The 140338-nt window shown below is 39.5% G+C and overlaps 2 protein-coding genes across 7 annotated transcripts; one reads left to right on the forward strand and one right to left on the reverse strand.

Annotated features, from left to right (window-relative positions):
- Positions 1-8090: 8090 nt before the first annotated feature.
- SERBP1 (SERPINE1 mRNA binding protein 1) lies at positions 8091-22480 on the forward strand. Of its 4 annotated transcripts, none has more exons than XM_037042810.1 (8): positions 8091-8523; positions 12260-12410; positions 13028-13168; positions 13278-13367; positions 13960-14079; positions 16667-16844; positions 19397-19570; positions 21102-22480. In XM_037042810.1, the coding sequence occupies exons 1-8, from the start codon at positions 8211-8213 to the stop codon at positions 21156-21158; spliced, it is 1224 nt and encodes a 407-aa protein (XP_036898705.1). In that variant the 5' UTR covers positions 8091-8210; the 3' UTR covers positions 21159-22480. The 4 variants fall into 4 exon arrangements, with proteins under 4 accessions (XP_036898705.1, XP_036898714.1, XP_036898721.1 ...); XM_037042819.1 differs by having other exon boundaries at positions 13296-13367; XM_037042826.1 differs by having other exon boundaries at positions 8092-8523; positions 14005-14079.
- Positions 22481-32340: 9860 nt separating this feature from the next.
- Positions 32341-105308, reverse strand: IL12RB2 (interleukin 12 receptor subunit beta 2). Of its 3 annotated transcripts, none has more exons than XM_037042792.1 (16): positions 105242-105308; positions 93632-93745; positions 91822-92109; positions 87314-87428; positions 86184-86365; positions 84857-84999; positions 83506-83656; positions 72997-73076; positions 62159-62378; positions 54764-54964; positions 51010-51108; positions 50761-50919; positions 44514-44651; positions 41170-41260; positions 38464-38563; positions 32341-33485 (listed from the first exon to the last, which is right to left on the reverse strand). In XM_037042792.1, exons 2-16 carry the CDS (start codon positions 93705-93707, stop codon positions 32943-32945), a joined length of 2586 nt encoding a protein of 861 aa, XP_036898687.1. In that variant the 5' UTR covers positions 93708-93745; positions 105242-105308; the 3' UTR covers positions 32341-32942. The 3 variants fall into 3 exon arrangements, with proteins under 3 accessions (XP_036898687.1, XP_036898691.1, XP_036898698.1); XM_037042796.1 differs by lacking the exon at positions 105242-105308 and adding an exon at positions 95471-95647; XM_037042803.1 differs by lacking the exon at positions 50761-50919.
- Between the last annotated feature and the right edge of the window lie 35030 nt (positions 105309-140338).

The following is a 140338-nucleotide window of genomic DNA, read 5'->3' on the forward strand; positions in this document are numbered from 1 at the left end:
GCACAAGGCACCAGGGGCATAACAGCTAAATAAAACACCCTCACTACAAATATTTACAAACTACTAAAAGAAGTAGATAAACAAACTGACAATTCCATGCATTAAATCCTGCAGATGGGGTAGGTAATATTACACACTTAGTGGGACAGAGGGCATAATGTTTGAGAGTTTGAGGGGGCTTCTCATAGGAAGTGAGCTAGGGGTAAGACCTGGTGGTTGAGAAGGAATTAGTAACATGAAGGACTAGACCAAGATGTGAATTATACGGTGTATGAAGGACAAGGATCATGTGCCCGTGCACGGGTACAGTGAGCAGTCCTACATGGCCTGAGGGGTAGGGAACACAAGGTAGGGGGCAGGAAGAAGGAGGCTAGAAAGAAGATGGCACCGGATCGTGTAATGGAGAGCCATGAAAAGCTGTCATATCTGCGAGTGATATCATTAGGCAATCCAGACCAGATGAGATTTTAAGTCAGGGCCAGTTGTTACAGTGCTACTCCTAGAAAGAAATGAAGGCCTGCATTGGAGCACTAGCCATGGGAGTCCAGAACAAGAGATGTTCGGGAGACACGAGGAAGAATTGTTAGAATGTAATGCCTGATTAGAGGAGAATGATGGAGCAGTAATACCCTAGACTGCCTTGGAAAGTGGTATCCTTATAGCTCTTAGGGGTACTTATTTGGAAATGTTTGAGAAGTACTGGTGGCATAAATAAAAAGAACGTGAGTGTTTGGAGCTGAGTGGAACTGAATTCAAATCCAGTCTCTATCATTTGTTGGTTTCATGTTCAGTGTGGATAGTAATCCTACCTCAAAATTTGTTGCATAATAATGTAACAATACATGGAAAGCACCTAGTACAGTGCCTTTAACTGTATTACTACATACTAAGCACTCAGTACATGATAGTGGTGAGTCTCCTGGGATTAGAAAATAGGATATGATGAAAGGTTCATGCTAGACAGCAAGGGTTCTTAGTCTTTTGACTGTCAGAGATGCTTTTTATTTTTTGAATGAAAGTTTATTGATATATAACTCATGCAGCATGAATTCACTCATTTAAAGTTTACAATTTAATGTTTTTCTAGTATATATAGAGTTGTACAGCCTCCCCCACGATCTAATTTTAGAACAAATATACTTACCCCTAAAAGAAACTCCATACCCATTAGAAAGTCACTACCTATTCTTCCCCATCAACCCTCCAAAGTCCAAGACAGCCAGTAATGTACCTTCTGTTTTTTTAGATTTGCTCTTAAGTATTGCAGATCCGACGAAAGCAGCTTCTACCCTGGTAATACACAAAAGTTTGTGTGCAATGTCAAGGAACTCAAATCCCAGATTAAAATGTAAAAGAAACGTCCAATCTCTACAAAGTTGGCACTAGAGGAAGAAACTCCCAGGTTGGCAGCCAGACCTTGTAGCCTTCGTTCCCGTATCCCTCTCCCTGACCTGAGATCTCTGAGTGGTCACACACACACACACACACACACACACGCAGTGCTACAAAGTTTCTATACATAATCTCCAGCCATGAAAGCTCCATTTTCTTCACCATCCCCATTTGTTTCCTCTGAGAGCAGCAGGAAACCTAAGAGATTCCAGGCAACAATCAAAAGTAGTATTTCTGAAAGTCAGTTCAAGCTATTGAGATAATGGTTATCATTCATTCATTGCTGTTATGTCTGAGCATTGTGCTTATAACTGTCCCTTCTACTTTTTTGATTTTATGCGTATCACCTGGACATGTTCTGTCTCAGTTCTCTTGTAGCTCCTGTTCATATCCTTGATCTTCTTTTTCTTAGATAAGTCCCTTTAACATTTCATATAATAAGGGCTTGGTGATGACGAACTCCTTTAACTTGGCCTTATCTGGGAAGCATTTTTTCTGCTCTTCCATTCTAAATGAAAACTTTGCTGAATAGAGTAATCTTAGATTTGCCTTTCATGACTTCAAGTACTTCTTTTTTCCCCCCAATTTTTTATTTATTTTTCAAGTACAGTTTTCTGTCTATTACTCCAATCCCATTCCACCCCCGTGCTCCCCCCTCCCTCCCATTTCCACCCTTCTCAGTCGTTGTCCATGTATCCTTTATATATGTTCCTCTAAATCCCTCCCCTATTTCCCCTGCAATTCCCTCCCCTCTCCCCGCTGGTCACTGTCAGCCTGTTCTCTATTTCAGTGTCTTTGGTTATATTTTGCTTACTTGTTTGTTTTGTTGTTTAGCTTCCTGTTAAAGGTGAGATCATATGGTATTTGTCCTTCAACGCCTGGCTTATTTCACTCAGCATAATGCTTTCCAGTTCCATCCATGATGTTGCAAAAGGTAGGAGCTCCTTCTTTCTCTCTGCAGCATAAAATTCCATTGTGTGTATGTACCATAGTTTTTTGATCCATTCACTTACTGACTGGCACCTAGGTTGCTTCTAACTCTTGGCTATTGTAAATTGTGCTGCTATGAACATTGGGGTGCATAGGTTCTTTGGGATTGGTGTTTTAGGGTTCTTAGGATACAATCCCAGCAGTGGAATTGCTGGGTCAAAAGGCAAGTCCAATTTTAGTTTTCTGAGAAAATTCCATACTGTTTTCCATAATGGTTGTACCAGTCTGCAATCCCACCAACAGTGGACCAGAGTCCCCTTTTCCCCACACCCTCTCCAACATTTGTTGTTTATTGCTTTGTTTATGATAGCCATTCTCACCGGTGTAAAGTGGTATCTCATTGTAGTTTTAATTTGCATCTCTCTGATAGCTAGTGATATTGAGCATCTTTTCATGTGTCTCTGGATCCTCTGTATGTCCTCCTTGCAGAAGTGTCTGTTCAAGTCCTTTCCCCATTTTTTAATTGGGTTAGTTGTCTTCTTAGAGTGAAGTCGTGTGAGTTCTTTGTATATTTTGGAGATTAAACCTTTGTCTGAGGTATCATTGGCAAATATGTTTTCCCATACAGTTGGTTGTCTTTTTATTTTAATGCTGTTTTCTTTAGCTGCACAGAAGCTTTTTATTTTGATGAGATCCCATTTGTTTATTCTTTCCTTTATATTCCTTGCTCTAGGGGACATATCAGTAAAAACGTTGCTGCGTGAAATATCTGATATTTTCCTGCCAATGTTTTCTTCTATGATTTTAATGGTGTCATGGCTTATATTTAAGTCTTTTATTCACCTTGAATTTATTTTGGTGTATGGTGTACACACTGAAAGTCTTCAAAAAAATTTGCTGAAGCCGAATGCAGCCTCTCACAACACCACCAGCTAGTTCACTCATACAGATGGGTTCCTAGAACACTCAACTGTGGGGGGCAAGCCTGTACTACAAGGACCTGCCCTCCAGAAGATATTCCATTTTGAGGGGGAGGTCCCTTCCATATGATAATGTTCAAGATAAAATATTTTAAAAACAAGAATAATTTGAATAGCAGTATCTTTTTTTTCTTCTAAAGTTTTTCTTTTTGATCTGAATTCAAAACTGATTTAAGTTAAAAGAGAGGGAAATAAAGTGAACATAAAGTTAATTTTAAATGGCTTATAGAAGTAATGTAAGAGTTAAAACTATTTAAAAATTTATAAAACTTTTTGAGGAAAACATCAAAGTAAATCTTTGTGACCCTAGGATAGGCAAAGCCTTGTTAGACATGACAACAAAAGCACATGTGACAAGAAAAACAGACAAATTGGACTTCATCACAAAAGACTACATCAATTTTAAAGTTTTAGGCTACAAAGGATACCACCAAGAAAGTGAAAAGTCAGCCTGCAGAATGGGGTAAAATATTTGCAAATCATAAAACTGGTAAGGCACTTGAATCTAAAATACATAAAGAATTCTTACAACTCAACAATAAAAAAGATAAATATCCCCGTTAGAGTATAGCAAAGGATCTAAAAGGATACTCTCCAAAGAAAATACAAAAATGGCCAATAACAAGTGAAAAGATACTCAACATCCTTAGCCATTAGGGAAAAACAAATTAAAACTATAATGTAGAGAAATTTGAACCCCTATAATTTTTGGTGGGATTGTAAAATGATGCAACTTTTTTGGAAAACAGCTTGGCTCCTCAAAATGTTAAAGCTAAAGTTACCATATGAACCAGCAATTCTCATCCTAGATATATGTACAAGAGAAATGAAAACCTAAGTCCACACAGTCCCTACAAACAACAACTCATAATGGTCAAAAAGCAGAAATAACCCAAATATCTACTAACTGGTGAATGAACGAGTAAAATATAGTCTCTATATATAATGGAAAATTATGCAGTCATAAAAAGGAATGAAATACTAATACATGCTACAACATGGATGAACCTAGTAATCATGCTGAATAAAAGAAGTCAGTAACAAAAGATCATATATTTTAAGATTCCATTTTATGAAATGTACAAATAGACAAATTTAGGAGATGCAAAGTAGATTATAGGATGTCTAGGACTGGGGTGGGAGAAAATAAGGAGTGACTCTTAATGGGTATGGGTTTCCTCGGCTGCAGGGGCACAGAAGGTTGTGATCGTGGTAAAAATGTTCTAAAATTAGATCGTGGTGATAATTGTACAACTCTGTGAATATACTAAAAGCCTTTTAATAGTACCCTTTAGATGGGTAAATTATTTGGAATGTGGATTATATCTCAATATAATTCTCAATAAAAATACAAACAGCTGTTTATATTTTTAAGAATACAATATAAGGAAGGAGGGAGGTTTAAAATCAAGAGGATCAATCTTCAAAGTATGTTTGAGGTGGCAAAATAGAGAGTGTAATATTTCTATATTTAGCTTTGATATTCTACCTTTAGCAAGGGCCTAGACTTGCAAGCTTATACTTAGCAATCTATCCTCAGACACAGAGGATTTGCCCTTTCTTCGAGAACCACCATTATTGCTTTTGTTTTAAAAAGGCATAACGTATTTTGAGTACATTAAAAATTAGAGTCTCTTATGTACATTTTATGCAGTGCCTATATCTAGTGTCCCCAAAGGGTTTTAACAGATTTAGTTTTCCTTTGCTAAGTGGTACCAATATAAGGATGGAAGACTTTGTCCCCTATACCACGTCCCTCACAAGTACAGTAGGCTTAACATTTTGAGAAGCGATTAGTTGGGTGTCCAGACTGTGAGATCAGACTGTCTGGACTCTTTCAGGCAATGCAAATTTAGGAGAGGTTCTTAATCTCAGTCTCTCTGTTTGTAAAATGAGAGTAAAGATAGTGACACTACTTAGTTCACGTTGTTCTGAGAATTAAAGAAAATAATGCATGTGAGGTACCTAGCACAGCGTCAAGTGTTTAGTAAAGGTTTGAATTCTAGTTGCTATAGATAAGGCTGTGAAGTTGCATATTTTTCAGATAACATTGTGTAATTCAAGCTTGCTACAGAGCTGATATTTTAGGCTACACTTCTAATCAGTGGTATCTTATAACTTGTCACTTTACAACTCATGCCTTTGAATAATAGTCTGCCAATAACTCTTTTTTCTTCCTCCCCTGAGGTATTTTCAAAAGACTTTATTTATTTATTTTTAAAGAGAGGGGAAGGAAGGGAGAGAGTGAGGGAGAGAAACATCCATAGGTTGCGTGTCCTACAAACCCTGACCAGGGACTGAACCTGGAAGCCAGAAATGTGCCCTGACCAGGAATTGAACCAGTGACCTTTACCTTTGTGGGAAGATGACCAACCAATGGAGCTATACCAGCCAGAGCCCTCCCTTGAGGTTTATTCAGCAGTATTTTTTCCATTGAGAGTAGCAAGGGCATTTTAAACTATTTTAACTTCTTAGAAGAAAGGAAATTTTAGCGAAAATAGTTGCTTATAAGAAAATAATTGATTTGAGATGTAAAAGAATGACCATTTTGAGCTTTATTTGTGTACTTTTAAAAGGGTCTTTAAAACTTTCCTGGATTAACCAAAATTCTGGGAGAGAAGAAAGGGGATGAGAAAGTTGAAAGTGCATACAAATTTTTCCCCTTTCCCCCAAGTGTTTATTTATATTTTATGCTATGTTAATAGGTAAATTATCTGAAGAGTATAAGTGAACCTCCTGTACAATTCTCCAGTATAGAACTTAGCTCTAAATATTCTTATTGAAATAATGCTTGGTGATCATAAAAATCTGTTTGAAGAAATGAGAGATCTATACATAGGACAAAAATGACTGAGGGCAGGTCAGCCCCACTCCCCAGACTCTGGCAACAGTAGGTAAGTTCCTTAGTCTCTTTGTGCTTCATTTTTCTCACCTTAGAGATGAAATAATACTTTCTCATAGAGTCCATGTGAAGATAAAATGAGATCACACATGTGAAGTGCACCAACACATAGTAAATATAAAGTTTTAGCTCTTAGTATTGTTGTGGCAGTGGCCAGAAAGAGGTAACTTGTGGCATGAATTTCAAAGATGCAGGTATTAACAGCCCTTGGTAAGGAGAAAAGGTTTTTAAAGCATAGAGATCTTCAATGTTGCACTTATGCTATTTTCAAAGGGACGTGGAGAATAAGGTCAAAACTCCTTGATTTTTGTCTTGGTAGGAACCACAAGAGCCAGGAGTTGTGGGAGGGGTGGGCTGTGTGTGTGTGAGATGGATGTGTGTGTGGCAGAGACTGAGGCGACAGAAAAATACGTGACTTTGAAGAATGGAGGCTGGATTTAGAAAGGAAAAAACCACCAGGCTTGCTGTCTCGCGCCTATGATGTGACTGTCTTTTATTTTTCTCTGTTGAGGAATTTATTTAATATCTGCTCAGAAATTACAGATCACATTCAGTCATGCTACATAGTCTGCCTGAAATACAGCAGTATTTAAATCTTATTAAGTATTGGAAAGAGTTTGGGTTGAAGAGTTCATGTCAACACTCTTTAGTGGAGTTAGAAGCTGGAGTTAACTTCCGGCACTATCACTTTAGACAGAGGTGTGAACTTGGTAAGTTATTTCACCTCTGAAATGGTTTTCGTCAGTGGAAAGCGGCAAATACCTACCTAAAAAGTAGTGCAGATTAAGGTTATTTATAGCTCCTGGAACACAGATATGCACTTTCTATTATATTTTGTGTTAGTGGAAATAATTTTTAAAATTATAATGACATATTTAAAGTTGCCAAATATGGCTGAATATGTACTGACACTCAATTACCTTAACAGACGTTAATATCCTCAATTAATACTTTTAGTAAATGACAACTCGTTGACATTTCCCTCCCCGCATTGCACATCTCCGCACACCATACACCCAGGTGCTCTAAAATATTATTTCTTGAGCACATTTTACTAACACCTAATCCTTGGCTTGCAGGGCATTAATGGAGAAGTGGCTGAACTCTAAAAAGTATTTCTACAAACACTGCTTTTTCGAAGCTTGACCAGTGTCTAGTTAGTACAGCACTGTCAGGAGGTAACTGTAATTAAAGGATCCGTCGCAAAACCTATTTCTTACCAGGATAGGCACGCAAAATCCCCATGTGATAGTTCAACTTGTCCTTTTGATTAATTCTGCTATCCAGCTTTACGTCCCTGCGAGAGAAAACGTATTCTGCCTCACGTTAAAGTGCCGATTCATTATTGGGGGTATAGGAGGACGACTCCAGCAACTGAGCGGCGAGGGAGCTGAATTGAAATAGGTCGGGTCCTACCTAAAGGAGGCGAGTGCCGCACCTTGGCAACCCCCTTAGCCCGGGAAGTTTGTGAGTTTACAGTTCTAAGATGTGGGAGTCACCTTGACCGTCCCGGAAAGGTGGGGAAAGTTAACCCTGGACCAGAGACCGGGAGAGTAAAACCAAAGACTACTTTCGAGAGCAAAATACTCTCGAGAACTAAATACGCCGTCACGTTTTCCTGTTTTTAGCACAGTTCCAGATTGAGCTTAAGGGTGGCAAAAGCAGGTGTCAAGACTCCGCCCACCACCGCGCTTCCACTCTCCGCTGGCTCGCTCCTCGCCCTCCGGGAGGGCCCGCCTCACTGGCGCGCGCGAAGTGTTGTCGCGCCATGCATTCAGGGAATTGTAGTACCAACGCCGGGAGCCGCTTCGGTAGAAGCGACTCTAGCCTACCCATCCCATGGTGCCCTGCGGCGCTGGCCGCTCCCGGATGTGTGCTTGACGCCGGAAGAGAAGACGGCCCCCCTCTCTCGGCCCGGCCATCTTGTGGGAACAGCTGAAGCAGGCGCTCTTGGCTCGGCGCGGCCCGCTGCAATCCGTGGAGGAACGCGCCGCCGAGCCACCATCATGCCTGGGCATTTACAGGAAGGCTTCGGCTGCGTGGTCACCAACCGATTCGATCAGCTATTTGACGACGAATCGGACCCCTTCGAAGTGTTGAAGGCAGCAGAAAACAAGAAAAAAGAAGCCGGCGGGGGCGGTGTTGGGGGCCCTGGGGCCAAGAGCGCAGCTCAGGCCGCAGCCCAGACCAACTCCAATGCGGCAGGCAAACAGCTGCGTAAAGAGTCCCAGAAAGATCGTAAAAACCCACTGCCGTCCAACGTTGGCGTGGCTGACAAGAAAGAGGACACGCAGCCGCCAGTGGCGCTTAAGAAAGAAGGTAAATGGCTAGAACGTGGGGATGATAGGAGGAGAGGGGCAGACTTGCGGCTACCACTTGCTTCTCGAGTTCCCAGCGTCTGCTGGAGGTTTGCCGCCCATTCCTCACGTTTCCCCCTCATGACAAAAGCTAGGTCCTGCGAGCACGGTCGCCCCAAGTTCAAACCACCGCCTGCAAGGTTCCTGGAGCCACCCTCTTCCCGCCTCAGGTTCTAAGCGGAGGAGCGTGGTCCGTAGATGAGCTGCTACTCAGCGTGCTCGGGGTCCAGGGAGGTTGTTGCCTTCCCGCTGGAGCCTTCCGGCTGCGGGGCTGAGGTTGCGGGGAAGCGTGGGGTCCTCAAGCTTCTTACCGCGCAGCTCTCCTTCAGAATGCTGCTTTGGGGGGCTGTTGTCTGATTTGCGCTTCTGTCCTGCCATCTTGTCCCACGATGGCGCGGAGTACCTCCGAAAAGCGGGGTGGGGGGTCGGAATTTTCTCCAGGCCCCTTGTCTGAGGTTACTAGATCCTGTGGAAGTGCAATTGCAGTTTCAGGTGCCACACGCGCTGTATTGTCCTCCCTCCCAGCTATTTTGAACTTAGTTGCTAGAGTTCGTTAAGCTGTTGGGAAGGAGAAGAATTTGGCTGTGTGCATTCAATTGAGCAGAAGCGGGAATTCTGAATGAAGATGGGTTATGCCAGGAAATTCACGACCCTTTCTTCGACCCCCTGCACTCTGTTTTTTGTGGGGCTCGGCTTGGACCTCGTGGTGGCAGGAGTGTGGAGGCTGTCACGTTAGCTGAGGCAGGGAGCGCTCTTTTGAGTCCATCGCTTTTTCTCCGTTTGGCGGGTAATAGTTGCTTCCAGGTCACACTGTAACTTAACAGGAGTGTTATAAGCTTGAATTTTGTGCTTTGGCTCATTCTTTTTTGGTGCACTAAAAAGCATATACTGTTGGAGACGAGAAAAAGCAAAAGTGATCAGTAACAAATAGGTGTAGGACCGAAGCTGCGCGTGTTGGTTGATGCTTCATGTTTAAAGTTGAAGTTTCGCTTTACTGCCACGTGCTCCGGAAAGGAGTTGTTTTTTGTTAGCTTTAATTGAACTCGTTAGCATTCAAGTAATTAAAAAACAAACAATTGTGTTAGGTATTGGTTTAGGGGTTTTTTTGTTTGTTTGTTTTTTGTTTTTAAATAGAACTATTCTGAGGCTTGCAATGAAGAACCGAAGTAATGAATAAAACAAAAGAACTCTTGTATTAAAATTACAGATTGGGAGAAGCACAAGTTGAAATATTAGAAAGCATGTAACATTGCTTAAGCCAAATATCTATTTTGTCACCTAAACTTTATAGCAACCTGTAGCACAACTGAATAAATGACTTAATTTCTGTGTTAAGGAACACTGGCTTTTGTAATTATTTAAACTGCTCAACTTGATGTCTTTGATCAGACTAATCTCAATCCCATGAAAGAAAAAATGGAGTCTGAAGTGTAAATCTAAAATGTACAAGGTGTGTTCACCCATTTTGAATGTTCAAAGGATGAAGCATGTCTGAATGCCTCAGTTGTTTTGATTATAAAGCCCATTTTTGAAGTAAGCTCTTCAAAAATGGAAACTAGCATTTTAAGTTACAAGAATGAAATTATTTCATAAATTCATAACTAGGACTGAGTTTGTCATTCTGTAGTCTTTCCTTGGGAAATTTCCCATATTAGCTGTCATCATAGTCCTTAGATCAGTGTTTCAGAGCAGTCTTAACTCTAAATTGCATAAAACACAATTTACAAATAAAGTAAAAATACTTGTTTTGAGATCCTACTGTCTGTCATAGAGGAGGATAGACCTATAAACAGTATTTGCTTTTTGTGGTAGGAAGGATTGTTATTCTGATGGTGTGTGTTCTGTGCATTCGAAGATTGCTCCTGGTCCAGTCCTAGACATGCGCTAGATATATATTTAGTCTTTATATGAATTAGCTTTTGTAGCTCATTTTTTGACCATTTGGCGAGCTTGAGAAGTGACACCACAGTATATCAGACTTAGTGTAGACAAAGGTGGGATTTTTAAAAAATATTAAAAGCCCGGAATCTAGTGAACTGAAGTGAGCTTGCAAGTATAGGTAAGTACATCAAGAGAAACGTGTTTTTAAATGTCAATTATTGGGTAAATATATTTGGTAAGCTTTTAGATTCTATAAGCCTAATATTGAATATTGGGTGGGGAAGCAAGGCATTGTTTATTGGGTGTGTTTGGCTTGGATATTATAAAGACTGGTTCCATGGCTCAGCTCCACCCCAGTACACTACCTCTGATGAAATTTATTTAAAATGCTTTGGTGTGAGATCTAACAGTGTGGCCTACCCTGAGAGTTTATGTGGAATGGACTTTAAAATTTCATTGAAGAGTTTGATATTTACTGTTTTACTGATATAGTTACAATCACCTTAACAGCTGGGTGAATTGTTCTTAGAAAGAACCAGAGTGAATTACCTTGAGAACTTGTTAAAAAAACAATTCCTCAGCTGCTTTTTGACTTTGTCATAGATTGTGGTTTGGGAATGATACCATATCTGAAATTTTAATAATAAATTTAGCCATCAATCTACTTACTGTTAAAGTCACCAATAATACATATTGCTTGCCTTTGTGGGCCTTAAGACACTAACAGGGAAAAAGTAATAGAGGAGAAAATTTTGTATGAGCAAACTAATAGAAATACTCTTCATCCTTAATAGTAAAATAATGAATATTCCCTAGTGTTGCTTAAGTTTTTTTGTTAGGTGTGGTATGTATATATACTTATACACTGATAGAGGATGGTACTTTATTTCAAACTATGGAGGTGTGAGTCTAAATGTCATTTGTTTTCCCTTAATTTTTTTTAACAATAGGTTATTGAGTTCTTTTTTAAAAAATATTTTATTTATTTAATTTTAGAGAGAGGGGAAGGGAAGGAGAAAGTGGGAGAGAAACGTCAGTGTGTGGTTGCTTCTCATGTGTCCCCTGCTGGGGACCTGGCCTGCCACCCAGGCATGTGCTCTGACTGGGAATCGAACCAGCAGCCCTTTGCTTCACAGGCCCATGCTTAATCCACTGAGCTACACCAGCCAGGGCAGTTTTTCTTTAGATTTTATAATTTTGTAGAATTATCAGTCTTTATTGAGGTATTTTCCCTTCAAATTATATAAAAGTGTGGCGCGCACGCGCACATACACACACACACACACACGCCCACCCACCCCTGTCCGGTGAATGTGTATGGATTTGCTTGGTTATTAATTATGGGTGGTGTCTTTAAAGCTAAACCTTATCATTTGCCCAGGATTTCTTTAAATTTAGAATTTTAAAGAGACTGGCATTTTGAAAAGTGAGGGATAATGGCTTCTTACCCAGATGCCTTCCAGGTCAGTTGCAGAGAATACTTTAGGGGGGAAATGACTTGGCAAACTAGATAGAAGTTTGAAAAAAGATTATTGTCTTTATATAGGAATTTCTCTAACTGCTCAACTTTACGCCTTTGATCTGAGTAATCCCAAGAAAGCACATGAAAAAAATTGAGTCTGAAGTGTAAATCTAAAATGTACAAGGTGTGTTCACCCATTTTGAATGTTTACTTTCGAGATGCCCAGTGTTTGCCTTTTTCAACAGTAAGTACTACTCAGTGGACCCTAAGATTAGCAACATTTCTTTTTCTTTGAAGTCTAGGCCTAAAATTTTTTATTGCAAAAATAATTTCCTTATGCTGGTTATCATTTTAGGAATAAGACGTGTTGGAAGAAGACCTGATCAGCAACTTCAGGGAGAAGGGAAAATAATTGATAGGAGACCAGAAAGGCGACCACCTCGTGAAAGACGATTTGAAAAGCCACTTGAAGAAAAGGGTGAAGGAGGAGAATTCTCAGTTGATAGGCAAGTTTTCTTTTTTTTTTTAAGTGTTTTGTGTTTTGTGAGTTTGTAGAGTCACATTTTAGCACAAAGATAAAATAAACTGGCCATTGTTTAGTAGCAGTGTGGCTGGTTTCTCAAAGAAACATCTGAAGTGTACATTGTTATGCTTCATATATTTTGATCATAGTTTTAATGTTTATCCTTACATTTCATGTAGTGAAACACTTACCTGAATTGATAGGCAATTTATTTTCCTTGCTTTCCCCATGTATTAACAGGAAAGTTCTGTTGAGTTGTTTGTAGTGAAACAGATTACTCATTGTGCAGGTTAGACTTTTTAATTGTTAAGTGTATTGGTAAGTAGCAGTTTTACTGGATTATAATATGAAATGATTAACAAAAAAGTATATTCTTGAGCAGTAAGTTTTGGACAATGTAAAAATTATTTTCTTGTTTTGGTGGTAGCTTCTTGTTTTGATTTCCTTTTATGTGTTTAGAAACAGGCTATTTTGAGTTTCCTAAAACATGTTTAACTATTGGCTTAGGAGCCAGTAAATGTATTCTTGTGTTTTTGGTCCTTTGGATTTTTCTATTCTTTTTGAAACTGGGACGTATATGACCTTCTTTATTTGTTGTAGACCGATTATTGACCGGCCTATCCGAGGCCGTGGTGGTCTTGGAAGAGGTCGAGGAGGCCGTGGACGTGGAATGGGCCGAGGAGATGGATTTGATTCTCGTGGCAAACGAGAATTTGATAGGCATAGTGGAAGTGATAGATCGTAAGTCTTATATTGGTTATTGTATTTTTAGATTTGAGTCTATTACTTTAATAAAACAAAATTTGAATATTTAGAACTAAAGAGTATTATGTTAACTCAGTTTTGTTAGTTCTTTTTCACATTATAGTGGCCTGAAGCATGAGGACAAACGTGGAGGTAGCGGATCTCACAACTGGGGAACTGTCAAAGATGAATTAACGTTGGTATTCTGATTTTTTAAAATAATTTTAATAAAATTGGTCCTATGCCTTACTAGAGGTTCACCTGTAACTGTTAAATTTTATTTGTCTCTGGGAAAAGAATGGAATAGCTCTCATCTTAAGAGTACAGCCATACAACATAATGTTCTGTTGGCTATGTTTAGATTATAATGTATCAAGTTACTGATTTTTCTACATTTCAATATATGTGATGCCACTTTTTCTTTTCATGTGGGTACATATTTATTCCTGAAACCCTACATTGAAGTTATTTAAGTATTCTGATTTTCTGTGTCTTTATAGCTAATGATCCTTCTAGTCACTACAAAATTTGATAAGCCAGTGAGGATTTGTTTTAAAGGTAATTGTTCTGTCCTGCTACTTTTCAGGCGAAGTACTGTAACTTTGATCAGTATACATTTTAAAATTATTTTCTCCTAAAGTTCTACTAGAGTGTAAATTTAGTAGAAAAAAAGACTTTTAGGAAAAATGTGGATTTTGAAATATTTTTATATATATATATATATATGAAGAATTCTCCAGCTACATGTAAATGGACCTAGATGCCTTTCTTTTTCTTTCTTTCCTTAGAGAATCCCCAAAATACATTCAGAAACAAATATCTTATAATTGCAGTGACTTGGAGCAATCAAATGTGACTGAGGAAACACCTGAAGGTGAAGAACATCCAGTTGCGGACACTGAAAATAAGTAAGTGGTTTTCTATATAGTGGTAATGCTTTATTGCTGAAATCAGTTTGGGTTTTTACCAAGAAAACCTATATGTTTAATGCTGGTATTTGATGGCTTTTTAACAGGAGAAACCTTATTGGTACCTCAACCTCTGAAATAGTGTCTATATAGAAGAGTATTTTACACATGTATAAAATGGGCTCTAATGGTTTTAAAAATAGTTATGGTCATTTTTATTTGAAATTACCAGTGTTGTCCTAAGATAAGGAAGATAAATATATCAGTAAAACCTGTTAGCCCTATGCACAAAAATTAACTATTTTAACCTCAAAATAGAGAAAAGGAATAAGATGCCAAGCATTTTATCTTGTTGATAACCTTGATAGAGATAATGATAATAGATATATAAGTAATAGGTAATTCTAGTGATAGTTGTCCAGAGACATCGAATAGGTGAGAGCTGGAATCTGAAATTGGGAGGGAGGTTAAATTAGAGTAAATTGTTGAAATAAGAGAATTTGTAGTATTTAGATCTCATCGTTAAAAGTACTTTGGACTATATAACAATACAGATTTTATTTTGAGACAGTTTAAAACTAGAAAATGTGACCACCTTAAAATTAGTTTTTCTATCTCTTCAAAGTTTTTTCGCCATCAGCATTAAAAATGGAACATACTATTATTGGCTTGTACTAAAATGTATGGGGAGTACAAAGGCCAGAATATGTTACTCACTAGCTTTCTTAATCTTTTTCATTTTCTGAGTTTTTAGGTAGAAGACTTGATTTTGAAGTTTTTGTTTTTATTCAAGGGTGAGAGAGTTTTAAAGATTCAAGTTACACTGGCAGAAATAAGATCATGCCTTCCTTTAGTTTCCATTGATTGAAGCAGAAGTTATATGCCAATCATTTTATACAGTAGTGTGGTTTAAAGTCTTACAGATTATTCAGGTCAGTAATTTTTAACTAGGGCATATTCAGATCAATCAGGGAGGAGATGCTTTTCTAAACTTTGCCTTTTCAGGAAGAAGTGCTCTTACAGTGAGCCACTGTTAATGATTTGAGTGTCATATTGCATGGGTCTGTTGGAATAAGGAATAATAGACTTGCTGTTGGAGAGAACAGAAAAAAATATATGGTGTTAAGTGATGTGCTGAACTTAGGGTAATGTGATTCATTTATATGAAACCATGGGATCAGAATTTTGTTTGGTAAACAGTGAAATTGTGATGGGTGAGTTAAGTGAGCCTTATGTAATACTAAATACTTCACAGTGCTCAACCCAACTATTCCTTTAATAAAGAGCCTGTGTTTGAATCACCCAAGTGTGACCTGCAGATATTATAAATGTCTACCAGAAGGAAATCACATATTATTGATAAGGGTATATGGGAGCAAATCCTTAACTCAGGACCAAGGGATGAAATGGAGGGTATTTGGTCTGTGATCATGATGATGACATTAGAGCAGTCTCCAGAGTAGGGAAGAATCTGAATGTGGTATCGTATCTTGTATATGGAAATACGAATTTCAGAATTAGCTTGGCTGGGTTTGGCTCCCTCATATATGGTTTCCAGCGCTTTTGGTTTGTCACTTGATTCTTACAACAACCCTTGAAGGTAGGTGTCATGGTTCCATGTGTTAAAGTGTGCTGACTTACATTCTTGGCTGTGCCACAACTTATGAGAGTAATTGTCTCAGTTTTCTCATTTGTAAACTGATAGCTGGGCCTGATAACCGTATCTCATCAATTCAATGTAAACTTGAAGTTTTAAGATAGAATTTGTCATAGTACAGAGCAGCCTGGAAGAGGGAGATATTTGAGCTCTAAGGATAATTGAATCAACTGCTATCTTTGGAAAGATGCAGAGCTCCCAAAATAGCATTACTTGTTTGGTGACTGTTGGATATGGATATTAGACTAAAATAATGGATTTCTACTCCCATGCTTTTTTTCTGCAAAAAGGGAAAATGGTAATAAATAATTGTTATTTGAGAATTATATTTGGAAATAACTAATTTAGTAGTAAGTATTGAAACCAATGTATTTTGTGGAGAGTTTCATTGCTAGTGAAACCTGTTTCTTATCCACACACAGGTTCATTTGAAAGTTAATTATATGGAAAGTTAAAGATAAACTTGGCTTTTAAAGTTTTTGTTTTGCTTTAATGTTGCTAAAATAAAGGATAGAGGAACAGTTCTTTTATATTCTAGAATATGCAGCTTGGTTTCAGAGGTAACCTAGATGATTACCTTTATGTTATGAGTTACATATTGTGGGAAATTAGAAATGCTGTTTTAAGAGAAGCTAGGCCAAAGATTTTTAACTATGTAAGGATATGGTTTTAAAGTATTGTGGTTTTAAGAAATGTGTGTTTTGGGTTTGGTAAAGCCAGTTCCAGATTGTATTGCTGATAGAAGATCATTTAAAACTCTGTGAAGTTGAATTGTATTTTTCTCCATACTTTCACTAGTTCAACAAGCATCGGATTCCTGATGTCTACCAAATTACTATGTTAGCCAGTGGGTTATAAAAATGATGATCCTCCATATACAGACTTTTGTCAGCCACCTACTAGATGTAAAATTTAAGCATCTTTTCACAGAGAAAACGAAGTTGAAGAAGTAAAGGAAGAGGGTCCAAAAGAAATGACTTTGGATGAGTGGAAGGCTATTCAAAATAAGGACCGGGCAAAAGTAGAATTTAATATCAGAAAACCAAATGAAGGTGCTGATGGGCAGTGGAAGAAGGGATTTGTTCTTCATAAGTCAAAGAGTGAAGAGGTAAAGTTAAGTTTTGTGGTGTTTGAAAATTTTTAGAGGTATCTTGAATTGTATTTATCATTTTTGGTTTAAAATTTCTGTTTATAAAAAAGAAAAGCTTTAGGATTGTTTGGGACAGATCAATTGCTTAAAAAGGAAAATAAACCGAATTACTATATATTCCAAGAAATTTAGTCTTTTTATCGATCTGTAGGGCACCCCTCCAAAAAAAGCTGTCAGTCAATTGTTTATCATACATTTACCATGTTTTAGAAATACAGTAAGTCTTCTCAAAGTTGTGATTTTTAAAAAGTCTTGCTTAAGTGAACTGGTGATCATTCAAGGACTTGTATTAGATTGAAAGTTTGTCATTTTTGTGTGGCTAACCTAAAGTAAAATGAATGGCTTTATTTAATATTCAATCTTTGAAATTGTCTGCTTATGTCATATATAATGGTCAGGACTCTTCAGTAGATAGTAGTACCCTTCATTATTTATAGGAGTGATGTGAAGACTAGATGATTAATTTATAGTTTTCCTTTACTTACAAAACATGGAAACTGAGAAAGACGTGTTAGTGGATTTGGTTTGGCAGGTTGTATTTAACGCTCGGGGGACATTCTTACAGGAATGCCCCAGGGCTACATCTTTTTAGGGCTTGTGTAAGTATAAGATTTTAGTCATAAAGTCAGATTAAAATGTTACGAAGGTAACCTGTAATAAAAAGATTGTCAGTGGGATTTTACTACATTTTATTTTTTAAAAAAGGTGTGAAACAAATGTGGAAACATTGTGAAATAAAACAGGTTGAAGATACTTAAATATTTTTCTAGGTTTAGAGGTGATTTTTTTAAATACTGAGTCTATAAAAAGAGTATAGGTGAGGACATTGTCTCCTAAGTGTTAAGTCCTGTAGGGGGAAAATATTTTGATTTATTAGAACAACTTTTGGGATATTTTTTATAGTTCTTACAGATGCAGTTGTTTTGTATGTCTGGGTAAAACAAATAGGATTCATGATTAAAGAACCTTGAAAGTTCACCTTGGGGAGATTGTTCATTTGAATTATTAAACTGTTTAGGTTAATATGGAAAAGATTTATTGGCCATCTTTAAGATAATGATTATAACTATTTTGGGGCCCTGACAGAACTTTTCTCCAGAAAAAGACAGGTACAAATTTCTGATACAAATTAAGGTGATTTCCTCCTGAATCCTCTTCATGCATTTTATAGACATCAGGTTAGGTATCCCAGTTTCAGGTAAGGGTAATGTATATGATTAGAAATCTTTGAAAATTACAAAATGTGGAATTGGTTATGAATAACTAGGAAACCAGGACATATTTACTATCAAGCTACATTTATAAGCTTTGCTAGTCTATCCTACTAAGTTACCTTAAAGGTTAGGGAAGTGCCCTGAATATCCAGACTTCTGTTATGTTACTGTAGTAAAACCTTTTAGGCTGTTTCAGTAGTGTATCAGCTTAGACTTTGTTTTTGTGCTTTAGGAACTTGTAAATCTTCTGATTAATAAATTTCTGTTGTGCAATAGCAAACACTTAAAAATTAGACAATTAGTGTATATAATTGATTGTAATTTGCTAGTGGTTTTGTGGGTTTACATTTTTGTGCTTTAAAATAAAGAGTCTTCTATTACCTTTAAATTAGGTTGATTGTCATCAAGGGGTGACATTTAATTTGGGTATTAGATGATTAAAGAGGTGAAAACATGGATACAAATACAATGTTTATTTGTACTTTAAGGGTAGTTATTAACAATTATAAGACGTTTAATAGAAAGAACAAAATATTAATATTCCTCCAGAAATATATAAAAATTAAAATGCATACAAAACATTAAAACATACTTTAATGTAGTATAAGAAAAGTTTCCAACCTGAAGATGAAAACTCATTCATCCCGGACATACAAGAAGAAAGCAGGCATTAAGTAGTGTAAAATTCTCTGGCTTTTTTGCAGACTGGGTCATGGAGCTTATTACAGAAACAGGAGGATCTGGATTTCACAAACGTGACAACTTCATTTTTAAGATGGTTCCTTCCTTTGATGTATTTAGGCATGGTTTTATTTGGGCACAGGTTTTCAAGGTTCCCTTATGTAAAGTTGCGATTCACTTAAATCTGTAGCTCTCTAGTTTATGTGAAAGAACATACAAAAATTGTATATGAACACAATAGCATATATAATTTCTTGACTTGTTATTGGAAGAATATAGAGCATAAGTTTTTTCTTTAATTTACAGAGAAATTCAAGATTATGCTATCTGTCCGTGTCTATTAGGGGGTCCAAATTAGGGGTATCCTAATCCCCTATAGGTACCTTCATGGGAAATACTAACCTGATGGCCTTATTTTAAATGTACTACTAGAGATTATGATTCATTGGGTTTGAGATGGGCCCCAGCCACTTGAGTGGTTTGATTATATACCTCTAATTGAGATCACATAGGGTACAGATTGGATTTTTGGTCTTTTAAGAAGAAAGCTCATTTAGAAATTTGTAGCGTTAATTTCCCTGGTAATCACCCCGTGTCCTTTACTTAAATTTTTAGGCTCATGCTGAAGATTCGGTTATGGACCATCATTTCCGGAAGCCAGCAAATGATATAACGTCTCAGCTGGAGATCAATTTTGGAGACCTTGGCCGCCCAGGACGTGGTGGCAGGGGAGGACGAGGTGGCCGTGGGCGTGGTGGACGTCCAAACCGTGGCAGCAGGACTGACAAGGTAATTTTTAAAGACTTTTTTTGCCCTTTTAAGTAATTGGATGTTGTCTTTTGGTAAATTCACTGCTCCAGGTCCTTTTGGGTACATAAGGAAGAGAAAAAAAGGGTAGGTGTATCTTTAAGAAACTACATTTTAGGCCCTGGCCAGGTAGCTCAGTTGATTAGACTAGAGCATCATCCTGATATACCAAGATTGTGGTTTTGATTCCTGGTCAGGGCACATATAAATAAGTATCAACCAATGAATGCATAAATAAGTGGAAATCAGTCTTTCTCTCCCCTCCCACTTCTCTTTCTCTAAAATGAATTTAAAACAATAGACTACATTTTAGGTTATATTTTTATTTAAAGCACTTAAACGACTGAATGGTGCTGCCAGTAGAATTTACTATCCTTTATTGAATACTTACTAGGTGCTACAATGGTACAGTGCCAGGCATTTTATGTGCTAAGTCATTTAATTCTTACTACTGTGTTGATAGTTCCATTTTACAGAAGAGAAATTCAGCTACAGGAAACCTGTAGCTGGGCCTACCTGAAATGCCAACTACATCCTTTGCTTTGACTTTTCACTGCTTTTTAGGTCTCAGTTTAACATAGTCCTTGTGTTCCTTGCATAATTGCGCGAAACTCAGTAAATGATGGTCTAGCGAACATTTACCTTTGTAGTTCTTGATTTTTTTATTTTTTATTTTTTAATTTCACTGGATTGTCATGTAAGAGCTGGGATTCATTTTGGCCTAATTTTTGTAATCTTCTATGCCTTGTATAGCATGTAACACAAGTTCTTACGAAATTTTTATATAAGCCCTAGTAATTGATAGATTGAGCTCTGATCTGTTTGATGCCAAAGTTCATGCTTTTGACATGTATTTATTATTAAACTACATTATTAGAGAAAAACCTTTTGAGTTAGTTCACTGTGGTCTATCTAGGATATAGTCATAATGTTCTCAATTCTCAACATCTGATACACAAGTTGGGGGGACCCATTTGCTTGATTGGTTCTTCAGTGTTTGATGATAGTGATGACTTAAATGTTAAGTATTTTTAAGGTCAGCAGTATCAGTGTAGTGATAATTTGTTTCCGTTTCTTCTTCTGATGTCAGGTGGTTTTAACAGCCAGTGTGTATAGGTGGACCATTTCAATGTTTTTGTGGGGGTTGTATGTTATAAATAGCAGTTGGGTCTCATTCTCACATTGAATGTGCTTCTTGAATATGGGAATACTAAACAAAGAAAGTTTCTACATACATATCCCATGTAAATCTACTTGTGTGATTTATTAGAAAAATAAAATAACCCATGCTGCACTAGGGAATTTTCCTAGGTCTTGATAGAAATAGAATTCAGGAGAAGACTCACTGCAAGTATTTATAGTCCCTGTTCTGATCCAAAATTTTGCCTTTAAGTAAAAGGTTTGGCACATTTTACTTAGTATTTTAACTTAAAGATTTTTTAGAGTTCTGTGTCTAAATGTAGACACTGGCAAGATTTGAGAATTAATTAATTTTGGTTTGTTTCTTTTTCAGTCAAGTGCTTCTGCTCCTGATGTAGATGACCCAGAGGCATTTCCAGCTCTGGCTTAACTGGATGCCATAAGACAACCCTGGTTCCTTTGGACCCTACTTCTCTGAGGTTTTGCATGCTTAAGGATCCCAACCAAGAAGTTAAAAAAAAAAAAAAAAAAGACTGTCATTCATACCATTCACACCTACAGACTGAATTTTATCTGTTTTGAAAATGAACCTCTCTCGCTACATGGAAGTAACAATATGGTAGTCAGTTTTGTATTTAGAAATGTATTGGTAGCAGGGATGTTTTCATAATTTTCAGAGATTATGCATTCTTCATGAAAATTTTGTATTGCTGCTTGCAAATATGCATTTCCAAACTTGAAATATAGGTGTGAACATGTGTACCAGTTTAAAGCTTTCACTTCATTTGTGTTTTTTAATTAAGAATTTAGATGTTCCCCCAGTTACAGACTGGTTTTAAATATTGGACATAATATCAGTTTAGTACCTGCTTTGCATTTACACACATGGTCAACTGGGACATGTAAACTCTTGATTGTTAAAATTTATGCTGTGTGGAATACTAATGACTTTATGTATTTTAATTTAGTTTTAATATTTTCATTTCTGGGGAAATCTTTTTTCACTTCTCATGATCGCTGTTATATGCTAAATCTTTATATACAGAAATATGACTTGAACAAATTCAAAGCACATTGGTTTATTAATCCTTCTTCTTGCATGGTTCATTAGGTTCAAATTATAATGGACAGTTGGAACTATATTTTTAAATGTGTGAATTTCCCATTTTAAAAACCAAGCTAGTCTCCTTACTGTCTAGTAGTAAGGTGTTTAAGCTACTTATTGTTGAAGAACAAACACATATCCTGTCAGGTAAAGTAGTTTTATGAGTGTTGGGCTTTCCCCCTCCAGCAGCGTGGGTGTAACAAAGTAGATTTGGCTAATGCATGATATTTAAACTGCATCTGGCCACTTGGTATGATTTGTGTGTGTGTGTGGAAACGTCCCAAATCAAAGTTGTACACCCATAATCAATGACCTTTAACCCTTCCTGTTCTAAAGAAACCAAAGGGCACTGGTTAGAGTATGGTAAGATGCGGGAATGTGTTAATATTTGGAATTTGGAAAGCAGACAGCTTTACTTTATAAGGTTGGAACAGCAGCACCATCCATGATATATAAACCAAAAATCTTACTGTTTCTGAATTTCCTGTATTGCTGTTACTTTTGGACTGTTCCACAGAAGGTGATAAGTATCCTTTACCTCTTCCTCTGTTGGAAAATTAGGTTAATAATGGGTTCCTGAATGGGAGCGGCAGTGCACTTAGTAAAACATACATAGAGAGAATGATCAATAAACAGGTTTTCTAGGATTTTAATTTCTGCAATATTTATTAATAAGCAGAAAAGGGAATTTTACTTAGAGGTTTAAAAACTCTGTCACTCGTTAATTTTCAGTAGTTTTCTACCTGTGTGTGGTAATGTCCAATTTTTAAAATATTGAAAATCTTAAATCATTAAATGTCTACTGTTTGCTTAGTTCTCTCAATATACTTCCAAAAGAGAAATTGTACAGTACAAAAGTTAATCATTTGAAATAGATTTATTAATCTAGTTATCTACCAGTTTGACATATTAGGAAGGAGGTAATTGGTTTTAAATGATGAATAACTTATGATGCTGAGCATGTTCTGTACTGGTGCTAATGTCTAATATGATTTTATATTTACAAACATACCTGCTACCCAGAGGCAAGTATTAATTTCATCAATGTGGACTTTTGACCCCTCCTAATAAGTTAGTATGTTTGGACTTTTAAGTATCTTAACTCATTTCTGGATGTGTAATATGTTTATAAACCTCTTAATTTCTAGCAGCATATAGAAAACACCTATTAAAAACACTTCACAAGTTCCACTCACTGTCAGCCATTGCTGGCATTCTGTCACTAGAGACTACACAGCAATATCTGATATGTTGCAAGCTTTCAAGATAGCTTGAACTTTAAAAAGTTGGTCCATTAGTTGTATCTGGTGGATGTAAATTTGCCTATTAGTTCACTTTGTGTCAAGAGCTAAAACTGTGAACCTAACTTTCTTTTATTGGTGGGTAATGACTGAAAATAAAGATTTTATTTTCATGCTCACTTCTTAAAAGTCATAAGAACAATGAAATAGGAGCCCATTTATCATCATGTGTTCTCTGACCTGTGTGCGCACCCCAAAGAATAATGCTCACATGACATTTTTCCTCTAATGCTTAGATTTTGTGTATGTGGGTTTTTGTTAAAACTATGCTGTCTAAGCTCATTTGGGAAGGATGCCTGTTTTAATGAGTATTAGAGTTAGAAGGCTGAATTCTTAAAAAATGAATTTCAAGGACTGACCTTAAAAGTACTAGTACTCAGCAGATCACATTTTGAGTACAGAGGTTAATGACATGAATGCCACAGTTGTCAGGGTGGGGACGGCACTAAACAGTATTAATATTTTAAAGAAAAATCCCATAATGGGAATAATGTCAGAATGTATTTAAGATATTTTCAGCTTGCATTGAAATGATTGGGATATGGTTTCTTTTTTGTTAAATACTATTTTGAGACCTGTGTGGATATGTGAAAGATTTAAAAATGTGTCGTTGGGTACTGTACATCTAGTTACTTTACTCATTTTTATTTTAAAAGTGGAAGTAGGACATACATTTCCAGGGTTGTTGACATATTTGGGGCTTAATTTTTGGCATGGGTTTGAAGGGAGTAGTACATTAAGTACTCATTCTGATAGTTTCCTGACTGCTAGAGAAGGTTGCACTGAAATAGAAAAATGTTATTAGGGAGTTGCATACAAGGTCTAAGTATTAACATATATTGGGCTAACAAGTATTAAAGGTTAAAAAAATTTTAGGAGAAATCGGAAACTGCTAGAACTGGACATTTATTCCAGTATTTAAGTAACTGGTATAACTATTCTCAGGCTGTCAGGTGCATGTAACTCTACTATTTAAAGAAAGTAAATAGATTCTTAGAAGATAGACATTAACCCAGATATTTGTAATTCTGCTGAAATTAATATGTAAATAAGTATTTGTGGAGTCTGAACCTTTAAATCCAGATCTCCAGTTTATCTTTAGAAGGCCCAGAACTTGATCACCATTATGCTTTGTAGAGTGTATCCAGTGACAAGGTAGTAAAATGATTTCTAGTCAGACCTCAGACTTAGTGAACTGACAACATCATTTGCAAAACTGTCAGGTTTTATTGATGTATATAGTTAATTTTCAGCTATCAGGAGTTTGTGTTCAATTGCTTTTTGCAGTTAGACATGTTCTCTCGTGTTGAGAATCTTAAAGGTAGAAAAGTGGGAAGTTTATATGAGAAGTGATTGAAATAACTTTCAGGCTGAGAAAGGGATTCACTAAAAGAACAATGAAAGGATCGTAGTTTAAGGGATTAGAAGCTTAATTTCAAAAAGTAGTTTAGATATGAAGGTATATTATTAAATCCATCAATATTTTTTCCACAGGAGAAAATAATAGAGTGGAAACATGTCATTTAAGTAGGTGCTGTATCAAAGCCAGGGGTCAGCAGGTTGTGGCTTGTTTTTGTACAGACCCTGAGCTAAGAATGGCTTCTAGATTTCTAAAGGGTTAAAAACAAAACTCTTTTTACAAAGATGTATGTAGCCCACCAAACTTAAAATGTGGCCCTTTACAGAAAATGTGTGCTGAATCCTGATCTAAGCTATTGATCCCTCTTAGGACAACGTGAGTTCTTTTAAAGTAAAAGTTTTATTTTAGGTATAAATTATATCATCCTGCCCTATGGGAAGTTGTAAAATCAGAAGTATTTTAAAGCACATTTTTTGCCTCTTCTGTACTGAGAATAAGGGCCAGAATAACTGGTAGCCACCTAGTAAAGATGATCGTTATTTTAAGAAAAGATTATGTAGCTTGTAACTTAAATATGTTCTTATGAAAACTGTTAAGGAAAGTAAATTTGCAATAAAAGCAAGCTTTATGCTGTGATTATAGTTTAGTGGTTCATGGTTAGTGAGTCACTAACACTTCTCATCACTTAGTGCTAAAATCTTTCTGTTGTGAATAGTTTTTGCATGAGAATCGGAACCTTTTTGTATGGGTAAACTGTTGATTAACTCCACAGGTTAAGCTGGGAAAGGAATGAATGGGTTCTGAGGACCATGTTCCTCAGAGTTTTGTTAGATTTTATCCATTTGGACAGAGTTTATTAGCTTTTGTGCCATTGATTACTTCTGTACTAACTGGGAGTCGCTCACTTCTCAATGGAAGGAAAGAAGAGATGAAGTGGCCTCCACAAGCTAGAAAATAATTTACCAAATTGTTTTTGAGGTGTTAATTATGTGGGAACTTGGTGTTTTGAATCAGTCAACTTTGCCCTTTTTGCTGCCCATTTGGGAGGGTGTGACAAATCCTGGTGCTGCTTTTTGTGTATGTTCTAAGCCTTGTGTATAAAAGACAAAAGATACCTGGTGATAACAAATATCAGAAAATTCTGATTTCATTATGAGTTTTTAGAAACCTATTTAGGGGTAATTGATTTATATCAGATAATGAGATTTGCCCTGAACTGATCTTGATGTGGCTTTGCTTCCTTAAATAGCTGCATGTTAAGGAAATGTGAAAAGTGAAAGGTTAATTAATATTCAGGATTTTGATATTTGTTATTTGGTAAACTGGGTAGGGAAAATATTAAGTAGCTTATTTAATTTAGGCATTACTGGTTTTTTGTTTGTTTTTGTTTATTTTTTAGGCATTATTGTTTATATCACCTTAATTGCCGTTGTAGCTGATTGATTAACAGATTTTAGGAACTTAATATTACTTCTGATTTGAAATGGCATTGGTTTTCATCTACCTAGAATGAAGATTCAGGCCAAAGGGTCCAGCTGAACTTTGATTCTTGACATTTGACTGCCTAGAATTTTGTCAGTTTGGACAAATTTTTTTTTTATTAGCCGAATGTCAGAAACCTGGGGAACTTTGCATGTTGGAATTCCTTGTTTCTCACCTTGGGTGTCAGAATCCATAGTGAAATGTTCCTTCGTTTGGCAACCACACTCAGACAATGATAGATGAGCACATTTAAACATTTCGTGCTTAGACCGCCAGGGTCTGCTTTGGAAATTGACTTAAACGCATCAAACACTGTTGATACCCCCATCCCTTCCTCCAGTTTTATGGCTGAAAATGTTTAGGATTTAATAATTGGTGAATTAAACTAAACAGACACCTTTTCAGAGATAGATAATTTGGTTTTAACTTGATTTTGAGTAAGTGTACACCTACACAAAATTTACAAGGCTTCACTTACGTGCTAAGCTCAGAAGTTTCTGAGGAATGCATGGGAAAACTGGATTGGATAAAGCTACTTGTAAGACACATGTTCACTAATCTCTAGTCATTGGGAAGAAATCACATACTTAGTAGGGCCAGACTATTGTATTTTGTTCATAACAGCATCCCTTGAAGATTGAGGGGCACTTTGTTCTATGTTAGCAAAATCAAGTAGATCAAAGTGATTTCAACAATTAGGCTGACCTCCCTGCCAAATGAAAATACTTAGAATCTGAGAAAGAAATTCTTCAGGAAAAATGGATAGGGTTTACTTTTTAGAATGCCACTGTACTGTTTACTGAGGAATAGAACCGGCACTTCCCAATTACCGAAGAATAATGTACTCCCCCCACCATTTTTTTTTCAGGATCATCATTCTTGCTACTTAGAGTTACTAAACTTGAAAGTTTTTTTTTTTTTGACTATTTAACTGCAATGAAAGCTACTCTGCCATAGGCCAGAGAGGGTAAACTAAAGGCAGTGTTTATAGGAATGGAAGAGAAACCTGTTGTGGAACTGTACAAAAATGAGAGGAGAAAAACATTGGGAAAGAAGTATTTCTAGAGTGTTGTGAAAGGAAGGCAAATGACCTTTTACTCCCTTTGTAATGGAATAAAGTTAAGATTTCTGTTTCTAAAACTTGCAGTGTGCCATTTTCACCTCAGATTTTTTGATTGGTGAGGGCTGCGGGAGGGTCTTCCAGCTCCCTGGTTCAGACAGCACAGGGAACATAACCTCTGGTTAACACAGGCCACATTCTCAGCCAATAGGCAGGGAGACATACGAGCCATTTCAGCAAGTGAAGTGAGATGTAAAGAACAAGTGTTCCTCATTACTAATTTTCATTGTATTTTGATTGTTTTTTGTAGCTTTTTAAATGTCATGAAAATGTCCTGCTTGTGGGTGGGCCTGCTTTTCCAGTGAAAATTTAAGGCCTTTCAGAATAGTTTATTCTCTGAGACTCATAATAGCTTTTATAGCATTTCCTTGGGTTCTGTTATTACCTATTGGTAGTAAAGTTCCTGAAATTGGCAAAGGCGGAGAAGGTATTTTGAACTTGTATTGGCAAGGTCAGGCTCTTAAGGAATAATTCCTTGCAGTTGTGGAAATTGAGAAGCGATAATGGGTTTGTATGTTTTTTAGAGATGTGATTGAAAGCAGAACCAACTGAAAAACCACTTGTAAATAAAAGAGCACTAGCAAAATGTGCAGCCTTTACCGTAGAGTAAAGGCAAGGCATTTATATTTCAGCAGTTAATGCAAGCAGTAAAACTGAGTCATGCAGCCCTAATTTTTGCTTAGGTAATCATAGCCTTCAAGTTGGAAAAAATTCAGTAGGTATAGCAGGTGGGGTTATATAGCACAGTTGCTCTGCTCGCTTTTCTATTAAAAATTTAATTTTTTATAGCTTTAAATCCTCCATTTATCAATTTCCTTAAAACTGGGCTTTTGGGGGAGTATTCTGTGGCCTTTTCTTTGCCTACCTGTGCCTTGTAGGATTTAGATTAGTTGGGTAGATAAGTTAGCAGATCCAGGAGTACCAGATTTGTCATTTGAAAATTTACCTATTTTTTAAAGATAGATTTCTTGGGAACCAAGAATGATCTAGGTAGGACTCTAGAAATATGGAAATTTCAGATTTTGGTTATTTAGTAAAAACAGCTCCAAAGATTTTTATGGCAACAGTTTTAGTCAACTGAAGTTAGAACCCCAACTGATGTAAGTTTGTAGAGCAGTCATTTGCATTGAAAGGAATTTGTAGAGTTGGAAGTTATGCTCTGAAACCAGACTGTCACGTATTAGGAACCAGTAGTGTGACATAACCATTCACTTTTATTTCAGTTTCCTTTTCTCTAGAATGGAGATAACACCAATCTTAAACCGGTCACGGTGAGAACTGAATTATGTATCTTAAAGTCAGCATGTACTAAGTGCATTGCCCTCTCTGTCCACAGTTCTAAATCCACAGATGCAGCCGAGGATTAAAATATCAAAAAAAAAAAGTTAAAACATTGTTGGTGGCATGTGCTATGTGGTTAGGCCTACTGTGAATAGGTACAGCCATTTCTTGTCATTCCTGAAGCATTGCAGGACAACTATTTATGTTGTATTAGGTATAATCTAGACTTTAAGTACCTGAAAGGATGTGTGTGTATTATATGCAAATCCACCATTTTATATAAGGGACTGAGCATCTTGAGGATTTTGACGTCTGTGGGTGGAGGTGGTCCTGGAACCAACCGAAAGAGAAAACTGAGGATCAGATGCATTGTGTTGCATACATTGAATGGGAATTTGGCTTGTTAAATCGACTCAGTATTTCAGAGATCCATTGCTTCAGTTACCCTAACGTCCCCAACCCCACCCTCAGTAGGTGTGTCATCTTCCTTTGCCTTTTCTACCCAACTGACAGGAGTATAAATGTCAGTGAAAGTGTCAGACAGATGGAGGGTGAAAGTGACGTGGCCATAAAAAAAGTGGTTGGTCATGCCTGTCTTGACCTACTGTGTCTGGCCTTTGGGGGGAAAGAATGGTTATATTGTATTGACTATCCAATTATAAGAATAAGGAATATTTGTAATGAAAATGTAGAAATAGAATTTAAAAACGTATGGCTAGAGGAAACCAACTGTTAGTATTTTTGCGTCTATTTCAAAAACCTGTTTGCTTGATTTATGACAGTGATATGATTCTGTTTGTTCTTTTGTAATTGACCATTTCCGTACCAAATACTGCTCTGCTTTTTTGAAGGATTGTGTATTGTGCTTTTCATCAACTCCAAGATCCATCCCAGTTTCAGTCATTTTGGGGGTGGGCGGGGGAGTCATGCACCATAGAAATCAACAGCATATTTCAGTTTTAGTAGCTTTTTTCTTTTTCAATTCTGAACATAATATAATGCTGGGGGTGTTCTGAAATTCACAGTCTTAGATTGCAGGATACCGTTTTGTTGCATAGATTAACCAAGTTCCTTCTAAAGGACATTTAGAAGGAATGCCTAGCTCCCTCTCCCTGTTTAAATCAATGCTGTACTAACTCATTTATACTGTTCATTAGTCTGCATTGCCAGGAGTGGAGTTGTTTATTGAAATTTTTAAAAGTACTGCCCAACTGCTTCCAGAAAGGAGCCATCTAGCATATTTGGTTGCAAACACCATCTCTGACTAATACTGGGTAATTTTTTGTTTAATTTCTCGAATTTGGTTGGAAAGTGGTGTTTAATTTTATTCCTTTGATTACAGGTGATTATTTTCTTCATGCTTATTATTTGAATTTTTTTCTTTTTTACTGAATTTATTGGCGTGACACTATTGAACATTTACTGTTTTGTGTTTCTCAGTCCATTCTTTGAAATGTTGGCTTTTTTCATACTGATCTGTGAGAATTCCTTATTAAGTTATTTTGGGCAAGTATTGCAAATATTGTGATCTAACTTGATGTTTCTGTGTTTTGCAAATTTTTCATTGAAGATTTATTTCTGTATAGGCTGATGTGAAGATCTAACTTCTTTTAGTTGTCAATTAGCCAGTTGATTGAATTGTTTGTTTATTTTTTTTTAGGAGGAAGAAGAGATCTTTCTGATCTTTTATTCTAGAGAGTAGTTTACTTGAGGGTTCATCTGTCAGTCAGCCTTTGTAAGATGGAATAATATGAACATCCATGAGTCCGGCAGATTAGTAAGAGCAACACAGGACTCTTAGAGGGCTTGAGGTGGTATCGGGACACATGACAATTGCGACACGTGAAAGGAAAAGTTGGAGCTTCAAAAAAAACCAGATTCAAACATGGGAGGCTGACTAGAATAGAATGCCTAGCTAGGCATCTCTCTCACAGCCTTCAGGGCTCTGGTGAGTTGCAGCTGTAGGATATTAATGGAAGCTGAGAAATTGGGACGGTGGAGGGGGAAAGGCAATAAAAGGACAGAACTGGGTAACTAGTTTGACTCCCCTGTTGTCTACAAGGAAGACAGAAGCCCAGGAAATAGAATGTTTGGCTTTGGGGAAAGCAGGCCCTTTCAAGGAACAATTCAAAGTACAGATTTGTACAAACAAATTAATGAGGATGGTTGCCATATATCCAGCAGGTGTGAACTTGGGACTATATTTAGATCCCAGACAACTAAGGAATTTAATGTTTGAACAGCAGAGAGATCTGGGTTGTCTTGGGATGTATATTGCGTGAGGATTTAAATTGCTAGTTTTCTTGAGGAATGAAAGTCTGAGGATTGATAAGCTCCACTTAGTCCTGGTAAAGTAGGCAACCTGTTTTGAAATTTTGTGTGTGGTAAGAAGGTGGCATATGAAAACTAGGGGCGAGGACAGAACAAGGTTACCTACCCATCATTCATGGAAAAGACATTTTATCTGGTAGGATGAGCTGCAAAAGTCTTGCTCAAGTATGTTTGTAAACACTGCTACAAGTAGCAGTGCTGCTGGTATACAGTGGAGGTGGAGAGGGTAATGAAGAACAAATGCAAACTCAGTAGTCCCAGTGAAAAGTGAGCATGCACAGCTTGACTGGCTTCAGGAACAGAAGGAGCAAGAATGCTGGCTGGTATCTCTATCAGGTACCACTAGTGCTGAAGAAACACCGCGTGGTTCCTGCTGTCAGGTTGTTTGCAGTCTAGTAGAGGAAGTAGATGGTATGGGCGTCTTGCCAGCGGAGCACCACAAAAGCCTCTCCATCCTGAAAAGGATCCTTGAGTCAGGAGAGTCCTTTTTAAAAATTACGTATTTTTTCTTAATTAGGGGGAAAAAGGGACCAGTTTTAAGGGAAAGGATGTGGAGCACGGGGGTAAAAAGAAGACTGGGAGCTGATCTTTGGGGCCAAGTGGGAAAGGGAAAAGTGGCTAAGGTACTTGGTGATAAGAAGATAACTAAGGATGTGAAAAACAGGTATTGCAAGAAAGAAAAGTTGGCTTCCATTGTCAAGAGGTAACAGGTGGGTCAGCTTCCAACTAGGTGACCTTGTGACCCACTGCAAACACAAGGTACCCCATCCTGAGTGCAGAGCAGCCCTCGCTGAAGCTCAGATGCAAGGGAATAGTGTGGGGGTTGCCGCATAGCAGCTGGAGTAAAACAGAGATGTATGCAAGGAAGAAAAACCCTGGGAGGACTAAATACAAATCTGGAATGGCAAGAAGTGTGATGAAGACTTAAACATGCACAACCAGAGCAATGTCAAGTTACTTCAATTTCTAGAGCTCTGCGGGATACCTGCCTCAGTTCCAGTTTGGGAGGGATGGGGGTAAGAGGTAGGCACCATGCCTGACGGATTTAAAAAGAAACTTACTGGACCTTTTATCCTGTTTCTTGGGAAGGGTACTATTAGCAATTAAACCAGGTCAGCAGAAGTGCCTCTAGGGAGCAGGATACAGGCAGTGATAAGCATGGGGATGGTGACAGGCCAGGACCACCTCTCTGAAGGAGTAAAACACCATGTCTCAAGTTTGTGCTGGGGAAAATAATACTCTTCTAGGCTCAACTTGAGCTAAGGACCAGATAAGTTTTCTTCAGGAAGGAAAGTGAAGAGGACACTTCACAACTGTGGCAGTTTGGGTCTTAAACCCTGACATAGCTCTGGTCCTCGGGGCAGCACCCTCTGCATCAGAAAGAAAACGGGCAGAGAGCCTTTGGCCCACTCCTTTTCTAGATCTGATTTCACAGGGGTGGCTGCTTGGACACGATTGTAGGGTAGGTTTACAGGTAGCTTTTCCACAATCAAGCTGTTCTTGATTCACTGAAAGGCTATGGCAAAATAAACTGGCAAAACTAGGGGAAGGTACGTTCTTAGGCTTCCATAAGTAAGGACAGTCACCACCATCTTGGAAGTCCTATATTGTACACCAGGGTCTTTTATGTTATTTGTAAAACTAGGATGATGTATTTTGAAGTTACCTGGTAATTCTTACTAGTGTATCCATCATCTGTAGCTGTGTTTAATACAGTAGTGCTAGCCACGTGTGACTATTTCAGTTACAATCCAGATTTGGTTCTTCGGTCATACTAGACACGTTTCAAAGTGTCAATGGCCACTTGTTAGTGTCTAGTGTACTCAGCAGTGTAGATAGGCCTATTGGACAGTACTGATCTCAACGTAAGACCTAATATGTAGTAGCTGCTTTATGAACAATTGTAGAATGGTTCTCATCACTAGTAAGCATTTTGGTTTCCACACTCCCCTTTTCCAGCCACCATAGCCAAGAAAGCTGCAGGAATTTGAACTGGAGTCTCCAGGTCCACACAGTGAAGGATGTAATCTGAAGCCTCTGGAGAAGGCCAGATGAGGTATCTGGGCTGCAGCCAATTCTCAGGTCCCCGAGATTCCCCCTGAGCTGGCTTGACGGTCCTCTAGCTGCAAACAGACCACATGGTAGCAGCCACAGGAACTGATAGCTGGAGCAGAGGGCCGGGTAGATGGGTGCGCTGTGCTGCTTGGGAGCACCTGCCAGGTTTCAACCTTCACTCAAAGCATGAGGGAGCCACAGCCCATCTTCAACCGATCCAAAGTCAGCTTCTCGCCACAGGAGAAGGTGAGCGGGTGAAGGGAGCTTGAGGGAAAAACGGAAAGGGAGATGTGCTGAGGCTCTAGTTCCTCCGGGGGCTCAGTCACAGGAGCCTCATGCGAAGGGAGATAATCCACGTTGGAGGGTAAGTAGCCCTCGTGGGTGGGAAGGTAGTCCACGGGGAGGACCGGCGAGGGGCTTGCTGGGTTTCCTGGCCTTGAGTCGGGGTCCCGACTCCCCAGCACCTTGTACAGATCCACCAGCTGTCCTGTCTCCGCTGCGAGAGCTCTTGGAGGTGGTGAGCCTGAGGCACTGTACCCTGTGTCTTCCTCGGAGGTGCAGTGACCTTGGACTCCTTTTCCCTTTTCTGGCCAGTTGGGGCAAACGAGACGTCTGAAGGCTGGGGTCACTTGGTGAAGGACTTCGCTGATGACCAGGGGCTCAGGTTCTTTCAGAGTGTGCCAGTCTGTTAGGATCCTGTCCAAGGGCAGCTGCGTCTTCTCCTGAGAGAGAGGAAGAAGAAGCTCATATGGCTATGTTAAGTGAGTAGCCTTGACGGCTGACTTCAGGGTTCGAGAGGGCCTCAAACTGTGGCCCCTCGACTTTGCGAGGTAAGAGAAGCAGTTAACGTTGTCTGGGGTTAACACCTCTCAACCCCAGCCAGTGAGTGGTGATTCACTACCCTGCTCAGCCTTCAATCAGACTTTCTGGTGAGTCAGACTGCACTAGCTGCTTTTCTTCTAGGACAGAGGACACAATGGATGCAAAAGCAGCGCCGAGTGTGCCTCTGTCTGGGGGAGGAGACAGGGAAGACTGTGAAAGGGTCACACTAGAGCTGAATCCTGAGAAGTACATAGTCTTGTTTCATATAAGGAGGTCGTGGGCAAGGAGGACTGGTCTGTTCTGGAACCTGCTAGTTCTTATGGCAGGGAAACCGAAGCTTCAGACATAGGAAGTCACACGATGAAGGGATTTTTAAGGGATGCTAAGCAGTTTGGGTTTTCATACAACTACTGAAAAGTTTTAGGGCAATTTCTTCATCAGTTCTGTTCTTAAGAAATACCTCTCTAGAATAACTTTTTTTGGAAGAAAACTTGTATCCTTTCCACCCACCCCTCCCCCTTTCTAATTTTGTCTGTTACTTCTCTTGCTTACTTTCTCAAGAGCACATTGATTACTAACTCTTCAATGTCATCCCTGCTTTCCAAACCTGATACTGATTCCTGAGCCCAAGTCCAAGCCCTTTATTAACATTTCTTTGCTTTCTGGGACTCTGCTCACATCAGGAAACTGTCTTTCACACTGACTGATCTTACTAAGGCAAAGCTCGCCTGCCTTTAAGGCCTGGGGCTTACATAAGCAGTCAAGTTTTCAGCCCTTATCTTGGCAATGAGGTTCCTGCACCTTCCTCCAGTCCCCATGTTTTTGTTCAGAAATTATTTCAGGCACACCATCCTGGTCTTACTAAACACACTTTTTGCTCTGTGCTACCATACTTTTGCTCCCACTGCCAGCTTCCACCTGCTTCTGTTTGCTAGACCATCCCCTGCTTGCCACCTTCCTCATTCTTGAAGCCCCTAGTGACTGTTCCCTCTGCTGAAAACTACAGTGATGAAGCAACTGCCCGTTAGGTTCTTGGCACATGGAACTTTGCAATGCCACACTTTTTAAACATGTCCATAAGCCATCTGCGAGTGGGGACCATGTTTTAAGGGAGGCACAGGTTGCCAGGAAATAGCCTTGGAACAGGGCAAATCCTCAGGACTAGTTCCAACTTTGACACCTTACAGCTCGGGAAAACCTCTCTGGCCTTTGATTCCCTCGTGCATTAAATGTCAAATGGTGGGAGAGTGATTTGGTCTGGACTGGCTCTGATGTCCCTTGCCTTGCCTCAAGCATGAGAAGTTTCCAAAAAGTGAATGATGGTACCGTCTCAGGACAGCCTTCTGAGAAGGGGCCACAAGGTGGAGGATATGTGCATGTGCTTCTCTTGGGAGCTTACTCTTCCCATTTGCTGCCCAGGCTGGCCCTGGCTTGGGAGTGTGGCTTGCAACCTGGCTGGTGGCTCTGGGAAGTGAGGGGCCAGGGCTGCTATCACAGATGTGAGAGATTACATAAAGTGTGGACGTGGCTCCTTATCACAAGGTGAGGTGTTCACTCTGCCTTCCTGAAAGCTTTGGCGGTGCTGATAGAGGCCATTCCTCTGAACTTTTGTAAAGTAGGCACTCTGGCGGACAAGTCCTGGGACAAGGCCCCTTAGAGCACTATTGGCTCAGGTACCTCGTGGACACTATTTTAAGCCTGTACAATATTTTGCTGATCCCCTTCATGATTTGGCTTTTTCCTCCAGAGCTTTAAGACACATGATTTTTTTTAGCTACATCTAAAATGGGAAGGGCACAGACGGCCTGAAAACAGAAAACACTTTGTTGGAGTTGAAAGACCTGTAGTTCCCATTCTGCCCCAGCCTATCACCAGGAGAGCAGTTGGGCCTTTAACACCAGTCTACTCACTACAAGGGTCAAGAGACCCGGGTTCTGAGGCTCCCTCAAGGCCTTCATCGCAGATGCCATGTTGAAGCTAAATGTTTTAAATTTTCTGACTTACCAGTTATTTTTTGAAAAAAAAACCCAAAAAACCATGCACATCATTTTTAAGGAAATTTTAAAAGTTTAAAGGAAATTTGTAATGAAAATTAAAGGGCCCTCCTATCTCCAACCCCTTCCCCAAAGGCAACCCCAATGATCAGTTTCATATGCAGGTGCCCAGGAGGGTGTGTGTGTATAAAGTCTCCCTCCTTTTTATACAAATAAGAACCCACTTTAGAAACTGTTACAGACTTTCCTTTCTTTATTTTTAAATACCTTAGAGGTTTTTAGACATATATAGATTTTTTAAATAGTTGCATAATATCCTATTGTATGGATATATTCAAAATGTTCAACCTGACCTCCTGGTAGCAGGTTACACTACGCCCAATTTTTGGCTTCTATGTATAATGCTCTAAAGAACATATTCATACAACTTAGGGTATGTGTGTGACAATTTCTGTTACCTTTTCCCTGTGTTATTTTCATTAACCCTTTGTGTGTCTTTCTTAGCATTTCTTCTAGGCTTTTTAAGGTCCCCTGTCATGCCCAGGCAGAGGCAAATGGAGCCCATGACGTCAAAGCTGCCGACCTGGAAGCCAGGTGTCCGGGACGGACCCAGAGCTGCTTCCCACCCTGCTAGTTCAGGTTTTTAGGTCAGTGATTTTTCAACTGGTGTGTCACGGCAGGCACTATGGTGTGCCACAAAAATCATTAAAGCATGCAATACCTGACTGTTTAGTGGGGGGCACTGACCTCTTTTTCCTTGATTTGTCAAATAAAAAATGACAACAGCCAACACAACAATAACTGTCTAGTGTGAATGAATAAAAATTATACCTATTGTTTTGTCAGATTGGCAAAAAAAAAAATTTTCCCGTGCTGTAGAACTCTATAACTCTAATTTTAAAAAAACTTTTATTTATTGATTTTAGAGAGAGGGATGGGGGAGAGAGAGACCTCGGTTTGTTGTTCCACTTATTTATACACTCACTGATTGATTCTTATGTGTGTCATGACCAGGGATTGAACCCACAACCTTGGGATATTGGGACAATGCTCTCACCAACTAAGCTACCCTGCCAGCACCCATGCCACAAACTTTTAGTAACTAATGTGTGTGTCCCATGAGATGAAAAAGGCTGAGACTGCTGTTTTAGGACATGGGCCTGTAGAATCTCAGCATTGGAAGAAAGAGACCTTAAAGCTAAGCCGGTTCAATTCCTAGTACTTGAATCCCCTCTAACATGGCAGCGGCATCCCTACAGAGTGCACTCCCACAGGTCATTGCAATATTGCCATTAAGGGAGGGCCCTCTTTAGTCTGTTCCGCTCAGAGACATTGACGTCTGGAAAGACTCCTCTTATACCCTGTGCTTAAAGATCTTTTAGAATGTGTAGAATGGCAGATGGCACATTCTGCATCTATGTGAATTCGGGACCCACCATCTACTAGCTGACTAACACTGGGCGAGTCACGTGGTCCTCTCCACCTAAGTTTCCTCATCTGAAGAATGAGGATAATAGTACAACTTCATAACGCTGTACTGTATGGATTAGATGTTAATGCATAAAAACATTTTTTAAAGGGCGTGGCATATACAAAATTATATATTATATAAATGTATATAAACATAGGTGTATAATAGAATATACCATATATAATTGCGTATCACGTAGGTGTGTAATATACTCAATATATAGGTTATATATATATATATATATATATATATATATATATATAACTGCTATTACTGTTCTTGCCTTTGGAACTTAACAGTAACAAAACCCTTCAATAGACAGAGGGAGACATCAATATGAGTCTTCCTGAGAGGAAAGTGAATGATCTTTGCCTTGTGTGAGCCATGCACTCTACATGGCATCTTTCTTAAACCTTACAACAGTGTACATGGGAGATGGTGTCAATTCCTATTTCACAGAGAATGAAATTAGGGTGTTGATGTCAGGCAAGTTGCCCAAGGGTCACCCACATAGTAAGGGGCAGAGGTGGAGTTTGCATCCAAGCCTTGTTTCAAAGGCACTGAACTGCAGGGACTTGCATTCCTGCTGAGGCAGACGAGCTCTCTCCCTGAGTAGTGGCTGGTGCCATGGGCTTCTGGCTGAGGGAGGATGTGGATGATAGAATGAACTTGGCATTTGAAGAGAAGAATGTTTCAGGAGGGCAATAAAGTGTGGGTAAGGGAATGTGGGGCTGCCAATGGCCTGGACCTGGGTTGAATGTCCTGGCATACCACTTTCCTCCCCTTTGCTTTCCATAAATGCACAGTCTTGCTCCATAATCAGATGCCTTCAGCTTCCAGACCTTCCACCGGAGATGGACCATCTCGTCCACTGTGAGCTCTCTAACCTCCTCAGATCGCACAGGAGCAGCTAGTTTGCTTCCTTTACTCTTGCTCTCTAGTCTGCCAGCTGAGCAACCTCTCCTTTAGAACCTTTTCCATACTCGGTGGGATGACTTACTGGCTTCCTGCCAAAACCAGAATAGTCTGGGTTCTATTTATCTGTTCTGTGCTCAGACAGGGGGCTGGGAACATTGTGGGTAAAGCTTCAATTCTCTTGAATTCAAATGAGTCAGTGCTCAGCCTAGGGCTCCACAAATGGCAAAAATAATTGTTTTTAAATTTTTTTAAAAGTAAGTTGATGTGAGAATGGGGACAAAGCATAGTGAAAAGCTATGACTCTGAGTCTTTGGGTCATAAGCTTCAGAAAATCCTTATATCTGGGAGTAACAACTCAGATGGTAACCTAGTGTGAATGACCTCACTTTATGTGTAAGTTTTTAGTACCCAGGTTTCCTCCTAACTACCAGGGGAAACTTAGATATGCGGACGTCTAGAACCCCACCAACTGGCCACTAAGGCTTTACATCTTACCTCCACAATGAGATATTTCTTCACCCACGTGCTGTTCGCTGGGTCTGGAATTTGTCTGCTACACCACTGAGGTCTGAGGCCTGAAAGGAGGACAGACAGCCTATAGATAAAGAAAACAATGCCACCTGGTTAAGTATGGAAGCACAGGTTCCTGGGGGTTGTTCAGTGTAGGCTTGTGCAAATGAGTGAACGCTGAAGGAGAAAGATGGCACGTCACCGAAGGAGGGACTAGCTTTCTGTGAAGTATAGATAGATGACAAAGAGTTGTGACGTCGTCACTTGGGGGTTGTTGCTAAGAAAACTGTGGAACTTTTGATCAATGTAATGTGTAGCTGTCACCATCGAGCAATGCAGCTGTTCAACACACATTCCCTGATGCGTGACCAGCACAGCGCTGGGACAGGAAGGCAAACAACGAGGCATGGTCCCTACCCTTGGGAGCTTGCCATTTACTTAATTACAATGTTTATAAGGCGTTTATAATGACAAGGACATTATTGTGCTAAAAGTAAAAATAACAAACAGGATACAAGTGATATAAATAGCTTGAACATAAATCTTGCAAAAAAAATGCCAAGAAAAAATACCATGGAGAACCATTCCAACTGTTAACAGTACTTGTGTGTGGTGATCAGAGCAAATATGGGCCTTTTTTCCTACATCTCTAGGTTTTTAAAAATATTTTTTAAAGGGTTTCTATTACTTTTATGATGTGGAAGGGAAAAATTCTAAAAAATTTTTCTTATATGGCATGTGGCTTAAATATTATCACTATATTTTAAATATTCAAGATTAATATGAAACATTATTAAATCATTGGCTTTAATAAGCTTTGATGTTTAAATAAGAATGGTAAGCTTCTGGGATGTGTTTAGCTCTTTGAAACGAGAGGTAGCCATGTGACTAGTTTTTCTCCAAAAAATTGTGAGCAGAGGTACCTGTGACCTAGTACAGATCATGCAGACGAGGACAGTGTCCAAAGGATGGTGGGCCAATAAAATGGAATAAAGCTGGGTCCCTAAATGACTGTGGATCACAGCTGCCAACCAACCTGGATGACTTAACCTTTTACATGGGAGAGAAATAAACTCTTTTATTAAAGCCACTGCTTTTGAGTCCTCTTTTTTTTTCTTTTTCTTTTAACAGCGGAAGCCTTGACCCTAACTGACACTATTTCCCTGAAGAGGATGTATGTGATCTTAGTTAACTCCTTTTTAGTTTAACTTCAAAATCTACCTAAAGAGAGCTCCACTTTGAAGTATCTGTCACACATGGGTGCTTCAATAAAAGCCTTTCGGATGAGTTCAGTGGCTAGTAGAATGACTTTGAGCTTGTTTTATTTTTACCTCTTCTCTTATACTTTACGTGACATCTGAAGAAAACTTTGTATTGAAGTACTACTTCATTAAAAAAAAACTCCCTCTTATTAAGCAATACATGTTTAAAAAATTGTAGACAACATTATTAAGTAGAAAGCACTAAAATCACTTATAATTTTATTCTTTGATATAACCACCATTAATCTTTTGGTGTATACCTTCAGGGCAGAAAGTATTCATTGCCGCCCAATACCTGTTTTCTTTCATTCCAGAGAAAGAGCACCCTACTTTATTGGGATGATCATGAACCCAACTATAAGGCCACAATTTTAAACCTCCCCACTTCACCAAGTTCTGGCCAATGACATCGAACCAACAGTATCTTGTGTGACTTCTTCATGTAACATCTACTGGAAAGGGGGGTGTGGGCGCCTTCTTTGTCCCTGCGGTGATAAAATGCAGGCATAATGGCTATAATTCCTGCAGCCACTGGACTGAGAGGGGAAACTGATGGGAGCCAGCATAATGGAGCAGGAAGATGCACAGAACCCAAGTCCCCAAAACTATGGAGCTAACACCAGGCCTTATTTAGTTTACTTCCCTTACTTGAATGGGAAACCATTAGCTAGTTTGTCGCATTATTTTGGCTATAAAACTTACCTACAACAAAACTTAATGATGACTGATAATATCTTGTATGTGTATTTGTGCGTATGTGTATGTACTATTTTTTAAAAAATGGAAGTACAGCCCTGGCTGGTGTGGCTTAGTGGATTGAGTGCCGGCCTGCAAAACAAGGGGTCACTGGTTCGATTCCCAGTCAGGGCACATGCCTGGGTTGCAGGGAGTTGGGGGGAATGAGAGAGGCAACTACACATTGATGTTTCTCTCCCTGTCTTTCTCCTTCCCTTATTCTCTAAAAATAAATAAATAAAATCTTTTTAAAAACATGGAAGTACATATTGTTTTGCAAGCTGCTTTTAAAAATGTAATATAGCAAATATTCATGATTAAATTTTATTCTACATTTTAATGGATGTATAATATTGCTATACCATAAGATATATTATAATTTAGTTAACCCCATATCATCAGGCATTTGTGTTGTTTCAAATTATTTTTCCTTTTATGAATAATACTTTAGTGAACATACTTGCCATCAAATAGCCACATGCCCCTATGATATAGTTAGAATAAATTTCTAAATAGAAATCGCTATGGTAGAATGTTTTTAAAGATTTAACACATATTGTCACTCCAAAATGCTGAATAAATTTGTTCTGCCACCAGCAATGTATGAGAGCATCCATTTCTTGGACTCATAGCAGCAACAGCGATTATCATTTAAAAATCTTTTTACCAAGATTGGCAGATGTCCCCCACTCACTTTTGCCTGGAGTAAGGCATTGAGAAAATGCCCACCACGACGACAGCAGTGCAGATGCTCGGGACCATAAATGTGCTCCAACTGGCTTTACCTGAAAAGAGAGCAAACCCTGTGACTGAGATACCTCCAGTGAATTTTCAAAGTACTGACGACTGTGTGAGCCCCCTGGGTGGCTGGGCCCAAGAAGAGGCCAGCTCATTTCTATGCATTCCTTTAAGGAGGAGGGGCCCCCAGGGAGCCAACTCTATAGTTCTGAGAGACGCGCCTGCCCTGCCAGGGCTCCCTCCTCCAGTGGGGCGGGGGGGGGAGGGGGGGAGGACACGGGCTGTGGCACACAGAGCACGGGGGGGGGGGGGGGGGGGAAAAGGTGNGGGGGGGTAAAAGGGAGCCCTGAATCCTGGTGCTGGACCTTCCACTGAGTGCAGTGTGACCTGGGGACCTATTCTTGGTCGGGAAAAGGTGAATGACGATGTCTCCCTGCAGGTTGCTGTGAGGATTAGAGACAGTGTGGTTAAAGCACAAGGCAATATACCTATCTGAACATAGCAGGCCCGCAAGAAACAGTAGCTAGTAATTTTACCAAACCGTTGCACAAACCAACCCTCCATCTAACTAGGGTCTTTGAAATTGTTTTTATTTCTTCCTATGAATATGTATTTTTCCACGTGTCAGAATTATTCATTAGTTCATTCAGTATTCATTATTAACCACGTACCCGGCCCTATTAGGTGCTGAGATGCAAAGATAAATAGGACTTGGGCTCTGCTGTCTCCAGAAGTCATGAGTGTAGCCCATGTAAACAATTGTAAAAATAAGCATGTACGAAGTCCTGTAGCAGACAATGGCACGGGATGCGGCCTCAGTTACAGTTCAGGAAGGTTTCTCAAAAGGCACGACGTCAAAAGTTTAGAGTTGGATCAATGGGAGTTGGCTAAGCAGACAAATGAGGGAAGCATGGACTAGATGGAGAACTATGCAAAGGAGTGGGAGGAAGAAGCAGCATGGCACTTCCAGGTGACTACTGGTAGCCTGGTTTTGCTTTTGAGTGTGAATGATGAGTGGGACACAGAGGATGAAGCAGAATGGGTGGACAGGACCAGGTCATGCATGGCCTGGTAACCAAGCAGTTTGAATTCAAGCTTGAAGCCCTCAGGGAACCACTTGATGGGTTGCCCTGGGGGTCTTGCAGAAAGATTCTTCTGATAGAATGAAGGGCAGGCTGGGGGTGCAGGTGACCAGGGGGAAGGCGGGGCCGGAGACCTGCTAGGCCCAGTGAGAGGTGTGTTAGCAGGGCTGAACAGGGGAGTTGGAGCGGGCAGCCTTGTTACCACCCCTGTAATCAGCACAATCTGACATTTCTTCAGCGTCTGCCTTCCTTGCTGGGCGGTTGGGACAGTCTGGAGCACCACGAGTAGAAAGAGGATGAGTTCTTAATCGAATTAATTGCTCCCAAGTTAACTTTCACAGGAGCAGCTGGGAGAGGAAAAGAGGGTTTTTCAGTTTCCCCAGTGGAGAATTACCTGGCATAGAACAACAAAGTACTGAATGATCAACCTGATACTCCACGTTACAAAGCAAGAACAGCTTGTTCCACTCTTGGAGCAAACGCAAACTAGTGCTGCCAGAGAGGACGGCGTAACTGAAGTCACTCCAGTCTGTTTGATTTACCACCTCAATGACCTTGGGCAATTTTTCTGCCTTACACTTGTGAGAAAGCACCCTAACACCTCATTCCTTTATTTGCTCCTATTGAGTGCCTGGTAGTGTGACCAGGTGTAATCATGTAAAGCAGGCACTTCGTGGGCAAGACTAAATGAGTGGAAGTGTGTGCTATGTAGGGTGAATTGTGTCCTCTCACCCCCCAAATTCCTATGTTGAAGTCCTAACCTCCAGTAACTCAAAAAGTGACCTCATTTGGAAGTAGGGTCATGGCAGATGTAACTAGTTAAGATGAGGTCAGACTGCAGTAGGGTTACCTCTCCTCCAATATGACTGCTGTTCATATGAAGAGGGGAAATTTGAACACAGACGCATATAAGGAAAACTCAATGTGAAGATGAAGGTAGAGATTCACAAGCGTAGGAATGGCAAAGATTGCCACCGGACTCAAGGTGAGAGGCATAAAATAGGTTCTCTCGTAGCCCTCAGAAGAGACTAACTCTGCTGACACCTTGATCTTGGAATCTCAGACTCCAAACTGTGAGAAAAATAAATTTCTATTGTTTAAGCCACCCAGTTTATAGCACTTAGTTACAGGAGCCCCAGCAAACCGATACGAGGGGGGCCCCAGAAAGTCCTGGAATTTACTTATATAAAATTGTATATTTATTCTTCCAAGTTTAAACATCAGTCACCTTCAAAGTACTCTTCATTTGATGCAATTCACCTATTGAGCCTTTTTGTCATTGCTCAAAACAGTTTTTGAACTTGTCAATTTTGATGCCTTTTAGTGCTTCTCTTGTCTTTGGTTTTGCCTCTTCCACATCAGTAAAACATTTCCCTTTGAGGACTTTCTTCATCCAGAGGAAAAAAAAAAATTGCTCAGGGAGAGACTGGGTAAATAGGGTGGGGCATAGGAATCATGTCATTTTTTTGGTCAAAAACTACTGAACACTCAGCACAGTGTGGGTGGGTGAGCTTGTAAATCACCCATCATGAAGTGGGCAAACATGTTGAAAGAGTCTTCAAAAAAATTGACTGAAGCCAAATGCAGCCTCTCACAACACCACCAGCTGGTACACTGATACAGATGGGTTCCTAGAACGCTCACCTATCAGAGGAAGCCTGTAGTACGAGAGACTTACCCTACAGAAGGTAATTCAGGTTTGGTTGTTTGAGGGGCCTCCTATGTTATAGAAGCACACAGCACAATGGCTGGTACGTAACTATCCGATTGCAATAGCTGCTATTGTTATTGTTGAAATTATTCTCATCATCCATTAAACAGACATTCGGTGAACAAGTGGTAAGTGTTGGGCACCATTTTAGACCTTGAAGACAGGAAGAAACAGATACCAGTCCCTGCCTATTGGATTTAGAGTTTTGAATATTGGTCAAATGTAGTGCATTGTGAATGAAATATGGAGGTGCATTTGGAAATGCTTCCTGGAGGACGAAACATTTTCACTGAGTTTTAAAAAATGAGTAGACACTCTCTCCAAGTAGACAACGCCAGGGTAGGGCAGTCCAGTTAGAGGGAACAGCAAGTGCAAAGATGTAGCAGTAAAAAAATTGTGAGCAAATGAAAGAAAATCTGATAATCTCCATGCCAAAGGCAGTGGGACTGTACACCTGCGTGAGAACCCAGCGTGGACTCTCAGCCTAGATCTACGGCTGTTTCTTACCCGGCAGACAAAATTTCCTCTCGTTTCCGCGGGGGCTCTCGCCAGCGGCGGTCAGAGCTGTCATCCACAGGACGTATCTCACTCTGGGCTGCAGGCTGTTCACTGGGTGTGAGTTTGGAGAGACCCTATAGGGAATTTCTGAAAGGAAGATAAAGATAAAAAAAGAAAGCTACATATTAAAGGAAATATTTGAGTACGGGCTCTTACTCATTTTATTTGTTAATTCTTCATTTAATTAGAATAAGAAAAGCATGTATGTATTTTAAAATAGTCTTAATTAATTAATACTTAATACTTCCATAGGCCCCAAACATTGCCACTGATGGAGGCCTAACTTCTCAGCATATCCAAAGAATTAAATATTTTTTCCTGTGGTAGAATCTTTTGACAAAATTTTCATCATTTTGCTTTTGAAAGTACTTAGCTGTAGTTAACTCACTTTTTAATTTCCTATAATGTTTCTGGCATTTACCAGGTATATTTGAGAACTCTTGGGGAGGAAATTAAATGTATAAATTGCTCTCAATGAAATTTTTAAGAAAGTGAAGTTTAGCAGTAAAACAGATATATAAGCAACATTTTGTAATTCTGATTTTCTACTTTTTTTTTGGTAGGCTCTGAGTACTGGGCTTTGTGGGCTTAATACGACCATCTGCTACAATTTCACATAAAATCTAAAATCTAGAGCAATGGTACTCAGGATTAGATTTATTTTGGCAGGTTAAGCCAAAATGATCAGTCCCTTATGCCCTCAACATCCTTGCGTATTCTCAGCACGGACGATGTTGATTTCTCAGCACAATGCACTGATGCTGGTTTTCTCCAGAAACATGAGTGTCAGGAGCCTTTGGTGAACAGGCAATCTGCCCCCGCCCCCCCCTCCGGCGATTTGGGTGCAAGTTTGGAGTAGCTACGTGGTCAGGGACTACAAAACTAAGGCTTCGACAGAAGCAGCCCACCAGCTTGCTCAGCGGACTTGCACCTGTGCTGGTGATCAGAGCGGACGCCAGAAGCCAGCACCTTGTGCCTGGACATCACCCACTGGCTCTCGAGCCCCAGCGCAAGTCAGATCATGACCCTGTTTGCTCAAATTATTGATATTTTTTATATTATTGAGCGTTTGCTCTGGACAAGGCACCAAGTGAACAAAGGCACAGTGTGCCTCAAGGAGTTCCCCATCTAGTGGAGAAAACAGACCCCTTACACTTCCCGCCCCTGCTTACTATGGGTGACCAGCAGGATGGAGCCCCGCAATCTTTCGTCCACTCCACCCAAAGGGGCAGAGGTTGGGGCAGATTACGTAAGGGCTGTGACTATCGGAGCAACTTCTGTATTTTACATCTTGTTGAGAAAAGTACCATGTGGAAAACCCCCAAGCCTACTCTGACCTGATGAAATTGCTTGCACAGGTGTAAGCTATGTGATTCAACTAAAAAATCTCTTTTCTTATTCCTCTTTCAGGGGATTAAAAAGTTAATTTTGGAGCAACCTCCCGCTCGTCTTGCTGCAACAAAGCATCAGCGAGCATCTGGGAGTCAACCGTTGCACTGCGTGAGGCAGGCCTTCCTGAGCCCTGGGAGGGAAATGAGACAGATGCTGGAACAGAAGAGAAGAAATGTGAATGGTGTGCGGGGCCAAAAATTTTATACATAGACTCACATACACATGTGTATCTGAAGAACAAAAAATAGAAACTTTATGGGGGAGGGGAAGCAGTAAGGAGGATGCTGCTGTCAGCAGTTTGGTTGGCAAAATAGGTTGAGTTGAGTAATGGGAGAGAGAAATCATGCAGGAAATACCGGTTCTGCTGCCTGGGTCTGGGCTGTGATCTCAGGCACAGATAAAGGGCCATTAACTCCTGGGCCCCCTGAAACTTTAGGCTCAGGGTGGCTCAAGGACAAAGGCACCAGTTCAGGAGGACGTGGTAGTTGCCAATGTTCAGACCGGCATTGGATAAGAAGGTCAAGTGGTGTCAGGCAAAACAGCCACATCATTACTGAAAATTAGTTTATTCCCTAACAATCTACATGGGTTTAGCAAAATGGAGAGTTTTCATCACCCATTTGCTATTCAACAAATACTGTTTTTATTAAGAACCTACTGTATGCCTGGCTGTATTGTAAGTACCCTGGAGACAATGGCGAGCAAATTGCCATGGTGTCTGTCCTCATGATGCTTAGAGTCTGTGGGCAACAACAGCCAAGTGGTAACAAAGCATAATGTGTGCACCCGTAGAGAATGCACTTGCCATTGGTGCACATGGGTATCAAAAAACTTGCAGAGGAGAGGCTGGACACCAGAATCACCTGTGGAATGTACTAACAGGCACATGCCTTAGCCCCATTCCAGTTCTACTCTTCTCCTGCCCAGGCAGGGCTAAGTGCACTCGGCAGCTGCTGTCCATCTGGGCAGTGCCACAAGACACGTAAGACAGCCCCCCCCATGCCCCCATGGAACTCCACCTAGCTTTTGCGGTATGGGGCCTCTCTCTCCTGATGTCTTTCTCCTTCAGCCTACTGCCCTCTATCACTCTCTAGAAGCTGCACCTGTGAATCACCTGGGATTTCTGGTTGTCAAATGCAATAGCTAGTTGTCAGTCCTTGATTAGAGCAGTTACATCACTTTTGTGTACTTTTCCATCTCCTTGAACAGACTGTGAACTCTGTGAAGACAAGGAATGGGTCTTATCCATCACTAAGTGCTTAATGAATAATAGGAAAATTTAATCTAAACCAGTATAAAACAGGACTTTGAATTTGAGCCTCCTCCCCTTGTGACATATTTTAAAATATCCTTATACAGACTTAGATTAATCAAATTTGTGGCAAATTAAAGTAGATTTTTCTTCTACATCTACAAGAGCAGCTTTAAGAACCAAACGACCATGTTAATCTGTCTGGTCAAAAATAGGCATCTCAGTTTAAACTCTGCCAAAGTGAAAATTGAGAAATGGAGGGGAGCAAATTCCACGTGAAGAATTTAAAATGGCTCAGGGAGAGGTCAATTGATATATCACCTTTTGGGGTGTTTTTCAGAACTGACCCTGACAGGTCCAGTGGGAAACAGTTCTGTTCAATAATACATTCTGTTTACCAATGGTGAATGTTAAGTGAATGATTGTGAGGTCTTATAATGGAATACTAGACAGCTGTTAAAGAGAATGAGGTGAATCCATATGAACCAATGTGGAAAGATTTCCAGTATATATTATCAAGAAGTAAAAGCAGAGACTTCCGGCCAAGATGGAGGCATAGGTAGACACAATGTGCCTCCTCGCACAACCAAAATAAGGACAACAATTTAAAAACAAAAAAACAACCAGTACTGACAGAAAATTGAACTGTATGGAAGTCCAACAACCAAGGAGTTATAGTTGACATATTCATCCAGACCAGGAGGAGGGGCAGAGTTGGGCAGCCAGGATGGAAAGGGCTTGGGGCAGGGCAGCTGGTGGACCCCAGCTGTGCAAAGTGACAACTGGTGAACCCAGTGAGATGGAGGATTGTGGAGGGGCACAGTGCACAAGGTGGCTGGAGGGCCAGGCAGGCCCACATTCACGTGCAGAAAACCAGACAAAACTGGGAGCGAGACAGACCATGGAACCCAGGGTCTGAGAGCTGGGGAATAAACCCTCAAACCACTAACTGAAAACACCTGTGGGGGTTGAGTTGCTGGGAGAGACTCCCAATCTCACAGGAGTGTTCGTTGGAAAGACCCACAGGGACCCAGGATGTATACAAACCCACCCACCCAGGAATCAGCACCAGAAGGGCCCAATTTACTTGTGGGAAGTGGGGGAAGTGACTGAAATCTGGCAGAGAGAGGAGCAAATGCCATTGTTCCCTCTCAGACCCCTGCCCCACTGACAGGCTCAACCCAGTTACTGGGTTGCCCCATCCTGGTGAACACCTAAGGCTTCGCCCCTACCACGTAACAGGTGCGTCAAAACAACAACAAAAAAAAATGGCCCAAACAAAACAAAAGATCAAAACCCCAGAAAAAAATACAACTAAGCAATGAAGAGATAGCTAACCTACCAGATGCACAGTTCAAAACACTGGTAATCAGGATGCTCACAGAATTGATCGAGCTTGGTCACAACATGAAGGAACAAATCAAGGCTACACAAAGTGAAATAAAGCAAAACATACAGGGAACCCCCAGTGATGGGAAGGAAACTGGAACTCAAACCAATGAAGTGGGCCAGAAGGAAGAAAGAAAGAACCAAATAAAAAAGAATGAAGGAACAAGTATTCAGAAAAGAATGAAGAAACAAATATTCAAAAAAATGAGGAGAGACTTAGGAACCTCTAGGACATCTTTAAATGTTCCAACATCTGAATTATAGGGGTACCAGAAGAAGAAGAGGAAGCGCAACAAGTAGAAAAGTTATTTGAAAAAATAATGAAGAAGAACTTTCCCATCTGGCTAAAGAAATAGACTTCCAGGAAGTCCAGGAAGCTCAGAGAGTCCCAAAGAAGGTGGACCCAAGAAGGGACACACCAAGGCACATCATAATTACATTAGCCAAGATTAGAGATAAGGAGAGAATCTTAAAAGCAGCAAGACAAAATGAGAGTTACCTACAAAGGAGTGCCCATAAGACTGTCAGCTGATTTCTCAAGAGACCTACAGGCAAGAAGGGGCTGAAAAGAAGTATTCCAAGTCATGAAAGGCAAGGACCTACATCCAAGATTGCTCTATCCAGCAAAGCTTTCATTTAAAATGGAAGGGCAGATAAAGTGCTTCTCAGATAAGGTCAAGTTAAAGGAGTTCATCATCACCAAGCCCTTATAGTATGAAATGTTAAAGGGACTTATCTAGAAAAAAGAAGATGAAAAACTTGTACAGTAAAATGACAGCAAACTCACAATAATTTACAACCACACCTAAAACAAAAACAAAAACAAACTAAGCAAATAACTAGAACAGGACCAGAACCACAGAAATGGAAATCACATGGGGGGTTAGAAACAGGGGAGTGGGAAGAGAAGAGAGGGGGAAAAGATACCGAGAATAAGTAGCATAGATGATAGGTAGAAAATAGACAGGGGGAGGGTAAGAATAGTATGAAAATGTAGAAGCCAAAGAACTTATAAGTATGACACATGGACATGAATTAATGGAGGGAATGTGGGTGGGAGGGGATGTGGAGGGAAATGAAGGGGGAAAAATGGGACAACTGTAATAGAATAATCAATAAAATATATTTTTTAAAAAAGTAAAAGCGAGGTGAAGATCAGAATACAGATAATTATTCCAAATACATGCTTGCACACAAAGAACTGATAACAGCCTAAGTATAAATGAAGGGATCATTTCAATTTTATGTCTTACAAAACTATTCCAATGGTTTTATTACATGCAGTATTATTTATGTAGTAAAAAAGTAACTAGCTTCAAAAGCCATAACTTAGAAAAGCAACACTGCAGGTCTTCTCAGGTCAACAGATGGGACCAACTCCCAAAGCATCCCGGGTAGAATCGGTCTGCAGGCACGATCCAGCCAGCACCCACATCTCAGGGTGGCTTTGTTACCTTCTCCCTGACCCACTAGCTCTCATGAAGGAACAAAAAATGATGCTTCTTTATGATAAATTCTGCTCAAAAAAGCAAGATGCCTATGAAATAAAAAGAAGGGCAAGCCAGGAAAAAAAACCTCTGAATAAATCAAAGTTAGAACATCATATCTGCCAAGTGCCTTAGAGCTACTATAATAAATGAGGGATCCATGAAGTCATTTGAGATAATGTTCCAGCCAGAATTTATTTTGATTGCTTTAGTCTTATAGAATAATGGTAGGTCATAAGGAATTACTTAAACTATATTGTATTTTATCCATTTTGAGAAAAATTAATATACTATGATGATATATGCAAAGAGGGGGCCTCAAAAGTTCCCCAGATGCATTCCTTGCAAACCTCAAGGGTCTACAGAGCTCTATTAAAGCATGTGCCTTTATGGCGTTTTGAAAGGCTGCCTCCCCATGTAAGTAAGCTCCTTAGGAGCCTAATCCATTATTCTCATATCTTTACTTTGCTTGGCACATGACCTGGATTCCGTAACTGTGTGTATGTGTTTAGATGTCTTTTATTTTCCTTTATTCAGTTAATTTCCCCATATCTCTTGAGCACCTCCTAAGCTCCAGGCGTGGTTCCAGGCCTTTGTGTATATGTACATGCACACGCATGTGCTCTCCTGGCATCTGAACAAGGAAGGCCCCATGGCATTTGTTTCTCACACATACCACAAAGTTGAGGCTGGGAACTGGAGTCCTGTTCTTTCCAGTATATCCTGTAACGGAGGATGCAGCCCATTTGTTCCTGGGCTGGAATTTCGTCCCATGAAATTAAAATGCTTCCCTTTTCCTCTGTGATGGCATTAATGTAGGGCCCGCTCAGTGGTGCTGTAAAGTAGAACACAGGAGGCTTTTGTCAGCCTCCAAAGCCAAGTCATTAAACTAGAGCAGAATTTGGCAAAAGTCCCCAAGACTTACCTTTGTACTTAGAGTTACCCCGGATGGACCTGCATCCTCCTTGGTCCCCTGAGAGTGCATGCACACGGATTTCATAACAGATGTAGGGTTTTATGTTCTCTGCAAAGAAAAGGGAGTTCTTACAACATGCGAATCACTAAGGGAGCTGCTTTAATATCTGATACAGAAGCATTCAAGGCATCTCTTGCCTCTTCTTGGTTTGAAGATGGTTCAAGTATAATTTGAACTGAGCGTAAAGGAATGACCTAAGCTACAAAATCTCAGCATCCTGTTTTCCATGGCATTCACTCCAGGAGCCACAGCTCTCATGTCCCAAGTTCATGTCATAATGAATAAATTAGCAAACCTGAGTTTCTTCCCAGGGTCATCATGTTTAAGGAGAAAAAAGCTCTCCCAGTGCCAACAAGGATTTAAATATAACCACACAGACAACTTTTGAAACCAAACTTTCCTTCAAGAAAATCATTTTCACTTCTACAAATAAATCATCTGCCCTTTCCTAAAAAGTGAGGCTGGGATTTTGCAGGCATAGAACCTGAAAGGCCCTTCTAATTCCACAGAAGCTTATCAGGATCTGACAGGACAGCTCGGGATGACGCATCTGGGTGTGACAAACCAGGGTACACTCAGTGCAACCCAACCCATTGTTCCTTGTCCTCTACCTCTCCCCAGCATATTCCAAGTAGGCCTCAGATTTACTACAGCCTGGAACATTTGGAAGATATCCGAGAATGTTAATGCTCCTTCCTAGTTTTTATTTTATTTTAAAAATATTTTTAAAAAATTAATTTTAGAGAGAGAGGAAGGGGGAGGCAGAAAGAGAGAGAGAGAGACAGAGAAACATTGGTTGCCTCCCAAATGCACCCTGACCAGCAACAGAACTAGCCACAGTGATCAGACAAGAAAAGAAATAAAAGGCATCCAAATTGGAAAAGAGGAGGTAAAACTATCATTATTTGCAGATGATGTGATAGTGTGTATAGAAAATCCTATAGGCTCTACCAGAAAACTACTTGACCTAATGGTTGAACTAAGTGAAATGGAGAAAAAGACATAGTCAGCTTAGTCTAATAATCCAAAGATTCTTCGTGGGCATCATCCAGACCCCGAAGCTCCATGGGCAACATGGAATATGCACTCACATTTTATTTGCAAGGGGCAGGCGCCTGGCTGTTTTGCTACTAGTGGTGAAGGTGCCAACCAACTGCCGTGCCCTGTAGCAGTTTGAGAGTTCCAAGTGAGTACATCAGGCAAATGCTTTTGTTGCATTTTGCCATGCAAAACATGAATTCAGGGTAGAAGCCTTGGGAATGGCTGCATCAGAAGTTACGGGCTTCCTCTTGTGGATAGCCTCCTTTAGTGGAGGAGGGAAGAAAATGTGTCACCTTAACTCAGGTGATATACCCCTTTCCATAAATCCTAAAGCCCTAGGAATCTTGTTCCCTGTTTCTGACCTTGAGGACTCCTGTTTTAACGGCTAACTCTTATACAAACACCCCTAATCATATCTGCTCCCCACCCCAAAAGTTCCTCATCTGTGCTGCCCGGTGGCTACAGCCCACGTTATTAAAATTTTCATTTCTTTCTTCATTCTGGACCCCAACTACTGGCTCATTTTCTCGTACTGTCACGCATACATATATGCCTGGCAACCTTGGGCGAAGGCTCTGTTTTGACGTTTACAACTAATCTCTTAGGTGGATTTTCTGCAGATATCTCGCTCCACCTGTTAAGAGAAGGCAAACACTGAATGATCAGTAACGTGGAGGAAACCTAGAGGAAGTACGAGGGAGCATGCAGAATGGGGACCCAGACAGCCTAGGTATGAGGCAAGGTTTTCTAGACATGGTGTCGTCTACATACTTGTAAAAGGAGTGGATCTGTACGGCCTGCACCATTTTTATAGACAGAACAGGACTGACGATCGCTAGCCCAGGTCTCTCCTAGCCTATAACCCTGGAGGTAGACTGTGTGCTGGCCCACTCCAAACAACCCACTCTGCCCCAGCCAGAAGCTGAGGATGCAATGGCAGTGAGTCATGTTACTGACCCGAGAGGGCCATTCTGAATTTATGATAAGTGTGAATTACTTAATTTTTAGGAGTTTATTTTCAGAATAGAACAGCAACACAAACTAACAGTTAACCAAGTGTTTTCCAGTAGGAGAATAACTTTACTTCACCATTATATTGATCTTATGCAAATAAATATTTTTACAATGCTTAAAAACATTTTAGTTCCCTAAATATGGAAAACATTCTCTTTTTTCCATCTATTTTATGGCATTTGTATAGATTTATAAAAAGAGGAAATTATAGGGGCTATATGATTCAAACTATCCCGCAGGGGTAAATCCTAGTACAGGTTATAGCAAGCATTTACAATTTCGCAGCAGTTTAGAGTTCGCTAAATGCCTTTTCTAGGCACTGTTTCATCTGGTCGGGTGGGCACAACAGCCCTAAAGAAACAGTGGTTCTACTGCACCAATTCCAGGGACAATCAGCTGTCCTATTAGAAACCATGCCAGGCAAGGAAAGTTCTTTCTCCACAAAGAGCTGGCATCTGCCTTCTTATAACTTCCACGCAGAGGCCTCAGTTTTAGCCTCCAAAACAGTGAAGGACACTTACTCTTTTTCCTGTAGACGTCAAAGCCAGCAACGGCCACCAAACCACCCCACCCCATCTACAACTCTCGGCTTCCACATTAAAAGTCCAGAACCCCGGTGACTTGCTCACCTTCCTCTCGTGCTTACTGGGCAGCACTCCCTCTGAGTGTAGTGATTAAAACCGAACACAACCCAGTAAAAATTGGAGCAGCTACACTGTAAAAGAGGCACACGGTTAAGGACCATCTCATGTAATTATCATGCGGTGTGCTCTGTTTCATCCGTGTAAATCTTATTTCCTTAAGCAGGGCGTCGGTATCCTCCTGGACGGGTGTAATCATTGTCTTGGTGTAATGATCGCATTATGGGATTTAGAGCTTGAAAACCTATTAAAGTCTTAGCTCTATTACATAAAATAATCCCGACGATGGTGATAGCTAAATTATCAAACACTTAAACTTGTTCGGCACCGTTCAAACATTTTCTCCATATTAATTCAGTTGGTCCTCATGATAACACAATAGCCTCCATTTTACAGATGAGGAAACTGAGGCACAGAGAAGTCAAACGAATTTGTCCTGGATTATGCAGCCTTGTAAGTAACAGAGCCAGGACTCAAATTCAGATTGTCTGGTTGTAGAACCAGCACCTTTGTGAACTTAACACTTAAATATGACTTTGCCTAAGTACTGTCCAGTCATTTTCAATATGCTCTCAGTCACCTGAACGGAAATAAAAGATCTCCTGGTATCCTCACCTATATATATCACGGGAATGGTAACTCTTGCTGCACATGCTTTTTCTGAGACTTCAGTGAACTCTCCAACGTCAGGGGCCCATCTCACTGACCGGTTACCACTTAGCTCTCAGCCACGCTCATCCAGTTTAAGCATTCACTTGTGGTGGAATGGCACTGTGTCAGACACGTGCATTTTCTATAAATACCAGAGCTTCCAGTCAACCAGATGGCCTTCCATGGCTGCAGTGGTGTATTCTGAGGTGCTGTCCTGAAGGCCCCTAGGTCATCACTGTCCCTCTTTCTTACACAGCCACGTGTAATGGAAGGCAGGGTTTGGGGTTTCTACCTGCAGTTTTCTCAAACAAATGTGAACTGAGTAACCTCCCAAAGGAAGGTGAACAATTAAGTACCTGAAATCAAAGCAGATGCATTGTAAGGGGGAGTCCGGAGCCAGTTTAGAGGGGTCCGCATGCCACCCCCTGGAGGCAGCTCCCTCCACTCCACCACATACTCTTGAACAGCGGAGGCAGCTTTCCCAGGAGGCTTCCATGTCACCACAATGTTGTCTGTGCCCCCTGAGTTTGCAGACACCTGGCCAGGAGCCAACAACCCTTTATAGGGGAAAATGAGGAGGAACAAAAACAAAAATCACTGTAGCTGAAGATTTAAGACACAGCAAATCCTAGCAATGTTTTAAGAAGGACGAATTTCTTTTTAAGTTCCTCAGGTTCATAGGTTTAAGTTCATCCTACTTCTCAGTTCTGGGAGAACTGAAATTATCACCTTGGACAAGGACCCTGTGTAGTGGTATCTGTAGAATTATTTTCCCTTCATCTTCCATTTCACTTTCCCTTTCCAATGGCACTGGCTCTGGTGAATGTAACATGCACCCTTCCAATCCACCTCATATGTTTGTTTAGACATCTATGTATCCTTGAAAATAAGTGTTGCTTTGTGCTTGTGAGTTGTTATTTCATAAGCGGTATTGAGAGCAGATCTAATGCTTTTTCTAACTCTTTTTTTTCACTCAACATGTAGCTGGGATGTATCCATCCTGCTGCTCCCATCTGCGAATTTAGCTTGGTCTGTTAGACTGCTGCCTCAACCCTTTCTTTGTCCAGTCTCCAGGTGACAAGCAGGAGGTTCCCTCCAACTCTCTACTAACGAAGACAAACAGCGCGGGTGCTGTAATTTAACATACATTCCTAACTGGTCGGGTCATGGTGGGTAGTCATGCCCAAGACCTCTTCTTCCTAAGTGAAAGTTTTTTAAGCAAGCCCTCTCCACCGTTCTTACGCATCTAGGTAAACATCTAGGTATGCATCTAGGTATGCATCTAGGTAAACATACCTTTGAGATGCCAGAAGTAATGCCCAGCAGTAATGCATAACTACCCTTAAGAAATCACATCGTCTTCTGATCCAACCCCTGCTTTGCTGTCTCCCACCTTCATGTGATCTTCCTTACGTCCTCTCTTTAATTTCAAGTGCATAAAAGCGACTGCAAAAAAGTTACTCACCAGGGCATTTGAGATCTTTACACCCAGCATACACCATCATTTTCTCTCAAACTCTTATCAAAACTGCTTATGGGTAGTTTGGATCTTCTTACATCAACATAAACACAAACATGTCCTCACGTGTGCCTGTGTCAGTGTCTCTGGAATCACACGGCTCACTAAATATGGCCAAGCTGATCGCTACAACAGCCTATCAGTGGCACTCCAACAAGCAAAGCTTTGAGAGATCTCACTTTCCTCCCAACACCGGGTATTTTCTGACTTTCTAATTTTTGCCAATCTGGTCCATGTGAAGTGGTATTTAATTGTGGTTTTATTTTTGTTTCCCAATTTCTTGTCAGACTGACTTCTCTTCATGCATTACTAATCATCTGACTTTTTCATCTTCCGTGAGTGGCCTATTCATATGCTTTGCTGATTTTTTTCTAGGTTTCCTGTCTTCTCTCTGATTTGCAGAAATAGCTTTTATACTCTAGACCTTAATCCGGGAGAAATCGCTTTTATATTTCTAGGTCTTAATCATTCACCAGTCTTCGACTCTAAAAATATCTTGTGCCAGTCTTTCAACTTTATGATGTGCTTGCTGCACATGAATACTTTGATGCACACCTATGGTTTGAGCATTTTGACTCTTGTTTATGAAATCCTTCCATCCCAGGGTCACCAAGATACTCAACCACATTTTCTCCTATTGACTTTTGGTTTCGCCTTTCACATTCAAATTTTTTCCCCACATCTAGATGAAAGGTTGTTTTGATTTTTAATGGAATCAAGAAATCATATTATTTTTTCCATACTGTGAGCCAATTTTTTCAAATCTGATACCATTCCTAACATACACCAAGTTCTATATATTGTTGGGTCTGTGTCAGGTCAGCTTCTTCACCAGAACACGTGGTTGACAGTATAGGTTTTGTGATGTCTGACTATCTGGTTGGTAAACTACCCTTCTCATTTTGTCCTCCTTTTTTCAAAATGTTCTTGGCTATTCATTTAACCTTATCCTTCTATGCAGCTTTTAGAACTAGTTTATCTGAGTCCCCCCAAATTCTAGCCGTTTTTTGTTTACTGGATTTAAGTTAGATATATTGTTTAATTCAGGGGAAATTGATGCTGTTACAATGGTAAATTGTTCCATTCATAAATATGCGGTTTCATTGAAATGATGCAGTTCCCTTTTATATTTTCTAAGGGAGTTTTAAAAATGTCTCCTTAGAGTTTTCATGCATTTTGTTAGATTAATTCTTAGCTATGTTATACTTTTAGTTTGCTTTATAAATGGCATCTTCTAGTTTTTAAAAAGAACTTATTTACTTATATTTTTAGAGAGAGGGGAAGGAAGGGAGAAAAAGAGGGAGACAAACACCAATGTGAGAGAGGAACATCAAGAGTGATAGCGTGATCAAGGGAGAGTGTGATTGCCTTTCACGCTCTCCAGATGGGGCAACCCAGGCATGTGCCCTGACCAGGAATTGAATCAGGGAACTTCCGCTTTGTGGCACGATGCGCAACCAACTACGCTACACTGGTCAGAACTTATTTTCTACTTTTTCTACTATTAATTTGTGTGTTTTTCTTATTTCTGGCAAACCTGCTAAATTCTCTAATTAATTCTAATAATTCATCTCTTGCCCTTGTTGAATTTTCTATATCATAATCTTATTAGTTGAATACTTAAAATATATTTCTTCCAATCTTTAAATTAAATCTCTTATTTCCTTTTTTAATCTTGTTGCTAATTTTGAAGAGAATGTGCCCATATATCTTTATTACAATAAAGTGATATTTGCTGCATATTTTTGGTAGAAAGTCTTAAAAAACTAAAAAGTTTTCTTTTATTCATAGTTTCTATATAGGTTTTAAAAGTAATATATCACTTACTAAAAACTACTTTTAACTACTTTTCTATGTCTGTTAAGTACATACCCTTTTTTCTCTCGGTATTAGTGTGATGAATCACATCGTTACATTTCTCCAAATTGCTCCATCTTTATATTCATGGGGTCAACCCTGTTGAATCATTCTGCACTGTGCTTTGTAGTGACTTTTAAAAGTACAGACTATTTTTTAGACAAGTTTTAAGTTTATAGCAAAATGAGCAGAAGGATCAGAGGTTTTCTAGATACCCTCTGCCTCTCGCACACACAGTCTTTCCTAGTACTGACATCCTGTAAGATTCTGGGAAAATATTTTCAAGCATTTCTTCCTTTTCATTTACTCTTTTCTCTCTCTCTTTTTAGGTGGTCATTATTACTTCTCTTTCAATTCTTTCAATGTTTTAAGTCTCCCCATCTGTTTTCAACTTCTTTTCTGTTTTTGATGCCTTTTGGAAGAGTTTCTTATCAAATCTTCCACTCATTCCTCCAGTCTTTGCAAGTCCTTTCTGCTATCTAACTCCCTGGCTGAGTTCTTTATTTCAACCCTTAGACTTTTCATCTCGCCCGGAGCCAGCCTGCATTTCCTTCCCCAAGATGTCTCCCAGGGCTTGTTCTCTCCCTTTCTCTGCTCACTACTAACCTTCCCTCTGTGACCTTTCAAAACTATTTCTTTCCCCTCAATCATTCAACTTCCCACCTCCATTTTCACTGGGAGCTTCGGAATAGAGTTATGAAATTCATAGATATTTGGAAAAGTGCCCACCTTAGAGACAGGTGGCCTGGTTTTTCTGTCCAGTTCAGCTCTGTGACTAATTGACTGTATGATGTTGGCTAAGATACTTCTCCTCCTGGGGCCTAAGTGTCTGACATCTGTGTGGGCCTGGTAATACTCTCCTGGCTTCTGATTCTTCTTCTAGTTTCAAGAATTCTTGAGCACAGGGACTGGTCTGAAATGTGAAGTATGTTTTAATTGTTGGCTCTGGGTTTGGAATATATTCAATTTTCATCAAATCAACAAAATCATTATTGTGCTTCTTGATATGTCGTGCTGTGACAGGCACCTTTTATAATAAAGTTGTCCCTGATTTTCTCAAAATCAACATAATTCTTCCTGTTGCAGCACTATTTTTCTCTTCCTGAAAGTTATCTAGGTGAGTAGTGTGAACATATACTGAAAGAGAGGGAGACACAAAATTACGGCACACTATTTCTACGGACCATCCAGAATATGTGTGAGAGAAGAGGCACGGAGGATGGGATTATGTGGTTTGCCCATTGGTCCTCCACAGGTCGCCCTGAGGTACACAACAGCTTGTATTGGATGGGTCAGGTGTGATCTTAGGAGATGCAAAAGATCCTGGAGAATCCAAGATTTCCAGGGCCAGGACCCTCTTAGTGACAGCTCAGTTGTGCAAAACTGTCTCAGTGTCCTCCCTTACCCGCGCTACACGTTCATCCTTAATGAGCCTCATCCTTACTCAACATCTGTCCATATTTAGAGGAACAAGTGTTCCTTTAACTCGTTTTGTTACTGGATCCCATCATCTTCCAGCTCCCCAGGGACTTCCTCCCACCAATTACTCCCTCTCTCCCCTTTATCTTCAACTCCTCCCTACCCCTGACCCACTCAGATCCCACTTTTAAAAAAATCCCTCATGCCTGCACACCTGCACTCCCTCACCTGGCTAATACCAACTTGCCTCTCCACACCCTGTTCACTTGTTGCCTCCTCTCCACGGCCATACGTTGGCTTTCCTCTGTTCCTAGAGCTACCTGTGCATACCTCTAACCTTATACTTATTATACTGTACTACAGTTTACTTTTTTATATGCCGTCCCACCTGACTAAATACAACTGGAGGATCTCAACAGTCTTTTTTAACCTACTGCTGGATTCCAGTTGACTGCCACAGTATATGTTCAATAAAGGACTACTGAATGAATAAAGCAGAGGCCAACTCTGAAATGGTGACTGTGTCATTTTAAGAGACTGTTCTCAAATCTAAATAAAAAGCCTGGAATGGGTCCAGAAAATTCATGAGGCTTATATCTCCAAGACTCACCTGCAGTGAGGTTTGAAGATGTAACGTGTTCTGACAATTGCATTTTACCAACATCAGGACACTAAACAGTGATATGAATTCAATTCCCTCCACAGAAGTCACTTTAAAAATTACATATGTAGCACTTACTCACTGAAGAATTTTAAAAATATAACAAGCAAAAGGGAAGTCACCTGTAATCCCATGATTCAGTGATGACCTCTGTTAACATGTCCATATATATCCCACTAAATTGTTTTTAACATGCAAAACATATATACTCATGTAAATGGATATTTTACATGGCATCGTCTCACACATACTGTTGAATGCCCGCCCTGTTACTCATGATGGGCACCTTTCCATGACCACACAGCCACAGCATCACTTCACGGCCAGTACAGTATGAACGCTGGTGGGAGTCAGGATGCGTTAAATCAGTTCATTTTCTATTCGTTAACATTGAGGTTCTTTGTGCTGTTTCACTATATGTTTTTTTCAATAAACATCTTTTTGCCTACATTTTAAGCATTTATTATCTGCTGAGGATACAGTCCTAATGCTTAAATTTCTTGGTCAAAAGATATGTTTGCATTTAAAGTTTGCTACATATGGCCAAATTGTTCTTGAGAAAGTTGAACCAGCTTACAGACCTATTAGCAGGTACGAGACCACTTTTCCCCATGCTCTCACCCATGTGGGTATACTAACTCTGCTTACTCTTAAAGTGTTATTTATATACCCAAAACTAATACAAAATAATACTAAATATAAACTACAATAAAAAATAAATTTTCCATTTTGAAAAATAAAGAAAAAAATCTGCCCAAATGTTAACATTACTTAGATCTGAAAGTGGGGACATGTTTTTATGTCACTCTCTGAAGTATTATTTTTGATGTTTTAGAAAAGTTTTCCATTTTACTCTGTAGAAAGTTGAAGCTTTTCCCCACATAGTTAATCCATTTTTCCTTCAGGCTCTTCTGCCTTAGGCGCCTGTCCCACGTGAGCAGAGATCACCGGTTGCCTACCAGATACCCTCTCTTCCTCTTCTCCAGCAAGGCAGCCCTGCTGAAATGGATTTCTGAGCCTCCTTTGCAGCTGGTGCGGCCAGGTGACCAATTAGAGTCAAAGACTGCAAAGTGTGTTGTGTGACCTGGGGTGAAGCTCTTCACCAGTGAGGAGGGTGACCCTTTCTCTCTTCCTTCTATTCTGCTGCCTAGATGGAAACAGCTAGAGCTCTGTCAGCCACCCTGGACCATTTCTACCTTGAGGATGGGAGCCCACTTGCCTGAAGGAACAGAAAGGAGCCTGGAGTCCTGATGATGTCACAAAGCTGTCACGTCAGCCCTGGACAGTCTACCTCTGACATCTTTAATGAGTAAGAATAAATAAATCACCCCAGTCAGGCCTCTGATAAGAGCAACCCTTATTCCTGAGAGCAATTCCTAACTCATATACCAACCCAAGGTTATATCAATATTTACTTATATCTCCTCTATTATCTCCATGTTTATAGATATGTGACTGAAATGATATATAACCAAGACTTAAGGGTAAATATAAAGTAATCATGTTCTAGTAGAACCTTCTTCACAATGATGATCGCCAGACTCACATGTAGATAAAATTGTTACACTGAGTTTTAAGGAAGGATCTAATTACAGTTTTATTCTATGGGGCAATTTTGGAAAAACTTGGACCTTTTTATAGCACAGGTCTTGAGTACAGCACTAATATCTATTTTCTTGACTAATTAGAGGTTTTTATCCAGAGAAGTTAGTTTTCAGAGAATGCAACCATAAAATGTATGTAGCTAGTTGGGAAGTTTTCAATGTAGATAACTGGATACTTATCTATATTTGTGGAATAAATAGTTATAGTAGAGAAAAATTTTACTATAGTTTCCTTATAGCCAGAATATAATTTTAATACTATTGGTTTTAAAATATTTTCACTATAAGTGTAAAATGTTTTATTCTAGAATTTGACAGCATGTGTTATTCTTGCTTCTGGAATAATTAGCCAGACATTGGTGTTCAATTTAATGTAACTAATATTTGCTTACCTAACATTTACTAAGCACCTACTATGTATTAGTTTCTGTATTTAATCTCACAGTGACCTGCAAAGTAGATGATGTAATCCTTACTTTAAGGAGGGGGGAAAGTGAAGCTCAGAGGTGTGTTAGTCCACTTATTCAAGGCCACTCACAGTTTGAGTGGAAAAGACAGCCTCTGAATGCTGTTGACTCTGAAATCTAAATTTTAGTGCTACTCATGCCAGGCCCTGAAGTGAGCCTGCGGAAGATAAGAGATGAGTAAGACAGTTGCCCGCAGGCAATATTAAAGATAAATTGGTACTTACCTGACCCACACAGGTCCGTTATGTTAATACGAGTGGGCAGGGAACTGCCTTTTGAGTTAGCTGCAGACACGGCCACAGTCCAGTTCTCAGTCCTGGGGATGACCCAGGTCCAGGAGGTATGTTCTGTGGTGTTCTGAAGTGTGGCTTTCTCCCCCGCCATATCCAGCAAAGTCACCTGATAGTGGAGGATTTTCCCTCTTGCCTCTGATATAGTCAGATTCTGCAACAAAACACATCCACTTACTGTGTGCACTCAACCAAGGTTGCCGGGCACTCTATGTCTCGACCTCATGGGCCCCTGCAGCAGGTGGCTACATCTGAGTGATGTTTCTATTTACATCTTCTCACCTTCTCTACTGTATACTTAATGCTTCTGCCCACCACCACCATTTAGAGAAAAATATCACTTAATATTTTTTAAAGCTAATTCTTAGAAACACATTGACTTTTCTTTCTTGCTTCCAAGTGAAACTTCCTAGGAGTGGAAAACTCAAATTGCATTCAATGGAACAAGAATAGGATCTGAACTCCGAAGATCTAGGTTTGAATTCTAGCTCTACCAATCACTAGCTGTGTGACCCAGGGCAAGGCACTCAGCTCCTCTGAGTTCCCATTTCGAAATCTGTGACATACCCTTCCACACACAGAAGCATAACTTTTTAAATAACAAGTGCAATGCTGCTCATGAAATCAAAAACAACATTTTCAAGAACTAAACTAGTAAAATCCATACTTGGTGAACTGGGTTAGCCATCTGTGCTAGGAAACTAAGACACTGTTTATAAACGTGTGCCTAACCAGTTTTTGCAACTGCAAAAGTTCCAGTTGAGATCATTTGGGAACAATCCCAGAAAGTAAGCAGAAAACTGATTTGTATTGTAACTCTGTCTGGATAAGGACCATGGGAAACAGAAGCAATGAAAACGGACAGCTGCCAAGGTCAGCATTACAGCGCTGGTCCATGCCTACCACGGAGAGAGGAAGGCCTAGCTCACCAGATCTAAGCATTGCAGGTTTCTTGGCAAGGCTATTCCTTCCATGAGGTGTGGGATTGCCTAAAGCTGAAGAAGAGACACGCCCTAAGGTTGACACATACACCTTTCTCTGATTCCCTACTCCCTAAGCAACCATCTAATAATTTGGCTTCCTGTGTATTTCATCGGTCAGGGGAGGCTGGGCTAACAAGAACATCTGGTTCACTGAAAATTTGTGTTTTCCACTTTAAGTGAATACATTGCCCTTCTGAGTTTAATTTGGCTTCTGAAATAATCAGCATACTGAGAAAGAATGTTCCTATCTGCTGACTCAAGCCTTCTGGTTTGCCCAACAGCTGTATTTTTCACAATAAGTGAATCATGAACATCCAGCTTTTTATTATAGTTTAGCCTCCAAGAGATTAATTAATTCAGGTTCTGCCCTAGATGCCTCTCTGGATCCACAAGGCCCAAGACCGGATCTTAGACCATGGTTAATACACCAGGTAAATAGCATATTCTTGAGGGTTCTTTTGGGTGCACAGTCAGCATTTCCCTAGAAGACAACTTGGTGTACCGGCAAGAACCAAGAAAATGCCCATCATTCCAAGTGTCCATCACAGCTGTTCTCATAGACCTATTGTGTGAACTTCGAGAAGTGAATGCTTTTGAAACGGTGGTGTTCTAAATTTATTAACACACATGCCCTTTGTCGTAAGAGGGAAAAACAGGGTCAATTAAAGCAAAAGCTGTCTAGGGAAGACTGTGTCCTCAGGTGTCTCTCACTCCCTCCTTCCCTACCCATGTCCTTGGACCGTCCAGATGTAGGACTATTATCCCACCCCAATCTATGCACCCCCAACCTCAGGCACCCCTCATAGTTAACCAAGTTCACCAAGCTCTCCGTTCTTGCCACGGACACAAGAGGCTTCAGTCTCACTCTGACAAATAAGCAAACAGGGCCCTCACAGGAAAAAACACCTTTCAAATAAGCCTTTATTACCTCTCTCTCTTTCTCATCATCCTTCGCAGCTACCTCAGCAGTCTTACTCATCCCTATGGCAAAGTGCCGAGAGAAGGGGGAAATGTCAAGTCACCTTGGATCCAGGGAAACTTGCCTGGTGACTGCTGTGAAAATCTAGGTGATCAAGTGATCTAGTAAATAGAGGTGTGGATCTCAAAGGTCAGTGATGGTTCCCAGAGTTGAAAATATCAGTGAGAAGGTGAGGGTGCGGTTGAGGTGCTTAGATAAATATGGGATCCCATGAGTTCTGCTTGTATAAAATGTCAAGCTCAAGTTTTGGGATAAAGGTTAACCTCTCTCAGACAATTGGTCTTGACCAAATTCAAAAACTGGCCTAACTTGTTCAACGGGTCCTTGGAACAAAAAATTTAATGAGCCAATGGAAAAACAAGTATTAATCCAGCTTGGCTGGTAGCAACTGAAAATATAATTAGCTTGGTACTTTTTTTAAATAGCAATATGAAGTTTGCAAAGAAGTGAATATCATTCATTATCCCTGGATTACACTTGGCCCTGATGGAAAGGAGTATCATCACAGAACAGGAGGGGATTCTACAGATTAACAATTATTTCAACATTTCCTTTTATTAGTGGGGACCTAAGCCCCAGGGAGATGAAGCGACTTGCTTAAGGCCACTCAGCGGATGGGTGGAGGAGATGAGAGTGGAATCCAGGGCTCCTAACTTCCAGACTAGTGGGCCCTCTACTCTGACGTCTGTTCCATTCATTGGTGAGCCTGAAACGATGAATTGGTACGTATGGGCCACCATGTTTCATAGCTGAATCCCTAGTCACCCTTTTGCCCCAAAGTCACAAAGCAGTTTCTCTAATTGTGAGGTTGTGGTACGTCCTGATGTGGAGCATCAACAGTGGACATGAGGTCAGCAATTGGGGGAAGGTGGAGACCCACAGTTCTTTTTATCCAGAGACAACGGCCATGAGTCACAAGGAGAAACGCAGTGAATCCAGAAGAACTGTGACCTGCGGAGCCAGCTGGGTCTTCCCAGATGAATTTATTTTTGTTTCAGTATTTATTTGGGTGAGTGATAAGGGAGAAACTATTACCTATTGGGCCACACCATGAGTCAGGAGCTTTACAACTATTGCTGCATTTAGTCCTTCTAACTCTTCACTCTGATCAGGGTTCTGAGGCTTGGAGCAGTAAACTGACTCAAGCAGTCCTCACAGAGAAATGTGAGATTTTAGTGCGCCCCCTGGTGGATGCGGGAGAGGAAGAAATGCCTGGACCATTTCTGGGGTCCCTAGGGATGTCTGGAAGAACTGGTACTTCTTGTACCTTCTTATTCTTCTTCTTAAAAAAAAAAAAACTTAACCAAAGGACATTTTTTCATTTCATTTAGAGAGGAAGGAAGAAAGAGAGGAATGGAAAGAAAGACACATTGATGTGAGAGAGAAAAGCATTGATTGGTTGCCGCTCATCTGTGCCCAGGCCAGGAATTGTACACATCCGCACTGGTGATCGAACCGGCCACCTAGGCATATGCCCTGGCCAGGAATTGAACCTGCAACCCTTTAGTTACAGGATGACGCTCCAACCAAGTCACACTGGCCAGGGCTTCTTGTGCCAACTTGGGCAATGCTGAAGCTGACCTCAAGCCAGTGTTCCTACTGCCATTGGCACCCTCTCCTGTTGATAAGAGTAAGCCAAAAAAAAAAAAAAAAAAGGAAAAGCTGTCCGATTGCCTCACTTCTCCAGTTTTCTTTCTGTTCTGTCCAGTGGGAATGATTTAAAGTAGTAAACTTAAGCCTTTCTGACTTTGGTCTGAGAAGCAAGGAGTGAACAGCTCCCTCATAAACCTGTGACAAGAGTTCTGCTGCCTGAAAAGGCTTCCAGCGTCCAAAATAACTCCGTGAGTGTACTCCACGATAGGACAAAATCTAACACACGTCAGAATTCAGGGCCCCTGTTATTTGTTTTGCTTTAAAATACACTAGAGGAAGGGTGTTTCCGTGCATTGATAACTTATTTCTTCTTAGGACTTTAAAAAACTTCTGTGAAGACTTATTTTGCTGTTGTTGGGGGCAGATCTTTTGCTTTCTTGCTCTACCACATAGCAGCTGGGTGACCTGGGGTGAGTCGTTTTACTTCTCTGAGGCTCAGTTTTCTGATCTGTAAAAGGAGGACACTGGTATGTCCAGCACAGGCTTATTGGAGGAGGCAGCAGGCTAAGAGAAGGGAACTATTTCAAAAGTGCCTGGTGTGTGACAGGTGTTAAGACACTGGGTGACTTCCCTTCTCTCACTCACTCCAGTATAAAAATCGTAAGTGGCACTTTTCACATCACAGTCGTATGACACTTCTGTCAATCTCTGGAGAGTCCAGCCAACTTGACGTGACTCATACCACAGCTCAATAAGGAAGTCTCATTAATGTCCTAGAGTTGACAACAAAGGACATATGATTTGTGGCTTTAAGTCTGAGTAGCTTGATTTCAGAACTCACGACTACCTTCAGCAACCCAAGTTCAAGTGAAGGAGTGCCTGAAAAGACATCCCTCCTCTGGAAGTTTTAAAACTCACTGTGTGGAAATGATTTCTCTGTGCATCTACCTTTCCCCTAGCCTGTCAGCTCGTCTTCGCACCCTGTGTCACGCATAGTATTTGTCTCCACACCTTGGCTTAGAAAACACTTTTTCACTATTCTTGTTAATCTTCATGACAACCTCAGGTGGTAGATACTACTGCCTGCTTTACCTGTGAGGAAAATAAGGCACAGAGAGGGTAAGTACTTTGTTCAAGAACACACAGCCATTAGGCAATAAAGCTGGGACTTGAACTCAGATAGTATAGCTGTCTAGAGGATGAACTCTTAACCGCCGTGACGCTAGCACTTAGTAGACATTCCCCAGATGTTGTGCTACATTGAACTGATTTAATTTCTAGTACTACCTCGTGGTGGTCACCCCATATAATTTATACCCTGTCCTGCCACTAGAAAAACAGCAAAATAATGGAAGCTTCCATAAGAGCAAAACTTTAACTCCCTTTCCACCTCTGTTTCCTATCTTCTGTTAATTCTCTGCTACCTACTCTCCTACCCTTTGTCATGGACTCCATTTTGTTATGCAACCAAAAATCCCTATGTCATAGCTGGTATAATATGTGTGACTAGTAAGCAAGGTAAAGCAGTCTATTCTGTCTGAAACTACCTTCTGAAATTCTGTGCCAGCCTGTGATTGGACAAGGTTTGGGAAAAGGAAGGAAATAGACTTGAACATTATGACAAACTATTGAAACCTTCCCATCTTAAATACAACGCTTTTGTATTTAAGCGTTGATTCTGAGATTGGATACATCCTATATTACTTAAGACTCCCAGGCTCCTGGAGGCCAGTCTTCCCTGGGGACTAACAATAGGCCTTTGTCCTACACTGATACAAATCAGGTTACAAATAATACTGTCTACTTTTACTAAATCTCTTTCATATGTAGAATCCAACATATGCATCCCTTCAGTGCGATGTAATAGAGGTTGGAATATTCTTCCTACAATATAGAGAAATACAGGGGGAAAGAAGCAAAGAGAATGTAGTAAATGAGCTGCCTCTGGTCCCAACAGTCTTTCTGAAGCCAGGCTTGTCATTTTCTCTTTATTCTCACCTCATGTGTTTTGAGGGTAGCTGTTTATTGTAATGAATTACTTCATTTAACAAATGAATAAAGAAGGCGCCAAATCTTTCCCCCACTACTGTGATCAAGAGTTTGCCTCTCTCTCTTCGGTGTCACTTGTCGGAGGCCTAGAGCCGTACTGTCCACTACAGCAGGGTGGGGCGCCGAGTGGGGGGGCGCCGTGGAGCCAGGCAGTGTGGCCGGTCTGAACTGAGGTGTCTGCTGCCTGGAGGGTGGACATGCGGCCACTGCACGGGGCTGATGCTTAGTAGACACACCAGTTTTCAAAGACTTAGTAGGGAAAACATGGCAAATAGCTCATTACTAATAAAAATACTGGTTACATGTTGAAATGAAACTGTTCCAGGTATATTTGGGTTATCTTTTAAATATTAATTCCACCTGTTAGGTTTTTTTTTAAATGTGACTAGGAGAAAATTTTGAATTAGCCACGATTGGCTCGCGCTTGTGGCTTGCTTTGCATTGCTTCCCTGAAGTGGCGATGCGCCGAATCCATAGTTTTCACAACTGTGCCTCCTCCCGTGTCCTGGTTCCCCTGTCCCTCTGCGGTCAGCTCCACTCTTACCTTCTGAGAGGTCCTCTCTAGCTCCTCATCCATTCCTTATTCCTCCGCTCCACTGGATGAGCCCAACCACCATCCCCACAGCTGAATCTCGAGCTCCTCCTTTGTGCCAGAGTGCCCTCATCATCCTCACTCCCACTCCTATTCTCCTGCTGGACTGCAAGTTCAAGGACATGAGGACTGGATTTGTCTTGTCCACTTCCATATCCCTGGCATGAAGCACACACAGTGTCCAGTACTAAGGACTGGCTTTAATGTATTTGTTTGAATGAACGAACGAATGGCATGAATTCAGCTTCATTCACACAGAGATAGCCCTCTTCCAGACCCATGACATCAGCTATAATTTCAGAGAATTTCTGATTTGCTATGATCAAGATAATGGGAGGACTCAGAAGGAATGAACAGAGGAAACTGGAAAGGTTAATGTGGCTTTGCTCATCGTCATATCATTTCATATATTATATATCTATATTTGTATCTATATCTCCATCTATATTGATCGATATTGATATATCTATATCTATATTGATATATCCTGATTTTCTTCTTAAAGGATGCATGCTGTATTAACTGGAATGAAAGTGTATTGAACTCATATTGTTTCCTTTGCTTAGATCAAGAAACTCTGCCCAGAAGATGACAGAATCTGAGGGACAGAATTGCTGAAAGCCCTCCGTGAAGGCCTCTAACGCAGGATGGGGTGTTTGTGACAGAGAAACCGTTTCTAAATGTTATCGCATTGGTTGTTTTACTAATTCCCAGTATTTCTATTGTATTTCATGCATTACGTTGTACTTTCTGGCTTCAACAAAGAAAATACTTTTTCTTTCAAAAATAACTATGGCAAAAAATAGTACAGGATATTTTTGAGGAAATACAGCTTTCAAGAGAAACCAATGGGTGGGAAAATGAGTAACTCTGTGGGAACCAGAGCAGCAAAGCAAAGGTCTCCTTTACTCTCACACACTCACACATTCATATTCATGTAGATACACACTGCTATTCACACACACCCACACCCACACTCATATCCACAGGGATACCTTCCACACACACTTACTCACTGCCACAGCTTGAATGTTTGTGTGTCCCCAAGATTCACTTGTTGGAATCCTACCCCCCATTGTGGTGGTGTCAGGAGGTAGGGTCTCTGGGAGGTGACTATGTCATGAGGATGGAGCCCTCATGAATGGGATTAGTGATCTTATAAAGGAGACTCCACGGAGCTCCCTGGCCCTTCCACCACGTGAGGATACAACATGAAATCTGCAACTCAGAAGATGCCCTTCATCTGACCATGCTGGCACCCTAATCTTGGACTTCCAGACTCCAGGACTTGGAGAGACAGGTTTCTGTTGTTCATTCGTCACCCAGTGTTTGATATTTTGTTACAACAGCCCATATGGGCGAGGACATTCACCTATGTGCACTTACACTCACATACACACTCATAAACATACTGACACCTACATCCACACTCACTCATATCCTTCACACATGTGAAAGACACACACATTCACACACACATTCATTCACACATTCCCTCTGTACTCACGCACTTATACCACACACGTGCACGTGCACACACATCCCTCACATATACTCACACATTCATCCATTCATAAGTACACTCACAGGGACTGTGCCCATTCAGCACCTGGTTGTTCTCCTCTGATGTAAACATCCTGCAAAAATGAAAGGTCATCTCACATTTCCGCCACTGCTCAAGAAGCGCGCTCTCACTCTGTTCACGGGCTCACGGGGTTTTACTCGGGGCTTCCTTTGGTGCCAACACCTGAAATTCCCCTCTCCGTCAGGTGGGGTGTACCCTGACTGGGTTTCCCAGTATTAATCAGTGTTTGAAAAAAACCCACCACATGCATGTCTTTGCTTCCTTTCCCCAGTGAGGTCTAATTTGGGCCCCGCCACAAAGCCCCTGATGTGGCTGCAGCACCTCGTTCTAGTCTGGCATTCAGATGAGTGACATTGGTCATGGCACCGCCCTGTCAAATGCCTGAGCCTGCCCGAGAGCAGCATGAGGAATCCCGGGGGAGATGAGTGGGGCAGCAGTGAACAGTTCCGAACAGAAGGGGCAGCGATTTCCGCCCAGGAAAGGCTCCCAGGAACAAGCACCGTATTGGCTGTAACTGGAAGTCACTTGACCTTCCTAGACCCGTTCCTGCTCTTGTAAAATGGGTAGTGGGACTTTTGACCATGTGTGAGGCTTTAATTCCCTTTGGCTCTAGACGTCTGTGATTCTGTGGTTCTGTGGTCCAAAGCAGGCCTGCTCACCTCAATAACTCTGCTCAGTGTTTTATTTAGTCCCACTTCCAGGTGAGTGACCTATTTGGGGTCACTGAAGAAGCCCAGGATTTTGCTGAAAATGACTTAATTCTGTAATGGCACTACAAAACATCTCAGGCTGGCTGGTCACTGAAGGCTTGGAAGGAGCCCTGTCATCACCAAGTTACAGAAGCTTCTAGCATTTGCATTTTTGGTTTCTTATTCAAGCCAGTTCCAGTTCCAGCATCCACAACTCTGGCTTCCCATAAGGGAAGAATTTCTCACAAGAATTGCCCATCATAGCACAGGCTACCTACAAAGTGGAATTCTCCCTGTCTCAGACGGTCCCAGCTGAGACATCTGTCTGTCCTGGCTAATGTGGGAGCAATTAGAGAGGAAGGGTAGACTGGAAGAGGAAGAGGATTAAAATCTTTTTGAATTCCCCAAACTTCACTTTATAATGTAAGCTTTGTGAGGATTAGGGGCAAGATCAAAATGAGAAGCAGAGTATAATTTGCATATGCACGTTTTCTAAGTATTACCAGTAGCTGACAACTGTTTGTTTTGATTCAGCTCTGTTCCTTGACACTTGCTCCGTGACACTTCCGAGCACCATGATCACGCTGAGCTAAACTCTGTTGCAGTGAGAAGCACATGGGCGTGGGTGACACTGAGTATGTGTGGCTTTCGCCCTTAGGATAAAAGTTCATAATGTAGTACCATTGAATTTTCCTATGTGTTCCCTCATTTATAGATCCCCACAATGGTCTTGTCAGCTACACAGATACCAGTATCATTACCCTCACTGTACAGAGAGAAATCCTGGAGTAGAGGGCAACGAAATGGGACTGGAAAACAGTGTATCTTTTCAGATCACTATTGAGGACATTTTGGGAGGAGACTTTTTTATGGAAGGAGAAATTTTGTTTTTTTAACCAGTCACTTACTGGTGAAAGTGAAAAGGAAGAGCCAAGAATTGAGCTGGGTTCTTCTATAATATTCACAAGTATGGCTGCTCCAACTGTCTTGCTTTGAGAATTGTCTCGCTTGCACAAATGGCTTTATTTTAAAATAAATTTGAAGCTGTGGTTTTAGTTTCAAAGTAAAGAGCTTGATTATGACTCACCAAGCTGTTTATAGTAGTCTCCTCTTATACCAGACATTTTGTGTGTGAGAGAGAAAGGAAAAAAAGGGAGAAAGAGCTCATTTGCTGCCTGGCTTATTTCTTAAATACGAAGAAGACTGCAACTCTCAAAATCTATCATGCAAACCCCATCAGAGAACTATATATGCATTACTCTGACTGTTCTGGTTTTGTGCTTACCAGCTTCATAATTCCAAAACTGTTTATTTAGCCTTAGCTGGAAGAGGTGCAGTGAGAGGTTTGGGGAAATAAGGAGGAGCACAGCTCTCCCAAAACCCTCTTATTATGAGCATGCCAATCAGTAGCTCAATTCAAATCACATTTTCTTTCAACACAGATGAGTCATGATACAGCAGAGAGAGTTCTGGATCCTGTTTCAGTCCGAGCTCTGCACTCAGTAGCTAGGGGACTTTGGGAAGACTAATTTCTCGCTCTGACCCTCAGTTTTTGGATTTGTTAAGTAGGGATACCTACCACCTATCACACAGGATTTTGGCAAGGATTCAATGAAACGACAGTGCCAGCCTTCAGCACTTTGTGAAACTTTCACATCCTGTATTTACATAAGGAGGCACTGTTTCCTGGAAGACTGTTTGATTTACTACTGTTTTACTACTAGTCCTGAGGAAGAGCTGTCTTCCATTCCTACTCATATTATTTTTTGCTCTTATTTGTGTTCCTGAGGTTGGCAGCTGTCCCTCTCCCTTTTCAATGACTATAGAATATATATTCCTGGATATCCACATCCACATATTCCCCAGGTTTCATTTCCCAAAAAGTGCATGGTCACTGCTGGGCACATTGTGTGTAGGAGAGAGGAGTGGGCAGAGAGGGGACAGGAGTGAGAAGAGATGGTGTGGTGGGGTCAGAGGGTGGATATGCTTGGGGATGGGAAAGGACCCTGATGAGGGAAAGATGTGATTGTGTGGAGGAAGGAACTCAGTCAGAGCTCTCACCCTTTCCTGGCAAAAGTAAATGACAGAGTCAGGTATCGAAGATATGGCTGCAAAAACGAGCTCCATTAAAAATCTCTGAAGCCTCATATGAAAGCCAGTATGAAAATAAAGTCTTTTTTATCCTTGAAATGTATTGTTCAAATATATAACTTTCTTTGTATGTCAACTATATCTCAACAAAAACAAAAAAAATCACAAATATATAATTCTCCTGAATTTCAAGTTGACATGGAAAACTTACCTTCCAGAAAAGAGAAATCTGTTGTTTACTGTAGTCAATGTTCTGTTTCATGTACCAAACATCTAGTGTCCCAATAGGCTCTGAATTGAAAAGGAAAGAACACATTTTCATTTATATATTTACATATACATAAACACACAGACATATACAAGTATAAAACCTTTAAAAGTCAATGGATTATTTGATAAACAATTCTGGGAGAGTGGGATTATAAGATACTTTCAAATTCCTTTGTGCCCCAGTATTTTTCTTTTTTCTTTTGTTAAACAATGAACATGTATCTCTTTGGCTATAGAAAGCTCACAGTTACCTTAAAAACAAAATTTTAAAAATCAGGAGGAGGAAATTAGATTCCTAACTTACTCTTAAAACATATTAATAAAATAACTTAAAGTGTGTGTGGTTTTTCTTTTTTATTGGAATGCATCAAGAATTCTCAGTCAAAACTAAAGACATAAATCATAAGGAAATCATTTTTTGATCCTGTAAAAGTACAAAATACAAATTATAAACTTTGCGCTCATCTCTATTTCTGACCTAATGTTGCAGTACTATTATTTGGTTTTATGATCACTAGACAATGATCTACTTGAGAGGAAGGCCTGTCTCATACATCTTAATATTTCTCCTACCTAGCCCCATGCTTGGAATATAATAGGCTCTCAATAAGTCTTTGTTAAATGATGAACGTACAAATCAGGGAACATTATCTACTTGATGCTAAAACACAGGCTGAATTGATAGAAGAAATAGCCACCAATTTATGGTCAAATGGTCAAATATGACCTAATGTAATATGAGAAAGTCAATCAAATAGGCTTAAAAACAAACTAAATAATCAGCTCCTGTGTGTAAAAGTTTGTGTGCATGTGTGTGTATATAAGTGGGTGAGTAGTTTTATTTCTTCCACTATCAGATTTGTTTTGATTTATAGCCAAGGGGAAGTCAATATAAGCAACCCCTGAAAACAGGCTTCAGTGGTACCAACCTAACATAGTTAACAGTGACAGTTTGAGTGTAATTGAGGTGAGGCTATAGTGAGGTTCATTCTGTAGTAGGAAGTTCCATTAAGCCAGATGGCGATTTCCAGAAAATTAAGTTTCACCTGGATAACAGCAGCATGCAGCCAGGGGGAGGAGAAGAGACAGGGACCAAGGGAGGGAGCACATGTACCAGCACACACTGTGGGCAAGTCCTGTGTGCGCCCATTCACAGTGACAGCTCATGTCCCCCTCACTGCCATGACGTCCGCAGCTTTAGGGCAGTGGTTGAAGTGTGAGCCCCTGAGCCAGGCCATCTAAGGGCAAATCCCAGCTCTCTGATCTTGAACAAGTGGTAACCACATCCTTAAGCCAGTTTCCTCATCTGTCAAGTGAGGATCATACTTCTGTACATCACATGGCACTGTAGTGAGAACTTAAATGAATAGAAGAGTGTCGATACATGCTAAGGACTCAGCAAATTTAGCTGTTGTTTTCTTCATTTGAAAACTGAGGGGCTGAGAGATAAAGGAACTGTTCAAGGTCCCCAAACTAATGCTCAGAGAAGCCAGGCTTTGAACACATGTCTGTTTAATTTCATGGCCTTCACTCTGCACCACCAAGTTGCTGGAATTTGAGAAGGCTAATGATTTCTGTATAATTCCCCAGTTAGGTGTGGCTCTTTCATGTTCAGTTTCTTCCTTTGTTACTCCCTCTTCCTGCTTCTCGTGCCATCTTTTCTTTTTTTCTCAACATGCGCTTGTTTTCTTTCCCCTCTCTGTCCACCAGTGGTAGTATTTGCCCTTGCAGTGAGGACTTAGCAGAAAGAAATACATACATTAAGACATCTCAAAAATCTCAATCCTTTAGGATTGTAAAGAGCAACCCAGGAATCAACTCAGCACTTTTTTCCTGATAGTCCAGATGCAAAAAAGGAAAACATACAGGCAACATAAGGAAAGGCAACCTGACATGTATTAACCACTTGTTATGTGGCACCTAATAGTTGGACACTTTATATACATTATCTCATTTAATCCTCTTATACTACAGGGGGTGCATGTGATTACACCCATTTTACAGCTGAGAAAGGTTACATGATTTACAAGAGACACATAGCTGGTAAGTGGCAAAACAGAAAGCTCAGCCTAGGTCTTCAAAGACCCTGCTCTTCCACTACAGTTCATTGTGCTGCACGAAGACCTGAACACTTCACAAACCTGATAATCCAGACGTGACACATAATCAGGATATGGAAACCTGGGTATGCTCAATGTCAGAGCCAGCTGACTTGTTCCTTAGTGCTAAATGGTTTCACTTAATCACATATTGGTGAGAAATGTAAAAAAAAACATCGCCTTACTAAAGATCTATATATAACCTATCATTTTATTATAGAGCTAAACTTTGAATGCTAGAATCATAGTCTCTTCAAAGGAGAAATTGCAAGTGAAGCTAAAATTCTAATGGTGGCCACCTTGAGTGTAAGCCACTATTGGAGAGAAATCACTAGCTGAGTCCGCGTGAGTTTCAAAGGGTGGAGGTGCATGACCAGGGGTGTCAAACCACTGCTGTTTAACACACTGGAAGGGCTAACATGAAAGAGAATCTCTGACATTCAGCTCTCACAGAGTCACTCAAAGTTCTAACCACAGTGTTATGTAACAACACAAGGCAGATTAAAACTATTATAAGCAGGTGGGAGAAGGAACGTCCAATGCCCCTGTGTCAAAGTGATTACAAAACAAACGGGTGCCGATGATTAAATATACAAACACTGCGAAATGGAAGTTGGCTTTCCTGAGATGAAACTAGTTCCTATGAAAAGGGAAAAATTGTAGGGTTAACTAGAGTCACCAGTATGAGGGGCGGTGGGAAGAAAAGATACTAAGGTAAGCAAGATATTGGCCTAAATGACTTAAATGACCTTGGGGGTTCTTTCAACTCTAAAATCCTAAGATTCCAGGATTTTGTGAAACTGTATGTGTGGCAAGCAAATGAGAGCCAAGTGATGAGTTGCTCCTGAGGTTAGCATTCCCATCTGAGGCCCAGGCGCAGGGCTGTGGACCAGGGCTACTGAATAGGGGTACAAAGCTGTCCCTCCACAGAGGTTCTACTAGGAATTGAAAGGAAATAAAGATCTCTAAGAACAATGAGATTGGAGGATTTAACAAAAAAGTAAATATGGAAAAAGCATATCTTGGGAGGTTTCAGGTAGTAGATAAAATGCAATGCACACATTTTTTTTGTCCAAGCTGTGCTCTAAGCAGGGCGAGAGAGAGACAAGCCATTCACTTCCTTGATTCCTTGATGCCCCACTCTTTAGGCCGTGCTATATTTATCTAAAACCTAGTTTTAGAACTCTGGTCAAGATGGAGGTATAGGTAAACATGGCTAGCCTCCTCTCACAAACACATAAAAATCACAACTAAACTGTAGAACAACCATCACTCAGAACTGTCAGAAATCGAGTTGGATGGAAGTCTGACAAGTATGGAATTAAATCCACATCCACCCAGACTGACAGGAGGGGCAGAGATATGGAGATGTGGAATGGGCTGGTCCCACACACATGTGTGGCGGATAAAAATCAGGAGGGATATCTCAGGAGTGTGGGATCACAGCCCCTTTCTGTCACTGGTCTTTATAACCGACCAGGCACACAGGTGTTCCTTCTCAAAGGCTGTCCTGTCAGTTTCCCCACCTACCCGCATTCAATGATCTGTTTCTCTCAGCTGATGCCTTTGACTCAAACCTCACTGAGCAAAAGGGAGAATACAGGCCAGAATTCCCTCATCTTCCCACCATGAACACTTTCAAACTCCACCATCTATTCTCTAACACAGCACCCCCACTGATTTTACTAAGGATGAATCATCTCTACTTCCATCAAAGTTCAATCTTTTAACCTGAGTTCTGAATCCCATCCTCTCTTGCTTTATCAAGAATCTCTCTTTCACTTTTCTTATATCATTAACTTCTCTCTCTCTCTGCTGGGCCCTTATCATTGCAGGGTTAACTAGAGTCACCAATAAATGTATAAATAGACTATATTATTTCTGATCCTAAAAACAGAAACAAAGAGACAAAGAACTTCCTAACATCACATCCCATTCCAGCTACTGCCTTGCATTGCCTCTCTACTCCCCTTCACAGAACCTCTTAAAGAGTTGTGAATTGTCCCTCTCATTATTTCCTCACCTCACCTCTTAACTCATCCCACCTGAGGTTTTGTGCCCACTACCACTGGTTGGCAGTACACTTTGTGCTGCCAAATCGAACGATCACGTCTCTGTTCTTATTTCACTGGACTTCTCAGCAGCATTTCAAATATTTGAATATTCCCTCTATCTTTATTTTTTTAAAGAAACAATGTTTCAACAAGATCACAAGTAAAGATCAAGCTTCTTTCTTCATAGAAACAGGGGTGTTTCATCCACACTAAAATCAATGGAGGCACTGTCTTAGAGTGCTATAGAGTGTCCATAGACAAAAAGTTGAAAAAGACTGCATAGAAAATACAATCTTGATTATGTTCAAAAACAAGCAAAACTAATTATACAATTATACAGAGACTTCAGAAAGCTATGAGGAAAGTATGAGGATGATCAACATACAATCCAGGTTGGTGATCATTTCTGGGGAGGTATGACAGGGGTAAGGACATGTCAGTAATTTTGTAGCATCTAAGTTGAATGGTGGGTTCTTACGTGTTCATAGTGTTCATTTTGTTCTTATGCTTTAAATAAGAGAGTAGCTTAAACGAAGGGCAATCACAGTGGCCATGGAAGTAATGAACAGATTTTCACTACATCCAGGAGACTGAGTCAATTGTCGGTATCAGGAAATGGGGGGAAGGAAAATTTAAGAATAATTTCTCAATTTTTGACTTGAGTATCTAGGATGATGGTGGTGTCATTTATTGAGATAGAAAAGAGTGAAACAAGTATTTTGGAAACATTTTGCTTTGGAGAAAATTGAAAAGTTTTTGTTTAGGCTACATGAGGTTTAGGATGTCCGTTGCCATCTAAGTGAAGATTAGAAATAGGGAATGGAAACACAAACCTGAAGCCTTGGAGAGGGTCCAGGGCTGAAACTATATGTTACCAAGACTTGGCTAATAACATAAAATAAAAACCAGAAATATGATCAATGGAACATAATAGAGGGCCCAGAAATATACCCACTTCTTTATGGGCAATTAGTGTTTGACAAAAGAGACAAGAACATACAGTCGTCTATTCAAGAGATGGTGTTAGGAAACATGGACAGATATATGCAAAAAAATGAAACTGGACCACCTTCTTACACCACACACTAGAATAAACTCAAAATGGATTAAAGACTTAAATGTAAAACTTGAAACCATAAAAATCCTAGAGAAAAACATCAGCAGTAAGATCTCAGACATTTCTTATAGCAATATATTTTTTATTATGTCTTCTCAGGCCAGGGAAACTAAAGAAAAAATAAACAAATGGGACTATATCTAACCAAAAAGTATTTTCACAGGAAAGGAAACCATTAACAACATGAAAAGACAATCCACTGAATATTCGCCAATGATACATCTGATAACGGGTTAATATCAAAAATTTGTAAAGAACTTATAAAACTCAACACCAAAAAAAAAAAACATCCAGTTAAAAATGGTCAAAGGGCCTGAATAGATACGTCTCCAAAGAGCACATACAGATGAACAATGGACATATGCAAAAATGTTTAACATCACTATTCATCAGAGAAATGCAAATTAAAACGACAATGAGATTTCACCTCACACCTGTCAGCATGGCTACCATGAATAAATCAACAAAGAACAAGTGCTGGTGAGAATGCAAAGACAAGGGAACCCCCGTGCCCTGTTGGTAGGAATGCAGATGGGTGTAGCCAGTGTGGATAGAAAGCAGTATGGAGATACCTAAAAAAATGTAAAATGGAACTGCCTGATGATCCAGAGATTCCACTTCTGGGAATATATCTAAGGAAATCCAAAACACTGATTTGAAAGAATATATGCACACCTATGTTCACTGCAGTGTTATTTATAATAACCAGGAATTGGAAGCAGCCCAAATTCACATCAGCAGATGAGTGGATAAAAAAGCTGTGGTACATTTACACAATGAAATACTACTTGACTATTAAAAAAAAAAGAGGAAATCTTACCATTTGCAATAGCATGGGTGGACATGGAAAGCATTATATTAAGTGAAATAAGCCAGTCAGAGAAAGACAAGTACCATATGATTTTACTTACATGGGGAATCTAATTAGCAAGATAAACAAATAAACAAAATAGAAACAGACTTATAGATACAGAGAACAGACTGAAAGCTGTTAAGAAGGGAGGAGTGTTAGGGGACTGGGTGAAAAAGGTGAAGTGATTAAGTAAAAAAAAAAAAGGCAAAAAAGCTCATAGACAGACAACAGTATGGTAATTACCAGAGGAAAACTGGGGTGAGGGGAGGTAGAACAGGGTAAATGTGGAATAAGTAAAAGGAAAAAACCCCCAGGAATGTGAGATTTCAAAGAATTCAAGAGAATCACCTACTTCAAGGAGGAAATAGCTCTCCTCCCCTACTACAGTAACCTTGGAGGCCATCTGTTCCAGATGGAGGAAAGCTAAAAAATTCCATTTGGACTTCATATTTCTTCTTGGTTGCTCTCTGCCAGGAATTTTTTCCTGATGTTCCAGTATACACCCCTGAGTCTGAGGATCTGACTAAGTTATCACTGTGTCTCAGCACCTGGCATAGTTCCTGATACACACACATTCCCCACAGACCATCCAGAGAAGCATATATTTTCTCCACTGGTTTCTGTTTGGAGGGGGCTTCATGGAAAACATTTCTTCCTATTGGCATGATCACCATCTTGTCAAATAATTAAGCTTAGGCATTTACTTCTTTAGGGGTACATGTTGGATTTAAAGGGGACGAAATGGAGATACAGGGTAGGGACTGACATTGGATCTGAAACATTTCTAACGAAAATGTTTGCGTGTGAGTCTCCTTAGAAGGGTAAAGAGCTATTCATTCTCATCTCCTCAAGCCACAAGCAAAGAGGCATAGGCATGATACTTGCAAGTTTAGGTAGTTTAGTAGTCAGCAAACTATAGCTCATTGATCAAATCTGGTACATTCCCCGTTTTTGTATAGACTGTGAACTAATAATAAGAGTTTTCACATTTTAATTTTTTAATAAAGACAACTTTATTTACTTTTAGAGAAAGGAGAAGGGAGAGAGAAAGACAGGGAGAATTACACTGCTGTATGAGAGATACATTGATCTGTTCCCTCTTGTACTGCCCCAACTGGAGACCTGGCCTGCAAGCCAGGCATGGGCCCTGACTGGGAATTGAACTAGCGACCTTTCAGTTTCCAGGCTGGCATTCAATCCACTGAGCCACCCCAGACAGGGCAGTAATAATGGTTTTCACATTTTTAAATGGTTGTAATAAAAAAAAATCAGAAGGAGAATCATTTTAGTGACATGTGAAAATTATATAAAATTCAAACTTCAATGTCCATAAATAAAGTTTTATTGAAACACAGCTTTGTCTAAGTATTTATATATTTTCGGTGGCTGCTCACACACTACAACAGCAAATTTTAGTAGCTGAGACAGGTTATATGGTCCACAGAGCCAAAAATATTTACTATCTGGAGCTTTACAGAAAGTGTTTGCTGACCTCTAAGCTAGATTATTATAGAATGCTTGCTAACCAAGATGGTAAAATAATCTCTAGCATATAATTGTTCTTACCTGATCAATTTTAAAGCTACAAATGAACGAGGGGATCACCTAGCTTCTCAATGTGAGGAGGGGAGGCTATAGCTAGTAACCCAGCACTTCCTCCTTCTTTGAGGATTTCTCACTAAACACCCAAGTCATCCCCACGATGAGGAATTGTGTTCTCCTTTACCTCCTTTACGGCACAAGCACAAGAATGTAATGCTTCCTTTAGTAATTGTCCACAGAGTGTTAGCAAGACCAACACTTGAAAACAAGACTTTTAAAAATGGTGAGTAAACAGACAGGAACACCAAATTGGTAATATAGTTCTGAAGAATGGCTTATTCATCTTTATTTTGGAGTCTCCACCTGGGTGTTCTAAGTGGTCCCAGCACCTGAGGCCATTCTCAAGTATGTCTGAATATCAGGCAACCCAAACTCAAGAGTGTTTCCCAACTAAAAGCAAAACATGGTTGCTCAATTCCCGGTATGAAGCCTGCCTCTGATGGAAACTGACTGTGGGACTGTCCTAAACACAGAAAGAGGTTTCTTTCTTCCTACCCCATACTTAGTGATCATTTAAAAAGTGTTTTTTATGGAGGACCATAAATAGAGTTAAAATGAACAACATAGGAAAAGGCCATGTGGAGTAAATAGCGGCCTCATTTTCACCAACATGATATAACGATGCCCAATTCACCAGTACACAACATATTGCTCTCAGTTTTGTTAGCAAAGGATCATTAAGTTTGAGTAACTAAAAAAAAAAGCTTACTAGTAATTTTTTTAAATGCCAAGTTACATATGAGTACACATTAAAAGGGTTTAAAGGAAGAGATGTTAAAAAAAGTTCACACCTTTTAGGTTTACATCAGTTGGCGTTTCATACAGAAACTGATGACAGAAATAGTGGTAAGAAGCAAAAACCATGCAGCAGCTCAGGGCAAGAGAAAAGAAAACCTACAACAACCCACAGAAAGATCAAACACTGAAAAGGGAGATTCAGACACTGAAAGGAAGCCAGCAGAGCTTGGTAACCAGGGTACACTCGGAGTATGGGTTTCTTTCTTTATGAAATGCCTGAATTACCCTGAATAAACCGGCTCCCTTGGTTCAAATTCACAACCATCCACAAGTTCTCAACCATAACAGTGAGTGCAGCTATTGTTATGATGGTGGTTTATTTTACAGAATATGAGAAAGTTACTGTCCTACTTTGAAGGGTTTTCAATTCAATGGATAAATGCTTAGAAAAGAAAACCTGTTTCACACATCTCCAAAGAGGCCATTGTCAAGGATTCGCAAGCCCAGTGTTTCCCTTGTTTATAGTTTATCCTAATGTGATGTAACAAGTACTTCTCAGCCTATTTACTACCTTGAAGTTAAACATAAAATATGGCCCATTTTCAAGAATTTCATCTGCATTATGTATAAATAAAATCCAATCCATGAAGTACCTTTTAAAAATGCATTACTTTGACTACGTGTAATAAAAGGATAATAAGAGTAAGCTCTGGATTACAAAAATGGCAAGCATGTAAGCAGAGAGTAAGTGGCTCAACATGAAGAGATTTTAATAATGAAATGAGAGCAAATAAATTCTAATTTGTCAAATGAATTCATTTTTAAATGTTTTTTTAAATAGGGAAATGTAATCCATACAAGGAAAAGGGAAGAAATACAATTATCCTATAGTTTGTATATCAGAAATTATAGTTTAAATTAATATGTCCTTTGCGTGCTTGGACGTCATTGAGGCATTACCGATAAGTTTCATCAATTGCCAAAAGTAATTATTAGCTCACAGAAAATAAATGTGACTTAATCACAAGGTTATTTCATATGCACACACACCCATGAGTTTCACAAATAAGCATATGTATTACAAAATCTCCAGATAATAAAGCAACGGATTATATGCTAATAATTTTTCTCTGTGCCAAATTTATGCAAATTATGAAAAGTTCCATGCTATATCACTAAATGAGAGCTTTTGAATGCTATATTCAGATGGTTATATCTTGTGTCTCCAAAGATTTGTTAATACTAGCATAATGTTCATATAAGCATTTTTGCTTTAATAAAATATTTCATTGTACTTCAGTAAAATTATCTTCCCATAATTACAAAGAAAGAAAAGTCTGTAGCCTGAAAAATATATCTGATATCCTTTCCAAAGCTATGGGTCAGTCTGTTGGCACTCATCTGAGCTGTGAGTCGAAGCCCTGAGAAACGCAATGCTGCAATATTTGGAGGAGGCAGATGGTTGGATGTTAAATTTTACTTTAAAATGTCATGTCTCCATAGTCTTCCTTCTTTCAAGCCTTTGGTAGTTTATAAAGCCAAATTAATTTTCATAGAATACAAAAGGTAAAATATATTAAGGTTTAACTATGAAAGAATGAAATTAATTACTGCTTTAGCTCTGTGGTATGAGAGAGTTACTGAGATGGTAAGTGAAATAGAAATAGTAAGTATAATAGAAATAAGAGTTACAGCCTCACATTACTGAGGCATAAGCTTGTAACCAACATGAAAATATGTGGCAAACAGGAGTAGAACTTACCTAATGTTAAAAATTTCTTAGTAATGTAAGCATATCTCTCTGAACAGTTTCAGAATTTAAATTAATGCAAAAATTATTAATTAAGACAATCATACTTTTTGATTCAGTATCAGAGATTTAGAGATTCCATTCCAAGAAAATCGGTGTATCTTTCTCTTTTCCTCCTTTCTCCCCCCTTCCCACCAACCCTTTCTTTCTTTTTTATTTTTTTTTTTTGATACATACCCTCTTCTGGTGTTTGCACTCTCAATGATTCACTCCAGTCACTCCAACTACCCTTACAAAGATGCAGCTTAGAGGAAACCTGAAATTCATATTCTGTAAACGGTTCCAGATCCAACAAATCATGTCTTCCTTTGGCATTTGTAGCATTAACCTTCAAACAGATGAGATTTTTACAGATGAATATTAAAACAATATTAATGTAAAGAATTTTAACATAAAGGCAAATAAACTAGACCAGATAACCCTTTTTATTTTTTTGGATCTGTCATTCAATGAAAAGAAATATCACTGGCTGGGTTACTGCATACACACGATGTTAATCTGAAATAATGCTCTCTCAAAAAACAACCCCCCAACCTCCTGAGATTAAAAACCTACCTATATGGGTTCCAAGGGGGATCCTAAAACTAGCCAAAAAAGGAGTGAAGGTTGAAAACTACCGACTTTGAAAAAGGGCTTGGAGAAGTTTCTACACTAGAGATTATTTTTTATTTGGTCGCAATTAGAATGTGATACATATTTCGACACTTATATAGACATAGAATTTGGTTCAAATGGAACACTTTAATTATGTAAGAATAATTCAATAAGAGAAATTTAATTACTATACCTTTCTTGAATATCAGCTTTTTGTGAAACTAACTGATCCTTTGTCATTATAAGACATTATATTTTACAAAAATACTGGAAGGAATTATAATCCTATATTTTTTATTGTAAAAAAATGCCTAACAATTAAAGTGTAGGGCTTTATCTTTGAAATATTAAATTCCATATGAACTTCTATGGACATTCCCTAATATATCTCTTTCCAGTATATTTTAAAAATTACTAAAATATAATATGGGATGGGGGTAGAAAAGCAAGGAGAAATAAGCCCTTTACTAGAAATAAACTATAGAAAATTAATACTGGTTTATAGAAGGTTACAACTTAAAAAATTTCAAAATCAGTGATCAGAATTCAAGATATTTATTAACAAATAGAGGTGCATGTGACTTTCTGGTATATCTCAAGTATGAACTTTTGGGCATTATTCTTTTTTTTTTAAGATTTTATTTATTTATTTTTAGAGAAGAAGGGAAGGAGAGAAGGACAGAAATATCAATGTATGGTTGCCTCTTGAATGTCCCCTGCTGGGAACTGGCCTGCAACCCAGGCATGTGCCCTGACTGGGAATCGAACCGCGATCGTGTGGTTCGCAGGCCCGCGCTCAATCCACTGAGCTACTCCAGCCAGGGCATGGGCATTTTTCTTAAATCACCTATTTTGCTGGTCTGAAAAGACAGGGTCTGTGCAGCAACTCCAAGAAGCCCTCTCTGTGTCTCCCCTTCACTCGAAAGGCCATTACCATAGTCCAGGATTTGTTGTTATTGGGCCGATATCTGAGTCGATTAAGCAGCACCATCCCCTCATCTTTCCACCAAAGAGTGCATCTGCCCACAGAAGCATTTACAAATTTGATTCTGACGTCCCATGGAGGAAGAGGCCTCACTGGTAACCAGGACAAACAAGAGAGTGTGATTCAGGCTCCACAATCAGAAATTGCCTTATACATTGACATGAGCTATAAAGAGTTGAACAAAAATTCATCCCTACGATCATGACCCCCAAAATTGGAGACATAATCAAGAGAGAAGTCCCTGGCTTTTAGAAAGCTGAAAAAGTTTGATTTGTTTCTAAATTATTAAAATAATTCCCCTCGTTTTTATCAAATAAACTACCACCAACATTAGTAATGGTGTTGATTCCATTTAATCCAACGATTAAGAAAAAAACACCCGATGTGCCAAACTTGAGAGTTCCAACGGCTGAAAAGGCAAAAGTAGCTCGTGATGACCACCCAGGAGAAGAAATGTTGGTAGAAAAGTCACAGGAAGGGGACATAGGGATAGGAGAACAGAAGAAAAGAACTAGGGGGAAAAGGTGGCTTACAGATGTCTACGTAAAAGATGGAAGGTGGAATGGGAGAAGTGTGATAGGCAAATGCACAGTAAATGCCTATGTTCAAACGTATGGTTCGCAGTATGTATACAAAGAAGTGCTGTGGAAAGAGAGAAGAGAAACACACAGGGTGAGTTTCTGGAACTTCAGGCAGGCTGGAAACCCAGGACTACCTGGGATGGGTAAAACTTGGGAAGGCCTGAGATTGGTCTTTTGACTCAACTGGGCCAATTATATTTGCTCAGAAATGTGCTGGGACTGGTCATTCTGGCAACTAAGCTGAGAGGAATGGAGGTAAGTATTCTTGGAGCAAGGTGCATATAAACCTTGATACATTTTATTTATCATTTGCACCGGCTGCTTTAGGCCCAGCTCAAAACAGTGGAGCAGCTACAGGGGTAAAAAGACACCTCTACTGTGAAGAACTACACTGAGCTGCTTGAATAGCTAGCTCCACAGGACATTACTGGTAGCTGGTGCTTTCATGGGTTTTGAAGCTGGGAGCTCCTATTTGCCAATATAGAGAAATATGTTGACTATCTCATTTTACACAACCATCTCTACGTAGCTCTAGGATCATGCATCCTTTTACTTGCATCAAAGTAATGTTTATCCTCTGCCAGTGCCTGATGGTCACTCTCCACCCGTCACTGTCTCTTTTGAAACAATTGCATATAGAACATTTAAGTGATATTTAAAATAATGTTCATGTGCCAAAGTGAAGTAAAATGTACCTATATCCAAGAACGTGGATGTGGTTGGGGATGAAGAAGCACTCCCAAGACTATTGACAGCAATAACCTTGGCTGTGTAACTGAATTCAGATGATTCAGGGATTAGGTTGATTCCAAGGTCCAAATGGTCACAATAATCATTACATTGCTTCTGCCAAGTTAAATTTTTTGGTCCACTTAACCTGTAAATAAAAGGCGATTGTGTTTATCAAGGTACTTTATGTGCTTTTTTTCTCCTTTTAGTACAAAAGAACAAAACTTCCAAATGCTTAAAATTCTGGACATAATTTTAAGGTCAGCCTTATTACTAGAAGATACACAATGGAAATATCTGTATTCTGTAGTCATAATAGGACCATACTCCCCCCATCCCTTTTTCTTTTTTTTGGTAGGACTGAGACGTTTTTGATGTTCTATAGGTAAATATCCAAACCTACACTGCCTGATTTCCCCAAATTCTGCCAGACATCTTGGCTCCTTAGGTCATTTCCAAGGAGTCCATGGCCACTTCGGTACAATATTTACCGCGCAGAAGTGCCAGTTCCTAGTATAGAGCAGAACCCTGGGCCCCGCTTCCTTTGCTCCATCTGCTGCTCACTCAGGTAAGAGCAACCCATCTTATGGAATTATGGAATTATGGAATTATGGGATTATGGAATCAATTGCAAGGAACAGAATCTTCCAGACTCTTTCTCTCTCTGTGGGCTCCTAGGTCAAACAAAAGTGAATTGAAAAGAAACGCCTCCCAGACTAATGGCAAGCTCCCACAAGGAAGAGTGTGTTTTATACATCATGACCACAAGAGCCTTAATCTACAAAAAAAAGGGAAGAGAGATAACTGAGCCAGATTAGCCCTATGAGAACAGGGAAGAACGTCTGTAACATGGGCCTTGGATGTCCTGAAGACAACACCTGAGTTAGACCTCAGACCCAAGATATCGGTTCTCACCCTTTAAATGAATGAAGCGGTTTTCATTGATGAACACTAGAATTTTTTAAAGCATCTAATCATCAATTATCTAGAGTTTTCTATTGCTTTTATCACTGATAAAACTACAACTATTAGATATTTGTAAGTGTCATCTTATAGAAGATCCACGCAAAACCGGCAAACCCAGTCTCTCACTCACTGTAAAGTGTATGCAGTATATAGGTGGGTGTCTCGTCCTCTGTCCCAGGTGCAAGCCACTGTCCCACGTTCTCCCTTCTGTGTACAAGATAAACTTTGAGGCTGTTCCGGAACAACTTTAAAATAAAGAGCAAAATCATATTTTTAAATGCCACACAAGTGATAGTTCAATCATATTTTTATTATTTGTCAACAAGGTAACAATACTTTCTCTATATGCCCCATTCCTAGATTGGATGATACTTATTGTAGGTCCCATCAAGTTCAAACTTGCCTGTGAGGCATGAATTTCTTCTACGAACAATAGCAATCACAGTGGCTAAGGACCAAATACTTACTATATGCCAAATCCCATGCTGAATGGTTTATGTGTGGTTTTTCTCAATTACACATCAGAGCAGCTACATTATGTACATACTAGTATTATCCTCACTTTATTGAAGAGGAAACTAAGCCTTAGAGGTTAAATGTCTTGCCAAACATTGCAAAACTATGAAGTGGCAGAAGCAGGTCTCAAGCCCAGATGGGCTGACTTGAGTCCAGGCCTTTTCCCACCACATTCTATTATTCTCCCGGGCAGGTGAACACCCAGTGCTAGCTAGCTCCATTACTCCAGTGATGATGATTTACCTTTTCAGAATAAAGGCCACTCAAATATTAGAAACCTCCCATCCGAGTACTAACCAGGCCCGACCCTGCTTAGCTTCCAAGGTCAGACAAGACTGGGTGAATTCAGGGTGGAGTGTATGGCCATAGACCAAATTGGCTGAAACTAGTTCAGCGACCCTCAATACCAAGCCTCCAGTCTTACACCAATGTAGTGGAACAGGGACTATCTGGCTACTTAGGATTGGGAAGCAAATCTAAAATCTGCTTTATATTTAAACAGATTTTCAATCAACTTTCTCATTTTTATCTGCACTTTTACTCTCACTCTCAGAAGTATAGGGTGTCATCGATTTCTGAGTCTTTCTGAGGTAGGAGCTTCTGCATGACCTCAGATGCATCTTGACTTTTCCCATGGACAGGGGCAGGCTAAGCCATTTATCACTGGTCTACCTTTCAAAATGTGCTTGGTGTATCTCTCCTCCCACTTTTTTCTCCTTTAGTGCTTGTGCCCCTAGAAAACTTTTATTCCATCCTGGCCTTATTCCAAGGTGAATGAGAATAAATGTGTTTAAACCTCCATTTTTACCCTAACTCTCCATAATGTCTTTTGATGACCAAATGAGATAAAAAATACCTGACACTCTTACATAATAAAAAGTCCTCATCCTCACCTTTACTCCTAAACATTGCAGAGGTTCTGATTTTTAAAGACCACAGCTTTAACCCACAGATCATCTTTCTCCATCTGAGTTCCCTGGACCAGGAAATCAAGTTGTCTACGTCATCCCAGGACTGGGTTTTGGGAGATACCATCTGTCCCAGGGGAAACCAGACCTAATGCTCCTCAATACAAATATATAATAGCTGATTCCAAAAAACCCACAGAAATTAAAACCTCTAAAAATTAAAATAGTTTTAATATAATAAATTGTTATGAGCATTAACTATTTATTTATGATAAATAAATTTATGATAGTTATTTTTTTTAGTTTTTAAAAATTTTTTATTTATTTATCTTTAGAGGGAAAGGGAAGGAGAGAAGGAGAGAGATATCAATGCATGGTTGCCTCTCATGGGTCCCCTGCTGGGAACTGGCCTGCAACCCAGGCATGTGCCCTGACTGGGAATCGAACCGCAATCGTCTGTTTTGCAGGCCCGCACTCAATCCACTGAGCTACACCAGCCAGGGCATAATAGTTATTGTTTTTAAATTTTTTACTTATTATGGGCAATGAAAAATCTCAGAAAAATAGCTTTCAGAAACAATGGCAAAACATATATTGAAAAAAAGACAAACAAACAATCCATTGTCTTTCATTTGTTGCCTTGAACATCTAGTTTGTGGCTCAATCCTATGAGGTTAAACTAAAGCATCGATTGCTTAGTTCCTACACAATCGGGATGAGCTCTGACTAACAGAGCAGCCCAAGCCCACGATGGGGCAGGGAAGAAAAGGTTAAGGGCTACTTACCTGTTCCCCATTCTAAAGAACCAGCCGACACACACAGGACCTCTCAGGAAATGCAAAGGCACTATGGACTGCCACTTATCACAAAAAAGAGAATGGGCAGCTTACTCTCTGGCTAGATAGGATTAAGTTTACTGCACTGGGTGAAACCAACATTCATTGTGTCTTTTCTTGGAATGACTAGCCATATTCAGAAAAAGGTGTTGCTTCCAGTCAGTCCTTCACCTCAAAGGTGCTAAAGTTGCTCAAAGAGCAGCCATTTCATGGTGTGGTTACAACTTGAGCACATTGCACAAGCAACGTTTAGGCGCGCAGCTCCACCCAACTGAGCGGCACCGTGACAGACACTCCTTACCATCTCCCTAGATCTTCTGAAGCTGCAAAATGTCTCAAATGCACCTGCATACTCTGGGTGGAAAAGTTAAAAAAAACAGAAAGGAGTTTGCAACACTCTATCTGCAGTGAAACAAAATGGCTAAAGATATCTGCAAGGATACTGACTTCTGTTCCGAGGCTATTGGTAGCCTACTGAAAACCAAAACACCAAAGGCCTGTGGACACCTGGAGCTGATATCATGGGGCTGGGAATGTCTAATACAAATATGTGACATCGGTCTGGTAAAATGGCAAATTACCTGGGTGAAATATTCAGGTATTCTGAGTTCAAGGGAAGTGAAGACCACTGACATTTTTTTAGAAAATATTTTATTTTGTCTAGAACCAATGCTTATAGTTTCTTTTAAGGAAAGCATGTTCAGCTACTGAACACACTGAACATGTGAAGAAAAAAGTAAAACTGTACAGAAGTGCAATCTTAGCGCTTATGACCTATGTACCTCCTATGTGCCTGGTGCTAGATTATTAAGCATTGTGCTCACAAGGTATCATCTAATCACTGCAACCATCTTATGAAGTAGATGTTAGTATCTTCAAACAAAGATGGAGAAAATGAGGCTCAGAGAACTGAAACTGTTTAAGGATACATTGCTAGTTGCAGTGTTATAATTCAAAGCTCATGCTCCTCCTGTAATACCACAGGCTGTTGGAGCTGGAAGTACATGACCCCTAAGTGGTAGGAACAGCAGACTGAGTTGAAAGAGGAGTACTGCACCCACTTTATGTCTCTTTACCCCCAGTGGCTTGCTTGACCATTGCTTGGTGTTCTGCTCAATGTTTCTGGTGACTCTCCAGGAACATCGCCCAGCACCAACCATATCCTTATAGGTCACAAAGAAGAGGTTTCCATCTTTCCTGGAAAGAGCCTTATTGAGCTCCATACCACTTTTCATGAGGGATCCTGTCCTTGCATCTTGGTCAGCCTGCTGTAGCAATTCCTCCTACTCTCTTCATGCCTCTCATCTGCTACTTGGGAGCTTCTCTGGAAGCAAAGAGGCATAAAGTACCATGGCATCTCTCAGGGCCCATGCTTGCTCACTGGTTTGCCTGGCTGGGCTTTTAGGGCTGCAGCTGCAGGCAGGCATTCAGTTAGCTTACCCTGCGCACTGTGTCTCATGCTGCAGTTGCCAGCTCTGACATCTTAGTTCTTACTCCCCGCAGCTGCCTGGGGGGACCAGCAGTGGAAACAGCACTATGGGGGAGCTGATACTCTGTAGGTGAACTCTGACCCATGGCAGACAGGTTCTCTCTTTCCCCTGTCATTGCATTTCCATTTGTTCTTTCTGGGGATGTCCCCAGTGACCAAGGAAGTGGCTGCCTTTTTGGTTGACTCTGTGACCAGCTCAGAAACTTAACCACCTTGTGTTTTGCTACTTTTCTGGCTCACACTTGTTTCCCCTGAACTGAACAACTCTCTTATTCCCAGGGAGTGTTAAAAGGTCAGTTTTGCCCCAGGCAGTTTTCTAGAAAACCCAGGAAAAGATTGTAAGTAAGACAATAGTCTTCTTTTAATCTCTGTTAAGTATGATAATCAATGGTCAGGAGTGACTGGATGGAAGAACTATTTTTTGTGCATTAAGTTAGAGAGGGGAGAAATGCTCAGTGTTTGGTTGTCAGCTTGGGCCACCTAAGTCAAAAAAGATATTTCTTCTTTTTTAGGAGGTTGTAGCTTTGAAAACATTGTTTTAAGAAGGCATGAAGACTCACCTGCAGAGATCCATTTTCCTGCCATTGGAGTTCAAGGACAACAGGTAAATGATGTTAATGGCCAAAAGGGGGAGGGAGAAGGAGGTACTAGAGAGAGAGAAAGGGGAGAGACAGAGAGAAATGAGAGAATAGAGACTTATCAAATGAGACCCCAATTGTACTGCTTTCTGGACTTCTCACACTGAGGTGCTCATGTTGCTTTCAAGATAAAACAAACCCAAGCGGTGGGAGAAGAAATAATACTGTCCTATATTATTAGGATTTCTGCTTAGCGCACAACAAATACCAAAAGATCGCCAGTTTTTAGGAATTCAGAATGGAACGCTCACCGCCGACTGAGATCTCCGCCCCACATATCCGAATCTCCTCACTGCTGCTACAGCTCAGTTTGCAGACAAACAGTGTCGTCCCCAGAGGAAGATCTGAGACCTGGAAACTGAGGGAGTGGCCATGCTGTAACATGATCCTTTGGTAGAATTTGTAGAGGATTAGCTTGTTGAAACTGGAATACCGAGGGCAGCCTTGTCCAGGCTTCAAAGAGCAGGAGATATTGACAGCGGATCCCAGGGAAATCACGGGGGAGGGCTTCACAGTCACATCGCCTCTCCTGCACACATCTGCAGTGGGACACAAGTGCAGTGCTCAGTTCGCAGGTAGGAAACCCATTCCAAAATGCAGGGTTTGTGTAAGTCCCCAAAGCAGAGTAAATTGAGCCCCATCAAATAGGGGAAATGCAAACAACCTCTGCTTCCCTCGCTGTACTGGTGATGTACATTGAGAACAGAAGGCAACTATATGAAAGTCTAACTAGATTAAAATATGCATTCTTCTCAAAACACTAATACTATAATCAGAACTATAAATAGGAAAGTGGTGAGAAAATAGGGTTGGAAGAACATTCAAGAACTCAGTTCCAGGAAAAGCCAATCTCTATATGTAAATTATTCACCAGACTACTAAGAAGTACTTCCCAGAATAAATCACATTTGTTTCCATCTCCATTTATAATTTATAATACTTACTTCAATACTCATACCAAAAAGGGAAAAAAAGCGACAATTTTAAAAGGCTATCACAAACTTTAGGGGCAGGTTTGGGACTAGGTCCCTTTTTTGCTATATTAGTGTCACTAAGTAGGTGGAATCTATAACATTATTTTATCACAGAAAACATTCCAGGGCTCTGCTGTGTTTGTAGTTGGCAACAAGGAGGGAATTAGGTCTTACCATGCCATCCTGATGTTCCTTCAAGATGTAACACCCTGGGCTGGGTGAACCATTACCCAATACAGTTAGTACAAAATTATATGAATGTGTTCTTCTTTTCAAAAGAGTTCTCCATGTTATTTACCACATGCCACTTACCACATTAAACTCTTACTTAAAACTCTTCTTACCAGTAAGGTTTTTCTACAAATAAACAGGACGACTATTCAGAATTATCAGTTTTTTGTGGTACTTAAGAAGTGCCAGTGAAAGAACCTCAGAATCACAGATTCACCCTGAACTTCTAGGTGTGATGCACGCCCTCCACTGAAAGTCTTTTTTGGCTAATTGTAAGGTTGCTGGGATCAATTCCCATCAATAGAAATTGATCTTAAAAAGTTATTTAAATCAAATAAAGGAAGTACTGAAAATTCATTTAGAATAAAACATTCTCACTTCTATTCTCAGAACTAAAACTAAGTCTTTTCTTTGATGGTACTTATGTCTGTTTTCTGCTCTTTGATCGTTGATCCTAACTGACCAGAATGTCAAAAATGAGCTCCTAATAGAAAAACCAAAGAAAATGCCAGTCATTATTTTTTAAATAGTTGAATTCACCCATTAACACCCTCTGTTAAAATGCATTCTAATGTAAAATATTCATTCATGATGCTGAGCTTGGCTACCTAGCCATTTTCCTAAGAGGAGATGATATCACTGAACTCTCATTTTAGCCATTAGTATAAATTACATATATAAAATACATATTAATTACATACATAGACTAGACCTATTCATTTAAATGACTCAAATGACAGGAGATTAACTACAAAAGACCAGCTACCAGAACATTCACCACAAATGCGTATTGCAGATATAACTGAGAGGTTAAACAAGAAATCCTTCCAGAGATTAGATTACAGAAATATCTTACCTATTTTTGCTTTAACCAACAGTGACATGATGACAAAGGTAAGTGCCAAAGAGCATGCTTTAACTGTCTGTGCCATGAACTGTGTCACCTCTGGAACAGACCTCTATATTTCCCCTTGTAAAAGAAGACATATTCATCATGTTAAACACATTCAGAAAAGCTTAAAATGCCCCTATAAATTTCTTCATATTGTTAATATTTTGCTTGTTATTTTCAAATAATGAAGTGTACTTTTAAAACCAGTAAATTGAAAATCTTAGCCATGTCACTAAGTTAGAAACTTGGTTTCTAGTGACAGCCAACCTCCATGTCACTTGGGTTTCTTGGGGTCAGCACATGGTGGGAGAAGAGATGTGGCTTTGGAGTTCTTTAGAATACCTTGAGACTATTGGCAAGTTACTTAACTTTCTAAGCCTCAGTCCTACTATTATTTTTTCCCAAATAGGCTGCATCATCATAGTCAAGCAGAGTAGTGTGACGTTCCGAGACTAACAAGAACTTTTGATCCAGCCACCTGTTTCTGGAAGGAACAGGAGATTAAAGGAAGGCTCATCACCACTCCCCTACCTCCCAGAACTTTAAACATTTTTTCTCTTTGGCAGCAGGAAGGGAATTCCAAGGGTTCCAAAGAGGACTGTTTGGATTTTCTGTATGAGCTGAATTTTACTTGTGTGTTTGCTTCTTTATGTATTGTTTTACCAACTATTTTCATCTTGAATGGTCTGGAAAATGCAAACTGGTGATTTCTAATTATTTCCACACTTAAATCTAAGGAATGGCTTGAGTAGTCATTAGCAAATTCTCTAAATTCTATTAAAGGTGCACCCAAAATTCATAAAGTCAGATGGAAAGTTGTCTGATGTCCGGCCACTGCGAACCCGCCAATACAAATGTTCACTTCTTATTACTATACCCAGAAATGTGCCAGAATGTATGGGAGAGCCTCAGGAAAATTAGCTTACTCACTCAATTAGTGATAACTACTTTTCATGTGCCAAGCCCAACGTTAAGTGCTAGCCACAACAGTTGCCCTAGTGGGCTTCCAAGGAGGTGCCCACTTGCTCCTTTGACTCCTCTGCCTCTAGCCTAGGCATCACTCAGGGTAGCCCCAAGTAATATTAGCATGTTTCCAACAGTCCTTGCTGGTTGCCATTCCTTCCCCTCCTGAATTCTTGGAGGATCTCAGCTCACTCAATGCACTACTTTTCTCTGTTTCTACTTCCTCCCGAGAGATTTCATCTGATTGCCTGGCTCTAGGTATCATCTGTATGCTAAAGATTCTCAGATTCATGTCTTCAACTCAGACTTCCCCCTTGGTATCACTGCTTGGACGTCTAGCAGACTACTCAATATCAACATGTTCAGTTAGAATTTTTGTTTTTTCTTCTCCACACTGGTTCTTCCCCCAGCCTTTTCTATCTCAGTGAATAACATTTTTACCCCTTAAGTTGCTCAAAAACCTAGAAGTCATCTTTGCTTCCACACTCTTTCTCATCCCGTACAACCAAGCCATCACTAAGTCCTGTCAATTTTACCTCCAAAATATATCACAGATCATTCCACTTTTCTCTTTTCACTTTTCCCTAGTTCCAACCACTGTCATCTCTCCCGTTGATGACTAAAGTAGCCCCTTAAAGGGCCTCTCCAATCCACCTTTGCCCCTTTCTGAGTTATTTTATATAGCTATCTTTTAAAAACATAAATCAGATTATGTTACCTCCTCACACCACCACTATTTAAAATCCTTAAATGGGTCCCCATTGCAGTGAGAATAAAATCCAAAGTCCTTACCACACACAATCTCTCTACCAATGCATGGTCTCACCTCTGTCGTCTTACCACCGTCGTTTGCTTTGCATTTCTGCCCTGCTCACTCTATGCCACTCACACTGGCCTTCAGACTATTTGTCAAACAAGATACGCCCTTTGCTGCCCCCAGGGTGGTGGGGGGAGGGTGGCACTCCACTTTCCATTTCCTCTGCTAGAATTCTCTTCCCCCGTTCTAGTGGCTGGCTACCTTACATTCTTCTGATCTCATATCATGTGTCACTTCCTCAGAGAGCCCCTCCCTGATCACCTAAACAAAGTAGTCTTGCTCAGCTAGCTGCTTTCTACCCATTGCCTTATTTATTGCTTTCATGGTATAATCTGTAACTATCTTGTTTATTTACTTGATTACTTGTTTGCAATCTATCTTTGTGCTAGAATTTAAGCCACCATGAGAGCAGAAATACTGACTCTCTTGCCACTGTATGCCGACACTTAGCAATAAATGGTTATTCAAAGAAAGCAGGGAGAACCCTGGCTGGTGTGGCTCAGTGGATTGAGTGCCAACCTGCAAACCAAAGAATTGCAGGTTCAATTCCCAGTCAGGGCACATGCCTGGGTTGCAGGCCAGGTCCCCAGTAGGGGGCGTGTGAGAGGCAAACACACATTGATGTTTCTCTCCCTGTCTTTCTCCCACCTTTCCCCTCTGTCTAAAATAAATAAAATTTTTTTAAAAAGCAGGAAAAGAGTGAGGGAGGTACTAAGAGGAGAAGAAAGGAATATGATCTGTATAGAAAACCCCCTAAACATCTCTGTGGTGGGCAGAATAATAGCCCATGTAAGATGTCTATGCCCTAATCCCTTATCCTCAGAACCCATGAATATATTACATGACAAAGAAACTTCAGAGGTGTGATTTAAATTAAGGACCTTGAGATAGGGAAATAATCCTGAATTATCCAAATGGGCCCGATCTAATCACATGAGTCTGTAAAATGGGTAAGGAAGGAAGGCAGAGAGCTGTGATACAGGCTAGACCTGCCCGGGCTGTCCTGAAGATGGAGAAAGGGGACCACGAGCCAAAGAATATGGTGGCTTCTAAAGTCTGGGGATGGATTTCAATTCACAGATAATATAAAATGTATTTTTTTTCTGGAGGTTCATTAAAAATCTGTGAGAAACACAAATCTAAGCAGAAATCTGACAGTGTTCCTCTCTCTTAACCATAAAGTCCAAGGTTATGGCTTACAATGGCCTCTGTGAGCTAATTCCTATCCTTTATCACCAGCCACATCTACCACCACTGTCTGCTGACATTCAACTGTGTAGTAACATTGAGCTACTTATAGTTCCCTGCACATCTCATGCCAGTTATTGCTTCTGTGTCTTTCCTTGTTCATGCTATTCTTACCTTTCCACCACTCTTAGACTGGCTGAGTCTTTCCCATTCATCCCAACTCAGCTGAGACACCTTTTATCCAGTCTTTCATTTTACAACTATGTATTAAGCAGTTTTTCCCTGGATGGTGTGACTCAGTTGATTGAAGCATTCTCCCATAACTGGAAGGCTAAAGATTTAATCCCTGGCCCTGGAAACGTACCATTTCACACGGATGTTTTTCTTTCTTCCTCCCTCTTTCTTTAAAAGCAGTGTTTTAAAAAATGTCCTTGGGTGAAGATGTATCTATATATCTGTCACACAGTTGCTATATGCCAGGGCCTTGGGACAGAGTGGAGAAGTGACAGCGGGTTTGGCTCTCATGGAACCAACATTCTGGAACAGAGAGGAAGAAGACAAAGAAATAAATAGCAAATTCAGATAACATAAGGCTAAAGGCAGAGAGAGGCTGGGGAGGAGAGAAGGACGTCAGTGAAGGTGTTTCCAGGAAGTGAAGTTTGAGCTTAGTGTAGGCCAACGGAAGACTCAGGAAGAATTCACCTGTCAGAGAAAATGGCGCGTGCACAGTCAGAGGCCGGGGAACAAGCTTGCTGTGGATGAGGCTCAGAAATAAGGTCCGAGTGGCTCTGGAAAGTGATTCTGCAGAGATTAGTATGAAATGAAATTAGAGAAAGCAAGAGCCAGATCTACCATGGGCTTGTTTGCCATGGAAGGAAACCTGGATTTTACCCTCCACACTTTTGGAAACCACTGGTGTTTAATTAGAAGTTTTATTTATATATTTAACTGGATTTTAGTTGGGGGTGTTATAACTTAAAAATTACATTAAACACACATATGCAAAACCAAAACCACTGTTTTGGTTTCCACAATGGTTTTCCATAACGGTTGCACAAGTCTGCATTCCCACCAACAGTGTACTAGGGTTCTCTTTTCTCCACAACCTTGCCAGCACTTGTTGTTTGTTGATCTGGTTATGATGGCCATTTTAATATTGAAGATGGAAGAAAACATGCAATATTTTTAGCATATTAGGCTTTATTATTTCAAGAAAGGTAAAAATGCAACTGAAACACAAACAACGTGTGCAGTGTATGGAGAAGGTGCTGTGATTGATCGAATGTGTCAAAAGTGATTCGCAAAGTTTTGTGCTGGAGATTTCTCACTGGATGATGCTCCATGGTTGAGTGGACCAGGTGAAGTTGACAGCAATCAAATTGAGACATTAATTGAGAAGAATCAACATTATACCATGTGGGTGATAGCCTGCATACTCAAAATATTCAAATCAATAAAGTTATTGGTGAAAATGAAAAATGTGTCTGTTGTTTTGTGGAAAAAACTAAATGAACTTTTTGGCCAGCTCAGCAGTAGGGATGGCAAGAAGCTGTCAGATCTCCGGAAGCCTTACCTACGTCTTCAGGTCAGACTGCAGCCTCCCACTAGTGTCTTCAGAGCATCTCACAGCCTTCTACCCTAGCACCTGACACAGTAGAACTAATACATTCAGGTATCTACCTGTTTCTTCCATTTGCTTGAAAGCTCCTCACAGGCAGAGACAATGATTTGTGACACATAGTAGGCATGTGGTGAACTGAATGAAATTTAAACGTTTTTTTTCTGTGTTCATCTAATTTACTTCTAGTTTAGTTTAATGTAATTAAAAGTACATTACATCTTATTCTGCCACATTGTAGCTGATGTCAATAAGCTTTTGTTTATTGTAGTTACCTTAGTTGCTTCATTAAAATTTGGAATATCCTCCATAAAGAACATTATGAACTGAACTAGAAAATAATTGAATGGACAGATACACAGGAATTACATAGGTTTCTGCTTCCCAACTACAAAGAATATCTACAGGGTATCTTTCAATGTGCATTGCAATTTATGAAGGTGTAATATTCTCCGATTGTAAAATATTCAACTGGATACTATAAGAATTTTTAAAGTGTATATATATGAAATATATATCAAATACACATACATACCTATGTATGAAATAGGTGAAATAGAGGGTAAATTTGAGTTTATGCAGTACCATGATCCAAACACAAACTTACTCATTTTCTCTGAATACCAGATAAAAGAGTATCTCCATTTATAAGAAACTCAGAACCCTGAAGACCTTCAAGTAAATGAGGTATCTTCCAATAAAATGAAACTTCCTACCAATTGTAAACATCATTCATATAACCTTCCTGAAGTGTCGATATTAAAACTACAACTCTGTCTTGAATCAGAAAAACAAAGAATGCGCTATGTCACTGACTCATCACCTCAGTAGTGACAGTTTCCAGACAGTGAAAACAACGTCTCAGTGAAGGGGGTGGGGACTAGCCAGAAACCGAGCCACTGGCAGGTGGCAGAGGCAGCAACTACCTCTCCGTGAATCTCTTCCCCCACTGCTCCAGGAAGAAGCACAAAATATGCAACTACTTCAAAATCTTATTTTACTAGGCTAGGAAAAACCCTTGCCACAGGTGATAATTTCATGTAGGCGGAAACACTTTCTACTTCCACATTACTTTTCTTCTGTTGTACCACATCAAGTTCAAGGGGCGACACAGTATTATAGGGGGAAAAAAGGCTGGTGAATCTCAGTTCCACTTTGTGTTACTCCCCGTAGAGTACCATTTCCTCATTCATGCAATGGGTAACTAGACAAACTTTTGGGAAGAGTAACATGATAGTGTCGTGGACTGTAAGAATACCTAGCATAAAGGAGCATTATACTTAGGCTACTTCCCATTTTCCCTTCTGCGTCCAGTTTGTGCATTTCTTTTCAAAATCACATTACTTTCAATGTACTAGAACTGGATGTTTTGTTAGAATAAAATAACAAAATAAAGTAAAAAAGTAAAGTAACTAGAAAATAAAGTAAAAAATGATATGTTAGGCACTCTATATTCTTAACACTGGCTACCAGATAATTTAATAAGTCAGAGGAAGAAGGAACCTCAAAGGTTTGCTAGTAAATACCATGTGCCGGCTACCCCTTCCCCTCCCAAGAACTGACAATTGAGTCTAGTCCACTGCAGAACAACCGAGTGATTGTTCTGAATGTGCACCAAGGCTGGATGGCCTACAAATGCCTGCCCTTGGTTACCCAGTTGACTCAGCGAGGCTGAGTACAAAATCCTTCCCTCCTGGGAAAGCTACTTTTAGATGTGTCTTAAACGTGCAGGATCAGTATAAAGACACTTTGGGGGTCATCTCTTCTACCTTCCCCATTTTACAGAGATAAATCGAGGCCTAGAGAAAAGAGGAAACTTGACAACGGTCACATTAATAGCAGAATCCAGATGAGATCGTAGGTCTCCAGATTTCTAATCCAACATTACTTCTAGCATGTGAAACTGTTTCTCATCAGATGCAACAGTGGCAGCATAATACTAAAAATAATGCTAATGTTAATATCACCCTTAATAGTAATGGTGCAGTTTGTTGAACTGTTTCAGGCACTGCACAGGTTACAAACAATATTTATGAGACCCTCTAGTAAAGCGCTTACAATGCCTAATGCTTGTAATCTTCAGAAGCTTGAATCATTATTTCTGATACCCACCCCCCTCAAAAGAAGATGAAACAACAAAACCCCTGCATATACAAGATGTAACCATCTCTAATGGTCCATTCCACTATGAGGATGGAAAAGGAGAATTGAATCCACCAAGTTAGCTAAATTGCAACTTAGCCATTCAAGCCAACCTTCTCTGCTCCGTGACTTCTCTTGATCTATGTCATGAAAAAGAACAGTCTCCTGACAGAAGCTTGTCCCCTTTCTCCTACTGAGTTTATCACTTGGTGAAAAACCTAACAAGCTATAACATAGACAAATGGTGGCCTGTCAGTCCCCAATTCAAGCGGCCCCTTCGTAACACGTTACATGGCTTGAAGGGGAAGAAGAAGCACCACCACGTCAATCCTCTCTGCTATATTATCTTTCCACCCAATAGTCCCATCATCCCACACACAAGCCAAATTGGACACGCACCTGTTTTCCTTTCTTACGCAGCTGCTGAGGTTCTCTTAAATTTTCTCAGAGGCAAGCATTAGTACTTCTAATTTTACCATGTATAGAATTTTTCCTCTCTTGCCCAAATTCAGGAGACTCTGAAGTTTTGGTACTTTTTAAATTTTCAGTCACAAAGTTTTCTTCTTACATTCTTTATGACCTTTTAAATCATTTTTCTTAACAAAGATCTCATAATTTTCTCCTTTCTTTTCTGTTTTTTCCTTAAATATTCTTTTTATCAGTTCTACTTGTCTTTATTTCCATGTCAGAAATATCACACTAGACAGGCTCCAAAAACATTTGTGTAAACAAGTTATGTTTAAAATGCAGTAGGTACAGGAACTAGTATAAAAGACACATGGGCAACAACTAAGGGGGGTGGAAATGGGAGGGAGGTGGGGAGCACTGGGGCTGGAATGGGAGTAAAAGACAGGAAACTGTATTTGAACAACAATTAAATAAATACATTACAATAAATAAATAAATATAAGGAAATAAAAAATAAAATAAAATGCAGTAGGGACTCTTATCCAGCCCTGATCCCTGAATCATTTGTACTGTGAACTGCCTAATAAATTGCACCAGCTTCCCCACAATAGAACAATAAAATAGAAACAAAAAAGGAAAAGAGGTAGGAAGGGAGGGAAGGAAGACATAGATGGAGACTTGAAGAAAAAGGATACTTTCAAATCAAATGATGTTGTTTGCTATGTTTCATGTTTTCTTTTTTTTTCTGATGAGCTCCACAAGCCTACAATATTCATGACACTGTTCAAGTAAGTTTTAACAATCCAACCTTCTCTGTTTTCACCCTCTATGTCCTTCTAGAGCTATACATCAAATAAGCCGTCTTCTATTGGGAAGGATGATGAATTGCAGAGAGCATGGTGTTTGGGACCAGAGAATCCGGCTGTCATTCTGTTTCCTCCACTTCTACCTGTGTGATCATCTCACCACAAGTGACTTCACATTTCAAAGCCTCTTTCCCTTGTTTGAAAAATGCCGACCAAAACTTAAGAAAGTTAAATCTGCTTCACTAACGTTTCTTCCTTGGTTTATTGGAAGGGTTTCTCATTGTACATCCTCAATCTTGAAGTCTCTAATTACAGACAATGGCATGGGGTTGAGGGGGTGGTTAACCTTGGATCTTGGGTATCACGAAATCCTGGCAAGTTCTGCTTCACCTTGTAACATCATCCCCTGAGTCTTTTAAACACTAAAGATATTAAAGTACATTACAATTACTTTGTCTTGAGAGTTTTCTGGAATTTCACAATTATCTCCAGATAATTGCAGGCACACTGTGGGGATGGGATGGGGACTCAGGCTAGTGATCACCACCCTGCAATGTTCCTAAAGTCTCTTATATAAACTAAGAATTCAGCTGAAGTCTCTATACTAACAACTCCGTGTTGCAGCATCTCTGCCTGACATGTCACTTAACGTTTCCCTTTTCCTCTGCACATCACTGCAGAACAGATGTAAATTAAGATTCTAACTTAATAACCTTTTATAAGCATTTACTTAGCAATTTATCATAATTAGGAGCACACAATTGAGTTGTTAATACTTGGTCTTCTACGGTAGAAGTAACTACTGGTATTTCTATTGTACAAGTGGAGAAATCTGCAAGGCGACCAAGATTATACAGAAGAATACAGAGGAGGAGGAGGAGGGAGAGAGGGGGAGGAGGAAATTTAGAATCAGATTAATTAGAACTACCTTCCATGCTTGAGCTTCCTTATCTATAAAATGAAAATTAAAATAGCACCTACTTCACAGGATTATTATGGGGGTCGAATGAAAAGCTCTTAGTACAGTGTTGGGCAGGTATGTACGTAGCGAGAGCTCAATAAGTATTATCATCTGCTATTATTACAGGAGAAAAGATACCATCACTCACTTTTCAAAGATATTGTCAGAATTAAGATAGACAGCCTTGTCTTTTGACCTCTTTGCCCATATATCGGGCTCACCAGTGAGAGACTAATTTGATTAAAATTAGATCCCATACCTCCTTTGTAATAAGTGACTTTATACCACCTATCAGTTATGAAAACTAAATGTACTCATAATTATTGCTTCCCCCAAAATAGTTTGAACTTCTTGAGGACAGGGACTGGGTCTTACATTTCTTTATACTCGCCACAGTGGCCTGCATAATGTGCTGAACATAATAGATGTTCAATACATAGCCGTATTTAAAAAAAAAAACATTGTTACCATTAGCAAAGAACACCCAAGGTTCCAAGAACAAAGGATATTTGACAGGGCTTCTTTGGGATTTGGCTTCCTTTTGGCAAGGAGGGGATGGGAGGGGTGGGGGTGATTTTTGGATTTCTTTGCCAGTTAGTCTAAATAAATTTGCACGTAGAAGTCGAGAGCACTGCTGTGACTGTGGTTACGATGAGGACAAATAGCTGGCTGGAGAACAATGCAAGTGCAGTACTAAAAACTTAAGTCCACAACTGACAAATGATGTGTAACAGCTACTGTACTTAGAGGATTCTCCTCCCATAAAAATCTTACATGTACTTTAGAATTTTTTTCACACTGGAACTCATTCCAATACATGAAGATTCAGAGCTTACCAAAATTTGGGAACTTGCCATCTTATGTAAACATTGTAATATTCAAGAAACATGACAAAAGGTTTAAAAAATGTTGCAAACTCTTTCAGAGCCTTTCATGACTAACAAAGTGATAGTAATGACTTGAGGATTTCACATTAAAACAAGGAGGAGAGCATCAGCTCACAGACACGAAGGTCCTTTCAGTTACATGTGGGGCAGAGAGTTAGGACACCACACCATTCCTTGTTAAAGGGAAATGAGAATCTAATGTTTGTCCAAGTGGAGGTGGCTATAATGTTATTATGACTGAGGTGCAAAGAAGGCAAGGAGCACAGGGTTTGGATCCAGAAACTTGTTAACACTGTCTCTGTGAAGGTGTTAAGTTTTCCATATCTGTAAAATGAGGATACTAATAATCATTTCACTGGATTTTTAGAAAGTTATATAGGATGACAACATGTCAAGTACATAGTAAGTGCTCAACAAAAATGTACCCAGGTATACACTTGGGGATTGTAATAATTATCCAGTTTTTTTTTAAAGATGCAGACTAATTTTAACCTGTTTTTTAGACATACCAGGGTGAAGTTTTTTTGTGTATGCTTTTGGGCTACCATTGAAAGACCTATATCTAGACCTTAATCTATAATAGTTTAGTAAAAAGACAATATTTTGCAACATATAATATTCATTTTTTGCCCAAATTTTTGAGGGGGGAATAAGTATGTGCATTATATACATGGGCAGTACCTGAAATACCTTGTATCTGTTCTTGTGTATTGTAATTATTTGTTACATAAACTTTCCCGTACCATAACATGTTCAAAAATAAATGCTAAAATTCCTTTATAATACAAAAAAAACCCCAAGTAGCTAAATATAAATAAATAAATAATTTAATTAAACAATTAAAACAAAAGATTTTTTCCCTTTGAAAGTTTGGGCCAAAAACGTGGCTGTGCATTATACGTGGGAACGCATTCAGACTTTAATTTCTTGACTCCCGAAAGAGACTTTTCACAGATGAGCAAACTGAGGCTGGCCATCCGCTCACCCCATAGCGCACCGCCAGGGACTGGCCAGACAGGTACTCCTGTGCGTCAACAGAGGCCACAGGAAAGAGCTGCCCCAAAGGGAGCACCCCCCCACCCCCGACCCCCGTGTAAGAAGGGTAAGCGCGCTCCTCGGTATCTCATAGAAGTCCACGTTCAAGTCACGCCCACGCGCCTGGACCACGGCTGGACCCTGAGGGGGTGCCCTCTNCTGTGCATTATACGTGGGAACGCATTCAGACTTTCATTTCTTGACTCCCGAAAGAGACTTTTCACAGATGAGCAAACTGAGGTTGGCCGTCCGCTCATCCCAGAGCGCACCGCCAGGGACTGGCCAGACAGGTACTCCTGTGCGTCAACAGAGGCCACAGGAAAGAGCTGCCCCAAAGGGAGCACCCCCCCCACCCCGCCCCCCGTGTAAGAAGGGTAAGCGCGCTCCTCGATATCTCATAGAAGTCCACGTTCAAGTCACGCCCACGCGCCTGGACCACGGCTGGACCCTGAGGGGGTGCCCTCTGCCCTTTTCCAGCTGCCACCCCCTACTTTCTCACGCACCCCAGATTCTGTGTCTGGGAATGAGCCTGAGCGCCCCCTCGCCTCCGTCTAGCCAAACCTCGACCAACCCAGCACCTCAAGCGAACATCAGCGCCCAAAGATCGAGGATCTTGATAAGGAGAGGCCACCATCCAAGTTCCCCGGGAGAAACGAAGCACCGAAGCCTGGGCATTAAGACGGTGAGCTCGGCCCGTGTTCCGGGGTGGCCGTGCCCGCTGCGCCCCGCCCAAGCGCCTGCTCACTCACCGCGAGTCGGCTGCCCCCGGGCTAGGGCCGGGGGCGACGCGTCCTGGTGCCCTGGTGCTCGGGGCCGCACGCGTTGGGTTCGCGGAAGGAGCTCGGGCTGTCCCAGCGTCAGGGTCCCTCTGGGGCCCGCCGCGCCCGCCCCGCCGCCTGGGAGACCCCGAGGGCGGGCGCCCCGCTCGCGGGTCGCAGATCGCCAGGCAGCGGACGGCGCGCGGAGGGAAAGCGGCCGTGGCTCTCAGCCGCCCAGGGCTCGGCCCGCGGGCACCTGCGATTTCCGAGCAGCTGCAGGAGCGGGCCGGGACCCGTTCCGCTACTGTGGGCTGTGCCCCGTCTCTCGGAGCCAGGCGATCTGGTTCCCCTCCCGTGGAGTGCGGAGGCTGAAGGCCTTCTCCTAAGACGGAGCCACGACTGAGTTGGCGTGCTGAGTACTGCACCGAAGTTGTGATGAGTGCGACAAAAACCGTGTTCTGGGTTTTCGCAGCCACAGAGAAGTGACACTTTGTTGGCACTAATTAAAGAACTTTTTCTGAGATGTTCTTCCTCTGCGCAGTCTGAGCGCCCAGCTCTTACCACACCTTAGGGCTGTGGTCTCCAAAGTGGGTTGGTTGTGTGCAGGGCTGGGGTGACAAGAAAATATCAGAACTTTCATTTGTGTTTGCTATCTAAAAAATAGGAGGGGTGAGCATTTAATAGACGGCATGACACCGACCCTAAATGGCCCTATGTTCTGTATGTTATGAGTGGGATTCTGAGGGAGGAGGAAACGCTGCAGAATATGCAGTGGGGGTGACAGTGGTGCCTTTATGACAATATTTCATTGAATATAGGAATTCATCAACTATAAGATATCCATTTTTATGAACCAGTAAGAAATTAACTGTCACATAAACATAAAGCTTTCTTATCACTTAGAATAGTTTAATTAAATTTGTATTTATTGAAGTATTTCAGATTTACTTAGACATATGTATTTATTAGCTATCACTCTTATTCATTCAAAAAATAAAAAGGAAACTATAAGAAAAACTGCTTAAAATGTTCTTTACATGCATTCAGATTGCAACACTCTCAGTCGCTTTTTGTTTCACCAGTATTCTCCTCAGTAACATGAGTATTAATAAAGGAGCATTTCTTCTTTTTCTCTCTTTCATAACAGACATTTTTTAAGTTAAATTTTATTGATTACACTATTACATTTGTCCTGATTTTTCCTTCTTTGCCCCCCTCCACCCAGCCCCAACTACTCCCTCAGGCAATCCCCCCACCATTGTTCACATCCATGGGTCATGCATTTAAGTTCTTTGGCTACTCCATTTCCTGTACTGTACTTCACATCCCCATGGCTACTCTGTAAGTACCTATTTGTGCTTCTTAATCCCCTCACCTCTTCACCCATTCTCTCCTTCCACCTTCCTTCCCATTTGGAAACTATCTAGTAACTAACTTCTTTTCTTTTGCTGCTTTTAAGATTCTCTCTTTATCTTTAACCTTTGGCATTTTAATTATGATGTGTCTTGGAGCCTCTCTCTTTGCTTCCATCATAATTGGTATTCTCTGTGCTTCCTGGATTTGCATGTCTACTTCTTTCACCAAATTAAGAAAGTTTTCTTTCATTGATTTTTCAGATACAGTTCCAATTTCATGCTTTTTCTCTTCTCCTTCTGGCACCCCTGTAATATGAATGTTGGACTGCTTGAAGTTGTCTCAGAGGCTATTTATGCTCTCCATATTTTTTTAATTCTTTTTTCTTCTTGCTGTTCTGATTGGTTGGTTTTTGCTTCCTTATGTCCCACATCATTGATTGGATTCTCGGCTTCATCTGTTCTACTGTTGTTTCTCGGTAAATTATTCTTTATTTAAATTAGTGTGTCCTTCATTTCTGACAGAATCTTTTTTATGTTGCTGAGGTCCTCACTAAGTTCCTTGAGCATCTTTATAAACAGTGTTTTGAGCTCTGTATTTGATAGATTGCTTATCTCTATTTCGTTTAGCTCTTTTTCTGGAGTTTTGATCTGTCCTTTCATTTGGGCCATGTTTCTTTGTCTCCTTGTTTTGACAGCCTCCCTGTGTTTGTTTCTATGTATTAGGTAGAGCTGCTTTGATTCTGTGTCTTGGTAGCGTGGCCTAACGTCGTAGTAGGTGTCCTGTAGGGTCCAGTGGTATAGCCTCCCCTATCACCCAAATTGGGTGCTCAAGGTGCACCCTTCTTGTGGGCTGAGAACACCCTCCTCTTGTAGTTGAGGCTTGGTTGCTGTTGGAAGATCAGTGGGAGGGATTTACCCACTCTAGTTGGCTGAAAGGACTGGCCACATGTGACCACTGACCACCAACTTCCACCCTCTGTGGAAGATTGGCTGTGCTAGGGTAGGGTAGTAGTGATCCAATGTGGTCTATAGCCATCCACTGAGTGCACTGGCCCTGGAATTTCCTAGGTGGTGCAGACCAAGGTTAGCCCCACCTGTGTTTTGCCCAGAGCACCCTGCCTGAGTTGTAAAGCAATCTGAGATGGCTGCTAGCTGTACTGGGTTTAGAGATTCCCAGATGAAGTCAAGCTGTGAATCTAATCTGGCTGCTGCTAGGACTCACTGAAGCCAACTGTTGCTTGTTTGATAGGATTTAGGAGCCAAGATCAGATATTCTTATGGGAAGGCAGCTCAGGCAGGCCCATACATTGGGTGCGGCAGAGACTCTAGGGATATCTAAGGCCAGTCAAACAGTGTTAGCCAGATTGATGGACTCTCAGATATGGCACAAGCTTGCTGGCTCTGTGGGGAAAGGGTTTAGGAAAGGGACAATTTCCTTTGCTCACCCTGATGCCAGACACTTCAGTTTCTCCCTGTATACCACTGGTACCTTTCAAGCTGCTACCCTGGTGCTGGAGCTCAGAGAGAATGAGTCTGAGAAGGTGAGTCCATGTGTGGGTTCTTCAAGAGGAACTGCTTGGGGCTCTAGAAGTTTCTGTCACTGACTCAATCTCAGCTGGGTTTGCAGCTAGAAGTTGTGGGGACTTAGCTCCCTGGCACTGGAATACTGGGCTGGGGGCACTGGTGTGAGTCTGAGATTTCTCACTCCCAAGATATCCCTACTGAATTTTTATCCACTACACATGGATGTTGGACCAACCCATTCTGTGTCTGCACCCCTCCATATTAGTCTGGGTGGATTTGGTTTCTTTAATTCCGTAGTCGTCAGACTACCATTCAACTTGATTTCATTGTTGTCAGACTCCTATTCGGCTCAATTTCTGATGTTCCTGAGTGATGGTTATTCTATATTTTAGTTGTAATTTTGATGTAGTTGTGCGAAGAGGCAAGCCTTGTCTGCCTGTGTCGCCATCTTGACTGGAAGTCTAAGGCAGCATTTCTTAAAAGAGTGTTCCAGGGACTAGAGGGGAGAATGGAGAGAATCACAGGGGAAAAGGGGAAGGATTCACATGAACAAATATAAAGGACACATGGACAATAACTAAGGTGAGGGGTGGAAATGGGAGGGAGGTGGGGAGCACTAGGGTGGGGGTGGGCAGGGCTGGGAATATAATACAGAAAACTGTACTTGAACAATAATTAAATAAAAAAATAGGAAATGAAAAGAGTGTCCCATTTATATCTCTGGGATATTCTTCCAGTCCATTAAAACCAATCCAGGTTTGCTGAGCATGTGTAGAGCCAACTATGTTACCATACTATTTGGGTAGTATGATGAGTAGTATAAGATAAGATGTTAAACTTTGATTTATGTGGACAATTTCATAGAAATAATCTTTTAAATTGTAAAATTTTAACATTACTGTGTAGTAAGATGGTAAATAATTGTGAAAATCATTTGCAGCAAAGTTAAAATAATACTTTTAGTTAAAGGTGAGTTATAGTTTATTTTTCTCTTTTACAAAAAAGCACATATTCTAAATTTGCTGATCTTTTCTATCATATCTGTCTTTTAGTAGTGTGTTACCTAATAGATTTTTCTTAAAAAAGAATCATAGGCTTCTTTGTCCCTTCAAGGTAGTTAATATTTTAACACTGAGTGAGAACTTGCAGTGAAAAGAATATTTGAAAACAAATATTTCAAAATGTTGCCATTAGTGGGGGGGTTGCTAAAAATTACATAAATTTGTCATCTACAAGAAAATGCTTTAAAAGTCATGGAAACAATTTGCTGTCTTGTCTCAGTATTTCAGTTGACTAGTTCACTGAATTTTTAAGCTGTTGGTTAAAAAATATGAAAATATAGAGGCTTCTAATTAGTTTGAACAGACAACTTATTAATATCAGGAATAATAAAATTATGGTAACCAAATAATTAGCTTGTATAATTTATGAATTAGCTTATTTTTCAATAATTTTTAGTGAGAAAAAAGGCTTTTATTTTGTTAATAATTATTCCAAAAAGTATTTTCTCTTTATTTTAAATTTTAATTTTTTGTGTGCATTTTTCATATGTATTTGCAATGTGTGTGTGTGTATATATATACATATATATATATATAACTTATAGGTAAATGAAAACACAACTTGAACATATATAGGGTATATTCTCAAACCCCATTTTTCTGAGGGAAGGCATAATCTAAAATGTTTAAAGACTATCGGTCTACTAACTTTTATTGCAGCCTATTACAAAACTGCTAATTCAGACACAAGATGGAGTTCCAAATGCATCTGAGCCATTTTCTTTAGGGAAACAGATGAGAGGTATTGGACTCGAATCTGATTATAAAGCAATCTAAACTAATTATGGAATACAATAGGATGCAGGCAACAATGACAGTCTTCTTTGTTCTGTTCCTCTCCCTAGATGCAAATAAATCAGAAGATGACCAACCTTACATAAACATTTTTAGGTAAATTATCATCTTCTAAGTCCATCAGTGCATCATTCAATTTAAGGTTTGAAACCGATGGAATACTTGTGCTAATAGCTGTAACAGTAGTTCTCTCATCCCTTCTCCCCCCACATCCTCTCTGCATCATAAGTTCCATGAGCGCAAGGACCGCATTTGCCTTATTTGCTCCCTTATTTCCAGCATCTGGTACATTGAGTGGCAAAGGACAGGTGCTCGACAAACATTTACTGAGCTGAATTGACTCGTTCTGGAGAGATCTCACTGTCTTTGGTCAACCAAGGTTATAGGTGGTGTTGAACCTTCAAAAGTTTCAACAGGGCTTTAAAAAGGTAGTTTGGAAATTATGTAAGTTTTTCTTAGCAAGTCAGTGACTTTCCATATGTAATCAACCCACCTGTAGAGCCCTTTTCATTTTCTTTCTCCGCTTCTCTTTTTTCTCCTTCTCCTTTTTTTTAATATCAGGGGAGTTTTCCTAGTAGATGCATTGCTTTTGTCAGTGGTTTCCTTTTAGTGAGAAAAAAAAATCTTGCTTCTATGTTTTCTGAGAACAAGCCCTAGACAATGAATAATGCCTGATCAAGCAAGAGCCTAACATATAAATCAAAGTATCAACCAATGATTGTTGGGATGATTATTTTTAGGTCTATGGGTATGAGATGGCGTTCTGCACAGCTATAGCTAGATGAATGTACTTGCAAACCAAAAGCTCAATTAAGTGAAAACCACAAAGACTTTTCTAGGAAATACTAGTTCAGTTTCCATTTCTGGTAGTTTTCCATTCCTTTAAATATCTATTTTGATTCATTGTTGATACCCAAAGTCTTGAATATACTTACTCACACTGGTTGCCCTGAACAACTGGCTGTCATCTGTCAGAATAAATATTAAGAGATGGTTGCCAACACAGTGGTTTGAGGCATCAGACAAACGCTTGCCTCAGTTAAGCTTGGTAGGAAGGTTTTGCATACTTTTTTAACCTTTTACTTATATGATGGTGATCAGAACCTAAGATTGATTATTCGTCTTTGCTGCTTCACTTTAGAAAAGTTTCATTTCTAAACATTATTACTTAATTATGAATTTTACCCATCTGTCTAAAGTGTTACCCTTATAGGACACCAATGTAACTATTAAATATACTTGTTTGTCATGTGTTGAAAGGCTTATATAATGTAGTGTAGTACAAGATTTTTAGATTATCAATAACCCCCAAAGATTCTTAAAATTCAGAGTTGTAACTTTTCTACAACTGACATTCATAAAGCACAGGTATTGCTTATAGATGAGCAAACTACATGGAAGATGCCACATCTTGGATAGGAGCGAAACATTTCCGAGAGGATTTTAGGTTGCCAGAGGCCTTATGGAATGAAAATAAAGACTAAAGTGTAAAATAAGGCCATGAAGCAAATTTAAAACACGGATAGCCAAAGAGTCACACACAGTATAAACTTGATTCATAGTCTGGCTCTGGTATTCTCAACAGCTAAATCTAAGAGGCATAGGAGCCATAGGATTCATAGATTCCATAACATAATGGCTTGTAACCTGGTCATCAGAGGCAGGATTTTAAGTGGCCCAAGAGAAAGTATTTCATAAGTTCTTATAAAGAGGATGGCAATTCACATAAAAGACAAAACTGTCATGAACATTCTTACACGAAACCACACATACGTTCCCTAACTTTTAAATTTATTTTGTTATAGAGCTCTTCAATGAAAGCCTAATGGAGAGTACTCCAGAACATAAATGCTTGGTGAGCATGGACATCCTTTTCTATATTTCAGTATTTTAGGCTCCTCTGTCCCTTTGCTCCATTCTTTACAGCACAGAAAACACCCTCTGCCTTTCCAAGTGAGACAACACACAATCCTATCCTGTCACTGCATCCATCTCAGAATCCAGCTCTCTGGGCAGTAAGCAGCGGCTCCTGGTAGGTTACGATTACTGTGGTCTACAGCTTATAACCACCAAATGTACGTTACCTACACCCCATTCCCTCGCCCACAGTGGAAAGTAGCGGAATGGGTACAATGAATGCTCCATCTTGGAAAGGAGAAAAAAGTGAGACACCAAAAATCACAGGTTGAAGCTCTAATATCTGATAGACGATTTATTAGAGTTTCTGATTTTGGCCTACAGGACCTCTGCTAAAACTGAGATGTGAAGAATCTCAAATAAGTATAGTTTTCTATAAGTCAAACACAGCAGAGTAAGGCTAAATTTTATTAATTTGTCCTCTCCCCTCCAGTATTTTTTCTTAAAGTAACAGTTTTGTGAAAATCCTGTCTTATTTTTTCATGTCTTTATAGATATATAAAAACATGAGTTTTTTCTGCATTTGAACAAAAATTGAGCTATGCTAACCACCCAACTTTCTAACATTTGATTATCTTTACCATATGGCATAAAGTTTATTCTACAACATACATAATATATTTAACTCATTTTTTCAATAGCTACAAGTATTCCATACTCTGTTATGTATGTACTAAGATTTAGTTGACCATTCTCTTATTTATAGTTCTTCAAGTTCTTCCAAATTTCCTCCCAAACAAAAATGCAACATACCAAACTGAAAACATTCATGTATAAAGACATGGTGATTTTATTTGTATATAATAGAATCTCACACATGGCTTGCTGAATTAAAAGGTATGAGCTTTTTGCCCATTTTTTAATTGGGTTGCTCATCTTCTTTGAGTGGAGTTGAGTGAATTCTTTGTATATTTTGGAGATTAAACCTTTATCTGAGGTATCATTGGCAAATATGTTTTCCCAAGCTGTTGCTTCTCTTTTTATCTTGATACTGTTTTCCTTAGCCATGAAGAAGCTTTTAATTTTGATGTGATCCCATTTGTTTATTCTTTCCTTTATGTCCCTTGCTCTAGGGGATGTATCATTAAAAAATCTTTCTGCGTGGAATATCTGAGATTTTCCTGCTAATGTTCTCCTCTAGGGCTTTAATGGTTTCCCGGCTTATATTCAAGTCTTTTATCCACCTCAAATTTATTTTGGTGTATGGTGTAAGTTGGTGGTCGAATTTCATTTTTTTGCATGTAGCTGTCCAGTTCTCCCAACACCAATTGTTGATGATACTATCTTTACTCCATTTTATGTTATTGACCCCTTTGTCGAATATTAATTGACTGCAGAGAGTTGGGTTTACTTGAACAGACATTTCTCCAAGGAGGACATACAGAGGATCCAGAGACACATGAAAAGATGCTTGATATCGCTAGCTATCAGAGAGATGCAAATTAAAGCCACAATGAGATACCACTTTACACCAGTCAGAATGGCTATCATAAACAAAGAAACAAACAACAAGTGATGGAGAGGTTGTGGGGAAAAGGGGACCCTAGTTCACTTTTGGTGGGGTTGCAGACTGGTACAACCACTATGGAAAACAGTATGGAACTTTCTAAGAAAACTAAAAATGAACATGCCTTTTGACCCAGCAATTCCACTATTAGGAGTATATCCTAAGAACCCTGAAACACCAATCCAAAAGAACCTATGCACCCCGATGTTCATAGCAGCACAATTTACAATAGCCAAGAGTTGGAAGCAACCTAGATGCCCATCGGTAAATGACTGGATCAAAAAGTTATGGTACATTTACACAATGGAATTCTATGCTGCAGAAAGGAAGAAGGAGCTCCTACCTTTTGCAACATCATGGGTGGAACTGGAGAGCATTATGCTGAGTGAAATAAGGCAGGCAGTGAAAGACAAATACCATATGATCTCACCTTTAACAGGAATCTAAACAACAAAACAAACAAGCAAGCAAAATATGACCAATGACACTCAAATACGGAACAAGCTGACAGGGTCCAGAGGGGAGAGGGGAGAGAATCATAGGGGAAAAGGGGAGGGACTCACATGAATAAGTATAAAGGACACATGGACAATAATTAAGGTGGGCGGTGGAAATGGGAGGGAGGTGGGGAGCACTGGGGGGGGTCAGGGCTGGGAATATAAAACAGAAAATTGTACTTGAATAAGAATTAAATAAAAAAATAAAAGGTATGAGCTTTTTCACTTTAACAAATTATGCCAGATTATTATCCCAACTAGTAATTTATTCTCTTGCTAACATACCACATTATATCCATATTCTATAATTTTTATCAATCTAATAGGTGAGAAATGATGTTTCATTGCTTTAAACTGTATATTCTTCACCAGGAACATCTTTTCATATGTCTGGTAGTTTTTACAAATATGTATTACTAATTTATTTCAACCTACCTTCAAATAGTGTATAATGTAAGAACTTTATATTGTATGGCTATCTTTAAAACTTTTGTGCAATTCCTTTGTGCATTTTATTTTCGTACATATTTTAAGCTGTACAATACATTGTTACTACTTTTAACAATCTTTTAAAGAAATTTAAAAATAGAAAATAAAAAAGTTATCTATATTTTTTGATATTTATGATTGCCATTCTCCTTTATTCTTTTGTATAAGTCAAAATTTCCACCAGGTCTTATTTAACTTCTGCCTAAAGATAGTCCTTTAACATTACTTATGGTGCAGTTTTGCTATTGACAATTTTCTCACCCTTTGTTTATTTCACCTTTATTTTTGAGGATTTTTTTTATTGTATATAAAATGACAGCTTTTTTTTTCTCCCTAGCACATTGATGATATTATTCCATGATCTTCTGGCTTGTATAGTTTCTGATGACAAGTCAGTGAAACTCTTATCTTGTTTTGCTGTATGTGATGTCTTTTTTTTTCTCTTGATATTTTCAAGATCTCTTCTTATCACTGATTTTCAGTATTACATTATGATGTACCTTGGTGTGGTTTCTTGGTATTTATTCTACTCAGGGTCTTTTAACTGTTAGATCTGTGGTTTTTTTAACTTCTTGAAAAATTAAAAATAATTTTAGACATTATTTCTGCTCCCACTTCTACATTCTAGGTACACAAGTTCTAATGCTGTCTTCAAATTTATTGCACTCACTTCTGCAGTGTCAAATCTGTTAAATGCATCTAATTAGTTTTTGTCAGCTATATAAGTATTGCTACCCAGCTTTTTACCTTTCATTGCATTAAATATGGTTTTCCAACCCTTTACTTTAGTCTGTATGTATCTTTCATTCTGAGGTGGGTCTCTTGAAGACAGTATATAATGGGTCTTGTTTTCTTATCCATTCACCTACCCTATGTCTTTTTATTAGAGCATTTAAACCATTTCCATTTAAAGTGATTATTGATAGATATGTATTTATTGCCATTTTATTTTTTAAACTATTTTCTTCACCTTCTTAAAGCAAGCCCTTTAACATTTGTTACAATATTGCTTTGGCAACAAACTACTCTACCATTTTCTTTTCTGGGAAGCTCTTTATTTCTCCTTCAATTTTAAATGCTAGCTTTGCTAGGTAAAGTAGCCTTGGTTGTATGTCCTTGCTTTTTATCACTGAATATTTCATGCCAATCCCTTCTGGCCTGACATGTTTCTGTTGAAAAATCAGATGACAGTCTTAAGGGAATTCCCTTGTAGGTAATTAACTGCTTTTCTCTCATGGCTTTTAAGATTTTTTCTAGTCCTTAAGCTTTGCCATTTTAATTATGATGTGTCTTGGTGTGGGCCTCTTTGGGTTCATCTTCTTTGGAACTCTCTGTGCTTCTTGGACTTGTGTGTATTTTCCCTTTACTAAGTTAGGGACATTTTTGGTATTATTTCTTCAAATAAGTTCTTGATTTTTGCTCTCTCTCTTCTCCTTCTGGTATCCCTATGACATGGATGTTATTATGCTTCATGTTTTCTTAAAGTCCCCTTGAACTATTCCCATTTTTTAAAATTCTTTTTTCTTTTTGCTTATCTGACTATATGTTTTTTCTACCTTATTTTCCAGATGGCTGAATTGATCCTCTGCTTCATCTAATCTACTACTTATTCCTTCCAGTGTATTATTTATTTCAGATATTGCATTTTTCAATTTCTGATTGGTTCTTTTGTGGTTTCTATGTCTTTTTCATGCTGTTGAGCATCCTTATAATCACTACCCTGAACTATATATCTGATAAATTATTTGCTTCTGTTTCATTTAGCTCTTCTGGAGAATTCTTTTTTTTTTTTCATTTGGGGCCTCTTTTCTTGCCTTCCCATTTTGGCTGCCTCTTTGTGTTTGTTTCTATGTAGATCTGCAAAGACTGGTGCAGACCTATGTTAGATGCTGCCTACCTATGTCACATGCTGCCTACCTCTGTCAGATGCTGCCTGTGACTGGCCCCAGACAACCTGTTTGGAACTATCAGTGATTCACCGCTTATTGCTCCTTCTGCAGTGTTTAGGTGCATGTGCAAAAGACCAAGCTGTACTAAGGCTGGATTTTACCATCGCTGGATCTAGGAAGGGTCAACAATAGTCTCAAAACACCCAGAAATCTGCCTCTGCCTGAAGGCTGTGTGTTAGGCTTAATCACTGAAAGTGCCTCCAGCTGTACTCTTCATCAGGGCTTACGCTCAACAGGGTGGTTTAAGAGGGATTCTTGCTGGTGGGGCTATTGCTTCTCATCAGGCTGATGCCATCTGGAGAGGAGTTCCCTGCCTAAGAAAGATAACTTCTGTATATGGGGAATGACTCAGCACAGGGACCCTGGTGACTGACCCTTCAGCTCTCTCCCTGCAGCCACCAACCCCAGACTCTCCTCACATGGATCTAGTCTGCTCTGTCCTCCCTCTACCACAGGGTAAGTGGCTGCAAATGGAATTTTGCACACTGGCTCTTTAACAGGCTCTCTTCATCTCCAACCATCCCTCCCTGGCAGACAGAAACCCTGCTGCTTTCACCACTGGATGTTATGTGGTTTCCTTTCCTGGTTCTTGTGCTCTGGACTGGGGAGCCCAGGTTGGGGTTTAAAACCACACATCTCAGGGGAAAACCCAAGCCACTGAAATATTCCTCCAGAACTTCAGCTGCTGCCCATGGGAACTCAGCCAGCTCTTTACACCTCTGCACTTCCTACCAGTATCAGTGTGGTGGTGTGGTTTCTTCTGTAAATCCCTGGTTGTAAGGCTTCTTTCCAGCTAGTCTTCAGTTGGTTATTCAAAACGGTTTTTCTATAATTTAGTTGAAATTCCATTCTTGTTCTGAAAGGAGGTTAGTGTAGCTTCCACCTACTCTGCTGCCACCTTGGAACTCTCCTTCAATTGTTGTTTTTTTAAAATAAGATTTTAAAATATTTATCAGCTGTAGAAGTTTCATTTGGTTATTTTTTTAAGATTTTATTTATTCATTTTCATGAGAGAGGGGAAGAGAATGAGAATGAGAGGGGAAGAATCACCAATGTGTGGTTGCCTCTTATTCGTCCCCTGCTGGGAACTGGCCTGCAACCCAGGCATGAGCCCTGACTGGGAAAGGAACCAGCGACCCTTTGGCTTGCAGCCCATGCTCAATCCACTGAGCTACACCATCCAGGGCTGGTTATTTTTTTATAGTTTCTATGTTTTCTCATTTGTTTTTCCTTTAAATTACTGAGTACATTTATAATAGTTGTAGTAAACTTCTTGTCTGCTATCTCTATCATCTCTGTTATTTCTGGGCTTACGTTGTAAGCCTACATTGTATTGCCTATATTTTCTCATACTTATGAATCATATTATTTGTGCTTCTTTGACCATCTAATAATTTTTAAGGGAACCCCAGAGATTCTAAATGTCATGTGAGCCAGAAAGGCTAAGATATCTGCTATCTGATCATTTACAGAAAATGCATGTTGATACTGCTCTTAATGTACAGAATTGTGTTAAGTATCAGTACACAAAGTACACAATATGTAATTGCCCTACCCTCTCTTTTATTCTCACAATTAATATATCAGTACTCTTTTTTCTCTTGAACAAGAGTCAGGAATACAAAAGAATAGAGAACAAAATATGAACAGTCCTCTTTGTTTCCCATCCCCATCACAAATTCAACAATTGTCAACCTTTGGTCTAGGGAGATTTTTGTCCTCTCATGTCCTCTCTATCAGTCTTCTTACACCAATCTTTGATAGTGACACTTTCTATTCTTTCAAGTTATTAAAAGTTCCAAGCAAACACAACAATGAGCCGGGTCTAACTGTTAACAATTTCTAGTCTCTATACCCACTTTCTATTAATTGTATTCACAAACATATACCTTCCTTTGTGTGGGTATGTTTGGGAACATAGTTACATATTAGTCCTTTACTAGCATTATTCATCTTGGAGTTCTTTTCATGTCAGGGTATATATATCCACCTCATGATTTTCTTAAACAACTACATCACATATACAGTACAAATAAGCCATAATTCATGGGTGATTTCCATTTTAACGAACATTTTAACAAAACTTTTTATTATTATAGATGATATTGCAAGCAATACCCTTTATATAGTTTACATACTTATTTCTGAACATGTGTGGTTATTTGATAGGGTATATTTTGGAAGCAGAATTTGAGTATCAGGGAAAGTGCATGTTTACAATTTTTTTCAATTGAGATATAACTGATAAATGACATTATATTAGTTTCTGGTGTACAAGGTAATTCAATATATGTATATATTGTGAAATCATCACCCCAACAAATCTAGTTAATATTAATCATCATACAGTTACAATTGTGATGAAAAAGATAGTAAGATTTGCTATCAGCAACTTTTGATTTTATAATACAGTTTTATTACCTATATGCTTTATATTACATCACTATGGCTTATTTCGTAGCCAGAAGCTTGCACTTTCTGACTCACTTCACCCATTTTTCCCACCCCTCCCTTCCCTGCCTCTGACAACCACCAATCAGTTCTCTGTATCCATGAGCTTACTTTTTTGTTTGTTTGTTTTTTAGATGCCAAAGATAAGTGAGATCATATGGTGTTTGTCTTTCTCTGTCTGACTTACTTTACTTAGCATGATACTCTCTAGGTCTATCCGTGGTGTTACAAATGGCAAAGTCTTATTCTTTTTTTTAGCCAAGTAATATCCCATTGCCTCTATATACCACATTTTAATTATGCATTAATCTATCAAGGGACACTTAGGTTTCTTCCTTACCTTGGCTATTGTAAATAATGCTGCAATGAACAAAGGGGTGCAGATATCTTTTCAAGTTAGTTTTTTATTTCAGATGAACACCCAGATGTGGGATTGTTGGATCCTATGATGGATCTGCTTTTATTTTTTACATCCCCCATACTGTTTTCCATAGTGGATACACCAATATATATTCCCACCAACAATGCACAAGGGTTTCCTTTTCTGCACATCCTTGCCAAATTTTTAATTGGATTTTTTTTGCTATTGACTTTGATGAGTTCTTTATATATTCTGGATATTAACCCCTTATTGGATATATGATTTGAAAATATTTTCTCCCATTCAGTAGACTACCTTTTCATTGTGTTGATAGTTTCCTTTGCTGTACAGAAGCTTTTTAGTTTGATGTAGTCTCACTTGTTTATTTTTGCATTTGTTGCCTTTATTTTAGTGTCCAATCCAAATAAATCATTACTAAGACTGATGTGAAGGAAATTACTGCATGTGTTTTCTTCTAGTAGTTTTATGGTTTCAGGTCCTAAGTTCAAGTCTTGACTCCATTTCAAGTTCATTTTTGTGAACTAAGACAGTCGTCTAGTTCACTTCTTTTACATGTGGCTGTCCAGTTTTCCCACCACCAATTTTTGAAGACACTGTTCTCTTCTCATTGTATATTCTTGGTTCCTTCATCATAGATAAATTGACCATTTATGCATGTCTTTATCTCTGGCCTCTCTATTTTGTTCCAGTGGTCTATGTATCTTTTTATGTTGATATTATACTGTTGGATTACTATAGCTTTGTAATGTAGTTTGAAATTGGGAAGCTTAATGTCTCTAACTTTGTTCTTTTTCAAGATTGCTTTGGCTATTTGAAGTCTTTTGTGGCTTCTTACAAATGTTAGGATTTTTAAAAATGCCATTGGAATTTTGATAAAGATTGCATTAAATCTGTAGATTTCTTTGTGTAGTATGGACATTTTAACACTATTGATTCTTCTAATCCATGAACATGAAATATCTTTCTATTTATTTGTATGTTCTTCAATTTATTTCTTTGGTGGCCTATAGTTTTTAGTGTACAGATCTTTCACCTCCTAAATTAGAATTTGTTCCTAGGTATTTTATTCTCTTTGCTGAAATTGTAAATGGAATTATTTATTTTATTTTCACTTTCTGATAACTAACTATTAATGTATAGGAAACTGAGTTTTGTACACTAGTCACCCCTTATTTATGGTTTCATTTTCCATGGTTTCAGTTACTCATTGTCAACTAACTGCAGTCTGAAAATAATGAATGGGAAATTTCAGAAAGAAACAGTTCATAAGTTCTAGATTGCTTGCCATTCTGTGTAGCATTATAGAATCCCACACCATGTGGTTCTGTCCTGCTTGGGATATGAATCATCCCAGTGTTCACAATATCCATAGTGTATATTCTACCAGCCCATTAGTTACTTATTAGTCGTCTCTGTTATCACATCAACTGTCATGGTGTCACAGTGCTTGTGTTCAAGTAACCCTTATTTTACTAAATGACACATTCACATAACTTTTATTATAGTATATTGTTATAATTGTTCTATTTATTATTAATTGTTAATATATTAATGTGTCTAATTCATAAATTAACTTTATAATAGGTATGTGTGTAAAACATATATATAATATTCAGTACTATCCATGGTTTTAAGCATCTACTGTGGGTCTTGGAATGTATTCCCCCATGAAAAAGGAGAGATTACTACACATTGATTTTTGTATTCTGCAACTTTACTGAATTTGATTATTAGTTCTAACACTTTTTGGTGGAGTCTTCAGGTTTTTCTATATACAATATTATATCATCTGCAAGTAGATATTTCTTCCTTTCCAGTTTGGATGTCTTTTATTTATTTTTCTCGCTTATTAGTCTTGCTAGGATTTCCAGTACTATGTTCAATAAAGGAGAGTTGGCATTCTTATCTTGTCTCTGATCTTAGAAAAAAAGCTTTTAGACTTTTAACACTGAGTATGATTTTAGCTATGGGTCTGTCATACATAGTCTTTATTATGTCAAGGTATGTTTCCTCTATACTCACTTTGTTGAGTTTTTCTCAACAAACATCCATGAATGGATGTTTTCTCAAATGCCTTTTCTGCATCTAATGAGATCATAAGGTTTTTATTATTTTTTGTTAATGTGATGTATCTAATTGATTGACTTGTAGATATTAAAATCATCCTTACATCTCTAGAATAAATCCCACTTGATCATGGTATATAATCCTTTCAATGTATTGTTGAATTCAGTTTGCTAATATTTTGTTGGGGATTTTTGCATCTGTATTCCTCATAGATATTGGCCTGTAATTTTCTCCTGGCGTCCTTGTTTGGTTTTGGTATTATGGTAAAGCTGGCATCATGTAATGAGTTGGGAACAGTTCCCTCCCCTTCTGTTTTTGGAAGAATTTGAGGATTGGTATAATTCTTTTTTGAATGGTTGGTAGAATTCACCAGTGAAGCTGAGTGAAGCTGCCTGGTCCTGGATTTTTGTTTGTTGAATTTTTTAAAACTGATTCAATCTCCTTACTAGTAGTCAATCTAGTCAGATTTTCTATTTTATCATGACTCAGTTATGGTTAGTTGATTATTTCTGGGAATTTGTCCATTTCTGTTAGGTTGTCTGATCTGTTGCTGTATAATTGTTCATAGTAGTTTCTTGTGATCCTCTGTATTTCTGTGGTATCAGTTGTAACATCTCCTCTTTCATTTTTGATTTTATTTGATCTTCTCTCTCTCTTTCTCTGTCTCTTAATGAGTCAAGTTCATACTTCCTTTAAGCTTTTTGTTTTATCATATTTTCAGTCCTACTTTTATGTTCAGTCCTAGTTTTCTTCCCACTCCAGTGATACTCTCATTTACATAATACATTTTTCCAGTTCATATCCTATGTGTTTATTTAGATAAATAGGAACCTGTAATAAATATTTAACATTATGTTATAAAAATTTTAAAGAATGGTAACATTTTATAAATTCAATACTATTTTTCTTTTCTATCTCTCTCAATGTCTTGTTTTTATGATTGATCCACGTAGGTACAAGCAGCTTTCATTCACTGTTTCAGCCTGAGCATAGCATTCTGTCAAGAGCATAACCTGTATTCCCACATCCATACTTATATTGGTGGGCTTCCGGCTCACCTCCAGTTCCTGCTACTGCAAATAATATCTTGATGAATGTACATGTACATGTATGTGGATGTTTCTCTGGGGTATGTAGCCAAAAATAAAAGTATTGAATTATAAGCAATGCACACACTCAATTGCACTGTGAAATATAAGACTGCTCTCCAAAATTGGCTGCACCATTTGGCATTCACATGAGTGACACATGAATATATCTATTTTTCCTCACTGTTTTCAAAATTTTGTGTCATCCAATCATGTTATCTTTCTATTGCTTTTGCAACAAATTACTACACATGCAGTGTCTCCAACATCACATTTACAGTTCTGAAGGTCAAAAGTCTGAAATGGGTCTTACTGAGCTAAAATGACTGTGATGGCAGGGTTGCATTCTTTTCTGGAAATTCTAATAGAGAATCCATTTTCTTGTCTTTCTCAGCTTCTAGAGTCTACTCATGTTCCTTGGCTCATGGCTCCCTTCCATCTTCAAAGTTAGCAATGGGCAGTCAAGTGTTTTTCTCATCATATCACTCTGATACTCCCTCTTCTGCCTCCCTGTTTAACATTCAAAGACCCTTGTATAATCTTCCTGAGTCCACTGATTAAAACTTTTAATTCCATCTGCAACCTCTTTTGCTGTGTAACCTAACATATTCACAGGCTCTGGCAATTAGAATGTAGATATCTTTGGGGGGTCATTTTTCTATCTACCATACCAACTTTCTATTTTTTGCCTATCTGTAAAGCATCTTAATATAGATAAAATGTACAAAGAACCCCTATAAGCTGGTAAAGGTAAAAAGGAGTAGAAAATTGGTAATGGATATAAGTAGATGATTCACAGAAGGAAAGGCTAATAAGTATATGAAGAGATGTTCAACTTCACTTAATAATAGCAATGCAAACTATACTAAGACCACTTTTTATAACAGCATGAGATATATTGAGATATAGTTCATATGCCATATGTTCACCTATTTTAAGTGTATAATTCAGTGGTTTTGGTGTAGTCACAGAGTTGTACAGCCATCACCACAATCAATTTTAGACTGTGTTCATCACCCCCAAAAGAAACACTATGAACTTTAGATATCAGCTCTAACCCCTCCTTTCCACGTGACCTTAGACAACCACTAACCTGCTTTCTGTATCTATAGACTTTCCTATTCTGGACATTTAACATAAATGCAATCATATAATATGTGAGTGACTGGCCTCTTCCAAGGTTCATCTGTGTTGTTGCCTGTATCAGTACTTTTACTCTTTTTACAGTTAAATAATGCTATTCCATTGTATTGATACTGCATTTTGTTTATTGTTTCATCATCTGATGGACATTTTAACTGTTTCTTTGTTTTGATGGAATGATGCTATGAGTAATATACAATTTTTTGCGAGGATGTATGTTTTTATTTCTCTTGGGTATATTCCTAAGAGTGAAATTGTTGGATCGAACAGTAACTTCATGTTTTAAGTTTAAAGTTGAAAAACTGCCCAGTTGTTTTCCAAGCTGGCTGCATCATTTAAAATTGCTACTATCTACAGTGTATGAGGGTTCTTCACCAAAAGTTACTATCTATCTTTTTGATTATAGCCATCCTAGTGTATATGAAGTGGTATCTTCATGGTTTTCATTTGCATGAGACCATTTTTTACCTGTCATATTGGTGAAGATCAAATTTTGAAAAAAACCTACTGGAATGGAAAGTATATTGGGAGGAAATAGGCACTGGCCGACATTGCTGGGAGGAATGTGATTGGTGCAATCCTTATGAAGGCCTATTTGGCTTTTCTGTCAGAATTTGAAATGCACATATTTGATTTAACAATTCCTCTTCTAGCAAGTTGAGCCTGAGAGTCTCTGCACATGGAAATGTGGAAACTGATTTATGTAGAGGGATTTTCACAGGAGCATGTACCAATTTCCATTTATATGAGATTGGTTATGTAAATGATATAGTGGCACACTTTAGAAGAATGAGGCCATTTCATATGCACTGATATAAAATTATTTCAAAGATATATGATATGTGAAGGAAAGGGGGTTGCTGAGCAATATTCTCCTATGCTATCATTTTATGAAAAATGAGAATAATACATATTTGCATATGTATGCCTAGGATATCTCTGAAAGAATGTGTTCAAAACCAAGAGAAGGGAACAGTGTATAGCTGGGGAAGGTTGGCAGGGAATTTTATAGAATATTCTTTTTTTCTGTATTTAAAATTTTTTGAATTGTATTTATGCTATAGTTATTTTATAAATAATTTTTACTTAAAATTTTCCACATAAGGTCTGGCATTACTTAGGTTAATTTCAACTTCAGTGTTCATTGCTGTGATAAATGAAATCTTTGGATTGTGTTTCTAATTGGATATTGCTAGAATCAAGAGAGTAATACTTTTTACATACTCGTTCTGGTAAATTATTATAACAACCTTTTATAATAATTTACCTTACTGGTTATCATAGTGTATCTTGGTTTTTAAATGACTATATCCCCTAAAAAAGCACTATTCTCTCTCACTTTTGATTCTTATACTTATTTTTTTATTATATATATATATTTTTTAATTTTCTTATTGTATTGGTTTGATGGAGTTCCCCACCCCTTACCCATTTTTACTAACAGGACAGGATTATTCAAGTTCACCATCACACATGGGCCCGAGGCTTTTTGCTAATTCTCCTCAAAAGTACAATACTAAAACTCTAGTGCCAAAAGGATATGATTATTTCCTTTACCCCCGTGAACTCTTCTGTTTTAGCTCCTACTTCATACTCTTAGTTTAGGCTTCCCTTCATTTCTGGCAAATGGGGTTGTTCATTCTTGGTTTTGGCTCGGCTTCGTATTTTAAATAAGTATTTTAACATTCATAATTTCTACATGTTTAGGGTTCGGAACAGTTTCCTGTACCAGCTTCCATGTTATTATCTAGAAGTCTGTATTTGCTAAGGACAATATGTTTGTGTTGCCCCCAAATTTATATTGTTATTGGAGGTGGGGGTCTTTGGGAAGTAACTCAGTTTGGCTGAGGTCATGGGAGTAGAACCCCTGTGATGGGATTGGTACCTTTAAGGGGGGACGAGTAGACCCAAGCTCTTCCCTCTCATTGTGAGGAAACTAAGAAGAGGGCTGTCACCAGAACCTGACCATGCTGGCACCTGGTCTCAAACTTCCAGCCTCCATAACTGTGACAAGTAAATGTTGCTGTTTAAGTCATTCTTCACTTCAACACCCTTGTGTTTAAGTCTCTGGTACATTTGTTATGGCAGCTGCAATGAGACACTGCCTGACCTCCACCCTCTTTTAATACCCATTACGGACTCTATATCCTTTCCCACTCACTCAAATGCAGCTATGTGTGAGGTCCGTCTGGAAAAAGTTCAGCCATTGTTAACATAATGAGAATGGTTTGTACAACATCTCTGTAACCTGGCAGCCAAGGAGAGTGGAGTGCGATGCACATGCATGAACAATGACAACTTCAATGGTGTAAGTAGATGGCAGTTGAGTGAGCATGTGTACTGTGTGGTCATGACATTCAAAATGGCTAAGTGAGTAGAGTAACAAATCCACATCAAATTTTGAACATTCTTCTACAGAAATTATTTGGATTATTCAAAAGGCTGCAGCTATGGTCAACTAGTGATTGGCAGCTTTACCACAGTAATGCACCCGCTCATGCATTATGTCTTATACAGAGTTTTTTGGTGAAACATCAAACCACCCAGATGACTCAGTCCCACTGTAGCCTAGATTTGACATTCTGCAGATTCTTGCTTTTCCCAAAATTAAAATCACCTTTGAAAGGGAAGAACAGATTTTATAGACCATCAGTGAGATTCAGGAAAATCCCACCGGGCATCTGATGGAGATTAGAACTGTGTGAGGTTCCTAGCTGCCTACTTTGAAGGGGACTGAGGTGTCATTGTCCTACAGACAATGCTTTTTGTATTTTGTATCTTCTTCAATAAATGTCTCTGTTTCTCATATTACATGGCTGAATACTTTCTGGACAGACCATATAGATAGATAGATAGATAGATAGATAGATAGATAGATAGATAGATAGATAGTCTGTCCGAATATATGTGACAGACAATATATGTCAGTGTGTGTATATATCTATCTATCTATATAGATATAGATGTATATATGTCAGAATTTTTTACTCTCTTTGGTCCTCTTCATATTATATTAATCTACTGCTACATCACAAACTACCACAATTTTGGTGGGTCAGGAGTCTAGGCACAACTCAGCTTGGTCTCTGCTCAAGGTCTCACAAGGCTGCAGCCAAGCCGTCAGTCAGGGCTGTGACCTCATTTGAAGCTTGGGGTCCTCTTCCAAGTTCACAGGGCTGTTGGGAGAATTCATTTCCATGCAGCTGTAGAATTAATGGGGGCTTGTTCCTTCAGGGCCAGCAGGAGGTCCTCTTTGAATTCAGGCAGAGTCCAAGTCTCTTTTAAAAGAGTTCCTCTGATTAGATTAGGTCCATCAACATAACTCCTTTGAATTAACTCAGAGTTAACTGATTTGGAACCTTAATTACATCTGCAGAACACCTTCACTCTTGCCATATAAGGTAACAATTGTAGGAGTGATATCCTATCACCTCTACCATATTCAACTGGTTAGAAACAGGTCGCAGGTTCCACCCACACTTAAGAGGAGAGGATTACACAAAGATACTAGTACAAGAGAGCAGGAATTATGGAGCTGTTTTAGAATTCTACCTATCGCACTTGGTAATCTCATACTTACATATGTGACATTCACACTTCAGCAGGAATGACTCTCAAAGCTTCAACTCCATTTTAGTTTCTTTTCCAATAACCATTTCAACCATCTAATGAGCATTTCTGCTTCTGTGGCCCACTAGTGTTTCAAACTCAACACAGCAAACTTGCTATTCAAGATGAATGAATATATCTACTAACTCCCATATAGGATTTTCAAAGGGGTACATAACTGAATAGAATTGACAGAGTTATTTTGTTTTTTGTCTCTCCTTAACTTTTGCTTGGTTATCAAATTTTTTAACTTTGCCACCTTGGTATTCTTAGTAGTCCTTCTATCATCACTACTGGCATCAGGTCTTCATTCCCTTTATGTCATACTCCTAATTACTCTTTTTCCAATTTAATCTTCCTAACTGCCACATTTGAAAAATTGTTTAGCCATTCAACCATTCATTTACAGTGCCAGTTGCCAAAAATACCAAGATGGGTAGATGTTGAATATCCTCAATCTTTTCCCACTTTGGTGAGGAAAACAGATACAAAGATATTTTTAAAAAAACAGCATATGTACAGCAGTAAATTTTAGAATGTGCTCACTGTCCTGGGAATAATCAGAAAACTGACTCATTCTGAGGGATCAACACAGAGTCACGTGGATCTGACCCTCAAGGTGGATCTGGAAGGACAAGTAGAGATGCTGCAGTCCCGAAGGAGTCTGGAAAGGCCATTGAGGGAGATGGAATTTTATGATTTGGAGTAAGGAGTTAGGGTACAGGTTGAGTTTGGGAAGGTTTGAGCAATTTTTGTGGAACATAAGGATTCATGGGATGGATTCATAGGAACTGAGCTAAAATGGGGGATGGGTCAGCTTGGGAAGATACTCACTTGTCCTTTGTCAGATGCCATAAAAGATTCAGGCATCCATTTCATCAGTGATAGTTTGTTAAGTGCCTGGTATGGGTTGAGTATTGTGAATTTGCTAAGAGAAGAGTACTTAAGTGTTTCCACCAAAAAACAGTTAAGTATGTTGTATGCCCCACTCCCAAATTCATGTGTAGAAGTCTCATCCCCTAGGACAGAACATGACCATGTTTGGCGATGGGATTTTTAAAGAACCAATTAAGTTAAAATGAGGTCATTAGGAGGGCCCTAATCTAATATGACTGGTGTCCTTATAAGAAGAGGAGGTTAGGATACATTCACCTCAGAGGAAAGACCATGTAAGAACACAGCCACCCGCAAGTCAAAGAGAGGGGCCTCAGAAGAAACCAACCCTGCTGGCACCTTGATGTTAAAATTCTAGTCTCCAAAATTGTGGGAAAATAAGTTTCTGTAGTTTAAGCCACCCAGTCTATGGTACTGTGTTATGGCAGCCCCAGTCACCTAATATAGAAGGTACTCGTAAAGCCAGTAAACACACAAACAGGTGTTCTGTCTCATTAGTCGTCAGGGAAATGCAAATTAAAGCCAAATAAGATGCCACCACTCACCCACCAGAATGGCTAAAATTGAAATATCTGACAGTGGCAAAAATGTTAACTATTACTATAATTGTTGACTCAATTATAGTAATAAAATATAATATAAATATAATACAATATACCCTGGCTGGTGTAGCTCAGTGGATTGAGCGCTGGCCTGTGAACCACATGATCGCGGTTCAATTCCCAGTCAGGGCACATGCCTGGGTTGCAGGCCAGTTCCCAGCAGGGGACTCATGAGAGGCAACCATACATTAATATTTCTCTCATTCTCTCCTTTCTTTCCCCTCTAAATATAAATAAATAAAATATTTTTAAAAATATAATACAATATAATATAAAATATTGTCCTAGGCACTGTTCTAGAGAAAAAGGGGCACAAAGATGAATAAGACAGACACTGTCCCCACCCACCTTGAACTTACGGTCTAGAAGGTAGGACAGACAACTGAACTTGTTAACAGAAATAATATGTACTATATGCTCTGATTGTGGAAATATAAGACACGCAGCAAGAATATCTCACCTGACATGGGAGTAAAATCAGTGGCCATTAAGGAGATAGGTTAGCATTTCAGGGTGTTCTGATGAGAGCTAGATTGAGATACACAGGCTCCATAAGCAGATACTTCTTTAGGGAGATGGCTTTTAAATAACTGTTCGACATTTAATCAAATGATGCTGAGTGAGTCTGGGAGAAGAGCAGAGAAGGACCCCAGGGTTTGCCTCAGCTTCTCTCCTACTGTCGCCCTCGCTGGTGTGGCCCAGTGGATTGAGGGCTAGCCTGTGAGCCAAAGGCTTGCAGGTTCAATTCCCAGTCAGAGCACGTGCCTGAGTTGCAGGCCAGGTCCCCAATGGGGGGTGTGCAAGAGGCAACCACACATTGATATTTCTCACTCTCTCTTTCTCCCTCCTTTCCCCTCTCTCTAAAAACAAATAAATAAAATCTTTTTTTAAAAAGCCTAAAAATGAAACCAGCATTGCAGAAGGACAAGCCAGGGGATGGGAAGAAATTGAATCAATGCCAGAGCCTTAGCTCCTGGGTCAAGGTTGGATTTAGATCTATGCCTAAATTTTGTAGTTACTTGGTCCATTAAATTCCTATATTCATTTAAGTTTGTAAGTCAGGTTTTCTACTCTTTGGTCCAAAAAAGACCTCATGGACAAGCCCGTCTTCTGTTCATGTTTACGGAAAGTGGCCCTGTGAAGGGAGAGAGAGCTGGTTTGCTGTCATGGCACGTACCCGGCAATAGATGCCCGTTTTGCTTGAACTATCCAGTTTGGTTATTGAGTTGCAGAAATTCACTGGATAATTAATAAATTTCCACTTCATTCTAACTTAAACCATACCAGTCCTAGGTCAAAAATATTTTCCCTTTGCTTCAGTTTTTTTTTGCAGTTTCAAAACGTGCAATTCCATTGTAGCTATTAATGGAGAACCAGTCAATTGCAGTGTAATAATAACGTGCTTCCTTTCAGGGTGTAACTTCCTGAGGTAGTTCGCTGAGCCAACAATGCCAAGGATGAAAAGCTCCTGTTTTCATATCAGGAATAAATAGCTAAAAACATTTTTCTAACTAAAGCCCGCCCTTACTCCCGTGTTCATTACCTCCTTTAATTGTTGCCTAAGTTCCATTATCTCAGGGAAATTATTAACTAGGCTTTTTCTTTAATACAACATCAGAGTCTTTTTTCCTTCAAAGCATCCCAAACCATATTTTATTTCTCTCTGGCTACCTGGTAGGTAGCTCAGTGCTCTGCTTAAGCATTTTCTTAATATGTACTTGTTGATTTCTATTAAATTGTCTTCACACACTCATAAACAGGCTACAGGTTATAAAGTTTAAGATTACAAATCTAACTCAAATGTGAACATTAGGGCTGTGAGGGATTGAGATATTCTTTACCTGAACCCTTTTATTACTCTGATTCCCTCCCCTCCCCCAGAAATAAAACATTGTATTATAGATATAACTAGAGCCCACCTTACCATACTCTTCTTTCTCCCTCCCCCTGGTGGTAAGTTCTGGTGAAGTTGGTGTATATGAATCCAGTATATGTTTTTGTCCTTTTATCATGTATTTTAATGTCTGAAAATTTACATAAATGGAATCATATTAATGTATCCTTTTGGACTGGGCTTTTTTCACTTAATCTTATATTCCTGAGTTTATCCCTGTTCATACAAGTAGATCAACTCTAGGATAAGTTTGCATATGAGCACAAGGAAGAATATATACAGCTGCTTACTGTAGTCCTGTGTGTAATGAGAAAAAGTCAAAACTACTCAGTGTAGGGTAATGAGTGAGCTGAGGTCTAGTCACCTAATGGAATGCCCATCCACAGTTAAAACAAATCCCTTCTGTATTTTACATGGTCCGGAGAGGCTCTTTGAAATGACAAATGCCACTCAGATGGGTAATAGGAAATTCATGACTCCTGAGTCTAAACCTAATGCTCTTTTTTATTAACCCTATATTTTAAGGCAATTTCAAACTTACAAAAAATTATGAAAACAATACATGTAAAGAATTTTTGTATACATTTTTCCAGACTATTTTATTAACATTTTGTCACTTCTGTTTCTTCTCTCATTCCCGCCTTCTCTCCCTCCCTCCCTCCCCCTCTCCCTCCCTCCCTCCCCCTCTCCCTCTCCAGTTTCTTTACTGAGTTATCTGAGAGAGGTTGATTGCATATATATAAAATGGTCTTTTAGTTATAATACTGCAGTATGTTTTCCTATAAATAAAGATATATTTTTAACTATTCACAGCACAGGTATCAAATGCAGGAGATTTAACAGTAACACAGCATTTTAAAAATAATCTACATCCCATATTATAATTTTGTTGACTGTCCCAATAATATCTTGACAGTGAATCTCCCCTTATACTTGCCGATGGCACAGAATTCGGTCCAGGATCACGTGTTGCATTTGGTGGTCAAGCCATTTTAAATGATTTGTTATTGCTGAATCTGAAAATGTTTCACAGGTATGCCTTTAGTAGTTTGTCTATTACACACACTTGCTGACTTTAATATACTCTTGGTAAACTACTATATTCTTGGCATATACAATTATTACTACCAAGGTTCTAGTCTTGCATGGCAAAGGCTAATTAAAAGAAACAATTTAAACAGCAGCTTCGGTACCTTGAGGAATCCACAGTAGGGCACAGTGCTGAGAAAGGCACAGGGTACGAGAGAGGTGCCCCGGCAAGACGCCTCATCTCTCTGACTCAGTTTCCTCAGCACTAAAGAACTAATAATATACCACAGTTGTTGTTGGGAAGTTAAATAATGTATGGAGAGAGCCAGCTATGAATTCATAGAACTCATGTACAACAGATGCTTTTTTGTGTGTGTGCACTGAGATTTAGTTACTGTCAAGTTCGTGTGTTAATGGTTATGACACCGGGGAGCACTCAAGTCTGTTCACAGCAGGAAATGTGGGACGTGACACTTGAGTCATTTCTTCCCTAGTTCATGACAAGGTTACCTGGTTTCTGCAGAAACACAGATAAGGGGTTTTATCTTTTACATGCTATACCACATAAAACTTGGAACCGTGCAAAAGATTTTTCATTTACGTAGTCATAGGAAAGAATTTGTGTATGGTCGGTTGAACATTTCAGTTAGCCACACGTTACTCAGATTTTGAAAGTCAGTCGTGTGATTTAAAGGGATTGCCCTCTTCTCAGATAATGTGCAGTATGTTTACCTAAGCATAATTATTGGGATGAAAAGCCAAAAATTATAATCATTTTTAAAAATAAAAATATCAAAATTCTGTTTCCATTTTAAACTTCTAGTTAGGATGCACAGTGAGTTAATAGTGCGATCCAATACTCATAGGCGTTTAAAAATACGTGATGTTTTCTTAAAGCAGTCACATTTATTGCCAGTTCTTCTGTCTGCAATTGCAAAGATGTTGATGTAGGCAGCAGCTGTCAGGATGGCTTGAGGCTTAACTCCAGTTAACGATTTACTGAAAACAGCACCAAATATATCTTTGCATAGTAGTAACTGTTCAATTCTAGGTAAACTCATGTGTGGTTCGCAGGCCCACGCTCAATCCACTGAGCTATACCAGCCAGGGCTCTAGGTAAACTCATGTATAAGGTAAAAACAGACAGACAGTATCCTTGCTACTCATTATTAAAAGAAAATCATATACATTCTGGAAGCAAAATACAAAGTTTTTTCTTTTTAAGTCTAGATGGTTGTGTTAATTAGGACTCAAATTATAAATAACAGCTTAAAGTAGCTTAAGCAAAAAGGAAGACTATTATTAAGGTTTCTCGTTAACTGTGAGTCATGAATATGATTGAACTTTGTTAGCAATTAAAATCAGGTACTTAGATGCCTTTAGGCTTCTCGTTCTACCTCTTCTCATTACCTTTTTCTGTTCATCTCTTTATTCTTCTTGCTCTGTATGCAGACCATCCTTTTTTTATTCTGGTCACATGGAGAAAAACATGACTGATAACAGCTTTGGAACTTCACATCTAAAACTCTTTCACTAGAGAGAGTCTCTGTTTCTCCAGAGTTCCTGGGGAAAATCTTTGATTGGTCCAGCTTAGGTCAGGTGCGCACCTCTAGCCCAACTGTTATGGCTAGAGTCGTGTCCTGGGGAAGGCCTTTGGCAGGCCAGGCTTGCATTAGGACGTCCCATACCAATCAACTGCAGTCAGATGACCAGGGTGACACTGGAGGAACATGGATAGAACAGTTCCCAGGAGAGGGGAACTGGGGAGACAATGGATGAGCACCAGAGGGGTGTACTCCATTCCTTATTTGAAAAACTAACCTGTAATCACCTATTGCATCCATTAGGGTTAATTCAGATACGAATAACAAGATCACCAATAACAGTGATTTTAAAACATTTGTCTCATCTAAAAGGAGAGAAAAGTGCTCTAGGACAGCTCCCCCAAATCACCAGAGATGTGGGCTTCTTCCATGTTTCTGCTCTGCTATCCACAGTGAATGGCTTTTGTCCACATATGGTCCCAGATGGGTGCCGCGGTGCTAGCTATCACGTCCACTTCCAGTCGTAAGGAAGGAGGAAGAAGGAGGGGGAAATGCTCTCCATTCATCTGTCTCCTCTTTTAAAGACATTTCCTAGAAATCCCTGTAACAGCTCCTAAGTGTGGTGAATCCTGTCCACCTCATTGGACAGAACTCAGTTGCATGGCCACACCTAGTATCGGGGAAGGCTGGAAGATGTGTCCTTCCATGAGGTCCACTGATGCTTCAATAATACAGGGGTTCTATTATTAAGAACATGAGAATGGATGCTGAACAGAACATTCGAAATCTTTACCACATTTACTATGAGCCAGACACTGGTAAATGAGAATAAGATGGGTGCGACTTATAAATAGAAAACTACAGCCAATCCCTAAGGAGGCACAAGATGAGGGGGAGAGTACAAGGCCAAGTGAAAAGATTAGCCTGAGAGGGGAAAGGTATACCTCTTTTATCTTATGAAAGCAAGAAGACAGGATGGGTGAAAGCAAGTTTGTAGATGAGGAGTAGTGAGATGAAGGGGCTTCCATGAATTGGCATCTATTGTCCCTGAGAAAAAGCAGTGATGGAAGGATTAGAGGTATAAAGCATCATGTATAAAGGCAAAAAGTTTCTTTTCATAAGGAGGAACAATTATGTTCATGGTTTTCAACCCTGGCAGTACATAAAATGCCCCGATAAACCTCTATAAAACTATCAGTGAGGCTGGATGCAGTGATCAGTCTTCAGTCGTCTTTTGTTGTTGTTTTGGGTTCTCTAGGTGATTCTAATGTTCAGGCAGATGGGAACTACTGGTCCATTTCTGAGCAGCTCAGTTGGTACAGGTCGTGAAAGAGCCCTGGGCTGGGGGTCAGGAGAGTGAGGTCTGCCCCAGCTCTGCTACCTCTGCACACATCACCCAGCCAGCCCCAGCTTCCTGTCAAAACAAAAGTAGGTGGCATTTAGAGCAGTGATAAATAAATAACGAAATACATAAATAAATAGTGTGAATTGTATATGGACTATTTTAGATAGAATTTAACAGCATATCTTTATACCAAATTTCCTATAGACTATGAGAATGCTTGGTCTTTTGGATTTAGCTGTAGGGTTTTATTAGCACATTATTTAGCTAGTGTTCTATAAAGTGAGTACACTTGTTTGTTTGGTCATTTTGTTTGACCAAACACACCACACGGTTTTTTTTGCCCCCGTTAGTCAGAAAGCTGACTGATTAGTGTGGTTGCCAGAAACATTTCTTCCCGAGGAAATGAAAGATACCGTTTGTCCACTGAAGTGTTATTAACTCCTGAATCTATTTGAAGAGTTAGAATCTTTTTGAATCTGTTTGAAGTAAGGGCTTTGGTCAAAAGAAAAATGGTGTTTGAAAATAACTATCATGTTGAAATAATCCAAGGAAATAAAAGCACACAGTTAAAAGGAAAATGCCTATTTTTATGGAGTATCATTGCTTTTGCATCAACTATCCAGTGGCAGTTTAAAGGGAAACAGCAATGATGGTGACCAAATAGTAGAGTGTTATGGAAGAATCACAGAAACAGCACTGAGGTCTCAAAGTTCTTTGATGCCTTTGTGTAATATTGTTTTCCTTCTCATTGGAAGCAGATTTGAATTAATAGATTGGGTCATTATCTATTATCCATTCATTTTTAAAAACATTCACTGAGCACTATGTACCAGACACTATTCTAAGCATTAAAGATTTATGAGAACAAAAGGAGACAAAATTCCTGCCCTCCTGGGTCTTATCTTATAGCAACAATGAACATGACGTGTGTATACAATACATGGCACAACAGCAGAGTAGGAAGTATGGATGTGAGGTTTGCAATTTTAGATAGAGGGAACAGGAAAGGCTTAAAGGTAATGTGCTGCTGGGCAATGCAGCAATCTCAGGAAAAAATGCAGCAAAAAAAATCCTTGAGGTGCTTACTATGTGGCCAGTGGGATAGAGATAAATCAGATATGGCTTCATAGGTTACTGTAGTGACTTGAACTACTATTATTTGTGGGATAGAAGCCATTGGCAGGTTTTGGATAAGTGTTGTTTTAGCAGGATCATCTAGTTCCATCCTGTTACTCTATGGAAGGTGGACCTTAGGAGACTTTTGCAATAACCTAGACCAGAGATGATGGTGGTTTGAACTAGGGTGGTTGAGTTGAGGCAGTAAAAAGTAATTTAGTTTCTAGACATATTTTGAAGATAAGGTGGATTGGGTTTCCTGATAGTGTAGACATGACAAGTGGTAGCATTAAAGGTTCAGGGTAACATCTAGATTTGTAAGCAACTGGGAAAACAGCAGTATTCCTGATTGAGATAGAGATATTTGTGAGTGGAGAAGGCTTGAGAGATCATCTCATATAAGGTCTTATAGGCATGAGGAGGTGCAAATGGACATGCAGAAGGCAAGTTGAATGTATGAGTCTGGGTTTGATGGTAGAGGCCAGGATGATGTGTTTCATGACACACAGATAGTGCTTAAAGCCCCAAGAATGGATGAGATCACTAAGGGAGAAACTAAGGCCTGGTCTATGGGGCCTCCAATGTTTATGTGACAGAAAGGCTAGGAGAAACCAGAAAAGGAGGCTGAGAATGAGTGGTCAAAGAAAGAAGTCATGGGCTTGTAGTGTTCTTGGAGTGAAACGAAAAAAATATTTCAGGAAGGAGAGTAGTCAACTCAGTCACATCTTCTTTAGGTGCAAATTCAGTATCCTGTCCCAGAAAATAGGACAAAGAGAGAGAATATCAACCTTCAGTGATTGTTCAAGGTCACACACTTAGCATGTGGTAGATTCAAAAACTCAAGCCCCTGATTGTTTGACCTTATTTCACTCTCTTTAATGGAAAATAAAAGGAGAGAGGTTAGCCCACCTATTGCACCACCATTTATATTTGTAAGTTTACATGCTTTTTCTGCAATTGTTTTTGCTAAATGAGGATTTCCATTGCTTAGCAAAACAGAAGAAACAAAATGGAAAAATACGAGTTTTAAAGAGTGCTTTTAGAAATCATTTCATTAAAGTCATGAGGATAGATTGACTCTATCATCTATTATCTTTCTAAAGCAATTTTTTTTGCATTATAATTGCTTTTCTGCATTACGCTGGGCTTTAGCAAGCTCCTCCCCATCCCTCACAGGGTTCTGAATATGCTGCCTCTATTCAATTAAATGGAATCTCCAAAGTAGTACATTAAATGGAATGCGTCATGAACACTAAAAAAAGGAAAAATGAACTTGCAAATATCAGGCAGCTGGCTGCTGCTTAAGGTCCTAATCTCCTCACTTAGAAAAGTGTAAGTGATTTTCAATTTCACTAACTAAGAAAATAAATCACCTACACTGAATCCCAAAGTTAAATAAGTAATGGATTTTGTTTAAATCCAGGCAGGAAGAGGTTTGGAATAAGAATCACATCAGCCAGTCTCCACTGAGTATATGTTTTTGTGTTTACTATGAAATTCTGAACACTAAAACAAAGAAGCAGGGGTATGATAGGAATTTAGGTAGGGTTGGTGCTGTTTACTAGGTGAGCAAGAGCAGTCCTGTGCTACCTAAAAGTGCATGCTTTGGGGGTCGTCCAGTTCTGTTTCTTTACATTCTCTTTGCTACCCAAGTCTCCTGCCATTTCCCAGCTCTCCACTCATGTACCTCATATTCCCCTTCTTGCTTTATACATTTAGGCATTTATCCTTCCCCCTCCATTGACTTATGGTGTGCAGGTGTATGTAAGAGCAATTATTAGAGGTGTAGGTATAATAATGAGAAATTGGAAACAACCAAAATGTCCAGAATAGGTAAATATAATAAGTTTTTCCTATGGAATACTGTGCAACTGTTAAAAGAATAAGATAAAGCTATGTATAACAACACGTGAAGATTCCCAAGACATATTTTTAGGTGAAAATAGAAAGCCACAGAGCAATACCACATTTTTAACCATTAAAAAAACTTGAAAGAAAAACACTAATTTATTGAGAATTATTATGATGATGGGACTGGGACATGGGAAGCTGGGCTATGCAGGAGAACTGTCAGTTTTCACTCCATTTATATAGGTATCACTTTGACCTTTTTAAACACTTTTAAAAATTAATTACTGGGTAGCTTAAAAATACTATTTAAAAATTTTACTGTTATATTTTATTCTTTCTCTCACACTCACTTCTAATAAAATTCTAAAGCAGGATGTAAACAAAAAGAAAACAGTCAGGTTTATTGACTTCCGTATCTCACTCTTGGGTTCCCGTGTCTGACTGTTCATGGTTTCCTTCCTGTGCTCTGACAGAGTCACTGCTTTCAGGCACACCTGTGAGGATAGAAACAGCATTTCGTTTTTCTTGAATTTTTGAACCAAGGATCTCAGGTAAGTACTGTTTCTCCAACATTTGCTTAGTTTAGTTTGGTTTTTTTTTCTCCTCAAAAACCTAGGCCAGAATCTTTTTACTATCCCAAACAAAAACAAACCATTTTAGAATAAATTCTTAATTTATTGCTAAACCCTAATTATAAAAACTAGATAATAAGTCGTGTTCCTGAACATAAACTTAAAGGAGATGCATCTTCAGAAAATTGATGGAAATTCTGGATAAACAGATGCAGATTAGGTTGAAAAGTGAAATTAGTGAAATGACTAAGAGAGTCCTAACATGAAACATTAATTGGAATTTAATGGTATAATCTTAGCAGTGGGAAAGAGACATAATAACATTCTATCAAGCCTTTGTTATAGTTCTGTATAAAATTGCCTTAAGTGTGGCATCCAAAAAAGTAATACACAATCCACTCTATGAATCAGAATCCAATTATTTTATATTGGTTTCATGCTTTTACCCAAGAGAGCTCCATAAATTGTTTTTAATCACTTGTTTTATTTTAAATCGATAGTGTCTGCCAAGTGGATAACATTGCCCACTAAAACATCACCCTTTGTAATTGGTATTATTACTTCATACAGAGATAAACCACAGCACAATTCAGCAATCTTTGGTGTTGTAAAATCTAATAATATTCACAACACAATATTTTATATTTAGTGATCACAAAAAGAACATAAACTTGAACTAAACCCAGACATTTATGATAAAGCAATTGGAAAGAAATGAGTTAATTATTGCATGCAGTACTGCTTCTATTAGCAACCTCTAAGAAAAGAAGTCCTTGTTACAAAGTCATTAAGGGGGTAGGGAGATTTGATGGAGTTGTGGTTCTATTAGCCTAGGTTGGCAGCCTATGACTGAGATGAAAAAGTTGGTTCAGTCCTGAGGTCCTGGCTTCTCAAGGCTAGGCTGGGATCCAGATCACCCAGGTGGAAGAGAGAACCATGCCCGCAGCCTTGGATTTTCACTCTGAATGTGTAGGCTGTTTCAGACATGACCTTCAATCTCTGTCCTAATGGGAGACTTGCTTTCACCTGTTTTACATTTGGGGCTTCTGTAACATATTTCACTTCAGTTGCTAAAATTTATTTATGAAAACTCTGCCCTATGCATAGTCATGCTCTGCCTCTATGTCAAAGAAAGGATGGCTGAAAATATAAGAAAAGAAGTTGAAAGCACTCTCTTATTATACCAGCAAGGCCAAACGGCAACCCATGATACCTGAAAGCCACATGCTAAAACTCATAAGCCTTCTTATATCATCAAATATTACTTCTTATTTGTAAAAAATTCCTAATTTAAAAAGAATAAACATAGACATATACCCCCAAACTGTACTTCAACTGTGTCTCCTCCATTGCTTCTATGTAAAATAAAGGGGAGGCAGTATTGGGAGATAAGGGGAAAGGAAGATACTAAAACAAGAGAAAATTGGATGTTTTAGAATTGTCCAGAATTATGACATTCCATCTGGCTTCAGCATTACTGAGAATTAATCTGCCTTTCTTTCTTCGTGTTTCTCTTCTCCTCTTCCCTCTCAATGGTATGGTAAGGTGCTTTTCCTTCTCCTTAACCCACACCAAGAAGCACAACATATTCGTTTAAAAAGGAGCAACTTACAAAGATTGTGAGACTCAAAAGTTAATAATAAGCCCAAGGGTGAGATGAAAAGATACACACTTGTCCCTCAAATCGACGGAAAATTCTGGCTGAGGAAGAGAAAGGTGGCAGGGAGTGTGGTTGGGGAAACATGAACATGAGGAAAAGAGTAGAGATATTAGCCACTGGAGAATTTTTCTACAGAAGCAACTTATCAGTGGCAAGCTCATTCTCCCATACTGGCTCCCTACCTGTGATTCAAATGGCAATGTCAGTGTCCCCTTTTGGAAGAGACTTGCCCTGTGTAAAATGACTACCAAATTGCTCTCTATCACATTATCCCATTTTACCTCTCTACACAGCACTTACTATCTGGCACTTTTCTTCTTTATTTTTTTCCTTGTTTCTTTTCATCCCCTATCTTTACTTCCTACCCCATTAAAATGTAAGCTTCTTGAAAGGCAATGATTTGGAGATCTGAGATGGTAGAGAAGTAAGTGGAAGCTACACTAACCTCCTCCCAGGACCAATCTGGAATTCCAAGTAAATTATAGTGAAATCTTCCTGAATAACCAACTGAACACTAGCTAGAGAGAAGACTTATAACCAAGGACAGACAGAAGAAACCACTTTACCCCAGCATGACTGGTAGAGAGTGTGGAGGAGGCATGAGAGGACTGGCTGGGCTCACGTGAATGGCAGCTGAAGTTCCAGAGAGAGATTTCAGCAGCCAGGGCATTCCCCTTGAGAAGATTGGGGTCCAAACCTCAAGTTGGGCTTCCCAGCCTATAGCATCAGAGCTGTAAAGGAACTTAG

Source organism: Sturnira hondurensis, unplaced genomic scaffold (genome assembly GCF_014824575.4).
Source record: "Sturnira hondurensis isolate 20B ecotype Veracruz unplaced genomic scaffold, ASM1482457v3 Scaffold0000648, whole genome shotgun sequence".
Classification (NCBI taxonomy): domain Eukaryota; kingdom Metazoa; phylum Chordata; class Mammalia; order Chiroptera; family Phyllostomidae; genus Sturnira; species Sturnira hondurensis.

Coding starts and splice junctions, on each gene's coding strand:
- SERBP1 (XM_037042810.1), top strand. CDS start 8,211: ATGCCTGGGCATTTACAGGAAGGCTTCGGCTGCGTGGTCACCAACCGA. Junction 8,524..12,259: donor AGTGGCGCTTAAGAAAGAAG/GTAAATGGCTAG, acceptor TTATCATTTTAG/GAATAAGACGTGTTGGAAGA. Junction 16,845..19,396: donor ATAAGTCAAAGAGTGAAGAG/GTAAAGTTAAGT, acceptor TTAAATTTTTAG/GCTCATGCTGAAGATTCGGT.
- IL12RB2 (XM_037042792.1), bottom strand. CDS start 93,707: ATGGCACAGACAGTTAAAGCATGCTCTTTGGCACTTACCTTTGTCATC. Junction 86,366..87,313: donor TATACTGCATACACTTTACA/GTGAGTGAGAGA, acceptor TTTTATTTACAG/GTTAAGTGGACCAAAAAATT. Junction 50,920..51,009: donor GGGTAACTCTAAGTACAAAG/GTAAGTCTTGGG, acceptor TCTACTTTACAG/CACCACTGAGCGGGCCCTAC.